The sequence below is a fragment of the Athene noctua genome, chromosome 1, assembly GCF_965140245.1.
Source record: "Athene noctua chromosome 1, bAthNoc1.hap1.1, whole genome shotgun sequence".
Taxonomy (NCBI): domain Eukaryota; kingdom Metazoa; phylum Chordata; class Aves; order Strigiformes; family Strigidae; genus Athene; species Athene noctua.
In genome coordinates, this window is record NC_134037.1 from 204,310,087 (window position 1) to 204,454,265 (window position 144,179).

Here is a 144,179-nt window from a genome sequence, read left to right on the forward strand (position 1 = left end):
TCCATCATGGCTATGCCCAGGTGACCCTGCTGGCAGCAGAGAGGTACCTGCAAAAGCCTGAGTGGATCATATCCCACAGTTCCTGTTGCCTGGATGGACTTTCCTTTTCTGGGCAAGTGAGCACCACTGTCTTGTCCTCACCAGCCCAAAGTGCCATTAACGGTCTCTCAGGAGGTGACAAACGTCTTGGTAGCAGGAGGCAGCCCTGGTGTGCCTAGAGGTCTCCAGGATGGGCTGTGAGGGAAGAGGTGATGGCTGGTTTTGTCTTTAAGTCACTGGAGAGGAAGGATGCACTGCCTGCCCCTCCTGGGGACTGGACAGCGAGTTCACAGAGGGATGGTGAGCAGGGCTAGACTCCTGATGCTGAAGCAAGTCTTCGAAGGTTCATCCTTTCATTTTCTTCTGACTGCCAGAAGTCACAAGCATGTGGCTCAGCACCTGCTATGAGACAAGATGTCCATATCCCATTGCAAGGTGGACATGTGAGGTTATACTCCCTTTAACTTCGTTCCTTCCCCCATAAGTGTCTGCCCAGCCCTCCTCTCGCTCTCTCCTGTATTCTTTCAGTGAGTTGTTTTACGATGCTCCAGTAGAAAGTCTTGCTGCATTCAGGAAGCTGAATGGGCCAAAAGCTAGAGAAAATTGTTCCGTTTTGCCCCTATGGGGTTAATTTCCTGGCCACACAGTTCTCTGTTCTCTGCATCAGCTCCTTGTGAGGTGACAGGAGCGGGAGGAAGCAATGGGAGCAGCACGGCCCTGCAGGTGGCACTTTGCCATCTCCTTGCTGTACCTGCAAAGGGACAGCACAGCCTCCATCACCCTCGGGGACCATGTCTCAAGACAGCTTCTCCCAGTTTCTCCTGGGATGAGGGAAGGAACCGCAGCTTGCTGAGGCAGGGACACCCCAAATCTGTGTGGGATAGTGAAGGGAGCAGCTATGGCTGCAGGTGCATGTGGCAGATTTTCTTTCGTTGCCACTTACTATGAAAATTTGGGAAGTGGACTGTCCCCAGGATATTTTTGACCATGAAGGCCGCCTTGCTCACTGGTAACCTAATCCCCACAGAGGCAGGGGGATCCTAAATACTGATGTGCAGAGGGTAACGTCTGGTGCCATTCTTTGCCTTAAGGCTTTTTAACTCACATGACAGCTTGCCATGGACTCTGAAAACTGCAAGCATAAAAAACCATGCCAATGGACATGTAAAATAAACAGAGTAAAAATGGAGGAAGGTAAATTGTGTTTCCAAAACTTAAGGAGATCTCAAATGTTGATCAAGATAGCTTTAGTCTTTCATAGTGCTAGACAGTTTAATTTCCCCACTCTCATACATTAGGAAAATATTTCTGTGTGTAATTCCCCTTGTACTTTGGAAGAATAGCTATACATTAAAAGAAGCCCTCATTTTCAATTTAATGGAAACTCATCCCACAGTGGTTTTATTTCCTAGTTGACAAAAATACTCTCTCTCCCAGGAACGAAAATCTCCCAGATTACAGGAAAGCAGCATCAGCTTTGCCCTTGGTTGCAGGGCTCATTTTTTCCTGTAATTGGATGTTAACACCTCTGACACTATGACAGATATCAGAGGCAACGCTCTGGCACCATCCCCGCGGATCGGTAGTTGAGGCAACAGCAGGGCTGTAACGTGTGCTTCTGACTTCAGGTTTCAGTTTCCTGGGGAAAGACCATGCCAGGGCATTTCCTCTTTCCTCAGAGGTGTGGGGAGCAGAATCAGGACGGTGCTGGCCTGACGGTGCCTGGGCATGTCAGATGTCCAGCTTCAGCATATTGCCCAGTGCTGCAGGGATCCAGCTGCAGAGGTAGAGATCCAGATGAGTTTGGGGGTGCTTGAAGTGAGATGTGTTCACCTCCGTTCAAAAAGCTCATTGCAGGTTTTTAAATAGGTGTATGTCAAAGGCTTTATGAGTTCTTTTTTTAAGGGACTGTGTGTATGCATGTATGTGTATACAGTCCATGTGCACCATGTATTTCAACCTAAACTAGATTTCTCTTAGGTGTATATATAGTCAGGAGCATTGAACGGGATAGTGGGGCTATTCCAGGAGGGTTATACATCTTAAGTGCACTAAGGAAACAGATTATTTCCAACACTTTCAGGATCCATCTATACAGTAAAGTCAAAGGATTTTAGGACAAGTAGCTGAGGGAGGCTGGGAAGCTCCAGAATACAAGAATAATTACTTGTGAAGAGTTGCACCCTCTGATAGAAATAAACACTCCCAGGCTCTTTTAAAATAGGAAGTAATCTTAAATATGAAGACCACTGAATGCATCTGCAGCTTATTTAACAGCTGCTTTCTATGCCCTATTTAAGTGAAGAAGGGATTACTTACAACTACGTCACATCCACATCAGATCCAAAGGAGCTTGCTCCTGGGGACCAAGGTCAAACATAAGCTCTTAAGCACATCCATAACCTGAGCATGCCATGCGTTACTTGATGCTTAGAGCTACACATGCCCACGTGATAGGTCACATCTGTGCCACTGTGAACTTTGTTGAAATAGAATTTGGAGTGCTGGCTTAGAGAAATAAAATCATTGACTTAGGAGGTCTAGTTGGTATAGTGAACTTTATTCTAGTAGGACTGTGTTTTCATTCCAGCGTAAACATGTCCCATTGTGCTAGGTGGTTTTGAATCAGAGACATTTCAGCACATGTATATTAAAGCCTGTAATTCAAAGGATTCATCACCTCCCTATTCTCCTTCTCTGTGTCTGAAGGAGGAGGTCAAATCACTGTCCAGATGGGACACCTGCAACTGCATGGGATGAAAGGACGTGTGGCCATGGAAAGCTCACTAGGAAAACTAGTGCTTTATAGGCAAACAGACATGATCCCCACTCTGGAAAACTCAACACTACTTGAGTCAAAAAGAGAAAGGAACTGACAATAAAAAGGTGAAAATATATAATGTAATTGGTTAGGTATCAATTCAACAGACTTGGAAGGGCCAGAGTTTCTGGCCTGCTGAGGCCACGTTACATTATAGATGCAATAAGCAGGGCACATGGGAAATTCTTAGGTGTGTTTAAATTATGTTTTGACTAGTTCTTGGTCATGGATTTCCATCAGGGAACCACAGTTCCTTTTCCATAGGGAACGAATAAGCCTGGTGCCTGGAGTCTTAAGCCACCTGTCAGAGGTGCCTGGGTGAGGTGGTGTGAGTGTTCCCTCTCCATGGTCCAGCAGCCCAGCAGAAAAGGCAGCCTGAGTTACTCACTGTCCTCTTGAAGTAGAAATGCCGTAAGCCATGACAACTAATTAGGCACCTGGTCAAAAGTCTAAATGCAGGTCTTTAAAGCAGGGAGAGGATAAGATTTAGAAAAGCTCCTACTCTGTAAAAGGAGCTCATGTAAAACTGTGCCAGTGGACTTATCTAGCCAAGAAGTGAGGAGAGTGTCGTGGAAACACAGCAGCGTAAAAGGGAGGATGGGGAAAAAAGTGAGCAAGAGAAGTGATGTCTCAACATCTCTGTTGCTATCCACATAAGCTGCAAATGTGCTGGATCCAGGTACTCCTGAATCTCGTTGGAGAAGTGGCTGCAGCACTCCTGCAGAAGGCAAGCCCTCAAAACACAGGCTTCATTCCCAGTGTGCGAGTACCCCACTGAGTTGATTTAAACAAGTCAGCTGCAGGACTCTTGGCAGGGTGGGAGCATCCGTGCCAGCACAGGACAGTGAATGGAAGCAAGAATGTGGCTCTGCTTCCTTCTCCTTCACTTCTGTTTCTCTTCCCACTGTTTCCCAGCACACAGTGCCACTGTCGCTCAGGTGTTGCTTGACCACTGTGGCACATGCAAACCTTCTCCGTGAGAAGACCCCCAACCTGTGGGGTGAGGGTTACGAAGCTCAGTGGTGTCACAGCCAGGGAGTGCTGGGCCACCTAAAGGCTGGGAGCTGGCTGGAGGTGTAGGCACAGCAGTAGGGAGAAAAAACTCCTGCTTGCAGTGTCAGGGAGCTGCTGGCCAGCTGCACCAAGGGTATTCTCTTCTTGAGGTGGAGGTGAGTGCTACACTGCCAAGCTCCCCACGCCCTGGCTTGCTGGTGGCCCCCCTCTTGAAGAACCCCTCGACCTGCTTGGAACCAGATCAGTCGCCCGTGCAAGCTGTTCCCTCCCATCCCACAGAGGGTTGCATAGGTCAGACCTAGGATCGAGTGATCAGCGTTGTGGTGCTTGACTTGGGAGGGTCTCATGACTCATTTGAAACTAAGCCTGAGCTAATTAGGCCTTGAAGACAGCAGGTCAGAAATATCCTGTTTGGCTCTAGGTGGCATGGCAGGAGATCAGGACCAGGAGAGCTCACCTCTCCCTCTTTTGCACTTGGGCAGCTCCTCACCTGGCACTCACTGTGAGGTCTGTGTTAGCTGGCTCAAACCCCAGCGAGGCATCCCCCTGCCTCATCTGCCGAGGGGTGACAGGGGAAGGATTTCCTGAATGCTTTTTCCTGCTTTATTTTCATTCTGCCAAGAAGCCTGTTGCTTTGTGTCTGGCTCCCATGATGTCATTGTTCCTCTGGATTAATCACCCGAGCAGGTTCTCCCTGCAGGTGCTGGCCACCATTCGGGTTAACCCCACGTGCTCAGCCAAGTCACCTCTGGCAGCAAGGGCAGAGCCTGTAGCGTCAGAGCCATGTCCTTCATATCACCAATGAGGACACAAAGTGAGACAGCCCCTGGCCCTTGCTTCTTTTCTGTCCCAACTTTTAGCAATGCTGCAAAGCCCAAATTATATCCTTTCTGGAGACAGGGGACACCAGTCATTTAAATCTTTCCAATAAATTGGTAAAAATTGGTAATCACAATGGAAAAACTGAATAAAACATTTCTATTCAGAGATCAAAGCCATGGAACAAGCACAGAAACTCTCTTATTAAACAGTGATCAGCCCAATGTTATAATTAGCATTATATATATCATATAAAACATTATATAATATTATTTCCCTCTTAACAGTTAGTTTCTGTTTTTTTCTCCTCTGGATGAGGCAGGCTGTTTCTATCATACTATCTTTATGATTTTTAACTTGGCTTCTGCAATGAAATAAAAAACCAGTCCTCACTTTGCAAACATGTGGTCATGCTTCTTAAATGAAATGGTGTGATGCTCAGAGTAGCGAGGCTGTAATTCAAGTTGCTGATCACAAACTGCCAAAGTCATTTTTCTTTCAGGATATTGCCTTGCACTGAACCTGAAGATTGACTTACAACTTGTTGGACCATGCAGGATATCTGTTACTGTCAGGAAGAGCGATTAGCAAACACCGGCAAGGCGTTCTCCTAAGTAATATGTTACTATTACTCACTGGTGAATTTAAATGAAAAGGTAAATATTACACACAACAGGCTTAGCTGTATGCATGTTTTTTCCTCTGTTGTTTATTACGTATTTCTTAGCAGCAGATAAGAATTTTGAAGTTCTGGGAGCTGTAATTTAGAACCAACAAATCAAAGATCCTTATTATATGAGCTTCTGAGCATAGAAGCAGGTCTTCTATTCAGAGCAGCATAGCTAGATGTTAAATTAGAAGGGCAGAAGTTTAAAACAGAGTCAAATAGTGTGTTTGCAGAAATTGTCCCCTTCAACTGAGACTGTATTTGTTTTGTCAATCATTTAAAAATTTGAAAGTGCTATTTTTTTAAAGGGATTTTATGGTGCTTTGGTTACTTCCAGTTGACTCCCATGGCTTTGGCTATTGCTGTCCTGGATAGCAGCTGACTGAAAAGAGCTGTGCTATGATGCTCAAAATAGTCATGGCAGCATTGCTCTTTGAAGATGTATTTTATCGCCAAGAACTAAGGCAATAACTAACTGGTCCCAAATTCTCCCATCAGCTGAGCAGCAGAGAAATGTTTGAGAATTGTTTTTCTAGTCGGACAATACACAAACTGGTGACATGGCTTTCTACAGAAGAGTGGCAGATGCCACAGAGAACGCTTTTAGACAAGTCATCTTGTTTTTACAGGTGTACTACAGCACATGAGACCCATTAGATGGGAGCCTTTAGAAAAGAGCCCTAGGCAGTTTGGTGTTGAAGGGGAGGGCTTAAAATGATGGCATAGCTTAAATGTGCATGGGGGAGTTGATAAGAGGTGGTGGAGACAACCTTACACTCATTAGCAACATCTTAAACCATGAAGAGAGAATGTCCTTTCTCATGTTTCCCGCACAGATGATAGAGATAATGCTGAGTCTATAAAACTATAAAACGGAGCTGGATATAGCTCCGTTTGCAGGATCTCATTCCAGGTTTGAGGAGTGAGTACTTTCTTGTCCAATCTTCAGACCGATGCAGTTTGGGGGAAAAAAAATAAAAAACAAAAAAACAAAACATACCAAAGCAAAGTTTCCTTCCATGTGGTCCTCGGTCAGCATAGATGTCTGAACCAGTGGGTGACATACACAATTTTCAGTTTAGAAAGAGTTTTGAAATTTAGTGCTATGCTATTTATTCTCTTTAAATGAGCACTTGCCCTGTAATCTCTCCAAGAAGCACAGTTTAACTCAGCGAACACTCAACACTTACTGTTCCCTGTGAAACTTGTTGGCTTATAAGGGGCTGGAGCAACATTTTGCTGTATAAATCTCAGTCTAGCGAGGCACCAAGTGATACGGTAAAGTGGGAAGTAGTCCCAGCTCATGCTCAAACACATTTGCAGTTGTCATTCAGCAAAGGGCTTACATATTTTTTTCAATTTAGTTTTATTGAATTTAATGGCATTTTGAAATGTTCTTAATGACTGTGCTAGAGCTGAGCAATCTTATGACTTAGAGCTCCAACCAAAGCCGCACAAAGACAAACCATGCAAACCTGCTCTCACCCTTGCACCCAGGCCCTGCATCTGCAATCCACGGCTCATTACAGACCTCAGTAAATGAGGACTGCACCTCTTTGGTGGTCTTGAAAAGCGGGTTAGACAAACATCTGCCAGGAATGGTTTAGGTATAGTTGCTCCTGCCTTGGGCTGGAAGAATGGCTTTCTACAAGCAATTGCAACTCAATTTTCTGAGACTTCTCAGAAATTATGCTACATGGTGGTTAGACTATTACATGGATGACAAGTACAGCTATTAGTTAGTAGTCAGAACCAATCATATTAATTATGCAGACTTTTCTGTAGCAGTTAAACCTTTCTAAGTTTACCTAGATATCTTTCCCAAGAAGACTGGAGGAAAGAGAATGTTTTCCTAATGGGAAGAGAAGAATCCTTTTCAACTTATTCAGAGAACATACTTTCCATCCCATTTTACCCATTATTTCTCCCAAGGGTTAGCACAGACAGAAAAAAAGTTTAAATCACAAGTAGCAATTGTAAGCCCCACTTGGGCAGCTAAAAGTCAGAAATGTATATCCTGTGCATACCACCCTAAGCTGCTACTTGGCTCTGGTGAAATCTACCCTGCAGTTCTGTTTCCACGCTAAAATCTCCATCTTATCAGCTGCTGGCCATAGTTATGGTTAGTCAAATCCAAAAGCTTTTCTCCAAGCACCAGACCTGGTAGATTTCCCAAATAGATGCTTTCCCATCTATTTCACCTTGCAAGGAGCAGACCTAAGATTAAGCCTGTCCCTTGCCTCATGTGCTTTGCTGCTGAATGCCTAGTTGAACTCATCTATGACACCCTTCTCTAGGTAATAGTGGATGCTCAAGCCTCTTCACACCAGGGGTACGGTTACAACATGAAGGACTGTGAAAAACTGACTTAAATATAACCATCAGCCTGTAAGCTGGAATGATGTTTTTTGAAGGTAAGAGAAAGGTGGTAAGAGACAGCTGCACCCATAAATCATCTCACTGCAGATAAAAAGGGGCTTTCAGCACCCAAATCTTGGGATTTTGTCAGTAAGATAGCTTTATTTTGGAGAGTCAAGCTTATATCACCTCTTAAAATTTATTATCTTGGCTCCTACTATAATCAGCAGAAATTTTGTTGATGCAGTCAAGGGAGCCTGGAGGATGATTCAGATGCCCTGCCAGCATGGGTGGGCTTCAGTTCACTTAATGTTGGTTCCTCCTGCCATTTGATACTCTGGGGCAGACGAGACATCTGCAGGGGACTGACAGACATGATACAAGACAGAGGAAGCCCATGTTCATTTTGGTGCATCAACGGGATGCCAACCAACATATTCCACAATACCTAAAATAGCATTAGACACCTGCTTTTAGGCAGCTCAATCCTGGTTTTAGAGAGGTTAATTATTTCTAGATTCATCAATTATACAGGCTATATCTCCACGGACTGGAGTGAACTGCACTCTCACGTTGATGCCTGAATCTAGGTAATGCTCACCTGGAATTGAATTTCCTCACCCAGCAGGATTAAGTGGCTGCTGCAGGAGGGTGAGGGTCTCCCAGCAGTGCCATGTCTTCTGTCAGCCCCATTTGATTACTCTGGACGTGCCAAGCTGTACTTAGGCCACTGTGCCCTGCCCGTAGTGTCCTGAAGATGGCTAGTAGGATGGTGTCAGTACGGTCAGTGCCAGGGGCACTCTGATGTCTCTGGGAAGGGAAGAGCCAGAGCCTGCACTGATGTTGTTCGCAAGACTTGTCATGTCTGATCACTGTGGTGGCTTCACTGCTGGTTCGCAGGGACAGCACTGATTTGCTCTGTGCTGATTTTGCTCTACTTTCCAGCTTGAAAAGTGTATCAGTGGCTGACACCGAAATTTCCATTTTTTATCTTACAGTTCTCTGACCGGGTGATCCTGTCAGAGGAATACAAGCTATACCCTCTGACACTAACAGCACTCATCACAGATCCCTCAGCCCTTTCTTACTAGTTAGAGCTGGGTTGCTAGGTTTTTGTATTTTTACTACCAACCCAGTCTCCCCAGGAGAGATTTGTCAATTCTATTTCAATATTCAGTGGTTTGAAATTCTTTTTTTGGTATCAGCATAGACTGCAGAGTGGCACCCTGTGCACCAAGAGTCTGTATAATTCCGATTAAATTTATAATTGGAGTACATAGGCTTTGTCTGTCAGCCTTTTTGGGTGAGAACCAACTCTACCATGCTTCTGTGCACAGTAGTAAAGGGGTAGGGAGAGCAGACAGCAAGAGAATTCTTGACCTGCACTAGAGCCCTGACAGGCTTAAAGAAATTAATGGACTTCTTCCCCAGGCAAAGGAGAAGAGAGTGAATGGCTCACTGTACTTAATTGTTTACTGTGTCTTCTCTCACTTTGCAAAGAGATTCACTTGGCAAATATACAGAATTGTCTTTGCATGTAAGTACTCTGAAATACTCTATGTGAGCTTGTATTTCCATTAGGAGACAGCAATTCACATAGTTCCAATCTCTTAATTTATCTCAGTGAGCAGGTGTAAGAATAACAAACTCCCTTCAATAAACCCCTAATGCCATGTTGCCATTTCATGTCAGGCGAGGAGTAGCAAGGATAAAAGGAAACCTTGGTGCCAAGATGATGAAAGCTTTCCATTTTCAGCTCCAGACACAACCATGTGAACAGTACAGGAGAGCAAGATAACCCTTAAAACTCAGATGGGTTTGGGTAAACTTGTTATTTGAGATCCCTGAACCTCATCCCAGCTGTTTCAAAAATGGAAGCTTTAAATTAACAGTTAGCACAAGGACAGGCAATAAACATCTAGAGCATTTTTGTATTTGCAGATAAATGCACACTTATCTTCTCTCTCACTAAAATAATCCTTTAATTTAAGGGGATAAATTCTGCTCCCCATTAGCTGGTTTTCAAACTCAACTCACCATGTATAATACAAAGGATTCCCTGTCATCAAAATTCAGAAGCATAACTTTTTAAAAGAGCAGTTATAGTGCAAACCAGGAGGCTAAAAGCACAGAAACACTCTGGATACATGCAGGCTTTCGGGGACAGCAAATTTTCTTCCCCTGGTGCTTGATCCCTTTGAACCAATTCACAAGTTAACACTGGTTGGAGAAGAAAGAAGTAGCAACTCCTTTAGAAAAAAAAAAAAAAAAACAAACATCCTTCATTTGGTGTTTTAGAAGATTCTATAGCTATAGTGAGATTCTCGTAAAGAACTCCCCCTTCAGTCTGTAGAAAGGAGATGGCGACAGAAAGGTTCACACACAGACAGCATAAGGGTATGGATCCTTCCAGAGCCCCAGGCATGAGTCAGGACCATCCTCATTCCCTGGCTCTCAGCTTCTCAACAACACTTAACTATCCATGTTCAGCACATACTTAACTTCAAGTGGGATGAGTCTGTTCATGGTGTTAAGATATTGAATTTCTTTGTTGGTGGCACTTAAATATAGGTTTAAGATTTAGAGCACCATGTACTGCCCTGAGGCCAGTTGGGGTGGTCCATCAAGAGCATCCAGTTCCTCCCATCACTGTGAGTTACCAACAAATTTCTAAGAAAAGGGCCTGCTGGGAGGGACACGAGCAGCCACTCCTGTCACGGACCTGCAAACCTGGCACAGAATCAGTAAGGTGTGAACATCACCATGCTCTCGCGACAGCCCCAGCGCCTGCGTGACATTGCAGGATCTGGTCAGCAAGGACTGAAAAAAAAAAAAAAATGTTGCAAGTGCCTTTGCGATAGACACCTCTGTGTGTGCACAGCAGGAGGACCCACAGCTGGGTGAGAATTACATCCATCAGCAATGGGCAGGCATGCCAGGCTGCTTGCCACCTCCCGAAACCTGCAGATACAGGAGAAAGCCTCGTCTTCCAGCAGTGCAAGACCTTTACTGATGGGGACATGCAGGGCCCAGCACTGACCATGTTCAAATCCAAGTGATAAATCAGTGATGCCCCAAGCACCCACCTACAAACATCTCAGCATGAGAACAACAGGAAACTGCAGTCAAAGAGGGTACAGCTGCCTGAACTCACCCAGACATTGGATATACCCACAGTAACTAATATTACAGAAATGATGTGTTTAAAAGTCAGCGTTACCACACAGAATTATGCAAGTTACAATTACCCATTTTGCAAAAAGTTGAAACATGATTATTACAAGTTTTGTTCATAGTAGATGATGTCTCTTGTCTCTGCTCGTCTTTTCCTTTTGGCTGGATCATGTTTTAGACTTTGCTGAAGATCGAGCTGCTACCAACTGAACCAAGATGACTATCTGGAGTCGCTGAAATGTTAGATCAATGACTTGGGCTAAAGAATACATATTATAAACAAACCTAATACTGCAAAGCTCAGTACTTATTTCATTTTTACAGTCTTTATAGTTGGCCGTTGTTGCAGGGAAAAACAGCTCAGCTCACATGGTACTACCACTAACCACATTCTTTAGAAGAGCTGCATTGCAGAACAGCTGATAATCAAAACCAAAATAAGACTATTATTCTTCCAAGTGAATTTCATAACTTGTGCAAGGATAACTGCATAGAAAAGCATTTATTATATAGCACCCACAATGACATTGTCTATGTGAAACAGCTGGAGAGGGCTCCTTGCAATCTTAGCAATATATTTCAGTATTTGACCAGAAAGAGAAAGAACACAGAAGCATCCATACAAAGGCATAACATTCTTGTGGAGATAGGCAAATAATAATTTCCCCACAGAAAGCATCACTCAGAGCAGTGACACTAGAGCAGGTCACCTCCATGCATGCAGGCATGAGCATCACTCTCCACTACCCAAGCATACGGGAGCAGAAAGCCAGCACACCTGCCAGAAACAACAAGCTTGCAGACAGGCAAGTGAGAGCTCTGGGACAGAGGAGAGGATGAGTAAGGGACACAAAACCAGTTCTGTAACACCACATGTAATTGCCTGGGATTGCTACTGCTGTAGCTCTGGATTAGCCTGTGTTGTGTGGCAGTATAATGTTACACATGCTACACATTTAATTTGATAATTTTCTACACAGCATAGCCACCCCTCCACTGAGCTTCTGTCTGGCCTGAAATGCTGTAACTGTGGTCCTTAAACAGCTTTTAAAATAATTGTCTTTTTCCCCAAGGAGGCTTGAATACCGAGACCCCAGCTCTCCACCTGGGACCACATCCTCAGAGGGGAGCAGACCAACAGAGAAGTTGCAGAGACCATCACTGGCTTAAAATGCATAAGGTGACCCCTCTTCTTTTTGGTGGTGCTGGAATAGTTTTAACCTTGCTGTGATAGTTATCCTGAAATATCTTTTCTGACTAGCCTTACAAAAGCTGCCAGGCAAATCTTTATAGCTTTAAGTGTTACTGGTACTTTCCAGATAACGTAATTCTGCTTTCCCTGGGCCATTCCTAACAATCACACGCACGCTGCATGACTGCAGAGGCAGCAGGACAACAAAAGCTTTGCCAAGACCAACTACGTCCCTGAAGCCAAGTTCCTGGGACTTCTGGCTTCTCACCTCCACAAAACATACTGATATGATAGGTGAAGTTAAGGAAATGTGTCAAGATTCAAGTGTACCTCTGATAAAAAAAATGCCAAAACTCTCCCTTCAAACAGTCAAACTTTGCTTTATCTCCCCAAAAGGCAGCAAAGCCCAACTTGTGCTTCTGCAGACCAAGACCAGGAACTCTTTTTGAGGTCATAAAGATATCATGAGGGGTACATTGCCAGCAGCTGCGTCTTCAGTGAGCTGGGAAGGGCTGAACGATGACTTCTGACTGGAAGAAAGCTGTTTGCTAAATATCCAGATTGCAATCCTTTCAGACATTTACAAAGCAAAGTCAGCACCCTATTCCTACTTGAGAGACAGGCAGCACAGGTTTGCCTGTGAAGCAGGTGCATAGCAGATAGAGCAGGTAAGTCAGTACTGAGTTAACAGCTCATTTATAGCTCTGGACAGCAGTTACAAAGATGTGATGATAAATGTAGGAGCTGAATAGATTTTTTTTTTTTTTTTTTTACAAATGAATATTATTAGTGACTCAGGATTCAATTCTGCAGTTTTTGCTTAGACAAAACTGCTGAGCTTTCAAACATATTACATACTGCAGCATGAAGATGTTGATTTAATGCAAGCAAAACTTGAGGCTTCAGACTATCCCTTTCACTCAAACTCATCCTAAAAATGAAAAAAAAAGGCAAAAGAAGAATACCAAATGCATGAGCCCTCTTACAGCTAAAACTGAAGAAATGATTTCTCTCAAAGGCAAAAATCCCACTGACTCAAACAACATAGAAATTTACCTTATGATCACCATTTGACATTTTAACTATGATTTCAATAATGTCATCGAGAGTCTGTGGACTAATTCAGGCACAGAGTTGCTTCGATTTGCATTAGATTTTTGATTATTTGCATGTGCAATAGTTAAGGAAACAGACATTGTATTGCCCTTTGTATTCGTACAGTTAACTTCATACAAGGCCAGGTTTGTTAAAAACCACAGTGTTTAGTGGTGGACTTGGCAGTGTTAGGTTAATGGTTGGTCCCAGTGATCTTAAGGGTCTTTTCCAACCTAAATGATTCTATTACTGGTGGCTTACAAGTCAATAGAGACTCTTCCATTGGCTGTTTTTAATAAGGTCAATTTATTTCTAATAATAGTCTGCAAAGACTAATTTGTAAATATTTAATTCCTGTTGTAAAACGAATTGCTTAATTGTAATATTGCTTGAGCTACTCAATAGTCATTCCTCTGAAATTGCTTCAAATCTGTTTTTATTTTCCTTCTAAAGAGACACCAGATTTTTCACAAGTGGAAGAGAAGCAAGGAGACTCTTCAGTAGGATACCATTAATCAGACCTTGCATTCATGTTATTCAGGCATTTAATCATCCTTCACCATGACAAAACGATCTCTGGCTTCAGCAGCTTTACCTGTACAAAAACTCACAGGATTTAATCCTGGGCAAATACTATTACAATGGGATAAAACTAAGTGTCCCACAAAACCAACCAACCAACCAACACTGTTAAAAAAGCCTTGCCAATTTTATCTCTGTATGACGGTAACTGTAGTCAACCAAAGCCTGTAGCACTGAGAGTGGTGTGTTTATCCTTAAAGCCAGCTTGAGTTGGTCCCTCATTTGTGTATATAGTAACCAGCCCCAAACAGATTGAGCAAAGGCAGCCCTGCTGTAAAACGTCTAGTTCAGTAAATTAAGACCATCACATTCTTTGCTCTATAAAAAGCCCCATGGAATTAGTTCAAGATGTCTTTCCTTGCCATAAGGAAAAAATAGCAGATGGCATTGAGTCCTTCTTTGAGCAACTGGCTGAGAAATGGCAGAGGGACAACAGGAGGTAAGACAACACCCCGTGGCAAGGCAGAGGGCTCCTCAGCAAAGAGGTAAAATTCTTCCCAAGTTTTGGAGAGTTCAGATGAAAGTTTAGCGTTAATGACTTCTTTCCACAGGGAGGAGTGGATCTCCAAACACGCAGGGTGAATCAGCAGATGGAAAAAGAGGTGGCACCAAGGGAAAAACCTGTCCCTATTAAAAGCAGTGCTGTCCAAATAGTGAGAATAAAGATTAACAAGGAAATTCAAACTGAAACAATCCCTTGAAGGCAAACAGCTTCAGATTTTGAAAAATTAACTACAGAAGGCTTGAAGACATCCCCAAAACTCATTACTGAGGGGAGCAGAAGCATATGGCTTCATAACACAGGAGTTAATTAGCTGCAAAAAAAAATTCATGAGTGTTTCATATTGCCTCTGCTGTCAATACGTGAATACAAGGGCAAAGGATCTGTTTCACCCATGACTTCATGCAAACACACGTTTCACATCCAGCAGAGCCAGATGTTGTGTCTCCCTGTTCCCTCCACTGCCTTCCCTCTGCAGTTGTACCTCTCTAACCAATCTCCTCACGCAAGTGCACGGTATCTAAGTAACCTGCGTTCCCTTACATAAGGGGTCTTTTCTAGGATAGAAGACACGTACAGAAGCTGGACAAAAACCTCAGTAAGGAAATTACTAAGGGAAAAAAGACAAAACTTACTTTTGGTATTACAGAGCGTGTGCCTAAATAACTCGGGGCTCTTGACTTAAAGACAAGTGAAGGGAGGTCCTACTCAGACCACACAAAGCCAAATTTTGACTCGCCTACCTCCTTGCTTTTCCTTCACAGCAGGAAGAGCGCTTGCTCAACAGATCACACAGGTTGACGGACACAAAGTACAGAGCACAGCTATTCTCACACAAACAAGGATCTGTAGTGTAATCCAGAACAGCCTAAATAACAGAATGGTTAGAGGATGGAAATAAACACTCAATTCATAGTCCCATTCATCATCATCTTGGTTCCTGCAGTGAGCCCAAGTGATGGAGCACTGGTTCCCCCCAACAGCTTTGCTACTGAGCTGCAGCACTTGCACTGCCAAGGAAGGACAGAGCAAGCATTAAATACATGACACATGGCCAATGGCAGTCAGGAGCTGCTGGCAAGGTGGGCACAGCCTAGTGTCTCTCTTCACAGCATAAAATCTTGGAGCATTTCTTTGTTCTTCCATGCTCCTGAACACAAGGATCCTCTATGTGGTAGCACAGTTTTAAATAATTACTTATCTGGCAACACTCTGTTCCCTTGAGATGTGTGTCATCTCATTGTATGTGCAAATGAGGTTAAGCCTGATTAACTTAACATGCAACATGAAAGAAAAAAAGAATGCTTTTGTCAAGCATTGGAACAGGCTGCCCAGGGAAGTGGTTGAGTCACCATCGCCAAGTCACCTCAGCTAGGTGAGCAAAAGAAGGCCTGTACCAAGGAGAAAGGATTTCTCATTTTGACAATAATGAAAACAGTGGGTTTGGTTTGAGGATCACACACTGTGTTACTCTACACGTCTGGCTGCCGCTAATCAGGAAGGCCACTAGTATTACCTTTGGGTATTAGTGACTTTAGGCTGGGGATTCATTAGGAATAGCAAAAACAAAGGCCTAACATTGAAGATGCTAACCTGGAATAAATTTCACCTTGCAGTTTGCACTTCAAGCAAACAGCACAAGCCCTGTCAACACCAAGCTGTAGACATTTAGCTGGCTGCTGACAGCAGTTAAGAAGTCCCTGCGATTTGGAGAATGCAAACATGCTTTTCACATCCAGAAAAGTCCAGCAGTTGCCTCCAGCAATAAGGATGAGGAGAATCTGTTCTAGAACAGGGAGTCTGCCATTCTTTGTCAGCCAGTCACCTGGCCACCCAGGACCTCCAGTGAATCCTACAAGGAGCTCCAAGACCCTGAATGTTTTAGTCGAAGACTTGAGTCACACACTGAACATGTGAGACAAACTCTGAATTTCTGAAGTGGAAAAACAATGTTCCTTTACCACTGATGTTTTTTTTTTTCTTCTTATAAAAATGCAACAGTCCCTTTATGGTTTTGATTACTGATAAGGTTTGCAAAGGTATTATTATATAGCTGTCTCTGGTGCCATTTAAGATCTCTTTCCTAGGTGGTACTGAGTTAGAGGCTGTCCCTCTGTATTGTGTTATACTTGTCAGCACTGAATTTCATTTCTCATGTTATCACCTCTCATAATGTGTCAGAGATCCTTTTGGAACTCTCCAGCTTGTTTTTATTTTCACTATCTTGAATATTTCTACATTATTGTCACCACACTATTTTCTTCTCTTCCTGCGAGCTTTTAGGAATACACTCAGTAGCACAGTTCCCCATGGGACATTGCAAACCTGACTATTTATTGCCTCCTTGTTATTAACCAATTATTAAACCAAAATATAACTCCCTCCCTCTTCTTACCCCAGCAAAGCTTAATTTCTGTAACGATCTTTAGCAAGTGACCTTATCAAAAGCTTGTGGAAATCCACATCTGCTGTATTAACTGGAGGACCCTGAATTACATGTTTGTAGACACTTAAAGAATATACAAAACCTCCTTCCTTTTCCACAGTAAGCCTTATTATTCGTCAGCTAACACCAACACTACCGTTCCTCTCAGTTTAACTAGCACAGATGTCAGATTTACTGGCCTGGTGTACCCCAGACCCCTCCAAGACCCCCTTCGGAACACACCTCGCATTTGTACAGTTTCCTGTGCTCTGGTATCAAGTCAACTTTTAGCAGCAGGCACCATGCTCTGGTTTGGAGATGGTAATTTCACCACAGAGTTCTGGGTAATTACTACCTGGTCCTGGTGATTTGTGACTATTAACTTCATTGATAAGAATATTTTTTGACTTTTCTGGTTTAACACTGCCTTCTTTTGGCACAAATCTGTCAGGCTTCTTGCTCCTGATGGGTTCAGAGAAGACCATAACATTTTCATACCTATTTCTCACAATCTTTTATTCAAGGTTTTAACAATTTTACTCATTTTACACTGAACTTGCTACTAGTTATAGCAGAGGAACTTTTAAATTTGTTTTAAATTTAAACTACTCTAATCTCTAATCCAATAATACAAATATAGTTCTACTCTGCCTATACACTGAAGAGGATGCTACTGCTGAATTCAGCAACAAGCAGTTAGAAAGAATATTATTCCCAGCTTTCCTGGTAGTTTGATAGCACTAAAAAGGAAAAAGAACCAAACCACCAATTAGGTTTCATATACCCAGACTTAAAACCCCCCAAACCAAAGCCATACAATTCACATTAAAAAATAAATACATTCTAAAAATATCTGAAGTTTGATTCACTTCATCACATTTGACAGTCTGTTGCATTTTGTCTTCCACAAATGGTCGAGGTGGCAAAATTCCCGTTAAGTGTTTACAGAAACAGAAAAGTCAGCCAAGTAATTCAGAACTTTGTTAATAACTGAAAATTGCCCTTTTACAGATAGAACTGAGGTGCTGTACCCCTCTCAGCCTGCCTATTAACAGCAGTCTGGAGGAATTTTAAGTCCATGGGGCTACATCTCCAGAAAACACTAATTTTCAATGTTAAACAAGAAATGACTGGAGATAGACTGTAGCACAAGAAGCATTCAAAGAAATTATACAGTAAATATGTCAACAACAGCTACATTTCAGAGTATCAGTGCTGATTCCTGTATCACTTAAAGATGAAATGAAGCCATACCTACATGATTTGTAAATAAGCTGTAACACTGTCCACACAGTTGCCATCCTTTTTAGTTGCTTACATAAAAGACACAATATAGACTAAGCCAGTTCCTCTGATTTGATTTAAAAGAGAAACTGTTTATGTTCAGCATCAATCTCATTGCCAAAGCTTAGGACAGAACTTTAACAGCAGCACCAATCTGAGATACACTCGCCCCTGCTGACAAACACAATAAATATGACAGCAGGAATGTGCCTGGTAAAAAGACCACAACTTAAAAAAAGGTATGGCAGTCATTCTAGCAGCAGCATATCTGCCTTTTTCTTTCTAATAACAGCTACTGACCTAGCTCAGGAACACTCATCTGCACTACTTGTAAAGTCAGGCGTGTCTGAAATGCAAAGTTTACTGTATCACCTTAATACAGTTAATATCTTAATACTAGGTCCCAAGTATTACAAAGTCTCTTTTAACTATCAAATTTCAGAGAAAAGAAACTGATGAGCATTTGAATGAACAGCCAAGTGTTTCCTATACTCGGTGTGACTGCTAGAGACACGCAGCAGCTAACGTGTGAAATACGCAGCCACGGTGACAGAAAAGGCTCTTTTTTTCCCTTTGTCGCTCAAGACAGCATTACCTGAATTCAAAAGCTGTTCATCCGAAGATGCAAATGCCTATAACTTGAGTTAAAAATCTACATTTCCCAATTCCCCACCCCCACTCATTTTTTTTGCCAGTTTTCAGTTGTTCATTAATTAGGTGGGGGTTGTTTTCTAGTTTTATGACTTTCAAAGTGCCTTTTAAATTTTTGTACCCTCTGGTTGAATTTCTTTCTACAGAATCTTTTTCAAGGAGAAGGCAGGGCAGAAGAGCAACAAAGTGGTAAATGCATATAAAACTCTCAAATTCTTGAAACGTGTCAAGAATACATATTTGGTTTATATCCAACTTCTACAATATCCATCTGTTTTAAAACAAGCAACCGCAAGATTTTCTGATCAAAGTGTGATTTTTATGTTTGCACTCTCTCTTTCCATAGATACAATATTTCCTATGGTTATGACCTGCACTGAAGATGACAGGAAAACTGTTAGCTGTTAAGGACTGTCAGCTCCCCGTACTCTCTGTGACTCAGGGCAGGGGAGGGTACCCATCTGGCAAATGCTCCGCGAGGCAAGGAAGACTTGACCTTTTCCTGGCAGTAGGAGCTTCATGAACTTTTCTCTGTGTTTGGGCTACTGCCAAGTGGCCACACACGTTATTTATCCACTAGTTTGCCCACAGTAAGTTGGTTGTTTGTGCCAGCACTGCAGACCGTAAGGGAAATGCAGGGAACATTTAATCTGCCAAAACATAAGGAGAGGTTGGAGAAAGCTGAGATTTTATTTCTGAAGGTTGGTACACTTGGGACTTCCAAGTCTAAGAGCGTTTTTGTTTTATACTGCAAACATGGAAGAGTTTAGTGTAACATAGTAAGTTCTTTGAGCGCTGCCTGGTAATGTTACTCTAAATAGCCTGCAACCCGACTGGTTGGAGCAGAGTTATTCCTTCCAGGTGCATGCCTGTATAAAAACCTTTGGAGGGTGCATCCACCCACAGGAAACTTCCAGTGCCCTCTATCACAGCAGGTACTGCATGGCTGCCCAGCTAACCTCGCCTGACGTGCCTTTGTGTTCTCTGCTAACTAACAAAGGAAATACGTTTGTCTGAATTCTTTTATTTCAGGTCAGCTGTGTTAGTCCATGAAATCCAGCTTATCTAACACCTACTATTTTGCAATGAGTCATTGCTGGTTTTCACTATTCGGATGCATTTACCTTGTGGACTCAAATATAGATTTACTATAGTGATGATCCTAGCACTGGCATTGCCTTTATTTCCTAGCATTTATATGAAAGGGGGTTTATTTTATTTTTTAAAATGTATTTAGTGCATGATGAGAACACGGATGTTTGTGTATGGTATGAGTGTATGGCTAAGCCCTATATCACAAAGAACACACTGCAATTGCATTTCCCATGTGAATAAGTGGAATTGGCTTTTGCCCAAATAATTCAGACTAAAACAGACTACGCTATGCAACTTTGTGTGGAGGTGTGAGAAACACTTCAGCGGAGTTGTGTTTACAGCTGAAGACCCAGTGACACAGTATGGCTCACTAACCTACTTTTTTTTGACCATGTAGCTAGATTTGAAAAGCTTTTTCAAACAATAGATTTTGGAAGTTTAAGAGGCACAAAGTTTATTCTTATAGGTGATAAACTGTTACCTTAAGGTTTACCATCATCTTACAATTTGCCTGTTGGTGTTTAATTACCTTGATAATTTAATGTGGCATTGTCAAATAGATACAATTTTATGAATTATTCTTTCTTCCTTAGGTTCTGAAGAAATCAAATGTGATTTTGTAAGTTATCTTGTTGACAACAGTGTAAGACTATTAATGAAGTCAGTACTGGTTTCAAAACTTTGGAAAGCGTGGAACTTAGATGATTATTTCCCATCAGGATCACTTTGGAAAGAAATCATCTGCTAACATTCAGAAAGAGCCAACATTTTCTAAGGGAATAGATTTTGGTTGCAGTGTTATTAAATCAAAGTTCTTTTAGATAGATATAATTTCCAGTAAAATATGGATAAAAAAAAGTCAAAATAGTAAGAAATGTCAGTTTTTCCAATTCTAGACGCACAGCAACTTAATCATATTACACATAGGGCATGTAATAACACAAACACCACTCAGTACTCACTTGTGTCTCTAGTCTTCAGGTACAGTTTGTCAGTTAAGAAGATAAAACTGTGCATCATTAAGGCCAAGATGCTAATATTCAATTACAAGACTAAATCTGTCCTATAGTTTGCAACTAAAAAAGCTTTACTTTTAACTCCATTTTAGGACATATTTAATAGCTATGGCAGTAGGAGATATATATATATATATATAAAAACCCCTTTCTGTTTAGGAAAAGCTACACCAATGGAAAAATATTGATGGTATTATAGCATCTAGAAGCCTCAGCCATAAACCAGAGCCTAGTGTGTTAGGTGACATCCAAACGCAGAATGCATAATCTTTATCCCCCGAATTTACCACATAAGAGCTCAGGCAAGTGATGGTCTTAAGGACCACACCAGTCCCACCACAGGACCAGTGTAACCACGAGGTGGTTTTTACACCTCTGGATCATTTTAAGAAGGGACTTAATAAAACAGCTAAGTGTCTTTATAAATATTTAAACAGACTTTTATTTTAGAAGAGCTCGAAGGACAAAATGGGTGAAAGCATAACAATTTTTAATTTTAGAATATAATATAACATGTCTAGTCAAATTTAGAATTCAGTCTGTACTGAATGAGTGATGATAGGATATATATCATGATCTGAGATGCAGTTGTATTTACTGCAAGTACTTAACAGTGGATCAACAAATACATATTTACTAAACATGTTTCCAAGCTATTTTCTGGTATTCACTGCTACCCATAGCCAACTGAAATTTTGACCTATTGAAAGAACAACTTGTTTAAGCAAGGAAAAAAATACGGAAGGATCACTTTCTACCCAGACTGACAAATTGAACAGTTCACTCATTAAACAAGACCACCTGTCTTTTACATAAAAGGAGTACTGGGCAAGGCAAAGTTTCATCCTGCTTCACGATTTCAGGATTGGCTTTTCACTGAAATAGCACAAATTTCATGCTACAAGAGCCTTCCCAAAAAAAACCCTCCCCAACCCCCCCAAATTTGAAAATGTAGTGCTTTGCATGTTTAATCATTAAATGTTCAGAAGACTGGGTCTTCAAGCAAGTGTCTTCTGGCTATAGCCATCACCAGTTCTGACAGATTCTTCTCTCTTCATTACATACCTTTGTCATTACACAAGTCTTAACATACTTTCCCAGAGATTTCATAAAACATTGAAACAGGACCAGATTTTATTCTAGCTCAAGTCATGAAAAAAAGGCATTGCTGAAAACTGGAAGTATACTTGTTATTACATGAGAAACCATTCCTGCTGTAAGGAGGCATACTCATGTGTGAAATGTGAACATGGATGCATTCAGCCATATGTCAGGGAATGCAGTAACTGTAGCACTAATTTCAGTCTCTCACCTACTATCATCATATCTCGAATTAGACACAAAAGGTGTATATAGCCAGAACTTGTTACTAGCTAGATGGAGGCCCTCTGAGGAAAAAAATAATTAAAAAATACATCTGCAGAAATCCATTTACTTTAAAGCACTCTCTTTTCTGAAAGAGTAGAAAAAAAAAAAATCAGTGTGACAACTGAACAAATGCAGTGTCAGAGGCATTAGAACACAAATCCTGTCCTTGTGAATAAATGGAGCAGCAATATGAAATATATCAGGTATCAGTAAAGCTGCAATGGTGTCAATATCATGTGTGCAAATCAAACCACCCACCCAAGTCAACAGCCACTCTGCTCCTTAAAAAACTACCTGCAGGCACTACTGAGCCTCCTGGCCACTGCCAAACCTCTCCCCTGTATGGCCAGGCTATCTAGAACAGCCTCCTGCAGCGTGATGCAACCCAGATTATGCAACACTGTCTGCAGTGCATGTGGCTGGAGAGAGCAAACATGCATCCTCAAGAATGAGCAGAATAAGGCCAGTCATGGATAAAATGCAGCACACTCCAGACATCATGATATGTCTGAAGGGTGAACTTGTACAGCCTCTGGCTATGAACCATTTTTTTTTTCCTCTTTATACATGTATAGGTGTGTATCTATCTATCTATCTTCACACACACATGGATATGCATATAACATAGGTGCTATCACTGAAAAAAACCTCTAGTTAAGTAAAGTCGCACTGGCATATTTCTCCCCAGGCTAATTTAGATCCAATCCTACCCCTGCCTCTACTGCTTGTTAGCTGGTACCAAGCAGTTCCTTCTTATGTTGGGTGCCACCCTGTACACTAAAGATGCACAGTCATTCATAAACACACACAGAGTTCTCCAAAGCAGCTTACTGATTCAAACTTCTCAGTGCAATTACTTCCTGACTGCAATCTGCATACTCTGCAGTTCACTACATTTCAGGATAACTCAATTAGGTGTTCTGCAGGAAAAGGCAGAGAAGAGAAGGTAAGTGTATACAAGGAGACAAGATCAAGAGCACTGGCTGCAGCAAATTAACCAGTTTTACTGCAGGAATGCCAAGTCCCAAGTTCTTTGGAAAATGGTAAATTGAACATATCAAAGTCATGGATGTTAAAAGAGAGCTCGTCTTTCTCAGCTGTTGCTTCAATTGATAGGAGTGCCGTGCAAGCAGCTCATTTTTCAGATCAATTAGTGGCATCAATTCAGTGACATAATGCTAAGGTTTTGCATAAATGATAAAATAAACACAATAATGTGATAGACATGATAAAATAAAAACTCTGATAGTATTACTACATTACCAGAAAGTGCCTGCTGCAGTTCCCAGTGGAGAGGGGATGACACCTTTCATCATGGTTTCCTGTTCCTCCAACCTGTTATTGAAAAAAACCCAGAACCAAAGCCCAACCAAACTGTCTTCTTCCAGACATCTCATACAAAGAGAGTGCCTGCAAGCTTTTACAACAGTACTTTTCCCCTTCCATTTCAGGTCTTTTACCATGATCTCAGCACAGCAGCCACTGTTCCCCAACAAAATTCAAAGAGTAATGGACTGCCAAGCTGAGGAAGAAGAAACTTGTGAAGAGCAGTATGACTCTGAAAACTGCACTTGCAGCTGTGAGAGTGCATCAACAGCAGAATCCAACACAGGTTTAATCCAACTTTAATAATGCAATTGTTGTGGCATGCTAGCACTTTGTACTTTCATTTTTCTCAGTCTTCAAGTAACAGATGTTGCCACGTCACTTTTCCTTTCAATCTCTACTTTTTTTCCCACCATTTACCCTTATGTTTGTATTTATTATCAGACCAAATCTAAAAAAAATGCTATATTCATAATTAAGATGTCTGTTTAAAAAGGTCTCTGGATTTTATTCAGACATCTAAGAATTATTTCTCAATTACAATCAGACACAAGATTATAACATGTATTAATTGGGCGAGCACTGTTGAAGCTGTGGCATTACAAATGCCAACAGGCTAAACTGCTCAAACACCTACCAAGGATTCCAGGCAGGCATCAATTAAAATCCACGCAAGCCAGAGCAAAAATGTTTCCTTACAGTTAATTTTGTGCCATCTATACATATCCTGCTAACAGGCTTCCAACAACAGTCATTCAGAACAGTGTCCTTGTTTCCAGTAAGATCAGATGGAGCTGCACAGCAGAGCCCTCCTGAAAAGTGTCACCTCGGGGCCTACTTGTTATGATGAGACACGCTAGTACAACTGCAGTACTGACTCGCTGAATAGCACTGTACCTTACAATCCTGCTTTTGTGGAAGAATGGTTAAAAAAATAACCACTAAAAAGAGCTAGGTTTTCTTCAATGTAAGACGTAAATCCTAAATCCTTCTTTTGCAAAAAGAAGCTGAATGTTCTAGATCTGTTGGCCCCACAGATGACAACTACAGCACAAACCCCTGCATGGCATACTGTGGAGTAGTATGAACCATGGCATACCCCAAAATACAAGCTAACTAGCTGTCATTAGCAAAGTTATATGTTTAAATCGGCAGATTTTTCTAAATGGCTCATGTGGAATTGCCCATGCAAACACTCAGGATGGCAGGAAATGACCATTGCTCCTTTCATTCCCTAACCAGCCAGACCATCTACCTTTGGACAGCAACTAGTCTCAAGGTTGAAGGCCTAAAGCTTTTCTAGTCCACGTACCTATGTACTACTTTTCCAAAATATTTTTCATGCTTTAACAAGTTTCATATAAACACCTGCATATAAATCCACAAATTCTGCCTTTTCTCTCACAGATTCACCAGTAATTCTTAAAATACTACAGAACTGGGTTCCTAGAGTTTCACACTACTTTGATAAAGAGCACTACACATACGTTGGCCACCAGATCATCATTCAGGAGTCCATAGAACACTTTGGAGCCGTGGTATGGCCGGGGGTAAGTACATGATACAACACTCAGAAAGCTGACACGACAGAAGAGTAAACCATGACTGCAGCACACAAATAATTAAGGAAGCTTTCTTAGATGACACTTCTGACAGCAGAGGTTTCCCTATGCAGAACAAAGCTGAGAAGGGCTTTGGCAGAAAGCTCTGCCTTATGCTAACCGGACAGTTCATGCCAGGAGAAATATGGCACCTAAGCATTTGTAAACTGGATACAGATATTTAAAAAAAAAAAAATTAAAATAAAGAACTTAGGAAGAAGTGTTCAGCTTCCTCCATGTTTCACTGCTGGGAAGTAAACAAATCAACAGTACAAAGAGGAGGCTGAAAAATAAAACTGAGAGACTAAATAAAGGAGGTTAAAACAATTAAATATGCTTCTTTTAGAGAACAGGCTGGAACAGTTCCATTGTAGTATGAAAAACCATACTTGCAAGCAGTTGTTCTTCAGTCTTTGCTTATCCTGCTCTTAAAAACTGCCTCTGAAGGAAGAGAGGGTCAGCTGATAAAGACACAAAAATTAGAATTTCAAAATTTTTCAGATCCACATTTATTGAAAAATTTCACAGAAAGTGGCAGACAACTTCAAAACAACAGAGAAAAAGAAAGCGTATGGGCGAGTGAAACAGTATCTTATTTTGAAATGTCAGATCATCAGTTCTCACATTAATCAGGTGTCAGAATGCAGATAGTAAAACTTCCCAAGAAAATCAAGAGGTTGCACAAATTGGACTGGTGATTCAGTGAGCTTTCCCAGAGCAGGTAGACAGTGTTGCATTATGAAAAAGCACAAGAGTTAAAACAGTAACACAACTCTAAAAGGGGGAAGATAGTTTCTTTGGCATCAGTTTATGTTGTTTATAAACAGCTGATTTATATTCGATAAGATCTTCACAAAGGTCTGATAAGCAATACTTCCATACAGTGTTGGTTTTGTTGGTTGTTTGTTTTTTTTTTAAAGTTTACACTATTATCAATAGACAAGTGTTGAGTTGGTAAATAACAATTTTTTAATATTTCCCTTATTAAAAAAACAAAAATCAATTATCAAAAAAAACCCTGCTGAAGCCTGAATCTATTTTATGATAGTGATAATACCATTTATAATAATCCAGAACACTACTTTTTACATACTGTTAAACCTCTTGTTTGCTGTTCTGACTGTATGGTTCACATCTAAACACTGCCTACCCTGAGCTGTCAGAGGACTCACAGTGTATAGAAGTGTGTAGCAAATCCATATCCCGTAAACCTAAAACTAACAATAAGCTGTTTAATTTTTTTTTTGATATAAAAAACAGGACACATCATAATTCTTTCCATATTACATTTTTATGTTACAACCTTCAGTGTTTTTCACTGTATAAAAAAACCTGTATAAAAACTTCTAACGAACCTTTTGTGTAACTCACCTGTTACACTGTTATGGATATGTGTTAACCGTTTTAGGCACTGGCTTTATCTCAATATCTGGAATCAAATCAAGAACAATTCAACCTCAAAGACAAAAAAGTTTTGGAAATTGGCGCTGGAACAGGCTTGGTTTCCATTGTGGCCTGTATCTTAGGTTAGTAAATTCGTATTTCCTTTTGGATTTCTCGTGAAAGATTATTTAGATCTGCCACTGTCACTTTAAGGCATTGAAGCAACAGTTGAAGCAGACTTTGTCACTGCTTTTTTTACAATGAAAATTATTGTAAAATACTGTTAGTAGAGTAACTCCCTAGTTATTGGTGAGGGGGAAGCTGGGGAAGTTATGTAGAGTTTTACATATATATATGGTCAACTACATACCTATGAATTGAAACAAATTCATGTTTTCTTTAGGAGCTTATGTTACAGCTACTGATTTGCCTGAAGTCCTTGAAAATCTCTCATATAATATTTCAAGAAATACACAAAACCTGAATATGCATAAACCTGAAGTGAGAAAACTAGTATGGGGAGAAGACCTCAATGAAGACTTTCCTGTATCAACTTACCATTATGATTTCATACTGGCCACTGATGTTGTTTACCATCATGCAGCTTTGGACTCCCTGTTAGCAACAATGGTGTATTTCTGTAGGCCAGGAACAGTATTACTATGGGCAAATAAATTCAGATTCAGTACAGACTATGAATTTCTAGAAAAACTTTGCAACGTATTTCACACAACCATTCTAGCAGAATTTCCAGAATCAGATGTCAAGCTGCTTAAAGCCACAGTAAGAGAGAATTAAAGAAAAACTATTACTAATTCTGATTTAGTGGCAGCACCTTTGGAATGTTTTGGAGCATTACGGTGTACCTTCTGTGCATTTACGTTTGTAAAGTTGCAGCTGTAGCTGAGTTTTGCATTACGAGTTATGCAAAAACAGGCAAGACAAATGATACAGCAATTCATCTCTGGCTGATACACATGACCTGTTCAAACAGACCAATTTCACTCCACTGAAGGAACAAGGTTAGTAACAATAGTTAGTAAAAAGGCTTTAACAGAAAACACTGACCTTCTGGGCTGCACTGAACTTCTATTATTTGTAACATGCTTTCTTTCAACAAGTTCCATTTCTGTACTCTTTCAGAATCCAATACAATTTTTAGCTTCGTTATTTGTTTTTATTAATTATAAAATAATCTTTCAAATTATCAGAGTGCATATGGTGTTTTCTGATCCTCAACTTTGCACACATTTATTCTGTTTTACATTTTTAACACTATTAAACATATATGTATAGCTTTACAATACCTGATCAAGATTTAACTGTCTGGCACTTTTATACATGTATCAGCCTGTCCTGATACGCACTTTCACATGGATTTTTGAGTTTGCCTGAAATTACTTAAAAATAAAGATTTACAAGAGCACCTATGCGTCAGCAATTCCAAGTTACACATTGTAACAGTTTGAGAGGTTGAATTTTTATTAAAAAAAAATAAATGTAAACTTTTGCAAACAATAATGATGTCCTGTTACTTTTGTCTAATAAATAAGATTTTAGCTACTCCTGAAGTAGCTTTAAGGCCTTCATACAATTGAAATTAAGATCAAACATGTTAAAATTCAGTTTACTGTAAAAAATACAGAGCTTTTACAGATTTGCAGTTAAAAGTAACAGTTAAGAACCTAACATGCATGCAGTAAGCCTTTCCAGCTTAATTCCAAATCCTTGGTGTTGGCAGTTCTGGCATGTCCATTGCCAGCAATGGGATGCACAATAAGGAAACTCCCTGATGACAGGAGTTAGGTTAACAGGTATTAAGCTGTACCCAGGTGCCTTTACTGATAAATACACACAATTTAATAATCAGCATTCAGTAATGAAAACATGCGTTCCAATAAAAAGTCAAACTTATCTTTTCATATCCTGCCCCATATAAAATCACTTTAAGTTTACAATTGTTGGTTTTCTAGAATGCACAATAATCAGGTGGATACATGACAGGAAGCCAGTTTTCAGTGAAAGTTGCACAATGAGTCCACCCAAGCAACTTCATCAGCTGAAGAAAAAAGCAAACATTAAAAAAAATAATTAGAAGCTGTATGGTCTTATTCTTTAAAAATCTAAATCCTTTCACTGCATTGATATCAACATCTTACTAAAAATGTCTATTATCAGAAAGATAACAGACTGAAGAACTAGTGATCTTTGAATTACTTAGTCCTGAATGGCATAAAAGAAAACCATTCTATATGATTCTACAGTCTTTCAACTCAATGCACAAGAAGTTTGTCCTAGGACTTACAATAATTCCCATTAGTTCTCCACTTATATTCTACTAGCAATAAGTTGTGATAAGTAATAGTAAAAATAACAGTTAAACAGCAATATAATGGGATTTTAAATATGCAGAACAACTTTGGTATGTTGTCTTATGCCCCAAAATAATTTCAAGAAAGTAACCCTGCTAAAAAGGACAGTCACTCAAACTAGCTATTCTAGAAAAGGAAAGAAGAAATCATTATTAAAAACAGAGGCCAGGCCACAAAAGCCTAGATAAAGTCAAAATGTTAAGTTTAGTGGGTTCTACAGTGTAAAAGGTATCAAAACTTCAAAAAGTCTTATGTCTTTTAAAAGTTTACTAGGCACAAATATAACCCATTACTTCACCAAATACACCTTACCTGAATGCAGTTTTTCAAGTTGTCCTTTGTTGGCTTCTCTTCTGCAAGTTTTGTGGCAAACTTGAGACCTCTCCCATACATTTTATTTACCAATGCATGCTTATAGGCAAAAGTCAAAACCTACAACGCAAAACCAAAACCAAATTAGGTATTTTAATATTTTAATCTTAAAACGCTTAACAAGTAATAGCAGATTCTGTTAAGGTAGCAGAAGTGATCTAAGCAAAGTAAAACATTTACAAGATAGCTTCCATTTTTCTTTGCAGTAAAACAGATGATTCACAGTAGTAGTTATAAAGATGAACTTCTTAAGACACTGTTTCTGACATCATGAACACATTTGAATTCAGAACATCTTATGTAACACAGATGTCACTATTCTAATTTTTTATTCATCACATTTCTAGCTTTTTCAGATTTTCATTCTCTAAAGGCAACTGTATGGTATAAAAAAGAATTTAAAAAAATCAAGAACTAGGCAGGTATATCTTTGACCCACAGAAACAAAAACCCAATTAAGAGTTCTGATTCCTAGGAAGTCACAAACTTACTGCAAAAACAACATACATAGTGAATGATATATATATATACACACACACACACAGAGAAATACACGTAATTATAAACAAGCAATGAAGACAGGTAAGCATGAAGACTAGCCTTAGGTTTTGGATCCGCTCCTCACTCTTGGCAATTTATTAAGAAGATACTACAAAAAGCTTCCTCTTGACAATATTAATTCTAAAGAGACAGCTTACTATACTTGTCAATGCTATAACTAAGTTGCACAAATGAATGCATCTGCTTAAAAGCTAATGTAAAGTAAATCAGGTTCTTAACACCCAAACACAGCATTCAGGGTGTTGCAAGATAGTTCATACTATTTCACCAGTTACAGCACTATGAATTGTTTCATATATTCCCTTTGGCACAAACTCAGTAAATACCCTTTTCTTCTTTTTTACTGAAGGGTGACATAGCAACAAAGTTGGTGAATATGGTGGTGCTTCTGTTGTTGGCAAAGTTTATTAGAGTATGCTATTCATTTTCCCTCCCTTGTATGTTTTTCCTTCCTCCGACTCCTCCAACAAAAGTTACATTTTCCCAATGCCCACTTAAAATATCCCATTAAGAAAAGCTAACAAAAACACTTCAAGGATGTTCAGAAATAAATGTTTTGCATTACAGCAAACAAAAATTTTAAACATTTCTTAAGAATATTAACATTAAGGAATCTGGTATCTGAATCCTGCAAGGATTGAAGAACCTGCCTAATTTTAGCTGCCTGAACACTTCCATTGAATGTTAATCACATGCACAGGATTTTGCAGGATCAGTACTTAAAAGACTGAGATAAAAGAAGAAATAACAAGCTTAATTATCAAGCAAGTAAAGGTATAAATTTGAAGCTCTATATGCCAAGCAGAGTTGCTCATACTTCTTCTGTCTTTGAGCACTTACTTTGTTGTGTTGAAGTATTCACTTAAGCTGTTGTAGCTTAAAACACACACATATATGCAACAATGAGCATACAGCACCATTCACATATAGATTTTCCAAATATTGCTATTGGAAAAATACTTTACAAGCTGCATTCTCAATCCAATTATTTTGGATATTTTCCTAAAGCAAAACACATTAGCAAACACTTCTGAATAACTGCTCAGTGGATCCATTACCAGATTTAGTTAAACTAAAACTAAAAATAACCCAAAACAAAACATCCTTCTATAAAAGATGATAGAACCACAAAACAAAAAACAACCAAAAAAAAAAATCAAATGAAAATGCATTGGAGCTCTCAGCAAATATAACATATTGGAGGCTAACCAGAAATAATGTCACTGCTCTATTAAGAAAGCTCTTACCTGACCCTGTAAGTTTTGAATGGTTATTGAACATCAGTGATAAAGGCAGGAGGAAAGCCACTTGACAGCATTTCTTTCGTAACAGGGCTTCCTAGAGTTTTTGTGGCAAGAAAACAAAGCATTTTACGAAACACCCTTGGCTCTGGCCAAATAAAAGTTTGGGTATTTCTAAATGAGAAAAAAGTTCTCTGCTGGACCAAAAGGTTGAAAACAAAGCTCCAAGAGCTCTTGGTAAAAGACAATAAATTCTGTCTCAGTGCTTGGAAAAAAAACCCAATCAACTGTATACAAGTTAAGTAAAACTAACTAAAAGTTCATTAGCACTTCAGAAGAATAATGTATGAGATGCTTTAAAATCAGAATAGGTTTACAAAGAAAAAAATGTTACATAAGAAATAATACTTTATAACTTGTACACATATTGGTGAAATTAAACCTTGTCATTAAAATATTGCAAGCTTTACAACATCACAGAAGTGAAGATTATGATTCCTTGATATGTGTAAACAAAATCTAAACTGGAGTGCTACTAAGACATAACAGAGAAAACAGCTGATATCTGAATGTAACAACAAATAAGCCAATTTGTAGTATCTAAAAGCAGTTGCTAGAAGAAAGAATAGGAATAAATTCTAAGCCTTTATTATTATTTCATAATTTCAAATATAATTAAGGCTAGCTTTTACAGAACAAGTGATATGGCCCAGAAATTGGTCAAAGAGAAATAAACAAAGGGCAGTAAGAAAAGGCAATGCATACTTCTAGGATAATGGTGGAGAAATCACTTAGCTGCTTTATTCCCCAAGCTAATGGCCTGTAATACTAACTGTGCTAAGTTCCTGGCCCGTGAGAGTTGTTGGATGTCCACCTCCTAATTAGCTGCTTAACTTGCCACTGGCTACATAAAGATGTATATTTAGGACAGTAAAATGCCCAACCCAGATCTCCCAAGACATTTGCAGTACTTTAAAAGCCTGAAAACCTCTTTAAAAAAGAACACTTTTTGAATCCAATGACACTAAACTACCTCATAAAACTTGTCTAGTATCCCAATACTGTCATCTATGAAAAGAAAAACAGACTTGTATAATCAGTTCCTTCATTATTTAAACAGTTGATTAAAATGTATCTATACTTACAAATAATTAATACTAGGTTAAGTGCTATAGTTTATAAACACACTCCAGCTCTTGAAAGAACACAGTTTATAATTACCAGCAAACAAATTTTTTCAGGTTCATACGTATCAATGGTGATAAACTAAGGTTTCTTAGCTATGTTGTTGGACTTCTCTTTGCTCTGTCAACCGTTCTATTACAAATAAAAGCAATATTCATGTAAAAAAGTTGACTCAACATATTTTCAAGAGAGGGAGGAGAGTTAAGGGAATCAAGTAGCCAGCAACAAGTTTTTGGCAGTGACTGAATATGATCAGCTGGAAGAGACAGCTGCATCTGACAGTGCAGTTATATGAAAAACAACCCAGGCTAAAGATGTTTAAAAGACAAGATGGAAAGGTCTGGGCCTTCTATTTGTTTTTATACATGACTTTTTGCTTTTTCCCAACAGCTAATTTAAAGGTTGAGGGGCATTAAAGTCTACAGATGAGTCATTCCCAGTGAGAAATAGGCAACATCCTACTATTCTCCTGTAGCAGTTTTGTTTAAAACTGGTTATTTTGGCCTACAAATTTTAAAGCTATGTTCTAAGTAAAAGAAAAATAGCACAATTTATATTCCATTACTAAAAACCCTAAAGCTTTATCACAAATGTGTTGTCATAATGAAATACTTGTGGCATAAAGCTGTCTAAACTGGAGGTTATTTGAAATGCTTTTGTGTACATAGAGGACAAATATTTTCTTTCGTATTTCATTTAAAATAAACCTTCAGAGACAAGCGATCTAACTAGAATAGCTGAAAGTGTGAACAAGTGCACTTACTATGAAAAGTCAGCACCAGCTTTGCTACATACTTGCTACAATATGGGGACTGGCACAACACTTCAATGGAAAACAGGCAATTCAAAGGAACTAACGAATGCCCTGTGGCAACACAGGTCCTAGGCTGCAGAGGAGAGGTGAAACAAGTCATAGTACTTAGTTTACTAGAGGGTGAGCAGAAATGCACACAAAAGCGATGATGTTCCTGATTCACTTCTAAGAACAGCATAGAAGAAAACATGGTCTCTGTGATTTCAAAAATTTTACTTATCCTTTTAATTACTGACATCTGGATGATTTTTGATTTATAGGAAGCTTAGAAGTAGAACCTAGAACAACGTTTCCATCTAAAGCCATATACAAACTTGAATAATCAGTGCAGTATTCAGATGCCTTATTTCCATCCTTTCTCACCCAGTTATTCCATCTCTCGAGTGCCAATGCCACAAAGCAGTGTCCACATACAGGAAGAGCTCCACGTTTTCGTTTCCAACATAGTGCTGTAGAATAAGCTGGCTGCCTCTTGAGGGCTCATTTGAAGGACATTCACACAAGGTCTGCCCTGATCCTGTATCACTACTCCACTCTACCCTTCCACTTCCAAACTTCTATTCCCCAAAAAGCAAACCAGTCATGTAAGGTTAGGTGATGGAGCCAAGTCACAACACTCCACTTTATCAGTCCAGTCTAAGTCAGTCCAGAGTGGCATCACGAAGTCCATTAAAGCCATAATTTCTCGTTTTCTACCAAGGTGAGTTTTGCCAAGCACAACTCAGCCAGACTGAAGAACATTATTAATGCTTCTGCCCTTACCCTAGCAAAAATACTTGTTTCTTAGACAGAAGCTGTTTTGAAGACTTAAACACTACTTTACAAAACTAAGTCCCTCAATATTGTTCCTAAACTCCCCATCCCAATGGAAGCAAGCTACATTAGCAGTAGAGTTCCCCTTAAATGATCAAAATTACAGATTTTCCTCTAACAGTCTGTAAAATAAAATTGTGTGTTTTTAAAATAGAAAAATATTCCAGAAGTACATCAGCATATTGCATGCAACATCAAAGTGGAGATTTATACAACTGTTTCTTCAAAACAGACAGAAGAAGCTGCAAAGGAGGAAGACCAAAGGCCACTGCAGATATTTAAAACATTCTATTGGCCAATCTCTAGGGCGGAAGACACTTTTATTCAAACAGGAAGCTGAGAGAGCTTTAAGCACAATCCCACTTACAAAACTTGTCAGCCATTATAAATAAAAAATGAATATTGATCAGACAGCTTAAACATAAAATGAAGATTGGCAGAGGTGGGTGGAATGAAGGAACTGTAAAGTATGAAGTTAATTTTTGAAAAGTTACAGCCCATAACACACAAGTACAGCTATTCTCACAGTTTACAACAAAGACAGTAGGAATATAACTATAAATTTTGTCTTATGCTTTTTTGTGTCAGGCCATATAATAATTATGTTGTCTTAGTCATTAATAGTGACCCTTAAAAACGCTAAATGAAGTATAATTGTATCCTTGTCACAGGTTTATGATTTTGAATAACCAAAGAACATTCCATCATTGTGTGGAAACTGTAGTGCTAACAACTGGAACAGCTGGTCTGAACAGTGCAATTGGTAACTACAGCCAGTTCCTAAGAAAACTACTAGATGGACATGACACCTGTTAGTAAAGGAAATGAAAGATTATGAACAGCAGCAAGCATAGAACTTTAAGGAAGCAATAAAGGAAAAACAAAGAAGTTCTCAATTTAAAATTACTCCCCTTACCCTAGCCCTTTTCTCCAAATCTGTTATCAAGGAAAATCATTAGTGCTCAACTATCTCCTTTCAAAGCAAAATTTTCAATCCCATCAAGGCGCAAATCACATTATTCTCACTCCTCATCCCTTTTAAAGGGGTTCCAGAAAAAGAAAACCTCAGAATATAAAAGTGAACAATTAAAAGTCTCAGTCCCAATAATCATATGAAAACTTTAAGTAGCAGGATGTATTTCTTTCACTTCAAACTTTTTTTTTTTTTTAAACCTTTTCTATAGGTACAGCTAGGCTTGGAATTACTGAACAGTACCACAGGATATATGAAAGGATACATCCATCATGTGACCTTTAGACACATTAAATTGATAGCTAACAAAACTAACACTACATCATTACTGACCAACATATATGCTCCTAGATCACAGAAAGCATGAATAAAACCACCACAGAAACTAGTGAGCTACATGAATTACTTGCCAGTCAATCACTGAAACATAATATGATTGAAGGAGGAAGGGAGCTCTGGAGATCTAGTCTAACCCCTCTGCTCAAAGCAGGGCCACCTATAGCAGGTTGCCATGAATCATGTTTGAGTCAAAGTTTTGACTTCACCACCCCCCCCCAAGCAACGCATTGCAGCATTTGTTCACCCTCACAAAGAAAAAAATAAATCGCCCAAACATGACCTCTCATCCCCCGCCTCCCCCCCCCCCCCCCCTTCCCCCCAACCCACAGAAAAAGCCAATCCCAAATTTTCCTTAAGTAGACATTCCTGTGTTTTAGTTTGTGCCCACTATCTCTTGTTCTGTCACTGGGAACCACTGGGAAGAGCCTGGCTCCATCATCTTTACTCCCCTATCATACAGGGTGAACAGTCTCAGCCTCTCCTCATGTGATAGATGGTTCAGTCCCTTAAATCATCTTTGTGACCCTCATACTACTATTTATACTAGGAGTCATAACAGGACTGATATAAGGCAAGTTGTCCAGGAGGAAGAGAAAATAGAAGGGAAACTGTATGGAGGTCAAGTAGGGTTGAGTAAATGAGGCTACGTATGGGTACAGACAGAAAGGCTGCAGAAAAGCACAGGACAAAGATGTACTCCAGGGGTCATTAGGATGTAATATGACAGGCTCATCTTCTCCATTTTCAGAAGCCACCCACTTAAAATACCCAGAGCACTCTAGAATGTTTCTGGGCTAAAAGTATCCTCCATGTACTGGTTTTGGCTGGGATAGAGGTAATTCTCATCACAGTAGCTCCTATAACCTATGTTTTGGATTTGTGATGAAAACAGTGTTGGTAACACAGAGATGTTTTAGTTACTGCTGCCAAGGCCTTTTCTGCTCCTCACACCACCCCACCAGCGAGCAGGCTGGGGGTGCACGAGAGACTGAGAGTGCAGACAGAAGGGACAGCTGACCTCAAGCAATCAAATGGACATCCGAGACCATAAGATATTGTGTTCAGCAATAAACGATATGGGGAAGAAGAAAGTGGGGGGGATGTTTGAAGTGGTGGCAGTCGTATTCCCATGTCACTGTTACACGTGATGGAGCCCTGCTTTCCTAGAGATGGCTGAACACCTGCCTGCAGATGGGAAGTACTCAGCGAATTGCTTATTTTACTTTGTTTGTGCATGTAGCTTTTGCTTTACCTAATAAATTGTCTTTATCTCAAACCACGAGCTGTCTCATTTATGTTTTCAATATTCTTCCCCATCCCACTGTGAGGGAGTAAACAAATGACTGTGTAGGACTCATAACAGTCGATCAGTTTAGATTTCAAATTGACTAGTAAAACCAAGAAGGAAAAACAGACAGGTTTTTTTGTTTTGGTTTGGGTTTTTTATCCTTTTTCCTGCGTAAACAAGACAGAAGTTACTTCCACATGAAATGCTACAAAAATCTAAAAAGTTTTGTTGGCCTTTCCGTACCAGTTTAACCATGCCAAAGCATCAATTTTCAGAGCAAAACCTGCATATACACTTAGACAAATCCATGGTTAAGGCAGTCAAAGAGATAGGTTCAATTCTGTGCAACTCGAATCAGAATTACTCATTCCGGGCCCAGAGCACACAGCTCAAGAGTACCAGGAATCAATAGCCATCTTGGAAAAAAACCCCAAACCAGCAAACTGTTACAGAGTGAAACTCCCCCAAAAAGGTCTATACTGGCAGTTTTCCCACTGAAATTATTCCCATCAGCTTTAAAAAAAAAAATCAAAAGAGAAGTAAACCAGGGGTCACTATACTGGAACACAGTACTGTATTTCCAAATAGCAAGAAAATCATGTGCCAAACAATATAATTAAAGTACAAAATCTGCAACCACAGGATATTATATAATCAATTAAAGATTAGAAGAGGAATGCTGTAAGCGTACAAGAATATACATTAAAAGAAGTGAGGGTAACCACCACCAAACTTTTTGTTTAGGCCTCCAGCTAAAGTACAAGCTCTTACTGGGAAGATTATTTACTGTCAAGGAAATGAAGTAATTTTTTTTTTAATTGTAAAGTTTTTATTTTGTACCTATCTGAAGTGCTCTGGCAATGTAACTGAACTATAAACAAATACATTGGTCACTTCATCTTCCATGAGAACACAGCCATACACAAGAGTTAAGTATGGCAACTAATTAATACTCAGTAACTCAACAGTTAGTCATAAACCCCGCATATTAAAAGCTACATAACTAATCACCTAAAATGGATTTTTTTTTTTTCATCTGAATATCTGTCTTGACTGAAGCAGACAAAAACTTCAATTTTAGGATTAGAAACCTTGAAGTGACAGTGAAACCTGTGCTAATAAGTATGTAAGTGTAATTATTTCCAAGGGTTTCTTCCTTTACCTCTGTTACAAACATTACAGCAAAACACAAAACTTATGTTGTCCATTGTGTAGAAGAGGCTACAGAATGCAGGACTGAACAGAGTAGGGATGCTACACACTTCTGTGTGTGCATAGCCAGAACAGTGCAGAGGTTAATCAAAAATATTCCCTGAAATGTACAGAAAGAAGCAGTTCAATAAAGCAAGCAGCTTTTTTCATGAAAATCTGGTACTGTTCTATACCCTTCCCTTAACCTCTACGTTCACATGCACAGAGATGGGCTTACCATAGATTTAACGGGCTTGGCAAAACCTTTGTGGAAAAAAGTCATTAAGGAAGCACAACATATGGGGACAGCATGGAAAAGTAGAAGGGAAGACTGTATGAGGTTGTGCACACAAAGGCAGTGCATAATTCCAGGAAAAACCATCAAAAACTCAACATGCAACAAAAAAAATCTGCTCTGCTCTCTTACCTTGCTGTCAAAAAGATCGGTCCATTTTGTTGTTTCCCAGAATGTCTCTGTCAAAGCTTCTGAGCAGCTCTCATGATCCTCATCTTTGCCTTCTGCATCACTGGAAGCAGCCCCTTCTTGGGCCTGAAGGTGAAGAAGTTGGTCAGCCAGTGCACTTCCTTTTCGACAAAGTGCATCCACTAAAGTAGTCTTCTGCTTTTCCATTTCACTAGAAAAAAAACAGTATGGAAACTATTAAGGACTTTTTACAGATACCTCATTAATAACAGAATCAGCACTGTACTGAGTTTAAGCTAAAAAGTTTACAGCAGTTAGTACAAACAAAATGAAAATAAGCACAAAGATAATTTTTAAAGCATAGCTATTTACTATAAATTAAACTAACTGTAAAAAATTCCTTAGACATACTATGCATTAAACAAACTCAATCATTCTTTTAAGTGTGAAATGCCTTTGATGTCTTAAGGTAATACAACTGAGTAAACCATCAGCTAGAAACACAGCTTTATAGTTCCTGGCTTTATATACAGAGTCAAATCCACCACTAACCTAAGCAGATACAATTCTGCTGACTTCAAAGGAACTGCACCCATTTAAAGCACTTCTAAATTTGGTATTCCGTTTCAGGTGTTAGATCCAACCACATGGCCTAATGGATCAACTTACCAATAAATGTTTAGAACGAGCTTTATTATGTCATAACTTTGCTTTTGTATCAGCAATTCTAGAATTACACACAAATACTCAGGATAGCTAGAGCACACAGATGAGTTTTACAACTGAAATCTGGTATTTTATCTAAAATAACAAATATGCATCTCTGATTTTAAGGGGCTAATCTTCAAATCTGCTGCTCTATTTGCAACTAACAGCACCCACACCACACAGTGTGAAATGCACCAGTTATGCTCCAGACTAGGGTGTCACCTTCAAAATACTGTCTTCCTAAGGATATACACAGTAATTCAGAGGAACATTCTAAAACTACAGAAAAACAACAGGTCTCAAAAATACCCTGAAGCACAAGCACGGTCATCACACTTTTCACACACAAAGTCTTTTGCAAGCAGTTACTTCTTAGACTGCTGTCAATTTTGCCTTCAAATACAGATCCAAAAGGTTGAAAAGTATTACAAAAAGACAGGTAGCATTCAAAACACACATCTCTATCAATATTCTAGTGGTCCCTCTGATCTGAGATTAAGCTCGATACGAACAATTAATACCCCATTTTTCTGACACATTTAAATTCTGAAAACACAGTTGTTTATTTTATTTAATATTTCTAAGTAATAATTGGCAGGTTTCAGTGTTCCTGCATTCTGGAGATATGACAAAAGAACAAAATAATTTAGCAGTCAAGTTTGAAATTACCTGTACCCTGAAAAATAACACAGGTTATTCAAGAAGGTTATAATCATTCCATTTCTTATAAGCAGAGACAGAGTACATAAATTACAAAAATAGGATGCAAGAAAATTATTTACTGGGTAGGTACTTTTTTATAGTAGTTGCATCAGGCCTGGGGTCAGTCTTCATGGCAAAATATACTGCTAATGCTGTCTGATCAATATGAGAGATTACAGTATTTGCAGCTTCAACAATTTCATCAAGTCTTTTCATTCGTTCCTAAAGGAAGGATAAAAGAGATGTTTAGCACTACAAAATCATACTACTTGACTGCTGATTCTACTAACACTAGGATAATTGCAAAGGTATGCAGAAATAGCATTATATAATTCAACCTGTCCTTTTCTCTACTTTCTCTAATTTTTGATTCAAAAAAACCGCAATAAGGAGTCCACATTATCAAGATTTTCTGCACAAGTAGTCCATTTCACTGAAAATAAATTGTAAAACATGAGGTGGATATATACAAAATGAGAAGCTTACAGAAAGAAAACCACCTTTCAGTAAAAACTAGTCATCTTAAATAATGGTAAGTTATTCATTTCAGAAATAAATATAATATCAAATACACAGAAAAATATTCAAGATACTGACATATACACAGAGCTTTTTAGCTTCCAGATAAACAGAAAAAGCAGGCCTATGTAAACTTTTCTGTTCATGGTTGTTCTTTTTGAGAATAATGACAGACAGTGGATTTCACTCTGTCATTTCAAGAGGTTACCATCCTCAGTTGCCTGAGCAATTCTGCTAGAAAAAATTACCAATCCAGTACAGGAGCAGAATAGGACGTGTGCTTGTCTCAGTAATACCATTTAGAATAATACTGTTGTAGCCCAAACCAGTAAGAAAACTTACAAATGTGTTTAACTTAACAAGGAGTAAACATAAGCAAACGTACTATAGGTAGGCATACTTTCTTTCATCCTGCTGTGGGATTAAGTAAATCGCAGTCAGTTAGGAAAGCGACTGCCAACCTAATTAGGAATTTCTGCTTTATAGTACTGAACACAGCTATGGCACTCACTTCAAAACCAAATATGTATGAAGATAGATTCAGTTGTTTAGGCTACATGGATGTATTGAGACAAATCAAGTTTAAAAACTGTTAAACAACCTTTTCAGAATCCAGCTGATGAAGTCTTGCAACATATAATGGAAGATGATTAGGAAATGCTTCTTTCAACTCATTATACATGTCAGTAGTATCCAGTCTAGAAGAGAGGAGGATACAGCATGAAAGTACAGATTCTGGATTCTTTTTGTACAGCTGCTTCCAGCTTGTGTAGTCATGACAGCAGACATACTTGGTCATCCACTGTATTTTAAGATCTCTTAAAGCTTCAGCAAATTCTTCTTTTACATCTTTTTCTTTTTCCTGTTCTCTTTCTTTCTCTTTGCTGCCATTTTTACTCTTTGATGGTGATGGTATCAGATGATAGTGAACAGTAAGGACATTCTGGAGGTGGGAAAAGAGACATATACTGAGAGGGACACAGTATACTTTTTTCTGATGCTATATAAAAGCTGAATCATAAAAATAATATATTTATGATTATAAAAATATAAAAGCAACTACTCTGAGTTACACATACACAGAGCAAAGGTATTAGTCATCAAGAATTCAGGAACTGCTTTAACTTCTTATTTTAAGCAAGGCAAGGATGTAAATATTAAGACAATACACTGCGTATAAGACAAAAAAACCCCAAAACTTCGTAAAAAGTTTTGTATCTGTATAATTTTACATAATATTACTTAGGGAATCAGAAGGGTGGAGTTTGTTTATATAAAAAACAAAACTTGGTTAAAAGGCAAAGGAAAAAACTAGTTAGAGATCCTATCCTACAAATCTGTCAATAAACAAATGAATAAAGATGACTGAATTCTAAAAAATAACACCACAGTAGCATAAACATGAATCATGCCACAGGATACATAAGTCTATTCCTCCCAAAACAATATTTCTTCCATGTGCCTACTGAATTAGCTGACGCATCCAGTCAACTATTTTCCACTTTGCTGCTACAAACTTTCCTATTTCATCTCTGTGCTCAGATTAAGTAGACACAACGGCGAGATTATTTTTTAAACCCTATATGCTAGCACAGAAATATCCCTACAGATTTTCATGCTACACTAGTCAACAATTACCATGAGAAAAATCAGCTACAGTTATTTAAAAGGACAATCCTAACTGATCTGAGACCATGCTCTGAAATCTATTTCCTTATTTACATATAAGTTTGCAAACAAACAGCATTAGATTTCAGTCATTGATTCTAAAACATTACAATTTTTAGGGGAGGCCGTTTTGTTGTTTCTGGTTGTCCTGGTTCAGCTAGGATAGGGCTAGGTTTCCCCAGCAGTGGGGAGGGGGCTCTAGCCAGGTTATTCAATACCATGCTGACATCAGATCCGGGCGCCAAAGCACGGGAGAGCAGGGGGACATGTTGTGTTCGTGGTTGGTACCCTCACCTGCTGTACTCTGTGCGGTATAACTCTTATTCTGTTCATTGTTGTTACTGTTGTTCGGTTTATTCTTTGTTACACCGTTGTATTAAATTTTTCCTTATCTCAACCCCGGGGTTTGTATCTCATTCCCTGCCTGACCGGCCAAGGGTGGGGGAGGGACAACAGCAGTGTAGTCTCAGATCCTGGCCAGGCCTAAACCACCACACTGATTATAATGTTGCAGTTTTTAAAAAAGCTTCTCCCCAAACAGTGAGGGCACGTGTCCCATTATTTTGTGTATATGATATTTCACAGAGAAGATCACTTAGTTTAAATCCTCTAGATACCATCATTCTGCTGTAACATTGTGCAAAATTTTGTGTTGCATGCTCAATTGCTGCACACTATTCATACTCATTTTTCCAAAATACATGTGGGAATATGTTTCTCATTAACAAGATCAGTGCTGAGGAATGAAATGAAATATTGTGCATGAGATGGAGTTATTTCAGGTTACTTAAATAGTGAGTAAAAAGGTGACTGTTAGAAACTGCTAGGCATAACCTTGAAATAATAGACTTCAACACTAAACTTCTGAAACTATTCAAGAATACTGATGCAGAACAATTTTATTTGAACTGATAGTTCAAACAGACCAGCAGCTTGCTATTGGTTACTGAAAACAATACTGGTAAGAGAAAATAACATCAATATTCCCTTCAAACAATTTTTCCAGCTACTTAATATGTAATTGCAGACGAACCACAAAATTGACATTTACATCTTTTTTTAAAAACCTAGTTTAGATTGCTAATCTACATTGAAATGCAGCTTTCATAGGAACTATGCTGCACAAGTGCATTTCAAGTATGGAGTGCATGACAAGGCAGTACACCTAAATAAGACTTCAGCAAGACCTAGGGCAGAGTATGACAAAACAGGTCATGGAAGCAAGCAGATGTAGTGGAGGGTACAGAAGTCAGGAACATGGTAGGGAGCTGGCCAAGGTAATAGGAATGATAGAAAGCAACAACTTTGTTCATTAAAGCAAAGCAAGCATTTTAAGACGCTGTCATGGTTTGAACTTGGCCAGTAGCCAATCACCATGTGGCCAGTTGTTTACATCCCCCTCCCTCCACATCCTAGTGAAATACGGGAGGGACAAAAAAAAAAATCATAGGTTGAATAAAAAAAAATTAGTAACAAACCAGCAACAATAGCAAGTCCAAACATGTAAAATGCAGCAGTGGCTCACTGAGTAGCAACCAATACGCAGCCCACCCCCAGCAGCAATCCTAACCGCAACAGAAATCCCCCCCATACTGACCAAGAAACCAAAACCAACTGAAATGGGCCGTGAGAGAGCACCCGTCCTCCCATATACTGAGCATGATGTCACATGATACAGAATATTCCGATGACCAGTCTGGGCCAGTCCTCTAGCTGTGCTCCCTCTCAGCCCAAGGAAAGTTAACTCTATCCTAGCCAAAACCAGGAAAGTCTCCACCCCTTATTCCATACCATTTATGTTATGCTCTGGTTCCAAATACATTCTAAGAAATCACCACCCCTTTCCCGTGTCTCTCAGATATCATTCCCTCAGCCTACGGGCCATCCTTCCAAAACATCTACTGAGTTTATTTAGTCCATAACTTTGGGTTCCATCTGTCATGACAGTCTTTAGGGCTGGAAGAATGAAGTGGAGTTGGCTCAGTCGGTGGAGCAGGAGGCTTTGGGTGTGGCAGGAGGATGTTGCAAGGCACTAACTGCAATAACAGTGTTATTTGACAGTTCGATTCATTGGCTATTTTCACCTAAATTCAAATCTCCGAGGCACACTTATCTGTCCTTCTGTACTAGCCACCAAGTGCACCCAGGTCCTAAGGCAAAAGTAATCCCATGGGTTTACCTGATACAGGAATAACCCAAACTGCCTTCCCCAGCATATTTTGAATGCACGTCTTGCTGATGACTCCTCGGCTCTCTAACTGACAAATCCGTTTATGGATAGGGATTACAGCATCTCGATTGGTGCAGTATTGCTGTCAGTGCACGGCTGTAGTGGCAGTTGGCACCTGGTGTTCATCAACCCTCAGCAATCCCTAAACAGAAGGATCCTCTGATAGACCAGGTAACACAGACAGCTGTTTAATTCCTTCTGTTTCCAAGGCAGCTATACCAAAAGCCCACCGATACCCTTTTGGGTCCTTAAAATACCCTCTTCTGAGATAATCTAGGCCAAGAATGCATGGAGCATCTGGGCCAGTCACAATGGGGTGTTTTCCCCACTCTTTTCCACTTAGGCTCACCCCAGCCTCCAATACAGTCAGCTGTTGAGACCCCCCATCACTCCTGAAATACAGACAGGTTCTGCTCCTTTAAAATTTGATGGCATTAGGGTGCATTGAGCACCAGTGTCCACTAGAGCCTTATACTGCTGGGGGTCAGATGTGCCAGGCCATGGAATCCACAGAGCCCAGTAAACTCGGTTGTTCCTGTCCTCCGCCTGTCTGGAGACAGGGCCCCTCTAATGTTGGTCATAATACCCACTAACGACAAATGGGTTAGTGTGGTGTGCACGGGTTTCAGTCTCATCCCGATCCCTCGCTTCTTGTGAATACAAGTCAGAAGTTCTTCTTATAGGATCATGAGCAAAGTCGACCTTTCTGTTCTGTTTGGGCACTTGATTACTGGAAACCAGATCAGTATTTCTCCTAAAAGAACCCTGTTTTGTAGTTGTTCGTCCTTCCAGCTCACATATCCGCTCTTCTAGGAGGTAGGTAGATTTTCCATCCCATTTCTTCATGTCTTCTCCATAGTCACACAGGCAATATCACAGCTTCCCCCGTGGTGTGTACCGGTTCTCTCGAGTAGAGTGATAACTGTTCCTAATAGCCAAGATTCTGGTCCATGCAGGTGGAGAGTAGGACATGTTCTCTTTAAATTGCTGGAATTCTTGAGATAATTTCTCCACATTCACAATGATGAAGGAAGAGAATTTCTTCATATTCTTGTAGTCAGTGAGCCAGTTCATCCACTCTCGGTCCCTCTTTGTCTCTCCAGTCCATTATCGCTAATGCACTGGCATATGATGAGAGAGTGCTTCGTGCAAAATTCCACCACATGGTCCGGGTGTGTTGGACTTCATCTGGATCTGGGGTAGCTGTGCATTATCTGGATCATAGTAAACCGTCTCCCACATGGCTAGCTCTCCATAGTGGTGCACTTACTTGGATGACATACAAAACCTCCCTGAAGGGATACCTCTCCCTCACACTTGACAGGAGTCGCCTCCAGAGACTGAGATTTTGTGTCTCCAACAGCTGTGTCAATGCCCTCTTCCCCAGACAGGGATCCCAGCTGCCTGGCCTCCCTGCCCTCTTAGTTCCATGCTACTGGCCCCGCTATCCCAGCACCGGAGCAGCCAGGTAACGAGCTGCTCACCTGGATGGTGGCTGAAATCTTTTCGCACATCTCGCAACTCACTCAAGGATAAGGATTGGGTGACTATCACTGGCTCTGCCTCCTCCCCCTGTTCTCGTGATGGGCCTGGTTCATCATCACCCTGTACACGGTGAGGGGATTTTCTTGTGTACTTCTGTATGGGAGCACCTGACACTGTCATGGGTTGGTTCTCTGGTTCAGCTGCAGCACCTGTCCTCAGGGTTGTAGTGGCTGCAGTTTCTGTTACTTGGTCACCAGGTGCAGAGCCCTTCTCTTCCTCTTGAGGGTGCTGAACAGTGTTAACAGCACTCAGTAAGCGTGGGCTAGGCCACAGCGTGTTGCAGTGAGCTGTGCCTCTTTGGAATTACAGCCCAGGGGCAACATACTTTTTCCAAATATTCCACTAGTTCTTCAGGATTCTGCACCTGTGCAGGAGTGAACTTCCAATACACTGGAGGTGCCCACTCTTCTAGTTACTTGCCCACCCTCACCTACAGCACTCATAACTCTCCAACCTTGGGGTAGATTTCCAGGTGATACTCTCAAATAGTTGCTTAACCCTGAACAAAACCTGAACCACATGCAGGAACACACTACCCCCTAGAAGTAAGACCATGTTAATGTCAACATTCCAAGGATATTTGAAATTCCTGAATTTTTCAAACACAATTGTAAATAGCCCCAGGACTGATGACTGCATCCTGTCATAGATGAGCATTACATAGTACAACAGAAACAAAAATCTTAACCCAGCTCTCACAGACAGTGAGCAACAGCATGGGAAATGTATACTGCAGGTGATGCAATAAAATTTAAGCAGCCAAGCAATCAACATTATTACCTATTCTATCATTATCTCAAATCTCAGGCACCATGTTGGGAGCCAAAAAACCGTCATGGTTTGAACTCAGCCGGTAGCCAATCACCACGTGGCCAGTAATTTACTCCCCCCCCGGTGAAATAGGGGAGGGACAAAAAAGAATTCATAAGTTAAATTAAAAAAAATTAGTATAGTAACAAAACAACAGTAACAATCGTAATTCCAAACAGCTAAAATGCAGCAGTTGCCCATTGATCTGTGACCAGCATGCAGCCCACCCTCAGCAGCAATCCCAACCACACCAGAAACCCCACCACACCAACCAGGAAACCAAAACCAACTGCAATGGGCTGTGAGAGAGCACCCATCCTCCTACATACTGAGCATGTCGTCACATGATACAGAATACTCCAATGACCAATCTGGCCCAGTGCTCTAGCTGTGCTCCCTCTCAGCCCAAGGAAAGTTAATTCTATCCTGGCTGAAACCAGGACAGATGCCTAAGAAGTTACCCCAATACAAAAATGTGAATCAGTAGTTCTTCACAGCACCTTTTAAAAGATGTCCTCTATTGAGTCTAATACTTTCCTAAAAAAGAAACCTGCTTTCCTAGAAATATTCTTCTAATACTTCAGGATTTCCTTCTAGAAAGTCCTCTTTGATTTTACTTGGCAACATATGTTTGGAATTATGTATATAAATGGCCTCTGCATTCTCAAGCTTTGGCTATATGAGAAGGCTCTATGACTCTGATTTAAGTTTCAAACCAAGTGCAATTAGATTAACAAAATCCCACTTATGTGGATGAACAGTTTCATTTAAGAGACCAATTCTATGTAGCTTAACCATTGACAGTAAAATGTCATCTCTCCATTCTCTCAGCTAGACACTTTTGGTCTTAAGAGATTCTGCAAGCTATAACCACTAAAAGGAAAACAATGAGTTTCAGACCTAGCCACTCTCCTTTTTCAAAGGATCTTACAGAAAAAGAGGTACACTCTTCTCTACAGACAAACTTATTTCATGGGATAAATAAACATGATAAGCACCTAAACCTTAACTAAGCTATCCCTAGACCACAAAGATGGACTGAAGGCTTCTTTCTTTTCTCTATTCTGTCTGTAAACACTAGCATCATTTATAAAACTTGGCAGCTCCCTAGACACTGGAAGATCCCAGAGTGACACTGTCATTGTTATTACAGAAACATTCGTGATTAGAGATTAAGGAGAAGAAAAGCAACTCCACACAATTCAGCACTTTAATCTGTTTTCTAATTCAAATTGCACTCTTACCGTTCCACAGCAACAGAGCTGCTACAGTAGTGTACTGACCTTGATTCTATATATACCCATAAAATATATAGAGCTATAGACAGAGAAAGTCAGCAAGCCAGAATGTTAACCATTGAAAATATGGCTTTAAGGAAACTTCCAAATTAATGGGAAAGCTGCCCTTTTTATCCTCTAAAAAAAATGAAGCAATACTAAAAACTTTGGAAGCATGTATTATAGGCACTTTGGTCTGTACTCTGCACAGTTTGACAAGCCTCAGTGAGTTTATTTTTAACTAGAACTACAAACTGCATACATAAACAAGCACAATGCCCTCAGAAGAGTCACCTCTTTAAAAAGCTTAATTAACAGTTAATGTAGATTAAAGATTTAAATATAGGTTTTTGTCTGATGATTCAACATCTGCTGCTTTCTGTGGAAAAGACACGAACCATTGTTACTTGTACTTTAAAGCATTCACAGCAAAACTAATCACAGGAAAAAGCTCCTTGAAGGAACACATAAAATCAAAGAATGGGTTGGGTTGGGAGGGACCTTAAAGATCATCTGTTTCCACCCCCCCTGCCATGGGCAGGGACACCTTCCTCTAGACCAGGTTGCTCAAAGCCCCGTCCAACCTGGCCTGGAACACTGCCAGGGAGGGAGCAGCCACAACCTCTTTGGGCAACGTGTTCCAGTGTTTTGCCAGCCTAACAGTAAAGAATTTCTTCCTTACATCTAATCTAAACCTGCTCTCTTTCAGTCTAAAACCATTCCCCCTCTTCCTATCAGTACACTCCCTGATAAGGAGTCCCTCCCCATCCATCCTGTAGACCCTCTTTAAGTACTGGAAGGCTGCTATAAGGTCTCCCCAGAGCCTTCTCTTCTCCAGGCTGAACAACCCCAACTCTCTCAGCCTGTCCCCATAAGGAAGGTGCTCCAGAGCCCTGATCATCTTTGTGCCTCTCCTCTGGACCCACTCCAACAGGTCCATGTCTTTATGTTGGGTGCCTCAGAGCTGGACTCCAGGTAGAGTCTCATGACAGCAGAGTAGAGGGAGAGAACCTCAGGTCTCATTTCCCATTTAATAAATACCATGCATATCTGCATATACACACAGTTGAATGTGCTTAAGGGATCTGTATCTGCTTTAAGATGCATACAATTTGTCCAACATTGCTTATTTTTACAGCAATACTCTTATTTAGTAATTAAAAACTAATGAAGTTTCTTGAAGTCACCATCCAGATTTACACAAAATTAAATCAGATTTGTACTTCATCCTATTTTTGAAGGCCTCCTGATTAAACAGGGATAGTGTCTTAATGCTCCAAGGAAGTCATCCTTTTACGTTTGACTCCACAATGGTATTTATTAGTCTTCCACTAGTACCTATCAGTATCTGTATAATGCATGTCTTGCTTCAAATTGGAGCAAAGAATGGAAGAGTAGGGAGAAAGATGTAGAAATTTTCTATCCCTTAGCTAGCTGTTACATATTGCTGTTCAAAAGCTGCATTATGTAAAACAACAAAAATGTTTCTCGCAGACCAGCAAAGGTCCACGATCTGTTTTCATTCTACCTATGTTCAGGACAAAACTTGGAAACATGGGGAAAAAAAATAAATCATATTGTAAATACATTATAAAAGTTAGGATGTGAAAGAAAGGTACATAGAACCAATTTGTTTTTCACATGGTTGTTTAGCGTGTGCCTCCCTGTTAGAAACTAAGGGCACTTCTAAGGGTACATCAACTTCCAAAGCCACAACATTAGGTCACACACTAACCTTCATGGGGATCAGTTTAGAGGAAAAATATCACTGAATTCTGAACCTCATACATATCACAGGTTCAGCAGTGAGAGAGAAAGGATTTTTTTTTTTTTTTAAGTCTGGAGACATTGAAGACACAAGACATTAAGTAAAAACCCAAACCCAAGGGTTGTTTTGGGTTTTGTTTCAGGTTTGGGTTTCAAATAAAATTCCCCAGAAGAGCTCTTCAAGCAAAAAATTATGGATTAGGTATACAACTCTGATTTATGTGTCTACTAAAACAAAGATACCTTCTTACTCTGTGGAAAGAACCCATTGATATTTTTGTCCAGTTATAAAAGAATTAACTAGCTTTTTTGGGAAATTAAGCTGCTATTTTCTGGCATAACCTCAAACTGCTTTCATGCAAAATAGAGAAGCTGTCGAATTATGGGCTGGATGAGCAGTCAGGTGTACTGAAACCTGCTGAATGGTCAGGCCCAGAGGGTGATGATCAGTGACACACAGCTGGAGGCCAGTAACTGATGGTGTATGTACCCCAGGGGTCAATACTGGATCCAATCCTGTTCAACATCTTCATTAATGATCTGGACGATGGGGCAGAGTGCACCCTCAACAAGTTTGCAGATGACACCAAACTGGGAGGAGTGGCTGATAGAGCAGAAATTTGTGCTGCCAAATAGAGGGACCTTAACAGACAGTAGAAATGGACTGTCAGGAACCTCATGGAGTTCAGCAAGGAAAACTGCAGTCTTGCAGCTGGAGAAGAATAAACCCATGGACCAGTACATGCTGGGGGCCACCCAGATGGAAAACAGTTTGGCAGGAAAGGACCTAGAGGTCCTGGTGGACACAGCTTGACTGTAATTCTCTTTGTAAATTCTACTATGTGCTACATCACTGTATAAACTCTAGTCTATAACAAGTTATATTCTATTTTAGTGGAATCACGAGTTGAGAGACTTTTCAATAAAGTCCATCCTTCCTAAGAAAAACCTGCTTGCTACAATAAGTTTTTTACAACTGTAAAAACTGTATAGTTAGATACTGAATTCTACATCAAAGTGTTAGGTTTGTGTTCAGTTGTCAATTTGCAGACAGAATAGAACAGGCAGAAACACTTGCCACAAAAAATCTTGACCAAATGCTGAAGATTCCTGAGTATTTAATAAAAATAAAAGTTACAGACCACTAATCACCACATGCATTTTTACAGTACTTATTGCAGAGGCATCCAGATGCTCACATGACTCTCAGTTTTGTATTATAGTAGTGTTATGTCATTCTACCAGTAGCCATACTTAAGGTGCTGAAGTAAAGAACTCAGGACTAAGGAGATAGATGAGGGAGACAAATTAAAAACCAATACTGGTTGACAAATTCTTTAAGTCATACGCAAAAAGACTTAAGTATATCTTTTTCAAAAACTAACATTCAGTACCTTTTTAAATTTTCCTTGTCGCTTTGCTGCAGACTGCCCCTGGGAGTTAGAATAACATACTGTAAGAAAACATGCACACACCACACAGGATGGAGACACCTTCTCTGTACAATTATGATTATACTTTCAACCTACAGATTCTTAAACTTTTAGAGAGTCACATCTATGATCAAACATGCTCTTAAAGCATGCTCTTTCAGGTTTTTAAAATTAATAAAACAATGCATTGTTGTGTATACAGTCCATTATTCCTGTAAGACAAGCAAGTGTTGTTAACCACTTAGCTTAAATTAATAAATTACAGAAATTCATTCTCAAAAGTGTAGATTTTAGATTTTGACTGTTTAGTAGCATTGTTTTGTTTCGTCATAAACATACAGAAGTTACATTTTCCCTCACATTGCATCCACCTGCTGGCCTAGAGACAACTTTGCTGCCTAGTCCTCCTTCTTTGTCTCCTGGTACATACTGAGGGTTCACTAAAGGCAGCAGAAAGTATCTGGATGCTATCTGATACCATTCTTTTTCCAGTGAAACATGATTGTAACAGTAATGTCTTAGACTATGACATGAGACACACCACAGCTAGAACTTCTCTCCATGTAAGCTCTTAAGTATTCTTCATCACATGAAATTTTATAGGCATACCTACCTACCTCCTACTTCCCATCCCAGGAATCACTGTATATAACCACTTGGTCTGGTTTTGAAATAAGATAGATGAGAATTACAACCAATAGTTCGAGGAAGTGCAGAATTCACTGCATAGTTAGGGAAACTATACTTCACTACTGTAATGGATTTACCATGGATTTCATAAAAGTATGCTTTCAACCTTGCAGGAATCACAAAGAAATATAAAACTGACTACTTTAGAATTCTTAGTTCCTGGGTTTTTCCTCATTGATACTGACAGACATTATTTAACCTGACGTGACATTCCTCAAATTCTCCTGTCAGACATTATCTAACCTGCCATGACATGCAATCTGCCCCAAAAGTACTACCTATAACCAGATCAGATTGAATGAACTAAACCTTTCTACTCAGCAAGATCTAAAGGTATGTGCCCATCTACTCAGAGGAACTTATTTTCTATTAAAACATACTCTAGTTTTATACATGTTCTTCAGCCACATCTAGTGATGTATGGACATAGATGAACTACCTCCAATACTAACAATCACCAGAATTGATTAAAATTTATTCTTAGATTTGCCATCTATTTAAAAATAGCTAAGGGAATCCTCTAAATACCTTAGCACCAAATACACACAAGAGCGATCTGGTTACTATAATCCCTGTTGCACTACAGATTTATACATGTTAGAAACCCGTTTTTACAGTATGATGTGTTATGAGCAAAAAAACCTACAGCTTTTTTCTACCATCACATACAGAGATCTTACATCATTTTGTTGGAACATACAGTCATATTAGTGGTTGACAACATCAGTGTGCAGCAAGTAAGAATATCAAATTATGCATTTGAGTCATCAAAATTCATACTACTGTGTGATAGTAACATGTAGGTGTTAAGAAAGCACATATTTTTGCTGAAAATTGTATGCATGCAAGGAAGAGTAGAGCTGTTTATTAGAGAACCAACATGCACAAAACAATATATATGCACATATTTTTCATTCAAGTTATACTACACTAGGCGATTACACAAAATCACTTTTAAAGGCTCCACACCAACAAAAAAGCAGTTGCTTCTAGAAATACAACAATCCAGACCAAAAGAATTAGAACTGAGAATTTAGAAAAAGTGATTAAATTTGAAATAAGATGAAGATAAAAATAGAACTGCTTATAAGTTACTCTGACTTTATTAATGAAACAACTGCTTATAAAGTGTGTTGTTACTAAACATAGTGCTCTTTAATTTACTTAAGTCATGAAATACAGCACTTCCTGGCATGCCATTTACCAGATTCAAAAGATTCAGAAAAAGAAGCCATGATCCATTTTAAATACTCACAGCTTTCTTTCCAAGCTCTGTTTTAGACAGTGTAAGAGCTCCTGCAAGATAACATCCTGGCCCTGCTCCTTTAGGTATTCTATTCAAAGAAAGAAAGTTCAGTGTTAAAACCAGGTTCATTAATGTTCCATAGGGACTACAGTAAAGAACCCAAACGGTGAAAGCAACACAAGAGGAATTACAAAGCCAAAACAGGTAGACACTATTAAAGCATCATTTCAGTTAGGTGCAGAAGCAGCTGGTTAGATGTAGATGAGAAAAACAGGACTTCAGTAACTTACTTGTCATCAGGCAGAGATGTAACAAAGAATGGCTGACTGTGTTTTGGTGGTAACGTCAAACTGTTGGATTTCTTCTTCCCTAAGAGAGCAAGGCTATGGTTTTCATAAATATCTAAGCTCAAGGTACTAGACAATCTGTGAGAAACAATAAATGGAAGGTCTTTGATGCGATCCAGCTCACTGTTCTGTTCGTGACGAATTTGTAACCGAATAGTGTAATCTCCTTTTTCCAGTTTCACGGAATACTGAAAGAAAGAAGTTCTCATAAATGTCAAGATTAAATACTTCACCATTCACAAAGAAACCCAGAAATAAGACTGTCATGTTCTCCTTGATTCATACAGCTCTAGTTAATTAAAATATGCTAGATTGCTTAGTTCTAGAAACTCTTGAAAAGAGTGCTTCCAAGACTTGATAGCAGCCAAAACATATTTTGTATTAACTCAAAAATAAAGCAAGTTTTCAGACCACAAAATAGGCTGACATCCTTTGTTCCTATTCTAACACTGTAAAAACTGCTCATAAAACTATCAGAATTCTGGCTAAAAACTTTCAGTTCAAAACCTCTAGCCAGTTTGCCCTGATATACTTTCAGTTTACTATGTAACTTTGGGTGTTCTATGGTTTAAATCACAGGATACCTTCCACTGTCTCAAATATTGTACCAGCTTTCACACTGAAGAAGCCAGTATTCCTGTGCAACTTAAGGCTGCAGTTTGAAGAGCTGAAAGACTCTTTGCCCTGAGCTTTTTATATATTGTTAGGAATATTCATATAACAATCTCCATTTATTAAACAAAAAAATGCCAAAACCCACCCCCCCAAAAAAAAATCCAAAACACAGCCAACAACAAAAAAAAAAGACTCTCAAAATCTTATTTTTGAAAACATTCTTTCATTTCTATCAGTGTGGATGTTCTGAGCAGTAGCAGTTTTTCTGCTGGTGCTGCTGTAATACTAAAGGCAGCTCTAAGTAGAAAGGGACAATAATTCATTACTACCCTGCTCCCAGAATCTCCCTCTCCTGAGTTAAGGAGTCATGTTTCTTGTTGGTATTTCTTCCTAGATTAAATAATTTTGAATTGTTTTAGAACTGTTTCTGATGTACACTACCAGAGATTTATAGCACAGTGATCCACCAGGTATAAGCAACAGGCTACTTTGGTGATTTTCAGATTTTATAGCAGCTTGAACATGCAAGTTAAGGAACAGAAGTCTAAACAATGCAATTTCTGAAACTTATAAGATTCAAAAGACATGCTTTAAAGTTTATCTATTGGACACTCCCAGAATAAGTCTATCAAAATAAACATTACAATGATGAAGTTCAACTGTGATTTCGGTTTGGTAAAATATAGTTTTAAATCAAAAAATATCAAAAATGTTTCTCTTATGCTCTTTATTTTTTTCTTTTTTATTCCCCCCCCCCCCCCCGATCCAGACACATGGTCTGTTCCAGCTGAAACAGATTCCCCACACAACTGTTGTACAAAAAACTCCCTTTGAAAGATGGCAACAGGAATTAAACCAAGCTATAGCACTTAAAAGGCTAACTAAAGACATCAACAGCACAGAAGACAGCCTTCATGGATACAGAAGCCTCTGATCTATCCGCAGATAAGTCACACTACATAAAAAATAATGTATCCTTTCCACTTTAAATAGAAAGGTTCAAGGTATCATCTTTGTAAAAAAAGCCAAACATAAAGACAAGAACTTGAATTTATTTATTGAGAAGCACCAGTCAAAAATCACAATAAATCACAAGTTAACAGCTTTCTGCAGAAATAAAACACACCATAACTTTCCCTTCTTCCTTGGAAAAGAAAAAAAAAATTATAGTGTTCTATTTCATGGAAACAAACCTGCCTTTTTTTTTTCATACACATATCACCACTGAACCTGTCTTCTTGTGAAGATACAAGAACGTTACACCTACGCATCAGGAAATGTGAGGAGCTAACAGCAGGCCTGGGAGGTGAAAAAGAATGAAATTTTCACTGTGCAGAACACAGAAGGTAACATAAATACATTACTCTACCTGGTGTGGATAGGCATCTCCTGAACCCATTTGTCTTTTGTTCTGGTCAAAAATAATCCACAGTTGACTATCAAACTCAGATTCATACAACAATTCACAAAGAAGTGGACAGCTTGGAGTTACTTCTCCACTCTTAGGCTATTAAAAGAAAAGTCAAAACATTTAATTCACTACTGAATAAACCAAGTATAATCCTTACACACATATTCAAAAAGATACCTGAACTAAAGTCCATTTCAAGCAACAGCTCCTAAAAACTAAATCAGAATTTTGTCTGTAGAAAGTTAATCTAGACCTTGTTTGACAGAAAACTTCAAAGTTAAAATCTGCTTTTAGAAAACATGCTGTATTTATTAATGACTTTAAAAAAAACAACCACCTATAACCCTTACCTGATGAAAGTTATAGGTTAAAATCATCTCATACAGTTGACGATTATTTGGTAAAATATCTCTGGAGCCCAAAGGTTTTATTTTTGCACTCACTGGTCTGCAGTTAAACAACAAAAAACAACAGAAGGTACTCTTAATAAAAATGCATCCTCTATCAAAATTTGTCTTGCTTAAGCAGAGGCATGTTCTGAACTACAACTGAATTCAGCACATACAATAACATCTCTTTAAATATTTTAACTATCCAGGCAGCATAAATTCCTCAGTTAAAATACATATCAGTTCAAAACCAAGCTTTAGTGACATTACAGACACTGCCAAAGAAAGAAGCCAGAGTTTAGCAATCACATCTAAATGCTCAAAACTAAAGGCCATTAAAAAAAAAAAAAAATGGGAAAGCCAACAGACTTCAGGATTAGGAGGAAAAAAAAATTTAAATAAAATCAGGCTACTTTACAACTTTAGTAACCATGCCACAATCAGCACTTTTATTCATAGACTGGAAGATTAATGGTACAGTAATTAGACGACAGAATAAATAGTTATTAATTGTATGCTACAGAAGGTTTTCTCAGAAGAGACTGTGTAAGAAGCCTGACAGAAATCAGAGCAGTAACACAGAAGAATGCCAACTCAGTTAGGACAAACTCTTGCTCAGAGCAGCACAAAAACTTTAAGCCATAAGCATCAAAGAATATAGGCTATTCTCTCCCTCTATTCCACTCTTGTGAGACCCCACCTGGAGTACTGCAACCAGCTTTGGAGCCCCCAACAGAAAAAAAACAAGGACCTGCTCGAGTGGGTCCAGAGTTGATCAGGGGGTTGGAGCACTTCCCTTATGAGGACAGGCTGAGAGAGTTGGGGTTGTTCAGCCTGGAGAAGAGAAGGCTCCGGGGAGACCTTATAGCAGCCTTCCAGTACTTAAAGGGGGTTGAAATGCTGGGGTTTCAACCCCAAGCCCCAAAATAAGGTTGACATATGGGTGATTCCCACAGCCCTTCACAAAGGGGGGGTGAGTTTGCCTTTAGGCTTCCCTCCAGGGTGCAGCAGCCTTGCAGGGAGAGCCATTAGGTAAACAAGCCCCAGGTCTCCCACATTAAGTAAGCAAAGGTCAGGTGTCCCACTTAGGGATAAAAGCTGGGACCACTTGCTGGAAGTTGTGAGTGTTTGTCTGTGAGGTGGACGTACTTTGCAGAGTTTCCAGTTGGGGAAGGACCTCCCACCTCCCTGGAACTGGGCTCCAGTCAGGTCTGTTTTTTGTAAACACGGGCTGTGTAGAGATTCAGTATGTGGCTTCCTTGGTCTTATGTATTTGGCTTGACGACTCATTTGTCTCCCGTCCCTTCTATGGGAAACTGCATTTCACCATTTATTCCACCCATTGTTGGTCATGTGGTGTCATTGTTGGGGTCAGGGGGATTGATGTCAATTATGTATAATCTGACTTGTTTGTACCCCCAGCACTCACCCACGTACCGACCCTTTTGTATCAAATACAGTTTAGTTATTGGTTCATCTTCATGCTGGCTGTGTCCTTTATGCTAGGCCTGATAATTGGCAAAACAGGGCTCTACAGGAAAGATGGGGAGGGACTTCTTACCAGGGAGTGTAGTGATAGGATGAGGGGTAATGGTTTTAAACTGAAAGAGGGTAGATTTAGTTTAGATGTAAGGAAGAAATTCTTTACTGTGAGGGTGGTGAGACACTGGCACAGGTTGCTCAGAGAAGCTGTGGCTGCCCCCTCCCTGGCAGTGTTCCAGGCCAGGTTGGACGGGGCTTGGAGCAACCTGGGCTAGCAGAAGGTGTCCCTGCCCATGGCAGGGGGGGTGGAACTAGATGATCTTTAAGGTCCCTTCCAACCAAACCATTCTATGACTCTCTAAATAATATAGGATAATCAGAGCTTCATAAATAAAGAATAGCAGAATGAGGGTGGCCTGGCATCATTTAAGTTTACATTTCACTCATTCAGACAACCTATAATTACATGATCAAAATTTTTCTATAAGATTCTGTCACCTCTTTCATTGCCAAGTGAACAGACTAATCACCCAGCAAAATATCTGTGCTGCATCAGATCACAGGTCCATTTAACCCAGGTTTCCTAGTCTGGCAGACACCAGATAAACTGCTGACAGAAGACTTAAGAACCAAGTAATATTACACAGGATACATCTCCCTAATAATCAAATGCTCAGAGGCAGGGTGAAACTCAAGAGACTGAATGAAAAGCCATTCAACACTTTTTTTTTTTTAAATCTGTTTTATGACTCATAACTTTGAGTCACTATTCATGCCTTAATTTAAATACATTTAATGTCAGATGAGTGCCCCAAATATTACAAGGAGCTAAGAGCATCTCCAGTTTACAAACCAATAATGAGGCAAAGATATATTAGGGGATTGTTTTATTTCCCCACTTAAGGCATATCAAATCAGGTATTCCTGAATCTACCATTAGGCAGCATGTTTGTTAAACACCTAGCAACCTCTATTCCAGTTACAAGTATCAAAAAGACCCAGATAGAGCCCAAGGTCTCCGCTGAGAGGCCCATATAATGGAAAACTTTGGATTACTGACCACGGTGAAATTGTCTGGTCCAAGTGTTAAGGTTACTGCTTAAACTGTATGGCTTTGGTTTTTTTTTCCTCCTGAAGTGACCAACTTTAACTGCTGCACTGGTTAGGAATTTTCCAGCAAAGCTTTTCCTCCAAATCACCATGTGTCGAACTGACAAACAACAAACAATTTTCCACCAAAATTGTGCACCAGATCCTCCAAAAACACCTCCAGTCAAGCAAGAGAAAGACGACAGTCTTCCCAGGTCAAAATCGGGCAGGATCTGAAGCAGCTGCTTAAAAAAACCCAAAACAACTAACACCAATAACTCCACAATTTGTTTCTTTAATATCTAAAGTGCCTTTTAGGTAAAGGCTTAGAGGTCTAAGTGTCTCCTTTGGAAGCAATGGAACATATTTGTAATTTTTAAAAATTTTATTATAAGCTTAAGGAAAGAATTTGTATGGAAAAAGTCACCATAATTCTCAAATTCTGTCAAAGTTAAAAGGAACAAAATAAAAAGAATGCTATTCTCAATATTAATTGATGCTTCCAAACCTACTTTAAAATTTGACAAGAATATTGTTATCGTAGATATCACTATTAACTTGTTACTGGTTTAACTACATACAAAGCTTTCCACTTTCTCAATACAGTCCCTCAGAAATTCTTACCTGAGTGTTTGAACCCAGTTTTTCAGATTTATGCATGGAGCAATATCTTCATACTTCAAGAGGGACTGAACATCAAATCTTACGATGCCTTCTGAAGCATGCTAAAGAAAAAGCATATAACAAGTATGATTCTGTGCATGTCATATGTGGACTATCTGAAATGCCCCTCAAAAATACAACACAAGCTGTATTTATCTTTATCATAAGAAGTAACACTGTGTGAGTCTGAAAGTGTCACAAGCTTATCTCTATTTTACAACAGATGATATACTGGGACTTGCAAAACTTTAGCAATTGGAGCTAAAGTTGTATTATTGTGTGTGTCCCCCCCCTTAATAATTTAAGCACTTTGTACAGAACTGTACAAGCCATACTTCAGGCAGGACTGGGTTTTGTGCATTTGTGAATATTACCTTTGCATATATAATTCAACACATACAATTATTATTCATCTAGAATCTTAAAACAAGTATTTTATAGTGTTTCTGCTGAGTTTTATTATTACAGACTAGTTTAACTTAGCAAAAAAGAAACAATACTACATACACAGGTTAATGAGGGGCAGAATCATTTGAAAACTTACTTTCTAGCAGTATCCCATGGCAAGCCACCAGTATACCAGCACTATTAAAAATGATTTTATGAAAAAGTTACAGGTGCTCAAGAAGGAAGGGAAAACCTGCTTTTATTCTCTAATTTTTAACTCTCCATTATTCAGTTGATGTATTCCCACTGGGGTGGGTGGGGGGCTGCTGTGCACATTGGCACCACCAGCTCTTCCTGCTCTACTGGATCAAGAGCTGGTACCTTAACACAATGCACCCACTTTTTTTTCCCCAAGTTTATTCAGCTCTCAGAGCCTGAATACATCCAAATTCATCTGTGGGACAGCTATAATTTGCTCTGGCCCTTAGCTGATACAAAGGGAGGAGCCAGGATAAATCTGCATGGTGCTGCTTCATGTAGGTGTTGCCATATCAGCTCTCAAAGAGTCCTCTCCTGAGGGGTTGTCAAGCCAGGTTGCACAGGACAGAAAAGAACACAGGTGGAAGACAAAGTACTGTGAATATTATGATACTAAAGTTCTTAGCAACTTTCAATCTGTTAGTATCAGAGTCTTAGGAATCACCACACTGCCTATCCACTGCACCTTCAACTGCCCTGAATGATAGGTCTCACCCCAATCTGTACACATTCAATAAAACACAGAAGAAAAAATAAATTTTAAGGACATTTTATTCTAAAATATAGTATTCACCATATTGTCTTTTAGCAATGGTAGTCTAGATATTCAGGTTCAAGAACTGTGGTCCCAAAGTTTATTCATATGAATATTTGCTAGTAAGTATAGCTACAATTTCAGCCTTTTAGTATGCCCTTTCTATTGGTGTTGGGTTTGGGCTTTTTGTGGTTTGTTTTTTCCTTTCTATTTTTTTTTCACTTTCTGATTTACAATGGAAAGGCATAGAAAAAAAATAATAAACTATGGCAATGGGCATTTCTGTGGGACTCAACTCATATTTACCTATTTTTAAGAGAAAACATGAACATCTCATGAAAGACTTTTAGTCTTTCTAAATACAGGCAAGAATGAAGAAAAATTTTATTCCGAGATACCAAAGGACTTCAGAATAATTCAAAATAAACACTGCAGAAAACTTACCATGTTTAGTTGAGGAGTAGCGCAAAGTACACCATGGAAAGAAATTGTGTAATTAATGCTAACATTGCTAAGGCTTGCCCACCACCGAGCAACACAAAATTCAATGGTTCTTCCAGCCTGAGTAACAAAAGCACAGAGTTAGACTCAGGCTCCCATCTTCCCCTTCTATTCACCCCAGCCTCCCTCATCCCAAGCTAAAAAAATTGGAGTATATCTCAAAAAAAGAAAAAAGACCCTGTTATGTCCCTCATGCGTATGTTTGTACAGTACCAAATAAGACATTATACTTGGTCTAGAAAACACAAGACAGCTCCAACAAAACGGGCTGACTGATGACTACATCAAAACAAGGAGTGCTGGGGTACACCCTACAGAGAAAGGTACAGCTTTTAAATGTTACATCTTCCTTTCCTATCCTTCAAACTAGGCAGAGAGGTTAGTTCACAGATAAGTTCAATATGTGTGCCCTAGAAAATGTGTGTATCTGTCTAAACAAGATGATATGAAGCCTGGGAGGTTAGGATGGAGGGTGTGTGTGTGTGTTTATTGTTGTTTGTTTGGGTTTTGTGTTGTTGTGGTGTTTTTTTAACAAACATGATAAAATTCACAATGTATCAGTGGGACAAGCTTAGCTTAGGGTGTCCCACTTGACACTTTCAGAGAGTAAGGGACTGAATAAGCACAAAAATCATAGCCACTCTTAGGCTTTAGAGCTATGCAATTAAATTAAGCAAGTCACAGGACAAAGAAGTGAACTCTATCATCCACACCCCTGAACTGTTAGCTCACCCCTTGGTTCTGTTTTGGACTCAAACCAGCATTATTCAAGCAATGCTGTATTTAAGCAGTATGAATGTAAGCCAGTCAGATATCACCTGGCTTCAACATCAAGGAATGTCACACATTACCACACTAAGCACTACAGGCAAAATATGACGAACTACATCTATATAACAAGTCATACCCGCTTATTTGAAAGGGAAACAAACTGTTTTGTATGAACAAGTACCAACAAACTGAAGAGATTAACAGGTATAAGGGCATTACCAAATAACTAAGAAACACTAGCAAGCTTTTAGAGATCTTTTCAGAACTGAGAACCAGATGCACTCACTACTAAAACAGACATTATTTTTTGGGTTAGGGGTTCTTTGGAAAAAAATCCAGAATGAGTTATGTCATACCACACCGATATCTTACCTTCTCTTCCCCCATGCCACCCTAATAAAACTTACTAAGACAGGAAATGCTTCAGTCACTGATCCTTTTTCTGGCAAGGATGAAAATTTGTAGAACTCATGACTTCTATATGCTTTTTGTTTCACTAGCTGAACGGCATGAAGCACAAACTTGGCGGTCACATCAGCTGAACATGAACATACTGTCACTTCTAGATAAAAGAAAGAAATTAAGTTTAGTTTCAAGAGCCAAGAATTTTAGGAGGAAAGCAGAGATTGACCAGAAAAGTAATTTGTAATTTAAGAAGTTACATAGTACCCCAAGTGGCTCCATATGTGAATAATGCTTATATATCAGTTATTTACAAACACCATTTCAGATTAAGGAAACTAGCTGTTCAGAAATCAGTTAAGAGAAACATGACTCAACTAAATGGTGAAAAGTTATCAGAAAGTACAGATGTATAATCTGTACAGGACAGACTGCTGCTGAATTCCAAATTACTAAAGGACAATCCTTTCAAGAATCTTTCATTTAGACTGAAGTAATCTCACACAGGAAGACAAGGAAAAACCCCCTTTTTTTCCCCCCCATGAAAAATTATGATGTATTTGCCAATTATAAAAAATCTTTTTTTTTTTTATTTTTTATTTTTTTTAAGTTAAGATATCTTTCAACACTACATCAATACACCTTAAAAAAAGAGACAAACCTCAGACAGTAATACCTTTCCATAAATGTGAGGTATTCCTCCAGTTATGGGCAATCACTTCAGATTATATTTGCTGGTTTCTAGAAGATGGAGAACTAGAACTGCTATACCAGAAACCATCAGATAACTTAAAATCACTCCTCTAAAAGCTTTAAAATCAAGTATTTTCCATATTCATGGATCAAATCCTTCAGTTCTTATTCAGGCAGGACTCAAAATCATTTCAAAACAGCTCTGTCAAGTCTGATAGATACAATTTTTTAATTTAATTCATGTTTTCATTTTCCTTACCAGCCCACGTAGCTCCCTGTGGAACATCAATGAAGTGCCTTCGGATTTGACCAGGTTTAAAATGAACATCTGTATACGTCAGGTCATAGCTTGATGATTCATCTACTCTGTATGTCAAAAGGAAAACACAAACAGTAATCAAAACAAGCTGTGAAGTCCTTTTCATCTATTTTTAAATGCAAAAATACTCACAAAAAAAGTGTACAATGAGGATATTTAGTCCTCAGCACCAATTACTTTAATCCATACCAGTACAGAATCTGACAGCACAATATATCTACAAGCTCCTCCACATTATGAAGACATCCTCTCTGTATCCTGAAGCTACTGTGTTTAAACGTAAGTATCAAAGAATCCTAGTTTTCAGTGGATCTGTTTTTCCTGGCTGAGTGACTTCCATAAAGTGGGCTAAGATCTGTAAGAATTAATATTTCTATGAATGAGTTAGAGAAGTTACTTTTTTTTTTTTGTCAGGGCAGATTGTCCACTGAATAAGTTTAATAAGATATTCTCCTTCCTTATCAACATCACTGAAGTTATAAGTTTAAACCAATGATGGGCACAATACTAACTCTACAAATCCACTGTATTAAAGTCATGATGGAAGCCTATCCCCAGTGTTCACCTGTCAAATGCACCTATAAGTATATCGATTGATACTCTGGTCACGATCCAGAAGTCATTTGTATTCTGATGGACCCATAAGCTGCTGCCGCTCTGGCTAAGCCCACCAGAACACACTGCTTTGTGGCTGCCAGGACCAAAATTACAAAACAGCCACTGTTATCTAAGCCTGCTACAAGAATCTTTTCAGATATCCACTCCCTTATCAAAGTTAGTAGTAAGTTCAAGAACTCCTGGAGAAAGAAGGTGGAGAAATAAATGGCAACAAGTGGGTACCAAAAACTAAACTTAAAAATGCAGATAAAGCCTCAATTTACTGACCTTGTTGGTATAACAACAGTTATTGGGACTCTGAACAGAGGACCTGCATTAGGCATTGCTATATCATATCCACACACCTAACAAAATGAAAAACAGCCATTTAAGTATCTTTGGTCAAAACGAAATTACAGAAGACAATAAACTAGTTCAAGTATTTTTAATCTTTGTAGCTATCACTCAGAAAAGAAATAAAATCTTAATTTGATCACTGTTACCCTAGAAATAGTAAAACAGCAACACTCACCAAGAAAAAAAAATTAGTTTTCACACTTACTACTCATTTCAGACTTTCCCCAGAAGTTTTCAAGCTTTCAATCCTCATTTATATCAAAAGCTCAACCCTGTATCAAGTCCCTATATCAAAAGCTCAACCTAGTCTCAACTCAGAATTTGTCCTAATCAGCCACCTTATTTTATTTCAGCTATTTTTGTTGTGTTAAAAACATTTTAGTCTTCTTTTTTCCAAGACTGTTTGAGTAAATACAGTTCAATTTACCATGCCTTTCATGGCCAAGCTTTACATACTATCTATGAAAATTTGTTCCATCATCACTCTGCTAAAATGTTCTCAGTGGTACCATAGAAGACTTGCAACTCTAAGTATCTTAAGCAAGTCACTTTAAAAAAGCAAGCTGATATAATCTTCATTACAATCAACTACAACGCAATGGAAACATTTCAACATTAATATTAATGTTTGCGATGAGGATGGAGAGGGCTAAAAAATATTTTTCGTTGGTGGGTTTCTTTTGCAGGAGTGAAAGAGGGTAGTTAGAAAATGAGAAATTTAATAGATTTCCTATTAAATTTATCCAAATCTGAACATAGCCACTCAAAGTCAGCAAAAAGCTTCTGCTGTACACAGCCATTATCACTCATTTTTCTCCTTCAACTTCTAAAATGAGGTAGAGGTAAGGAAGCAATAAAATAGATTGCATCATTGTACCCAAGAAAATCCTCAAGGTAAAACAAAATCTTGGGTCCATATAAGACTGCATGGCACCATCACAAAAGCCAGTCCAGTCCTTAAGCCACCACAGAAAGATAGTAATATTTAAGACTTCATAAAACTATAAGTCTCTGTACTCAATAATAATACAGGACTGAGCATAATAGTCAAAGTTGAAAATGTATCCAGAGAAAAAAGCCTCAGTGAATGGTTATTCATTTAGTTTATATTTTCTACATGCTTTTATGATTTAAACACAGATACTGACAGTCCCGTTGCCATGTGCTATACAACATTGTAGAACATAACTGCTGCTGAACCCTGGATTCAGCCTGTATACTGAAATGGAGTGTGGCACTATTTTCCTGTCTGTGTAGCACACAGCTTTTATTTCCTTAAAAATTACTTTTATAGAAGTTGATAGACACCACATGAAATGGAAAGGACACACAATCTTGCTTAGAACACCAATACTTCAATACCTCTGTATAATGTAGTCCTTCTCTCAGGCCACGTGGATCCACACGAATATTTATGTGTCGACATTGGTTCATAAGCTCTAAATGACTAGGACATTGAACCCACGGTGCATTTGAAGTTAAAGCTAAATGTAGCTGGAGAGATATTCTTTCAGTGTTTTCTGTAAAGAAACAAATTTTAAAAACAGTTCAATAACACAAATATATGCTTTAATTCTATTATAACACAGTATTTGCCATTTAAATGTACACATCAATAAAATGTAATAGCAACCAATTCCTTTGGGCCCCTGGATGTCAGATCCTCCACAAAGGACAGGTGTTCTGTATTATTTCTTTTAATCTGAGAAAAATAGCAGCAGTATGCAGTAAAATAAAGGTTGTACCCAACTTTGAGATTTTCCCCCTGAAGCAGTCAAACCTGACAAAGTTAAAGTTAGGCTAGTAAGCAACACTTCAGTTACCCACAACACAGTCCGGAAGCAGGTATAAGCTTTCTGGTATAGATAGGAATACAATAAAAAGTAATTGCACCGATTCTGAACGTTATAGAGAAACCTAAGCATGAGGTAAAGTCTTTTTAAAAGTCTACTGTATAATTATTTCATTTCTCTGTGTCATATGGTAAATTTAAAAAAGCACCAATTGTAATGTAACATGTCAAATAAACCATTTACTCTGAGTCAGTAACCTGTCCTGATTCACACCCTTTCTTTGCCTAAATAAACTCATCTCTGTCACATGCCAACCTTCTTGGGGATCACTGGTTTTAGGAAAGGAATTAATCTCAGTAACAAGCTCTCAAATGGATCATATTTTTCATACAATTCAGTAATTCAGTCTCTCAGTGAGTTCCAATTTATATTTAATGAAGTAAAACACAGCAAAACAGTTTACGGAGAAAAGACGTCAAACCTTATTTTGATTTGCACAAGTTACTTTTACCCTTTTAGTAACTAAAATCTGTATCAATTTCTGTATTGCTTTTAGTTACTGTTATGTTTATCCATTATTAGATGTTGAATTTAAGTCTAGTTTGTTAAACTAAGATTTTTTTTTCTCAGATTGTGGAAACTTTAATTAAAGTCCAAATCTAGAATTTATAGTCTTTAAACAACTAAGAAACTATAAATAACTAAGGAACCAATTTCTGGGTAAGTTCCTTAATCTTTAGAGAAGTAATCATTCTTTGCCAAGAGCTTTCTACAACAATCTGTAATTTCATGAAACATTAGGAATATTTGATTATTATTCCCTAGCTCCACAACTTCACTTTAAATTTCTTCAGAACAAAGAGAGATCCCTTTTTTCAATGGAAGGAAGTATGAACAAAAACGTGCAAGTGTTATAAATCTGAGGTTAGAATGGAAAGGTTGTTTAGCTGCATGCCTTCATTTACCGTGAAATTTAGAGTTGCACTTAGCACTTTTATGGTACAGATTCCTATCACTCCTCAAAAATCACAGCTTTTTTGTTTAAAAATTACACTTTATTTCCACCTGCCCTCCCTGTCCCCGTCATACAAAAGCTCTTTCTTACCTGTATTCTCAGGAAAGACAGGTTCTATGCCAACCCCGTGATCAGAAGGTGCAGCTATCTGGGCAGGATCTCTGAGGTAGATTCCACGGTTGCTGCCAACAGTAACTGTAAAGCCTATGTTACTTGTGAATGATGAATTCTGAATGAGGTAGTCATAGGCTTTATCAACCTGTTAGAAATAACATTCTAAATCAACAAATTACAACTTCATAGTAATTTATGCATTTTATCCTCAGTATGAAGTGTTCATTCAAGCAGAGCAACAAAGAGTGAAGTAACTTGCATGCTACCTGACTGTGCCTTACACGATACTCAGTATAGAAAATGAGGCAACATTTTCAGTCTGCAACAGCCACACAGAGAACATCAAAATTAAGAACATTAAAAAAACCCAAAAGACAAATCCATCAAAAGATGCATAACAAAAGTTTTCAGAGATGACTTCAAAGACAAGGAGTACTTCAAAGGCCCAGACTTACTATACTACTTTAAGCACCTTTCTCATATGTAGAGCAACACTAGTTAAGCTTTTAAACCTTTTATACAATAGAAGTTAAACAGTTCAAAAGAGACAAGCAATATAGGATGCCCATATAAGTTTTATATATTGATATGACATAAGAGAATAAGATTGTGAAATTCAGCCCCAGATTTAAGTAGATATGCTGTCATAGTAAATTCAGATGACAAGTTAATCTTTTTTGTTCCCTTCTACCTCACTTTCTATACTACTGACTCCAAAAAATCTTAAGAGTCTCTTCTACTTCACAGTGAACTACCTTCACCAGCAGAGATTAGGGCACTCTCCTTTGAGACAAGTGGACATAAAATAGCCTCAGTCTCCCAGATCAGAGTTTTACCACATTGCCCAGGGCAAAGCCATCATACAACTGCAGTTGTCCTGCTTTATGAACCACCGTGGGTATCTCTATTTTCATTGTCCAGAATTTACAGTTCCAGCTTTTGTCTGCACAGAACAAGTTCAGCGCTCTGATAATAGCATAAAAACATTTTTGGACATTAGGACAGAATTTGGACAGCATCCAAATCTACATGTGGGTGATAAAAACCCACATCCCACTTCAATGTCCACATACCTTTTTGATCAGTCTAAGAATGTGTCTACTATTTATTCTACAGTAACTGCATGCTGAAACTGAAAAAACTGTCTCATGCCTCCTCCCCTCCCACCACATTCCCTTCTCCCTCAATCAGATTTGAGAAGCAAGTAGGATGGGAGCAAACTGAGTGAGCTTATCTAGAAGGTTGCTCTTTTTTTGAGGGTTACTTTTCCATTGGCAGTTATTTATACTATCCTGGGTTTTTTGCTAGCAAGTACCTGAATAATACCGTGTCCTTGTGCAAATACTTCTATGTTTTCAGCTTCCACTGCAGTATTTTCTAATGCTCTTCTGACAGAATGAACAGTGTAATGAATATCATTAGCTTTGAGTCCTGAAATTAAAAATAAGGGTATTATTGGATGCAACAAAAAATTTGAAAATTACAGCATTTTTTAAAAAAGGAAAACATATCTAATCTCTTCCAGACTATGCATCTGTATTTAACATTGTAGCACATTACCTGACAATACTAATGCAATGCCTCCACATGCATTGGGAGAAGACATGGATGTGCCATTCATGAGTTGTGTTCCTCGCAGAGTCCAGTTTGGAACAGAAGCAATAGCACCTCCTGGGGCACTGATACTTACTCCAAGGGCTCCATCAGTGCTAATGTTAAAACAGAATGGTTGAAAAACAAACTTTTTTTCTGCACACTTTAACTTGAAGTTATTTGTGCACTTAAGAAAATAACTGTAGCTTTAAGGAACTTTCACAAATATATTAGTTATTATTACTTATTCATTAACCTATGAAACCCAAGAAAAAGCATGCCACTAAGTAGCAATTTAAAATGTCACACAAATCATCAGCTATGCCTGTTTTACTCCTCGATACTCTTCACCAGGCTTCAGTTTAGTCAGCAGATTATCTTCTGGGATTTGAATCAGAAATTTATTGCAAACAAACCTATTAAACAGTTCAATACATAAATTAGTACTCTACATAGCCTATTTAACAGTTATTATTTTTAAAGAACAGTAAAAGGGAGAGGAAGACTAGAAAATATCCAAAACCCCAGATCTCTAGTTTCTCATGTTGCCAGTTCAATACTAGGTCAAATTTTAAATTACAATACAGAACCTGAGGCAAGAAGAACAAGGGAAGATGACAAAAACCTAGTAATGTCAAGAGATGGACCAGCCTCAGTTGGGCCTAAGCTACTTTTCTTTCTTGCTCAAGCATATTTAAGAACAGAGCTAGTACCTATGGCACAGTTAAAGCAGCATCTAGTCTTCAACTGGATGAACGAGATACACTGTATCTTCCTTTCTCTGGGTAGACAAATACTGCACCACTTCAATAAGGACAGCACTTTGCCTGAGCTATTAAGTTCTGTAACCAGGCAGGGTATAACTGCTTCACATGTCTAAATCTGTCTCAAAAAAGAGTACTCCTAGTATGATACTGTAATGTAACATTTGGACATATTTTATGACAGCCCTATATAAACAACAGGTTCCAGCCAAGCAGTGCACAGAGTATCTGCCTATGAGGCTTCTCCACTGCTTACTCAGACAGACTGATGTCCTACCTCAAGCCTTGTCTAGAAAAGTTTTAGGAACTCTTCAGTCACCTATATGTTGCACCCTACACAAGTGAAATCCTCCTTTGGCCAGATTTGGGCCTTTCAACTGACATATACTCATTCTGACTGTTTTACAATTGCAAAGTGACAATGCACACAAAATGGTTTGGTTTTTTTTTTGATATATGCATGTGTGTATGTACATCAATACTAGTTACAAATCTTTCTCCCTTTCTCAGCTGAAGGCAAAGACCACGTTTCTCTTCTCTCTATATGAAACATGACAATTCTACATAATATGGTTTCTGGAACTTGGCTGTAAATATACAAACACCATGACAGCTAACTTTAAGACCAATGTTAATAGTGAAGCATTTGCTATGTAACCAGCAAACAAACCAAGGACCAACCTCAAGCTATTTTTTTTATTTATTTTCTCCTTCACCCAATACTATTGTAGGCTAAAGTACAAAAGACAGCATGCAGTAACTTCATGACTCATAAGAACAATTCCACAGTCTAAACACAGGCAAGAACTCAGGAAGAGACACTATACTTTGTTTCTTCTTTTGTCTACCACATTACTATTAAATGTTTCTGACACATGAGAAAAAAAAAAGTTGTTTTCATTGCCTCTAAATTTTATTTTATATATCTTTGAGATAATTTTCTATAACACGAGGTAGAAAAGCATTTTTGTCTGCCTACTCATACCTCTGCTGGACTGAAGCAAAACCCTTGAGTAAGTTGTGCCATCTTGTGCAATGTGACTGAAGCCACAAGTAACACCACTGCAGTAACAATATTTCTTTTAATCTTCAACACTAACAGAACAGTTAACTTCACCACACTAACTTAATGAAATAAATGCTATGGAAAAAATTCTCTGAAAGAAAATTTTTCAGAAACAGAACAATTTTCTAAACAACTTTTCAACAACTTTTATCATGTCTGAAAAGGTTTGCGCACATCAAACACACTTTCCTGAAACATACAGGCTGTGCTGAGGCAGTTCAGTGGTCTTCCCCTTGCCCAAGGAGTTCTAGAGCCTGACATACAAAGGCCTTCCAAGAACAGCAGGCTACATACATTCTTCCCGCGGAAAAGAAATACTATTATTCTGGTATTAATGACCAATTTTTAGATTTTGTATTACATAATCTGAACCTCAAAGTAATGAATTTGTTCCTTTAGTATAACCTACCTTGGTCCTCTGGAAGACCAAGTATATTGATTTGCTGGCAGTTTTTCTCTTAAAGAGTATTCAGCAACCATCATGTCAGGTGATACATAGGCACCAACACCTGTAAAAAAAATTCAGATGTACAATGAGTTTTTATTAAAATAAAAATTAAGTATTGCTGTGTTTTAAATTCATTATAAGAAGGATTTTTGCTTGACATTTAAAAACAGAAACACATTTTTCATCTCTTTAAATCCAGGTACTTTTGCAGAGCAAGCGTAAAACAGCATGTTATGCAGTAACAATGCTAATGATCATACTGTGTAATATTAAAATATTATGTAAACTTCAAAGTTTCATTTTTATTCAACTGGAGTAGAATGCATTCACCTTCTACATTTCCTTCACAACAGATCATTTCTACGCGTCTCCACTCTCTCCCACACCCCTTTGGCTGTGTTTACACTGTTACACGTTACACCAACCACACCTCAAATAATGTGAATTGTTTCATGTTCATATGGCTCACAGCTACACCACCTGGAACAGAGGGCCACATCTACACAGCTCAAACATAGTGATGAATAAATGACTACGTCAAAGCCTGCTAAAGATGTATTTTTAGAACAAGATGCCAAGGAGGCAGATTGCATCCACACCGTGTACTTTCTAAAGTGTACGCTCCATTTTCTTTATGGCACAAACACTATCAGGATGGTAGAAAACTACCATACCAAACTGAGAAACAAATTTTACAAGGTCCATGTCCACACTGTCTGTGTGAATTAAGTCAACCTATCAACTGTATTTTGCTTTACCCTCAAGAAACAAACAAACAAAAAAATCCTATCTGGTTCACTCCAGATGGAGGACAAAAAGCAAGCTACTTTAGATAGAGAGTAAATGATCACTCAGTCTCTAGAGTGATACAAAAAGTAAACTGAATTGACAGAGGAGATACATTTTAAGAGCAAAGCCAATGCAGACCTGAAAAGAGCTTTTTAGTTCCAGTTCTAACCCCCAGTCTCAGTAGTGGAGTAACTGCAGATTAACTTTTAGAAAGTAATCAGCATTAATTCTACTAGGTGTCCTGAAAAAGTGTTTCTCCAACTTTCAAGTCTACATGCTAGTCTTGCTTGTTAAATCTCAGATTTCTCATGCATCTTGTGTAATGCAGTAATGCCGCATCAGAGGATATACATAAAAACTAAGACCAGAAAAGTTAACCCCAAACTCTATAGACATTTTGCTTTTTCCTTAATCTTTCACTGAAATACCAAAAATATACACCAGCCCATCAGAAAAAACAATTCTTAAGCCAGTAATAGACTTGCATAGAAGTGGCACTAGGTCTGAAAGAATTCTTTCCCTAGAAGGACTTGTCTAGGTCATGAGATTATTTTATGGCCAAACTAAAAAGCTTTGTTTCCCTATAAATAGAAATTAGACTGATGAAGACTGACAATCTAAAACTGTGTTTCTGACAATTCAGAACACATTGCAAGACTTTCCAGAAGATTAATTAGAATTCAACTTACTTAGATTTTTTACAACTTGCATTTACCAGAAGTTACTGGCCTGAGTGGTATGCTCAATTACAGTTAAATAAATCTTGGAATCTTCTAATAGGTCAAATCACACAGATTTCTTTTGGAAATTTTATAGAAAGCCATTTCAAATCAAGAACATCCACCTCCTACCTCTGTTTTCTATGTAAGTAAGGTCTTGAATTTTAAGAAGATACCAATCTAAATTTTTATACCTAAACATACAGCAAGTGCCTCACCCAGAATTAATCTTGTAGCCCAGTAGCCTTTGATTTTTCTTAGATTTAGTTCAGCAATCAACTGATGATGTCAAACATGTAACACAAGTACAAACTTGAAAAGACATAAGCTGAACACTGTGAAATTTCTTTTTTTAAACAAGTTATTTACCTATTACACTAGATGTAGTTCCACCAGGACACCCCACTGTAGAAAGGCAAGGGCCATTATTTCCTGCACTTGAAACATAGATTACATTGTGTTTCCATACTGCTTCATTAATTACTTCACAAATTCTCCTGATGTAAGAGAAAAAAAAAGTCATTTAATCAACAATATTGCTTTTCTCCCACAGGACAAAATTCCCATTTCTAGTACAATCTCTGTGACCAGTCACAGAACAAGGAATATTATGCAGTCTACTTCCCACACCTAGCAGAGGCAGTTCCAGTACAGAAGCTGACCACAAAAAAAAAAAAAAAAAAAAAAATCCTCTGTTTTTAAAAAGGAGTTATGTAGTAATATTAAGTCTCAAAAAAACCCCCATGGATTAAGTAGTGTTCCATCTACAAAAATTCTTCATTATTCTAAAATACTCTTTGTATTATAAAACAATTGCACTTTTGATAGGTTTACATAACTTTCAAAGATAGTAAAAAATGTAAACTGCAGCAGTGTGATGTATATGAATCATTTGGGCCTGGACAATTCATTCTTACTGACAGTTCATTTACACAAAGCTCAACAAATGTTACTCCACTTCTGTAATATTAAAATACTTTATATTAACTTCAGTAGTGCTCACCCAGAATTTGGCCAGTGTGTTGCCTCTCCATAACTATAGTTGACAAGATCACATTTGTATTTTATTGCTTCTATCATCTGTCAAAGTAAAAACAGAAGTTAAAATACATACTAATCATAGAATAAGTCACTTAAGGAATGCCAAAAACCATCTACTTAAACTGACCTGCTACAGATCTAACAAAAAGGAATAAATTTCTTCTGACACTACAAAAAATAAATTCATTTACTTTGATCAGTTATTTAAGTGGTATTTCCCAGTGAAGAAACAGAATTAAAAAACCCACTCCCTGAACAGTCTTATTCTTGCCATATCCCAAGCTATAAATTAAGACATTACCCTAAGAGAAAACTGATTACTTCATTAGTCTTGTCTCAAATGTCTGTCCTCAACAACATAAAATTATCCTTTCCTGTGCAGCTTGGTTAAATTCCAAAGTCACAAAAATATTATTGTACATCTTCACGTTACTATAGAAAGATATTCCATGGGCCACAAATATAATTTTCTATTTTCAGTTCCTTTTATCATGTAAAATTTTCCCCATCAACTCACTACATGGAAAATGTCCTGGGCCTTTCATCTTTAAAAAGGAATTTAGAAAACTTTCGTCACTCAAAAAAAAGTTAAAATAAATTCAGCCACATGGGTAGATACTAGTCTCTAGTCTAGATTTATTTAAGTATTCTATAGTTACTTAGATAACTACAAAAAAGTAAAACACAGAACTTTAAATAAGCATACAAGTAGCTTAACTCATGTGTCAAGCTAGCCAGGCATACTGCAATTTTGCCAGTCAGAAAAACCCTGAAGTGCTCTATGCAACAGAAATCTTGTTTTATATTAAAACGTTAGTCTTAAGATATGTTTTAGTGGGTTTGGGGGGGGTGTATTTTTGTTTATTTTGGATTTTTAGGGGGTGTGTTTGGTTGCTCTCAACCTTTTTTGTTGGAAATAATCTAGAACCATAAAAACACGGCCTATAAGGAAGTAGAGCAGAAAGTGTTCCACAATATTACACAGTTAAGTCACACTGCTAAGATTAATCATTTATTCAGTGAAATACCCACAGCTCTTATTAGACCAGTGCCAGTTTCCATTGTACTTAGTCTTGTATCGCCAATCTTGATTGCAAGAATCTGAGCTCCAGGAGCCACACCATTTCGTTCTGGTTCTTCTGGAAAGTATCCAGCTGCAATACTAGCCACGTGTGTTCCGTGTGCTCCTGAGCAAATGAAAAGTTGTATCACTGTATGTTTAGTGAACTTTCTTTACACCAATTTAATACACTACAGCTTAATTTTCACTTATTGAGCTATAAGTATAGAAATTCAGTTGGTGGCCAGTCACAACTGTTGCTCCCCAGGGCTCAGTATAGGCTCAGTTCTGTTTAATATCTTTATCAATGATCTGGATGAGGGGATAAAGTGTACCTTCAGTAAGTTTGCAGATAACACCAAGTTGGGCGGGAGTGTTGACCTGCTTGAGGGTAGGAAGGCTCTACAGAGGGATCTGGCCAGGCTGGATCAATGGGTCAAGGCCAACTGTATGAGGTAAAACAAGGCTCAGTGCTGGGTCCTGCACCTGGGTCACAACAACCTCATTAAATGCTACAGGCTTGGGGAAGAGTGGCTGGAAAGCTGTGCAGAGGAAGAGGACCTGGGGGCATTGGTCAACAGGCAACTGAGTGTGCCCAAGTGGCCAAGAAGGCCAATAGCATCCAACAGGATGGCCAACAGGACTAGGGAAGTGATTGTCCCCCTGTACTCAGCACTAGTGAGGCCACACCTTGAATACTGTGTTCAGTTTTGGGCCCCTCACTACAAGAAAGACATGCTGGAGTGTGTCCAAAGAAAGGCAACAAAGCTGGCAAAGGGTCTAGAAGAACCTTAGTCTTATGATGAGCGGCTGAGGGAACTGGGATTGTTTAGTCTGCAGAAAAGGAGACCCAAGGAAGACCACCTCGCTCTCTACAACTACCTAAAAGGAGGTTGTAGCAAAGGTGGGTGTTGGTCTCTCTTCCCAAGTAACAAATGATAGGACAAGAGGAAACGGCCTCAAATTGTACCAGGGGAGGTTTAGATTGTATATTAGGAAAAATTTCTTCACCAAAAGGGTTGTCAAGCATTGGAACAGGCTGCCCAGGGAAGTGGTGGTCACTATCCCTGGAGGTATTTAAAAGAGACATGTAGATGTGGCACTTAGGGACATGGTTTAGTAGTAGACTTAGCAGTGTTAGGCTAACAGTTGGACTCAATGATCTTAAGGGTCTTTTCCAATCTAAATTATTCTGTGATTCTATAAAATGAGCCCAAAGTTCAAATAATTTCATTTAATAAATGTCATATTATACTAAAAAAAAGACAGTAAACAGCAGCAATTGGTAAAATGAAATAGCTTGAGGCAAAAAGGGAGGCAGCAGGCAGAGAGAAGTAAGTATTAACTTAATTCCACTAACTAAAAGGCTCAACACTTCCTACTCAAAGTTATGAAAATTGTACCTGAGGTGACTCAGATGGTGGGGATTAAGAGAAAAAATTAGAAATTAAACTGTACAGAGGTATAAAAAGGAATTTCTCAAAAAAAATTCCAATCAATTTAGAAACCAGAACTGCTTCTATAGTTCTTCTGAGATGGGATAATTTCATGACAAATTAAGAGCATTTTTCAAATCAAATACATCCATACTACCTTTAACCACTCAGGATGCTTTCAAAAGAAAATATGATCATATGAAGTATACACAAATATTAGTTCAGAGCAGTTGGAGCTACGGCTACAGTGACACATGCCATGACAAAAAAGTATGGATAAACCAAGATAAAGATTAATACCCCTTTTGTTCATGGATGTGTTATTTAAGAATCTTAAGCTATACAAGCATAAAGGACAGCAACTAAAAAAAAAAAATCACCACCCTATATTTAAGAAATAAACCAAAAAAGGTACTTTGAAAGAAGGTTCTCTCTATTTGAGGCTTTAAGATGCAGGAATATTTTTAAGAGTACCTAAGATACCCATTCTATGTATACATGCATATGAACACAAAGTTGACAATATTTCAGACAAAAATGCAAGCAAGTTTGGTAATGAGCTGTTATTATACGTCTAGTTCAGGAAATCTCAATATTGATCTTGATTGCCATAGTAATGAACACTGTATTAAAACAGCTGCTTGAGCCATCCCAAGTATCAGAATCAGGACTCAATACAAATTGCTGCTTTTCATACCCACCCAGCAGCAAAATTTTCTTAAGATTACTTTCATTTACCTCCACTTGTCACAATGGAAAGAAGGTTTCCATCATCATATATATTTACAGAATAATTCAACATCTCAGATGTTCCGAAAGATCCATATTCCTGAGCCTCTTTGTAGGTTCTCAGCACTGTACAGCTAGTTAAGTCACCACTCTCACTTGTATCTATGCAGGCTCTGCCAGCAAAAACAAAAAAAGCAAGTTTCCAACTGCTATAAGCTTTCAGTTATCTCTCTCCCCCAGCAAAGAGTACCACAAAGACTTCAAGAAGTCTGGTTCTGTGTTTACAGTATCTTACTACTTTAAGTTGGTATTCTTAAACCTGGTTGTTTATACTTAAATTCAGAAACTACAAAGATCTCTAAATAAACTGATTCTCAAATGCTACTAAATTAAAATAAATCTGTCTCGGAAAAGCAAGCATATGGAAATTCAGGCAACCTCTTCAAGGAAGAAATTTTACTAAAGCTAGTTGTTCCATGTTGGTACACAAACATCTGAAGTCTTACCCACTGTTTTATATGATGCACAGTATCAGTCAAGAAAAGCATCACATTACATCTTGAAGTTTGTGCAAAGACTTCTGCTTTGGTTTTTTTGTGTTCTTCTATTACCAATGGATACTCAAAGCAATTCTACTCTACCTCAGAGGAAAATCCCACAGGTTTACAATTTATATCATGCTGTCTTCAATAAGCCTTCACTCTACCCCACCTTCATTTAGGATTGGAACACTGACATGAAACTCAAGTGATACAGCAGGATTATTTTCAAGCAAATAATATTGAAGACCTCTATAAAGATGGTTGTTTTAAAAGTTAACACAGTCTTCAAGGCAAGCTGTTGTTTCATCTATAGAACAAGACATTTTAGACAAGTTTAGGCATTTACCTCCAGGTCTCACCATCATTCCATACTAGACAATCATATACTGGGCCTGGATCACTATATTTTTTCTCAAAAGAATTCAACAGTTCCACTTGATTTTGAAGTTCTTCCTTTATTAGCTTATTTACCTAATAAGGCAACAAAAATACAGTTAGAGTATTTCTAAACTTACTACAAAATACATAATCCTATATTCCTTTCTGATGCTACACATTTGTTTTGTTACTTCCATCAAGAATGTAAGAAATCCTAGGCGTCACGAATATCTAGAAGTTCAATGGTTTTCAACAGTGCACCATTTGTTATTGGCCTATTACATATAACTATTTCCAATTTCTATAATTGTAACGTTTAAAGCCCTCTTTCCTCCTTCTTCTTTTTGTTTTGTTTTACAGATTGTGAAATGATAAAGCAGTGACCCAAAGCACTTCTGGTACTTCACTGAAACAGTACCTAAAAAAAAGGACACGTTTAGAAGATTCCAACTTTGAACACAGCAAGGATGACAGTCTCAGAAAGGAGCATACTAAATTAAAAATAAAACTAATTAAAAATACACTGGAAAGTATTTGAACTAATACCTTTTTCATATCTGAAAGTATCTTCCACATATCTCCTTCACTCATCTAATAAACTATTTTAATCCTCTCAACCAGTAAAAAATTGTTGCAAATAAGTTTACAAATTTATTTAGATTTACACAAACCTGGGAGGGAGAACTATGAGCAGCATCAAATTCTTCTTGTTTCCTGCAGGCCTCTGCTAGAGCCAGTCTGTGTACAGGATCCCAGAGTTTTTCCTTGCGTTCTTTCTGTAAAATAAAATCAGGTTGCTCAATATACTGACAAATACATATGTAAGTATGAAGACTACGAAAAAATTTAAGTTCTGATTTGAGATCCAATGACTAAAAAAGTTCAGCACAATACTACAAATAAACATCAATTTCTACATAGAAAAAAGAAATGGATATCAGTAATTTCTAGACTTTTTGCCTCAATGGACCACTGTGAGGACCATCACTGGGCCACCTCCTGTTGTTCTGAAAAGATAACAGAATATGGATCATGTATGTCAAAACTAAACAGAAAAATCAGTGAGAGAACAGCTCTCAAGCACTGGCTAGCAGCCTACATGTGTTATCAAATCACAAACTGTTGTTTCCTAGAAATATTTATTAAGAATCAAACCAGTGTAATATTACTATACACCAGAAGGAAAATGTTAATTTCTTACCTGAATCCTCTCCTTAAGAGCTTTAGGGTAGATATCATAGCCATTTTTTATGCCAATGTGATACTTGCCTGAAGGATTTACCCAGTTCAATGGAATCTACAGAAAAGTATATTCAGAAATAGGTTAAATAATGGTGTAAGAAAAAAAAAAAATCAACACGGTGTAAGATAAATTAGCAGAACAGACTTGCAAATATCACCAATTAACTTCCCTGTCTCCATGACAGTAACTGCTGCACTAAGTTTCAACGACATGATATGACCATTCCAATCCAGTTCCAAAGGCATCAGTATCAATTTATGTGACACAGCCACTGAACATGTTTAAGTGTCAGTTGCCCTGATACTCTACTTTTAAAACATAACACAGTCTCAGCAGTGTGGGTAGAGGCCTGGGGAAATAATAGCACTATAACTAAAAAGCAGCATCCTGGTATAAAAGGGTATTATGGTTCGTGGTCATGACAAACATCTGAGTGTCCGATTTTGTATCTCGCTTTAGTTTAGGCTCTCAGTATTATCAGATCCACTATTCCTAGTAACACCAGCAAAAGAGAGCAACTGATTCACCCTTATAATCATATTCTGTGCAAGATTCAGAAGAAAACTAACGGCACGCAGAGATCCAAAGATCTGATGCCCCCATATCACCTCATCAAACTAGCCAATCAAGAACACATCAGTAACGTCAGCAGTTCTATGTAGCAGACACCTCTACTAGATCTCATTGTGCCGTTTCTAAAAACCCTACACCATTTCTGTTCTATTCATAGTGAGAATGCAGCAAGCCTACATCTAAGTCCTCACAGACTTTTCAGTTTCTAGAACTATTTATCATGAGCTTAACACAATTCCTCTTGTAGTTCACACAAATGTGGAATATACTAGCACTTTTAAAGACAGAACAGTGTCTGATATTTTTAAAGAGTTTTAGCATGCTTTCTTCAGCCAGTTTCCAAAACTATATCAGATACTGATTTGAACAAAGAATAATTATTATCAAGACCCCCACAAAGCTCTGTACACATCCCCATTCAGCTATAGAGAATATTTAACATAAAGACATATGAAAAGTAAAAGAAACTAAAGCAAGCCGTATGAAGATGAGCACATGCAGTATTAATTTTGGATAAGACCTGGTTAAAAGTAGTTTCAGTAAGTTCTGCAGAAACCACTAGGTCCTAAATTTGTTGTTAAACAAGAAAGAAAAATATACCCAGTGTGTCTCTGTACCACCAAATACTCACCTTTAAAGTTCTTCCAGAAAGACCAGTAATTTCTCCATCTTTAGGTTCTACAATGGTACATGTGGTTACATCACCACTGCCTGTTGTATCAATTATATCAATTATCTTGGGTTTCCCATCAGTTGTAATCTGAAAACATGAGCACAGAAAAATTGAAAATGTAGTTGGTTACCCTTTAGCGTATAAACCAGGAAATTTTCATTTTTGTTAATAAAAACACCCAACCTTTAACTGAAGGACATAAAACCAACTTGAAATTAAGTTAAATTTCTAATGAACTGAGTGTGCTGTGTCCATCTTATAGGTTTATAAAAATTCACTAACTCATTTCTAAAAAGGATTTAGAAGAAAAACAAGTAAGAACATTGTATCAATAAGCACAGGAGCCTCAATTTAAAACCAAGCCTAAGTTTGCAAAACCATTTGCAGAAACTATTTGTGTTCAAATGATTTGCTGCACTGCTTCCATCCCACCATTCTGGCCAAATGTTATAGTAATGTGTGCACACTAACTAACAAAATTAAATGTGCTGAAGTACACGCACTCTCAAGCTTGAGTCTCTTAACTGAGCTTAAACGTAAAAGGAACACAAGTTACTATCATCTTATTTTTCCTGTTTCAAGGATTTTGCTTCATGTTTTTAATCAAGCTGAAGTGTTAGGAGCTATAGCTATATACACCTAACACTACATAAGTAGTATTTTTACCAGAATGAGGAGAAAGATATCTGACTAGCTAAGAAGAGTTTACGAGCATAAATGTAAAGCCTCCTCAAATTATAAGAAAACTAGCCCTGATGGGCTTTACACTAGTTGAAGGCAACTAAACAACATCAAAAAAAGAAGCTATTAACCTACCTAATGTTCCTTTCACCTAGAGGAACCTTCAATACAATTACCAAGAGTATGATTATGATTTTTTTTAACATTCAGAAAAAAAATCAATGTTATCTTCTTGTAATAACATGCTCCATCTAGTAGGCATTGTACGAGCTTATTCAGCAAATAAACTATACTCCATATACAGCAGTATTTTCTTTAAGGCCAATATGAATTCCAAGGGCTGTAGCACCTCCCTTACAAGGACAGGTTGATAGAGTTGGGGTTGTTCAGCCTGCAGAAGAGAAGGATTCAGGGAGACCTTTTAGCAGCCTTCTAGTACTTAAAGGGGTACTACAGGGAAGATGAAGAGGGACTGTATCAGAGAGTGACAGGACAAGGGGTAATGGTTTTAAACTGAAAGAGAGTAGATACAGACTAGACACAAGGACAAAATTTTTTATGATGAGGGTGGTGAAACACTGGAACAGGTTGCTCAATGAGGTGGTAGATGACCCTTCCCTGGCAATATTCAAGGTCAGGTGTGATGGGGCTCTGAGTAACATGATCTAGTTGAAGATGTCCCTGCTCACTGCAGGGGGGTTGGACTAGACGACCTTTAACTGTCTCTTCCAACCCAAACTATTCTATGGTTCTATGAATTGGCCATGTGCACCTATTTTTACCGTTCTACATTAAAGATTGATTAAAAAAAAAAAAAAAATCAATAATCTTCCCAATATCTCCTATTCACTATCTACACTGGTAAAAAGTGAAAAAAGCTTCTTGTTCAGAAAAGCAACAACATTTTCTCTTTTCTACGATTTAAATATCTGGTATTGTTGCCTTTATTCTCTATCAATAACTTTTATGCTAGACCTAACATATATGGCTGGTAGTTTTGCTCAAATCATGCTCTGGAATTGTGAATTCAGCTGAAGTTAACAACATGTTCAAGCTGTTCCATGAAAGTCACTCTGTTGCTGCCAAAAAAACAAGAGTAAAGCTTTTATCACACCTCAACAAATAAGGATAAATACTTCCAGTGTCTCAAATTCAAATGGTTTAAATAAAATGCACACACACCCCCAACCCTCCCCCCAAAAAAACCCAAACAAAAAGCCAAAAAAAATCAACAAAAAAACCAAACCCAAACAAAAATAGCAAGCAAACTCCTCCACTAATAAAAACAGGTTTAAACAGCTGAAAAGAAAACAATCAAACCCAGAAATCCCAAACCCATAGCAACTATAAAAAGAACATTCGTTTCATTTCCCGGAAGGTAACAAATACTGCTTTTGAAGAGGCTTACTAAGGAAGAACTTCCATTACAGAAACCAACACTGTTACTCTGTTCATAGAAATTCATGTCCAGTTAAGAAAATTGTTAAAATGTGTTAACCTGTTAAAACATCTACTGAACAACAGATATACAGTAGCAAAAATTTACTTGGGAAACACAGTCCTAAAAAAAATCATACAATTTTTTAGCGTTTGTATTTAATGCCTTCAGATGCCAGTCTCTACTTACAGAAAAGTCAAGAGCTGTTCCAATAAAGTAACTGCAAGCAAAACCTGAGATTATCAGAATCAGACATTTTTCAATATGCTTCTAATCAAAATGAATTATTCAGTGATCAAAGCACAAGAAACAAGAATGAAAATGTAATCCAAGGTGACTTCTTTGAAGCAGACAAGTTCTATTGCAACAGGTGGCCAGAACACAGATTTATGCCATAGCAAGCTTGGGTAGTTTTAGAAGTTGTTTCCTAGCCAGGAAGAAAATGTGCAACTCCTACACTATACAGCTCTTTGCCTCCTAGCTGAATAGCAGATCCACACATGCACGTGAGTTTGTATGATTAGACTTAACAAATCAAAGTCTTTCAGTCTGACACAAGAAAACTCAGAGTTTCAGGTGCAAATGTCCAAGGTTCAATTCCTAACGGCAGCGATCCAGACAGGTTCACGGTCATTTAGTGCGAGTAACTGATATGGCTTCCTCTGCTGACATGAACCGTTGTTTGACATACTGCCCACCAGTAGTAATGCTACAGTGAAACTCAGAGTTCAACTGGGTTTTCCTTTTCAAGTCTTGTAATTCTGAGGAAAAAATAAAAAAAATAATCAAGTGAACCTGATCAATTCCCTCGTGTGAACAGAAAAATCCTGAACTAATAAATCTATAATAGAGAGAAGGTACATTTTAGTACCTTTCACATTATAATTCAAAAAGTGAACTTTTATACACTGAAAAATATTTTACAGTGTATTTATAACAAAGTCCCCAGTCCTACCTTTAATATCATGGTTTGCCTACGGCCATTTGAAAAAAAAAAAAAAGTCTACTAGTTTATATCTGAAAATTATTTTGTTGTTTATAACAAAAGTTTGAAAAACCATACTTTCATGGTAGCTTTGACTTCATAAAGCAAATAAGTTAATAAATTGAGCATATAAAAATAACATCTGCCAAGTCCTGGCAGTTGATCAGTAGAATAGTAGAGGAGCACCAGTATCTGTGACAATCCCAAATTAAAAGGCCAAGCAATACACATTTGAGCATGTTTTTGTCAGACCATACAATGTTACAGATTCCAACTGACAGCTATTGCAGCAAGAGGAGATGAACAAGTTTTTCAGCACTTTGGTCACAGGACAGCTGATAATCATCACAAATAAAATAATTTTCAACCATTTTTTTTAAACTCAGTGCTGAAAAGCAAGTCAAACCAAACTAGCTGCTATTGCTAAAAGGTCATCTCATAAAAGTAAAAGATAATTTTAGTAAATAATACAGACACTTCACAAAATAAGCAAGATTTCAAGAAGCAGATGAACTGACTTATCTATCGTGAAACATAACAAGAAGTGACAACAGCAACAAGGACAGGGTGGGGTTGAACAAAGACTATACATTCACAACCACAACACGCCATTAAACATACCTTATCTGCCCACCTAAAATTTCATCAGTTGCTGTGCCTTAATGAGGAGTTACAAGCCAGGACTCAGCAGGTAACAATTCTAAACAGATTCTACTAAGAGGGCTGAGAGGGGAAAAAACTAGCATGAAACCAGCAAACAAACTGAACTTTATAGAGTTGGCATCAACAGGTAGAGCATAAAGCAATGGAAGACGAGGTGAAAAGAGTTCTAGAAAGCAGTGACTATAAAAGATTTAGAAAGAAAAGGGAAGTACGTACAAATTAGATTAACATTTTATGCAGCAAAGCAAGCCAACCAATAGAGAAAAAGAAATCCATGTAAGAAGGTTTGTTAAGCCTAATAACTACTCTCTTTACAGTAGCAAGCGTCTAGGGAAGAATATAAACATAATGGTACTTCCCTGTTATACTCTGTTCCAAAATCTTTTTGTCCCTCAGCAAGTGATTGTATCCAGTACACTTATGGTATCAGTGTTTATAAACTGAAGTATAGCATCAACAAGAAAAGGAACCCTACAGAGGAACGAGATGCTAGGGAGCAGCAAAACATGAGCTGTTTTGTTTTGACTAAAACCCTGCTATATTCAAAACAGAGTAGCACATTTTGGCTTGTAATCATTATTAACGTTAACCAGAACTCAAAGTTTTAATACCTATTAACCTCACTACATATAATGTTTTCTCCTCCCTCTAAACAACTGAGTCAATTCTCATAGTGCTAACTCCATGCCAGGCCAAGAACTGGCAATAAGACTGACAGTACGAAAAAGCAGTGGCAGAGAGTGGCATAAAGAAACCCAACACAGTTGTCCCAAGGTTAGAAACTACTTGTCACAGTACGGCTACACTGTCTTGCTGTCTGTACCCAGGACACAGTCTTATTTTGTGAAGTCAAAGTGTAAACTGCCCAATACTTCAGAGTGAGAACATTCTTCTTGCGAAAAAACTACTTATAAAGCTATTCTACAGACTGTGCCCTGCCTATGTCTTCTTTACAATTCCCTGTACCCCGTGCAAAATAGTCTCCCCATTCCGTAGCAAGTAGCTACTGAGTAGCTTCTGAGACATTTAGCAAGTAGCCTGAGTCAGGTGTATTAAGTGGGCAGCATGGAAAGAGCACACAGCTTCTTTACATGTTTCTTTAGCATCCCTGCAAACTTGCTCTCACCCATTGGCAACATTAATTCCACAACCCTCCTCAAAGTTCTCTACAAATCTTTTACTTCACTACCTGAAATTTTATCCTCCACAAAAAATACAGGGTGAAGAAAATTGGTGTGGTCAATACTGAGCTCATGAGGTTTCGTAAGTATCACTTACGAGCCTTGGGTTACTTAAAACAAAGCTTTTCCCTACTGCCCATAAAATCATGCTTTTTTTTTGGTTGACCACTCCTCCTTCATAACCTCTAGATACTCAGGTATTTTGCTTTTGTATGTGAAACTTCAGAACTATGCACCTCCCATTTATAGTCACATCTTCCTAATTGTCTTTTACTACTTTCTAGTCTGCCCATGTTATTACCTTGTTTGCTTTTTGGCTAGCTTTCCTTAAGCTTCCTAATTACTATTCCACTTACGCACAACTGGTGCCAAAAGCACCAGTTTCATTCCAGCTTAAATCAAGCGAGTTACAACTGTCCAGTCCCTCCTCCCACCCTACCTGTCCTCTTCTCTCATCCTTTGACTTACCCGAACCCCATCAGGAATCATTTCAGAACACTGAACTAAAGATCTGCCAGGGTTGGGTCCCTGTACTAGGTCACTTAGGGGTAAAATCTGTGCCAAAGAAAGGGCAGAGACCAACACTGGCATTGCTTAGTTAAAAACTAAAGGATTCAGTATCCAAGCGAGTGGCATATAACCCTCTCTGAATGATTTCTCAGGGCTTCTTTTGCCACATCTCAGAGAAAACACAATGACGAGAAATTGGAAGCAGTAGTGACATAAAAGGCCACATACAAACTTACACGATAAAGAAATGTTAAGAGACAAGAGTTAAAACAAAGTGCTGAGAAATGCCAGAAAAAAATCACATACACGGAAATTTACAAAACTGAGATTGAGATCATAATGGCAATCACTGTGCCATCTGAGCTACAAAGCTAGCAGATCCAAAAAAAGCTGGCAGAACCAAATTTGATACAGATTGTTACTGCAATACAACGCACGAAAAATACACTGAGGTATGCAAATTTTGCCAGAAATACACTCTTCATGTAAAATATCTCAGCGGCTGTTTGTAGCCTCAAGCCACTTACTGCTGAAGCAATGCTAAGGTTTAACAAAAATACAAAGCATTCCTTTATAATGAATTCTACCTGAAAGAAGACAGCTCAAGAGATTTAAGTACCATAAAATGCCTGTGAATAGCTTAAAAGGGGGATCCTTACACAAACACCTGAAGTGACCAGCCCCTGCCTACAGGATTCCTCCGCCCTCCCGTACCCGCGCCCACACGCATGTATGCTTAGCGGGAACTGCAAGCAAACAAACAAGGACAAGCCCCCAGGACAGCCCTTCAGGGGCCTTCCCGGCCCTCGCCGACGCCTCGGGCCGCCCGGGGGCCGTGGCCGCTCCCAGACGAACCCTCCGTCCCCTCGCTCGGCCCCGTCCCGCCGACAGTGTGGCCGCCACCCGCCACAACGGCGCAGAGACAGCCCGGCACGGCCCGAGTGCTCCCCCCGCTGCCCCCCCCCCGAGGGCCGGCCCGCCCGCTCCCCGCGGCCGTGACTCAGGGCCGCCGCTGCCGCCGGGGGCGGCTCCTCCCCGCCGCCCCTCACCTGCATGCCCGGCGCCCCTGGGTCCACGCCGGTGTCCAGCACAGCCAGCAGCACACCCCGCCCGTCGAAGTCGGGGAAGCGGGCGAGGAAGGCGGCGGCGCCGGTCTCCTTCTTGGGCAGGAGGCCGTGGAAGGGGAACGGCTCCTCCACGGCGGCCGCCATGGCAGCAGGGGGGGACGGGCCCGCGCGAGACCAGAGCACGGCCGGCGGCGGCGGCTGCGGGAGGGGGAGGAGGAGGAGGCGGAGGCTGGGCGAGGCCGGGGGAGGCGCATGCGCGGTGCCGCCCCACCACTTCGCGGGCGGGCGCACCCTCTCGCGGCCGGCGGCGCCAGCGCGCCGGGGCCAAACAGCCCAATGCGGCCGCGCGGTGGGCTGGCGCTCGCGCCGGGGTGGGCGGGGCCCACGGTGAAGGCAGCCAATCAGAGGAGCGGCGCGCGACACGCGCCGGAACCGGAGCGGGCTGCCGGGCGCGAGGGGCGGCCGCGGGAGCGAGGGCGTGCCGGGCCGCGCGCGGCGCGGCGGGGCGGGGCGGGGCGCGCGGGGCCGCGGCGGCCACGTACCGCGGCGGCGGTGGGACAGCCGCCGGGGGGCGGGGGCCGCGGCCGCCTCCCCGCGGTGCCGGCTTAGGCCGGAGGGCGCCGGGGGCACCTTCGAGCCCCGTTTCCCGGTAGGCGAGACGGCTGCGGCGTCTTCGGGAGATCGGTCCCGCCTCAGGGCTGCTGTCCGGCCGCGGCCTGTGGCAGGTGGCCTCCCTCCCTCCCTCCCTCCCTCCGGCACCGCTGAGGTGACACGCCAGTGCTGCAGCGCAGAGGTGCCTGAAATCCTCCGAAGCGGAAACGGAATCGATGTGCAAACGTTTCCTTAGGATTTTTTTTTTTTTCCTTTAGATTTTATTTATTTTTTGCTGATTCATTGTCCAGGATGAAAACACGTTACGTGGTTGCAGGTTGCAGCGCCTGCAGGAGCGCTGTTCCCATTGCTGTGGGTGGATGCGGCTTTTGTAATGTATCGCACGCCAGTTTGATGCTCGTACAGCTGTTTAGCAAAGAAAAAAAACTCCAAAGACTATCTAAGGGCTGTGGCGACCTCCGAATAAAATTTCTGGTGAAGCAGTTAACGGAAATTCTCGACTTTGAAAAGGGCTTTTAAAGTTAGTTTCTAGCTCTCATGGTCAATATAAATTTGAAAAGAAAGCTGAACTGTGGTGTATCTGAAATGAAATGTACAGAGAACGTCTTTTTAAAAGATTGCTTATTTGTAGTGTCTGATATGTGGCTTTCTAACCATTTTAACCATCAATAAGAGTACAAACTTGTTGCTTGGGTATCGCTTTGCTTTCTTCAGGCAAGTTTCTGTTCAGTTACATTGGGGAAAAAAAGATGAAATTTGGATACATTAATATTTTCACTGTAAAGCAAAGGGGATTTTGGCTTTTGAGAATTTTTCTATTTGTAATTTTTTCGTTTCATGGGTCTGACGACATTATTATAGAATGTTTGTCACACATTAATCTTCATTGAACTAAATTTGGCATTTGTTAGCAGAAGTGTGCAGGGTTTTGGTAGCAAATGGTACATTATGCATTTTCCCCATTTTCTGGGTTACCGTTGGCAATGTCTTCCAGCTCATCAATGGTTTTAGAGATCTACAGAATTTTTGTGCAAGTACTAAAATAAATCTGGAGAACACTGCCTTAAATATATGTATTGTAAAAAAAAAAAAAAAAAATCAAAGCTGTATCATATGTACTTACTGTGTAACTCAATCTGCTTCCCTCTTTGTCTTTCAATCATAAGTCAAAATTTTACATTTTGATGGCTAGATACCATGTGCTTGACTTTCTTAGGATACTGCTGGTGTCTGACAGCCATATTCAGAGTTTTTAGAATTACATAAAACCTTGACTGAGCTTACTTCAGGGGAGAGAATTATTTTGACAAGGTAGTTATTCACTTGTTTAATAACTAATTTACATTTAAGTTTAGTTTTGCTTCTGTGTATCATTGCTAATGCATCTCAGTGGAAGAGGCTTGTATTTCTGACAGCACGTTCAGATCAACAGTGGTCTAATATATCCTATTCCTAGTATATTTTGAGATCTTAAACTACATCAATTTCTCAAAATGTTTCATATCCCATTCAATAAATGAGCTTCATGTTACAATTTGGTTACAGTTGTTACCCTGAAAATTTCTGCTTTGTTCTGTCTGCTTGGTCCTATAGAGTTATACCACAAACAACTCGTCTAATTAGATTCATTAATTGTACAGGTATGTATAACTCAGTGATGTGCACTGCCAAGTAGTAGGGCAGGTTCTGCAGGAAAAATCAGAATTTGAGGAGGGTGCACCCAACATCTTTTAACAGACTTTAAAGCAATACCATGAGAGAACAAAGAAAACCTAATTTCAGTTGCAGTCATTAAAACAGGACCATATTGTATTAATTGTATGAGTACAATTGCCGTGTTACAACACAGGGTTAAGGTTGAGGTTTTACATCTTACTGAGCCTTTGCAGATCTGAGATTTTTAGAATTTTACATTTAATTCTGAACTGCTCAGATTTCTGATGTTTAGTTTTCTTATAGAGCTTGTTACAGTAGTTCTGCAGCATATTTATTTTCTAATGTTAATATGCATACTCAGCATTGATTCTGCTTACTGTAATAAATGGAGCTTTATTTTGCTTCGAGTAATACTGTTGCTGTTCCGCAAAAGTAAAGGCAAAAGAAGAGCTGCCACGTTGAAAACTCCGAAGAGTTTCAAAAAAACTCAGAGTTTGTCACAAAACTTCTTGAGACAATATGGTTTGGTCATTACAGTAATGATTTACCCTCTCTCAGGATCTAAGTTTGTACAGCAGTTCATCTGGGTTTGCTGTGTTAAATAGATTCACATCTCCATATTAGGAACCATTTCAGCTCTTTGTATCTGAATCTGGGGACTGAGCCAAAGTGAAAAAGAGTAAGCAACTGCTGCCATGTGCCAGGACTGATTTTCAAAGGTGCACATGATTGGCAGATCCCTTTGAAAGCATTGAAAATCAGGGCTGCTCGTTGTCCCAAGCGATCATTCCTCTACTGTGAAAAAGGTTTTAGGCCTGGCAACATCTTAATGTCTACAGGTGGCTAGATTTCCTTGGGCATGTGGTGGAGCAGCCGGATTCAGCTCAGAATACTCCCAATACAGATGCGCTTCTAGGTCTGCTGCTGAGAACCAGCAAAGCTGCTTCAGTCTTGACAACCCTAAGCAACTCCCCACCTTGCTCGTGTGTTAGGCCTGTCAGGATGCAGAGCTGGGCTGACAATTCCCTTTATTTCACATGCAGCCCTAACACTCTTCAACTGAGAAGGTTGAGGGTACTTGCTGTGTCCACTGCCCGATGTTACACCCAGATGTTGGATGCTGGGATTCAAATCTCTTTTCTCTCTGAGCTTTCATCTTTCAGTAAACTAAATACTCTAGCTGCTGCAAGGTTCTCCCTGAGTCAGGCGTTGCTGTTTTGCATGGAAGCATCCCAAGCAAACAGGAGACAACATGACCTAATATCTTACTAGTGCAGGCATTGACATGGATGGAGAAGTACTATGGTTTTCATTATTCTCTAATTAACACCGAGTTATTATATGCAAAGTACCAATTGGAGTTGAGCAAAAGAGCTCTTTAAATTGCAGTTGCAAGCAATTAGCTTAGTCACTGTGTTACAGATTTCACCCACTCGTGTCTTCTTTCAACCCTGCCTCAGTTACAACATGTTGAGAGGAGGAATGAGCCTACCAGTTAGACCGGGAGAGGAGGTGTTTGATCAAATCACATGAGGCACTTCAGTATTCTGAGTGAGTTCATTAATGACCAAGGTGTTCAGCAGAGACTCTTCCTCATTCCCACTTTACGAGAGAGGGTTAGCTTCAGTATTTTAACTTCTAGGTTGTAATGGGGATAGATGACCCTTGAATGAGGTGGATGTTAAGACATACTTAATTCCTGCCATTGCCTTTGTCTCCCTTCCCTTCGCACTGGCTCTCATTATTCCCATGTAAGTGTAAATCAACACAAGTCCTCCAGAAGGAGCAGTTTCTCACTCCCTCCCAGCGTAATCCTTGGTCAGTCACTCATTCTTCTGCTTCCCCAGTCACTTGTGCTGGTGTGACTTCATGGTGGAGCAGATCAAGGAATCAATCTGACTGAAAGCTATCCCATGAAAATAGTTGGGAGCATTTACCTGAGTTGGGCTCCTGTGCTACCACTGTCATGCTTGCGCTGGAGCAGAGTGGAGATGGTCTCTCACAGCATGACACTCCCTGGTTAAACGGGCCTTTGGACTCGATGCTGCATGGGGAGCCCTGACAGGGGCACTGACAGGGAAGCTGGGTTTACAGGATTTAGATTTTGTTTACCGAGCCCTGTACTGAGACTTCCACAAAGTGCTTGGGTAGCTACAAGCCTGTGTAAGTTTTTTGTTGGATCTATTTCATAAATATTTTCAGAGAAGGTTCACTCCTTTTTTTCTTTGATTAGTACGGAACAGTTCAGCATGGACAAAGGTACCAGATCTATGCAGTGAGCACGTTGTCACTTTATTCACAGACAGAAAAACACGTACCCATCTTTTAGCTTTGATAACAAATCTGCCTTCCTGGACAATATAGTCTCAGCTTTGTCTTCATGAAGTTATTTATCTGATTGAGTCACTTTGCCATGTTCATCCCTTGATAAATATAAAATAAGAAGATCATTGTATACATATAAAATGATGAGATCATTAGTCAACAACAGCTGGCAGTTACTCTCCAACATAATTGTACTTCAGATATGCCTGTCAGAGTTAGCAGAAGCTAAAATTAATGAATTCTTACTGTTCTTTGTCACAGATTCTTGAGGCCCAGCTACTGGGTTTAGACTATATTGTCATTTACAGAATGGTTAAAAATTGAAATTATTCCATGTGGGGAGCTCTTCATATATTGCTTTAAACACTTTCTGAATAATGCTGATCAAGAAGGTAGGATTCATTTAGCAAGTCACTGGCCTCACCAAAAAACTGCAGCTGAAGTTCAGTAGCAGTTGAACCTCAAGCATCTGGTGGTCTTCTGTGGCAAAATTATTAGTAGGGTTGTTTTATTTCCGTGAGAATAGAGGCATAAACCCAAATGCCATACTCGCCTTGTATCTTCAATGTAACTAACAAATGTTTTTCAAGTTTTAATTTTTTCAGTATAAAAAGAAATAAGAGAATCATATTCTCTGACAACAAACGCCTACAATGAAAGAAAGCCCAGGGGAGATACGCAAGGACGATGAGCTCAGGGGAGAATATCAGGAATGGCCACCAATTACTATAAGGAAAGCTGAACTAATCTCAGTACAATGGGTGTTCAGGGTGACCTTTGTTTTAGATATCCAGATGTACCAGTGGGGTTTTGAGTTGTGTAAACAGCCTTGCCTGAGATAATTAGGGGAGAGAAACAGCATGGGTGGAGAAATGCGTAGGCGACTCAGCCAGATCTGAAAGTGTAAAAGCTGAACAACCAAGAAAATGAACTTTGAAGAGAGCAGTTGACTTGAGGTGGTTTCAACTCACGTAATCCTCCCTGGGGACTAGGAAGCCCAGCATCTTAATGGTGAGCATACTGGTAACGGCAATCGGGTTTGTACTGTGATCCAACTGTGTATTGCAATTGCTATACTGCACTTATGATTTTAGTACATTCCTGTATCACTTTGCTAAAAATCCCATGTAACTTCAAATATCTACAAATAAGGAAATTTGGTGTTAAACACGAAGCCCTCCTTATGTGGAATATCTCAACGAATCTGCTCAGAGTGTTGGGTTCTGACACATCCTCAGTCGTAAGAGCCTTGAGGGCCACCACAGGCCCTCAACACAGCTGGCAGTTGACACTGTAGGAAGCCATTTCTTCTCTGAATTCCTAATTCAGAATAACTCGAATCACTGGGGGCTGTGTTCCAATGTCAGAGTGACTTTCTGGAAACTTACCTTCCCTAAGAAAATTAAACATGCATTTTTTGCCCCATGTGGGGGAGATAAGACAGATATTTAAAGGAATGAGAAAATGTAATTCTCCCATTAATTTACAGCTGAGATTTGCAATGATAGAACACAGAATGATGAGGGTACAGCAGATGTGGCCTCTGTGATCCATTTTTTAGCTGGAGGGCATTCAAAGCCAAGGTAGTATGTTCTGTGTAAAAACATGAATGAAAATGAGACAGTCATGCCTTTGTCAGCAGAGGCAAGAAGGCCTGTGGGGCCTTCTTTAATTATGCTGGATAAATGAGCAAAGAAATTACTGAATATAAATATATACTTGCTATTTCTAGAGCTGAGCATGCAGATTCATTTTTCAGGTTTCTCTGAAGCTTGAGACACAGTTAAGCTTTTTTTCTCAGACTTGGCTTTGCATAACATGCAAAGATTTGTAATAGAAATGCAAAGATTAATAGACTGAATTAGGGATGGAAATGTACATATGTTAAAAGCATCAGAAGAAACAATACCAAGCAAAGGTTGAAGAACATCATATACTGATAACCAAGGACACGTTTAACGTCAGTCAAGGAGTGAACGCCAAGTAAAGAGTTGTTTACAGCAAGACCAGAAGGCCTGAGCTCTGATGGGGCTGCAGCAGGGTGATGCTTAAGCAGAAGACTTGAGCTCTGCTAATAGGAGGATGACAGCAAGGTTGTAGCTACAGAGATGTCCAAATGAGGATACACAGACCATGTGTAGCAACCTTCCCAGAAGTTTATGGAGGTGGAGTCTTTAAGCAAGATTCTGAGGCAAAAGTTCATGCCATAGTAACTAAATTGTAAAGTGAATAAAACCTGTATCTTTTTAGACATAGCTTTTCTTCCATTGTCAGCAGGAGGAATCCAAGAGATTTAGTTAGGAGTTGATAGCTAATGTGCCTTGTCCCCTGTGTCATGTATAAGTGAAATTGGCCAGAACACTGGGACACATATATCTTGCTACAGATAAACATGTGAGTGCAGGAGAACAATCTTATGAGTTAATGAATGTAAATGACTGAAATTGGTTTGTTTTACATAGGTATCACCTTCCTCCTCCATGTGGTTTCACGGTGATTTTTGTTGTATTAAATTTCTGCAATTGCAGGAGTACTGTATTAGTAGAGTGATTGTCAAAGCAGTTGTCATTGCAACAGTGTTCATTCTGTTACATGAAAGTCACTGGAGTTTTTAGCCTTTTAATTAGTCAAGTTTTGTAAGACATCAAAGCTTTGTTTCCTTTTGGTCAGTTGGTGTCAGCTGCCTGGCTGTGTCCCCTCCCCACTTTTTGTGCATCTGCAGCCTACTCACTGGTCGGGTAGGGTGAGGAGCAGAAGAGGCCTTGGCACTGTGCAAGCGCTGTTCAGCAATAGCTAAAACATTCCTGTGTTATCAACACTGTTTTCATCACAAATCCAAAACATAAGCTATAGGAGCTACTGTGAAGAAAATTAACTATATTCCAGCCAAAACCAGCACACACTATTTCAGATTTCAGTATAGCAATTCATGCTTTTTTATGATGGAATGTAAATCATACATCCTTATAAGCTGTTTCTGAGGATTTCCTCTATATCTGCTTAAACTCTAAAGCCCTACCTTAGAAAGACTGAAAAATATATCATGTATCTGCATACATATATGATATACATATTCCCTATAATGGAACTCATGAGCTTCTGTCTGAGAAATGTTTTATTCATTTAGAAGTAAATATTTGAGGCATTCAAAACTATATTTTCTAGTCAGAAACTACACAATAAGCCAACTGGAAATATTTCCAGATTTTCCTGTAACAGCTATTACAACACTGTTTGTTAATGCTTTTTATTACTGATGAGCCTGAACTAAAATGGAGACATGATCTAAGCTCTAAAGTTCTAGTTCTTGTCTCTAAGGGACAAATCTGAACACCAAACACCTTTCTTTGTCTTACATGAAGAGGAAATGGGCAGCAGCTATTAGATTCCAGTAGTCAGGATTAAGGAGCTTGCTTTAAGTACCACCTTGTTCTGAAAGAAAAAGAAATCTACACCAAAGTAAGAAAAGTTACTATAGATTTCTTTTAATGCAAGGGGTGTCTTTTGTGAGAAATCTCTCCAACCTGAAACAGCTCTTTCCTTGAAGACAGTATCCCCCACTTAAATCTTTCTTTGTTGTTGTGCACCATTCAGTGGTAACAATACTCAGTGGAAGTCGGCCTCCATTTTAAAATGGAGTCAGCTACAAACCTAATTTCCCTTCTTTGGGGACTACTTGAACACATTAGTAGCCCTCAGCAGAGATCTTGCTGTCTCTCTTCAGGGTCATAGACACAGTTATTTGACAACTTGGACTAATAGGAAAAGGAAGCACAAGAGCAAATTACAAGGTCCATACAAGGTAATGGCATTTCATTTTCTGTTTTCCAGTGGATGACAAAGAACGGCATAACATATGCTGTCCTTGACTTTTATGGTCTCAGCCTCCAGTGTTTTATATGTAGGTGCAGATATCTGGTACAACATTTTCTGTTGAGATCCCCATCAGCTAAACAGCATCACAGGCACACTCTCTGTGCTAAATGTATATGGCATGTGTATATGGCATATATTAACATAATTTCTTGAGCAGCACAAGGCTATAAACATCTAACAGTTAAGGATATTTTTTCACAAAAGAAGTCCTGAATGATAGCTGAAATGGTTTAGATTGGTTCTGAGCTTAAATACTCAAGCTATTTCTTTTTATTGTTTTTCTTAAGTTGCTCTCTAATTACATTTTCTTGTTACTCTGCAATTTTCCTGGAAAGATATAGCTAAACAGGAATTTTGAAGAAATTTGGAAATCCATTGCTAGAGTTTTCCTAAAAGAGCAAATCACCAAGAATCTCCTAGAAAGTCTTTGACTGCTTCCAGGAAATACTTTTTTTTGAAGAACTGCAGAGCTCCTTCCAGGAGATAACAAGGACACTGGGCTCCTCAGAGGCATTTCCTAGATTACTTAACCAATACTTGAAGACTGTATTTCAGAACATGAGTGGCTGATGTGTCCATCTGATCCAGTATCCTGTCTCCCAGTGAAGCCTTTTAGCAGACACCAAGGGAGGAATAAGATCTGGGCACGCATAAATGATATTTGTCAGTAATCTCCTAAACTTCCACTATTTTCAGCTCAGGGGACTTCCTAAACCTGAAGAGGCTTGTCTATTTAGTAACCTTGCATAGATCTGTCGTCTTCCAAATACATGTTTAATCTCCACTTGAAACTATGTTGGTTTTGAGGTTACAGTTATGTAGTATATGGGTTTTCTTTTTATCTGATGAAAAATGTTAATAACCCTAAAGCTCGATGTCACAAACTCTGCAAACTCTTTAAGACATAGTCAGCTAGAGATACAATGACTGGCACATGGGGTTTTTTTGCAAAGCACAAAAACAACACCCCTCGATCATTGCTTTTCATAGAGCAATGTCGTGAATTAGATATTTGTTAAAAGTTCCCCTCTTGAGGGCAGCAAACATTCAGAACTAAAAGTTGTTCGTGTTTCTTAATGGTGTGATAAAGAGTATCTTGAATATGAGATAGGCCAGGTTAGCTTGCCCATTGGCCCCCATGGTTCAGAGTACAGCTTTACTTACAGCTCTACAGCTTTTATACTAAAGGACAAAGCCTGAAAGCTTAAGTGAAAAATATAGCATGTGAAACCAAGGCTTTACCTTGTAAACCAACTGAGAACAGAGTAACTGAGAAATAGAAACATAACCTATACTTTATAATCTCTCCACTGTTTGTAAGGTCAGTTGAAAAAATGTGGACTAAAAATTAAGCAGTTTTCTTTTTCTGTGCATTGTTGCAACTAATGCCAGTCACGTGTGATAATTTTTATAACAAGCTTTTTAAATATGGCTTCATAATAATGGAGCTCAGCCAAAGGTTGTGTGAGAAGCTTGGGTGCCTTGGACAGCTCTTGTGCTTCATGAGCATATTCACACATGCCCAGTCAAGACAAATTACATCTCTGGTTATGTTCTGTCTACAGTGTCTTTATCATGGACATAATGCTGTGCCTTCAAATAGGGAAAAAGAAACACTACAAACAAGATAGCAAAAGCAACTAGCATATGTGCTGGGTCTGCCTGTATGTTATTTGTGTGTCTCCCATGTGGCTTCATTCTTCACTGTGGTCTCATGCTGCAGAACAAGTAAATCCAAATGATTGCACAGTGGTCAGTAGGTCTGCAACAGGTTTCAGGAAGTATTTCTGCACCTCAATGTGACACCTGCTGTTGCTACTTCTTGTATCAGTGAAACGTGCTGCACCAACAGTGGGCAAACTCTCTTAACTGTTGTTATCAAATTCAGTGCAAGCCTAAAAGGAATACTCTTTCTTTCCTCATTCAATAATTAAGAAAAGAGCTATCAAGAACAGTTTGAACTAGTGCTGTATTTACTACTGAAGATAACTCTGACTTCTGTGTGATCTTTGAATGAAGGTAGATAAAAGAGTAAATTGGACGTCTAAGTGTAACCTTTCATGCTGCTAATGTTACAAATGCACATTGGCATGTCTTATTTTACAGTTACATTGATCTTATTATTAGAAACTCTATGATTCAGAACTTTTCTTTTTGTTTTTGACCCATAAAGTACACCTGACACAGGAATGACCTACTTCCTCTGCATTTACTTCATGTACTAGAAACAATAATGGCTTCAAACTTGGAGAGTGATGCAGAGACTCCTGGGAGCAATGGAAGGAGTTTGATTGTCCTCTGCTTGTTCTGTGGCTTATTTCCAGCTCCTAGAAAAGCTGGATATCATTCTGTGTGGTGTAGCTGGTTTGTACTGGACTGCACTCTACAGGAGTACTTGCAGTCTTGCAGCAAGAACATATACTCTGGATGCGCTATCCAAATCCCATACCTCAAATCCCCAGGTAGTTTACATACACTTAAGATTGTTCACTCATGGTGATACTGATCAGTTTATTATAATGCAGAGGAAATCTGGGGAAGGGATCTTCAAGGAATATCACGTAGACCTAAAGAATGAAACATAATAATGTGAAAGGCAGTGGGTGTTGCATGCCCATGCAGGTATATGAAGGAGACCTAACCATCACTTTCTTGGATGGTTGACTTGTTAGCGCTGTTTTGGCGTGTTTCTCACCCATCTGTAAGACTGTGGTTTTGGATCTTGTGGACCCCATCCTGCCTCTGTCATCCTTTGAAGAGAGGCCAGAGGACAAGATCAGCACCGGATGATGCATCAGTTCATCCTGCACAGGGCTGGGCTGGGAAGCAGAGCTATTCCTTGTCCACATGTAGTGCCGCATCCTCCCTTTTGGTTGGGGGACTCAAGGACCAGGTGCTGCTGATCAGTCCTTATTGGGGATTCAGTCACTAGTGGCCCTGCATGGAGCAGTCAGGAAGGCCAGGTGCCGTGGTAAGTGGCAGCGCTGGGGGAGCTGGGGAAATCACTAAAGCTTCCCTGAAGTCCTTCAGAGTGGTGGCCATGGAGCCCCTGTCTGATGTCCGGGAAGGTTTCCTTTTTTTTTCCCAGGCAGATCTCTCTTCCACCAGAAGAGCAACTTATCTGGGCTGTCCAAGACAGGAAATGTTTTGTCCATATGCTCTAACATGCCCTGAAGGATTAGTTTAATAATACATACCTGCTTGCTGTCATATATGGCAAGCCTCAGGATGGTCCTCCTGCTTTTTAGGGTATAAAACTGACAAATCTTTGATAATTCTGACTATATTACTATTTTACATGTTATATGACTGGATTAATAAATGGCATCCTCTCATGCCAAAATCTAAAAGGTTTCTTTACCTGTAAGAGTATCTTTAAATGTCTTCTGAATTTCTTCTTCTTCCCTCTGTTAGTGGTGCAACATTTTTTGCTCTAACATAATTAATAATTATAAAGTATATAATTGTACAATGTATGTCTTCCTTATACGGTTATTTCAAATGTTATGAAGATACATACAATGTAAATAGAAAATAATAGCATCTGATAATATATAAAATGCTTTTTTGATTAGCCGTGCAAAGTATATAGAAATAATTAACTTTATGGCCACTAGATGTGACTGTTGTTCTATGTAAACATAGTTGAAGCATCATTCATTGCTCTAAGTCATAGTCCCTTAAAAAAAATTGTGGGATAACTCCATAGCTTTCTAGTCCTGTGTCCTTAATTCTATACATTGAATATTCAGCATATACATTGAATATTGTAGAGCAATGAAAATACATTATTTCAGTATTCAGAAGTCTTAGCAATTAGATTTTTGTATTAGAAGAAAAACATTCTTTCTGGAAAAAATGGTAGTAGAAAGATAAATTAGTAGATACTTGCATGGAAGATCTGCTAGATGCTCTTTGATTCTTTGATTTGATTACATGCTCAAAATATTTTATAGTTCAGATAAAACTGGGAAATTGGAAAACATGCCTTTTCAATTGCTAATTTATCTGCTCCAACTCTAAAATAACCCTTAGGCCTAATTAATAATAAATTAAGTAAATTTATTGGGGTTTTTTTTCAATATCACACCAATGGGATGCCTAACACCTATTTGTCCTGTCCAGATAACTAGCCCAAAATGTCTCCTGGAGGCAGTCTTCTACTTATCCTTGCCCATGAATTTGTGAGGAATACAAATATGATCAGTAAAGTGGAATCATAAAGGAGAATTGCAAGTCACTGTGAGATTAAAACCAGTTCAGAATGGGGCTCCAAGACTTTTGAATCCTCAGAAATGAAGGAGTTATTTTCTGTGAGCCTTAAGAGACCGTGAGGCATGGGGATGACATACTGGCTTTTAAGTTAGTGCAGACAGTACACAGAGTTTAAAATGGTTTTGGTTGACAGAAAAGGTGAAACTTCAGAAAAGATTAAATTTATGCATATTGTGTCTTATTGTCCCACTGCACACCACATTGATGAGTCTGACTCCCATCTCCTTGATGACCTCCCCGTAGACACTGGGTTAGCTCTGAGGTGTCCCCAAAGCCATCTCTGCCCCAGGCTGGACAAGCCCCCTGCCTCAGGCTCTCCTCAACGGCACTGCTCCAGCCCTGACCACCACTGAACATGCTGCAGTTTATCAATGTCTTTACTGTGCTGGGGGTCCCAAACTGGCCAAAATATCTAGATGTGGTCTAGTGAGTGCTGAGCAGAAGGGGATAACCAGTGTGTCACCAATCTCCTGTCTGTTGTCCTGCTGATGCAGCCCCCCAGATGCTGTTGGCTGTCTCTGCTGCCAGGGGATGCTGGTGGCTTGTGTTCAAGTAATTGGTTGAAATAGGAAACACAGCACAGAAATAAGTTTTCAACTCTTTAAATGGGAGGAAGTCATGAATGAGTTCTGCATGGATCTGTACTGGGATATGTGCATGTGCCTGGAGAAGGGGATGTGGCAAGCTAAGAGGTTTCAGATAGTGCAAAATCATTCAGGGAAATGAGGGCAAAGGAAGAGTGTATCTTATATATAAGATACATACATATACATTTATGTATATGTACACGTACTCAGAAATGCCACTTCGGGTTTTTCTGGATGCTTTGAAGAAACATCAAATCAGTGCCTGACAGAGGTCAAAAAACCGGATTAAATATTAAGAGTTATTAGCAGAAGGTACAGAGAATAAGACAGCCACAGCTCCGTGGTTCATTACATGCAGTTCTGCTTGTTGCGTCTCAAAAAGGGAAGAATACAAAAAAATGTCCGGATAGGAGAAGTAAGAAAACAGAACTGGAAGATGTTCAGAGAAGAGCTACAAAGGTGAGCAAGTTCATGAATTTCTCAGTAAACTAGGATGCTGGAAGTAGTCTGGAAAACAGAAAAATTAGGGAGATAAGGTCTTTAAATGATGAGTAGCATACTGAAGGTGAATAGTAGTATCTTCCTTTCTGTATCTCCCAGTACAAAACGTCACGCAGCAAACAAAAATGGATGTACACCTTTGCATACAGTATAATTATGCTGCAGGATCTGTTTTCATGGGATATTGTGGCTACTAAAAAATTATGGGTTCAGAGACCCCATGGTTCTTAGTCAAGTAGAAGTTATTAAATGCTTATAAACCACTAAGTGTACAGGCCACAAAAAATTGGAAAGTATATTGGACAGGAGAAACATCCAACACGTTTGTCCTGTTCTTCCACACTCCCTTGAGCATCCTCCCATGGTTACTGTCAAGGACAGGGTACTGGGCTGAAGGGACCTCCAGTCTGAGCCGGTGTGGCCACTCATTTAATCATTTTAGTGAACATGGATTATAAGAAGGAATGAAGAGGGACTTCTGTAGATAAAGTCTACTTCAAGCAAATTCAAAAGTGTATTGCTTATCTGACTATTGAAGACCCTGTAAAAAGGCTTTTTACTAATCTTTACCACTGCCTGCCCTTGCATATCAGAACAGACTACGCTGTCCTAAGGGAATCATTCCTTTTCAGAATTTTGTCAGAAGTTATAGTTAGATTTGTCTCATAATCTTCTTGTGTTTCAGTTTGTCCAGCTAGAATGTGAACCAAATATCAAAACCTATATTATTTTACCAACAAAGTATCGCCAACCTCATAACCAATTTTTTCTCAGAGGAAATACTCATGTTGTCCCAGCTTTTGCTTTAAGCTATATGTTTGTTATTCATGTGCATTATAAAATTATGCTAATATTTTATTTGATATGAAATGGGGTGCAATCAGTTGGAAAAACCATTACTAGCTCACTGAAAATATTTGAGTCATTCTGGTAGTTTTGTCATTAAAAAAAAAAGTATATGTATGGCTCAGTGTGTTAATAGTACTTCAAGTAATGATTGCTTAAACAGATTGTGACATGTTACTGTCTTAATGAAAACAGAAATAAACATAGAAAAAATGTAGATCTCACTTTTCCTCACTGCTCTGGGAGATCAGCATTCTCAGTGCCAATTTCACTACAGCTTTAAGATGAGTTTCAAACCTTATTAGTGGACCCTGGGCTTCAAACAGTGAAATACCAGGCTCTGTTTCTGTTCTGTTTGTAAGCCTGTAGTCTGACACCTTGCAGAGAAGGTTACCATACATCTCCCTTTGGGAAGAGGGAGGTGTCCATCTGATCTTGCAATCTCCTGATGACCTTCAAGTAGGGAAGGAATGAGTAATCTGCCTTTATGGGAAAAGTTTTGTTGACTGGTTCACCTAGGACTTATTGTGAAATAGGTAAGTAATAGTTAAGGACATTTTCCTAAAATGTGCCACATATATATGCATATATATGCACACATATGTGCACATACCATTCCTACATATATATATATATATACACACCATTTTTTATATATATACATACACACCACATATATATATATGCATACAATTTAAATATATACTCCATTTATAGATGCAAGTTTATATATATGCATAAATACATATAGTGATGAGTCATACATTTCTATTGTTATTTGAAAATATCTGAATGAGAGAATTATGGTAAAAATATCTAGGGGAAGGAGCCACCAGAGTTAGCTGCTGTGGTCTTGAAAGTGAAGTGGAACAAAAATAGGCCATAAAAGGCTGTCTCCCTTTTTGTGGCAAAGGTGCAGGCAGGAGCTGTATTGCAGTTCTCTCTTTCTAAAACAAAATAAATTAAAGAATTTAGAAAGTGATGCCATTTGTAGATGACGCTGCTGACAAAAAAGAGAGTTCTGGCAATTGGAGGGGCACAGGCAGCAACCAGCAGTGAAGTGGTGGTGACAGAAGTGGTTGTTAAGTGAGGTCACAGCTACTTACTGCAGTGAATCTTCTGATGGGACTCCCTACTGTGTAGCAGAGCTGCAGCAGACACCAGAGCTGCCCAGGAAGGTAATGGGGCCCCTACACATTGTCCATTCAACAGGGATGAGAGACAGAGCGTCCCCATATTTGGGGTCCAGGTCTCAATGAGTACAAGTACCTGGCGATTCAACAGCAATTTACAGCAATGGAATAGCTGAAAAGGAGGGACAGTTGCTGCTTTCTGTCAGGAGACAGGAGTGGTAGTCCCATGCATTAGTAATGGTTTGGGTTTCCTAGACTGGCGCTGCAGTAGGTTTGCTAGCCTTCTCTTCCCCACATATCTATCTCCCCCAAAGAAAGTACTGTTGATACAAACCCCTTTGTTTAAACTCATTCAAGTTATTGCCCAGGTGGTGCAATTTGATCTGACAGGATTCTGGCTGGCAGCTTGAATTACTGTTACTTTAGTAATCTTAGATGTCTAAAAATGAAACCTTGATCTTCATAGGGTTATAGGGTCCTGGTGGAGAGATAAATAATTACATCACAACAGATGTACCCAAAAGGGGCAGGAGTCACTCCTTTCCACGTCACATAGGCTCCAGTGTTCACTGCCACTCATAAATGTGGGGAAAAAGAAATGCTGTTATTTACCCATTGGTAAAATCAGTAGTTACTTTCTCAATTTTATGAGCTTGCTTCAAACTGATTTCTTTTTCCTAGTGTCCCACTGCGGATCTTCCAGCCTTGTGTGCTGTGAAGTCTGCTTTGTCACCAGGTTGGGATTTTTCCCTTTCCTGCCAGCAAGAGCAATAGCTGTAATCCCAGCACTTCCTGTAGTATTTCTTAGTCCTGTGACTAGACCCACTGAAGCCCTACTGCAACTGAAGTGATTCACCACCCAGGGCACCTTCCCACCTGTGAACTGTGTTAAAAGGCCTGAATGTATTATCTAAGCACTACTGGACATTTAAAATATCCAGGGCTCATCACCTGGAGCAGTAAAATTTGGGTGGTCGGTCAGGAAGAAAAACAAGGCACTGGCTGGCTGCATTGCAGAGGCTGAGGACCGCAACCTTCCTTTACAAACACACCCAGATTTCAGCCTGCAAACTCATGGCTCAAAGCTGGAACGTGGGCATGTGGCAACCACCCAACTTGCACCATGCAGGCATGATGCTCTTTAGTCAAGTGGAGTCTGCCAGGGATCAGTGTGGGCATTCTGCTTGGCTATTCCCTGAGAAAAGATGTAAAATCAATTAATAGATGTCAAATGCACATTTTCTAACCCTGAGACCTCAGTTACGATTCCTTTTCAGTCAGAGTCCTGCTTATCACCCTCACTTTGTCTCATTGTTTATATAAAATATACAATCGTGTCTTATGTCTTTAATGTGCGTTAAGGAAAGCTGCTTTTCTTTTTTGATTAATCTTATTATCCCTTTCTTCCTTGAATTTTCCAGAAATTGCTGAGACCAGTGGCAGAGGATAAGAAAGACTAGAAAATTACAAGCTTTGCACTAAAACGGATTTCTAAGTACTTTTATTTGGTACCTAAAATTATGTATTTTATGTTCACTGAACATAAAAAGCCTGATTTTAAAAAACTGTGAGCCAGTCAAACCGTCCATGGATTGTGAGACCATTGCTCACACAGTAAGACACATTTACTCAGGCTGGTGGTAGCTGCCAATCAGTTTTCACAGTATACTCCAAGAATCTCTCCCGTGAGGATCTCCATGGTTCTCTTAAGAGTAAAGGTAAGTAAAATGGCTTACCTGTCTCTCCATGGATCCTAGAAATGACAGAAATTAACTGCTTTTCAAAATTTAATGTTGCAAATCACCATCTCTCTGGTCCAAACTATAGCAGGCTGGAGGGATTTCAAGGGAAGCATGTCTTTTGGGAAGAGCGAACATTAATGGAGCAGTAGACTGCTATCCGAAAGCACTTTTTCCCTGGCCTCAAGTTCTGCTCCCTCAAACTTACATAGCCCAGTTTAGCAGCACAACTGGGGAGAAATAATACTGAGAATATACCCATCCAGAAGCTTTCCAGATTCTTTCCCTCAGTGAACTGCAGCCCATTGCTGAGTTTTATTTGTATAACAGGGTGATGGGATGTTACCAAAAAAACATCAAAAGCATCACAGAGTTCTCATCACTTCCAGTCTTGTGCTTGTGGATAGGTGAGAGATAAGATCTGGCTGAAAATCTCAGCTCTGCAGGAGCCCCAGAACAGCCATTTGCTTTGGGCTGGGAATGTGTGAGGTGCTCTGTGTATAACATCAAAGAGTCAACACATAAAGGGGCGTACACCAAAAGGCCTGAGTTCTTCATCCTCTACATGAAAAGTTACTGGAACAGTGTAGCAAAGAGAAAGCTGATGGTTGCTCCTCTCAACTAGGAACTACTAACTACTAATCCTGTGCTGCAAGGATTTCTGTTTAGGAACCTGTAGTAAGGGAGAATTATACCTGTGAGCCATTCCAGTGACTGCTGGATTAGCGTGTCTAGGATGGCCAGCTCTTCCTGTTGCTACTTACCTGTCTCAGGTGAATTTGCAATACATCTTTGAAGCCCTCTTCTCCCCAGCAAGCTCCCCTCTTCTCTAAGCCAGCCTGGCACCACTGCCTGCTTGGTGCTGTTGGAGTCTAAACTTCCCCCCTAATTCAATGGGACCGTAGTTAATAACACCTTGGTACTTCCACAGCACTTGAATATTCACAGCGTTTTGCAAATATTCTCTAATTAACTTTGAAGTGTTTTCTGGCAGCATCATAGAGAGTAGAGATGGAAAATGCTTAGAGATAGAAAAATGCTCTACCCATGACAATTTTCAAAATATTTAAAGACAGGGGCATCAGTTGCTTCATTTGGAGGCTACTGGAAAAAATGATCACCAACACCTATTAGCACTCTCCCTGCTTCTATTCCCTACCCTGACTCTCCTAAAATCTCACAGAATTTCACAAGATGTCAACTAATTAGATATTGGCATGTGTCTGGACCAGCCTCTGTAATTCCTCTTCTTCCTTCTGGCTGACAGAGTGTCATCTGCACTGTAATTTGACTAACTGATAGTATTCTGTCTGATTATATGGCATTAAAGAAAAGGATTAGAGGAATGAGGACAGTGAGTGAAGCAAAGATGAGATATCTCTCGAAAAACTGCCTAAAGGAGTTGTGGGAACAGCTAAAATCCATTGAGTGAAATTATATCTTCCAGGTGATAACCAGGACTGATAAAGCTATTTTTTGAAAAGGAAAAAATGAGAGTTAAAAGCATCCATATTGGAGAAATGGGATTTGGGGTGTGTTCCTCATGTGGACAGGATGAGGCACTGACAAAGCAATCCTAACGCATTGATGAGTTTTGCCTTGAGCAATCTCAAGTAGTATCTCTCTGCAATTAGCTTTTTTAATGAACACACTGAATTGTTGATTAAATTGCCTCGGATTGCAGTTAGGTAAGATCCATTTTAAAGTTGCTAGGCTAGAAGCCACTCATCTCTCTACATTCATAACTTAGTTTTCACAGGATAGGGTGGATGGATTTAAAACCCACCACTGCTGACTGAGAGGTCTTTCTTCCTTTTCAGTCTGTCTTGTTGCTTTCTGCGTGCATACTCCTCCTGCTGAGCTTTTGGAAACAAATTTGGTTTGCTATCCAAACACAAAGGAAACCATTTCTTTTGTTTGTTTGGGGTTTTTTGTTGGTTTTACTGTGGGAAGGAAGCAGGACAGAGAAGGGAATCCTCTCCTTTTTAGTGGTGACAAGCCATTATATCTGGGCAACTGTCTGTGAGACCTCAACCTAACACGGGGAATGAACCCTTGATGCCAAGTGAGAGGCGGTTGTTGCTGAGAAGATGTCCAGTGTGTTTATATGGCAGGTGCTGACCAGGAGCCCTGAGAGATACAACCCCTGACCCCTCACCAAGAAGGAAAAGAGTCTCTGTCACATGAATATGCTGATGGCATTTCCCGGGGTTACCTCAGAAAAGCTTACCTCTGTGATTGAGTCCCATGCCAAAGTTCATTAAAAACTTTGTTTAAACGTGATAAAAGAATTAAAACCCAGAGCTTGCACTGGAAGACAAGGTTAAGTTGACACTGCGTTTCAGCATGGGCCCATGTCCTTTTGGACCTGAGCATGTCTTGCACCTGCGCCATGCCAACATGACTGAAGGGTCAGGGTTTTGAGGAGCTTTGGGACATGCTAGAAAGGTTTTGCCTTTTCTGCAGCGTGAAAGGGATGGGCTTTGTGGGCTCAGCTGGGTCTGCGGCTCACCCCACTCGCCCTGGAGGAAATGTGACAACACATGGACACAGGGCAGGCAGGTCAGCCCAGGGCCTTCCTGGTGAGGAGCTAAGGACAACCTCCATCTCATGGCACTGGAATGAAAACTGAGCCAAGGAGCACTGTGGACAGCTCAGGCTAAATCAAAGAGGAGACGACAAAGCCATCATCAGCAGAGGAACCTCATCAGACATCTTTATGTTCACAGGGGAATGGCAAAGACCAGCTCTTTGTTGCCTTAACCCTTTCCCTGGACATTTACAGACCTTTAGTTAAACATGCTTTTTAAAATAAAACTGATTTTCTTTGGCCACATGGCTCCTGGAGAGAGACTTCTCAGTGCCTGTACCAAGAAACTTGTCCCAGACTCCCACTCCACAGGTGACTCTGTCTTTTAAGGAAGATATATGGGAGGAGAGACGGGCTTATTAGGAGGTTGGACAGAGGAGGCAAACTGCAGTTTGCCTTGTGATAACAGCACTTGCTGAACTTCTTCCTCACCTGCTCTGCCACATCACAGCAGTGATCCTTGTGCCTGGGTGGGTCTCCCTCATCTTCTGGACCAGGTGCCTACAGAGGAATGTTGTCCCTGTGTTTCTGGACCTCACTAAAATGCTGCTATCTAACTCAGAGCTGACCTTGGCTCCAGGTCTGTGACAGGCGAGAAAAGCTGTGTTATACTTTAAACGATGAAACTCTTACATAGAAAAATGGGTTAACCTTGGAGACATGGCAAGGACAGATGAATAAAACTAATGTATTAGCAGCAGTTTTCAGTGCCTACTAAGAGAGGCATGTTCTTGCTAATATTAGGAAGATGACTGGATAGGCGAACTTAACTTTACCCAACATGGGCACTGAACTCATTTCAGACCCCTGCTCTTCAGAAGGTGTGAACCTGTAATCCTGAGCTGCAGGGAATGTAGTATATGACAGTTCTGAACTGCAATTAGGAGAATTTGTATGGTTTATAGTGTGCTTCTGCTGAAGCCAGGAGCAAAATAAATGACTGCACCAATAAAGTCTCTTTACATCAGTGGAGACCAAATTATCTAACAAATTAACAATAAATACCTTGCTAAATTAAATCTTGTTTTCTTCAAATAGCCACAAGGAGTGTGAACATTCATCAGCAAGCTGATTGCATAAAAACAAAGACATCTTAGACAAATACCAAATATTACAAACAGGATATTGTTTAACATCATGATACTCAGATAAGAGTTCATAAAAGTTATTCAGACTTAACATAAGCATTCCTTTTCTCTTTAAAGGAAATCAAAGGCGAGACTCAAGGCAAAACAATGGTTCAAGTCAAAAATACTGTATATTAAAACAGGATTTTATAATGAAAGCTTATTATATCTTTTTCTATAAATACCTGCTTCCTTTCAGTGAGATACAACCCACTCCTCACAATATTACACTGCCCATAGCTATTTTTTTCACACATATATGTATATATGTTTGCATGGATTCCTGATCTAATGTACATAGAGACACTCTCACCACTTTCACACATCCTCAAGGGCTTTTTCAACTAATGGAGCACTCTAGCATCCTTAGGCTGAGATGAAATATTCAACACCTTACAGAGGTTATGCAACCCTTTTTTATATGTAATTAAACTTCTCTGGATTACATGGATTAAAAAATTCATAAACACTTCAGTCATTCTGGTTAAAGCTTATGCTAGTACAGTGGAGTCAGTCCCTGCAAGTATTTTGTACAAACTTTCTCCTGGTGCCAGAGAGAATGTTTTTCCTTACCTCCAGCGTAACTAACATGAAGAGATTGACACAAAAATTATGACTTTTTTTTCCTTATTACAGAAACAACACTCTCCGAAGCAAGTTGTCTGTAAAGAGTAATCCAACCGATTTACAGTATTCTTTGTCCCCTTATCTGCTTTCCCCCAATATGCCCTAGCCCTAACTCCCCAGCCCATGATGTTCATTTGCCAGAGGCAGTGCTACTGTAGCTCTCTGTGTGCAGGCTGGCTTCCAGGCTGTTGCCAAACTGGGTGTATCACAGCTGAGTTTTGCCAGACCTTCTCTCAGTGGCAACATTAATATAAGCCCCTTTCCAGAACCACCAATTTTCACACGGTTTATCACAGACTTCTCTTATTTTTTCAGGGTTTGCTAAAAAAATCCGGTGGGTTCAATGGGTTTTGGTGGGCATGAGAGATATCTGGACACACAAGCTGGTAGGCAGAGCAATCATGTGAATTCCTTTTGCCTTCGGAAAGTCAGTCTAGAAAAGAGAAGGGAGATAAACATCATGTTCAAGCCAGGCTACAGCTCTTAACTGAGAGGACATGGGAATAGGGGTCCCATCGTGGACAGGCAAGTCTGTACCTGCACGAATTCTCCTTTTTTTTTCCAGCTGCTGCTGGAAATAGGATATGGGTTCACCGATTTTCTGGACTGATCAAAAAGGACAGAAACACTTCCATGTCTTATACAACATAAAGATTTAAAAAAAAAACAAACCAGGTTCTCTGAGCAGCAGTACTGGTGCATTCTGGTTTTCCTTGTGCTGCAAGGGGACGAGAGCTGGTTTTCCCCACACCAGCTCTCATTCTTCCCATCTCTTGGTATGGCACACTGTGCTCACAGATTAGTTTGATCTCTGCCAGGCTTGGGCCTGTTGTGCTCTGGCCAGCTGCCCCTCAGGCACTTGTTGTGTGACAGGGGACAACTTCTCCTGGGGATTGATAGGGGGCTGAGAAATCACTACATTTCCTTTCATGGCAGTGTTCGGTTGGGACCCTTTTCTACCCAGCTGCTGCTTTGCCTGGTGCCTGATATATTTAAGATCTTGACCAGTCTGTCATATTTGATTGAAACTGGCTGGCAGGTTCAAAAATTATTAGACAGTGAACAAACGAAGAGGTGAGCACAGAGGTGGATAGGCAAGACAAAAATACCTCTTGAATCTACACCTAATCAAAGTTTAATTAAAGTTTCTTATGAAAGTCACCTGGATGAGAATCCTGATTTATGCCCCCATGATTTAATCATATCATCATCTGACTTTCTGCCTGAGAAATCTAAGTATTACTCTAAGCGTATAGACACCCCACCAAATTTCTTGCCTAAGAATCAGAATTCCTCAGACACTGGTTGTCCAAGCTCAGAATAATATTTTAGCAAGAAATATACCATGAAATTTATTTCCTTCCCTGTGTTGCTTTGCCTCCTATTACTAAGCTATCTGAGTGAAAGTGCACTGTTTTTTATAGACAGTGACTGCAGAAAACAATACATAATTCAGAGAGTGGTCCTGAATTCAGCTACTGGAAGCTGTTTCACTCTCCTCTTTTTTTTTTTTTTTTTTTTTTTAAGCATTTCCTTTCTAGCTGTCTTTAAAAAATCAGGTTAGTGCTTGTTTAAGAGCCTTAGTGACTTTGCACAGTGTGAGAGCAGTAAGAGGAGTGATGGAGAGGTTGTCCTGGGGGAGGTTGAGAGAGAGGGCAAGCTGATGCAGGGCTTTTCGTGGATCCCAATACAAAAGGGGTGACAACAAAAGGCTTAATAAGATAACTGCTTTAATAAGACAGAACAGAAAGAGCAATATAGATAGTAAATAAATCTTATGTCCCTTCAGATGCTGGGTACCTGTGTTCATGCGGCATTGGACCTAGCCCGGATGGGTTTTGCCCTGGTGTGCTGGACAGAGCAGATCCTGTCTGTGGAGAGACACTTTTTTTCTTTCCCTTTTTGATCATTTGAAATACCATATGGTACAAGAATTGTATAGGAGAAAACAACTCTATTCCTAAAGGATGCTCACACGAGAACTTCTTGCTACCCTTTTAGATGAAGTCAAGGCCAGGCAGGTGGTGTGGTGGCCTGTGTTGGAGTGGGAGCTGCCTGCAGGCTCCCCCGGTAGCGTGAGCCAGCTGAGCTCATTCTGGGGCCAAGGGGCACGTGCAGCACAACACGGCCTGAAGGCCACGCTGGACATGCAGCCCAGCACAGGATGGACCTGTGCCTGCTCAGGTTAACTGTGATGTGACTCACTCCCTCCTCAACGAGTGGTGCTCTCCTGGTCAGGATCAGTACATACCACCCCTTGAGCCATGTAGAGTTTACCTTTCCCAAAGCTATATTATGAGTTGCAGATTCTAATAATAACATAGGGGTTTCTCAAGCCCTTAGTATGAGCCCTAACACAGGGCCTGTCCAAGACTGCCAACTCCTTGAGTGCAATGTCTTCGGCAAGGCTTTCAGTACAGATGTGTGTCCTTTAAGATTTTTCTCTACATTTTCCATTTAAAAATAAGCTGGTACATATGAAATGTGTATGAATCATTTAAAAATGTTACCAGAGAGTTACATTAAAGGGGTACTGTAATACTCTGTAGCAACTAGAAATAAATCCCTTAGCATGGAAAACTGCTGTACTACAGAACAGTAATTACAAACACACAAAAGGAAGCAACAAGATTCTTGACTCTTCTGGCTGTATTTCTGAACCTAATTAGTATAACTTCCAACTACGTCAAAGTAAGTGCTTCATTAATGAATCTCTGAATCATCTGTACTCCTTTGTGACTGATAACCATGACTCAGTATTACCAGCTACAGGAGTGAGGTGATTTGGTGGTAAAGGCACTAAATTGCCTGCTCTCTCCAGGCTCTGCCATGACCTTGCATGGGCAGGCTGTCATCTCTGCATCTCAGTTCTCCATTGAAAGGCAATGCTCCTCAACACCGTGACATTTATGTTACTCATAGAATGGATCATATGTTACAATGAGCTTTGAGCCCAGCAGAGTCTTCTAGGTAGTCCTGAAGTGCTTGAGAAAGCAAAGAAAGTGTTGATAGCTGGGTGTCCTCAAATTCAGAATGACCTAACTTTTCAGGTGTTTCATAGGGAGGAAATTTTGGAAATGGATAAGTTGTAGAATTTGGGAAAGGAGGAGCATACTTTTAAGGAAACTGTAATTAAGAGTTCATAGGAAAAGAATGGATAAAGGAAAGGGGGAGAAATAGTGAGCAGAACTAAGTTTAAATGAACCAAGAGAAGATGGGTAATTCAGAGAAAAAAATGAAGTTACTATCAGATTATGTGGAGAGAGATTAATGAGAAAAGTGAATGCATAAATCCTGGTAGGGAAACCAGAGAAGCCTGTTTAGCAAATGGAGGGAAGAACTATCTCAGATAGCTAATTAAAACAGAACTGTTCTCATAAGATACTAGGCAAAACTAATATCCACAGATGTCATATTCAGATTGATCCTGATGAGAAAGATATATTTTTGCTGCTTCTTTTCTTGCAGAGACACATCAATAATGCATATCTTAATTACATTCAACTGCAGAACCTATGTATTGGAGTGGTACCACTTTGGTAATGAATGGAGAGGTCTGCCAATTTGTCATCTTGCAAAATACAGTATTGGAAAAAGCTTACCTTGCCTACGTAAAGCTATAAGGGCTGCTCTGTAAGAGAAGACTGGAAAATATGTGTAAAAAAATATACTGAATAGTATTACGTCCCTAACATGAATACCATGCTGATATCTGGTGTTCTCATTACAGCCCAGATATTTTGTTAGACATACCTAAAGTACAAACAGTCCAAAAAGTGACAATAGAAGAAAGATGAGTCTTGTACAACAGAAAGCATTGCAAAATCAAAGATCAGTTAACCTGAAAATCAGAAAAAATAATGAAAAGATAACATTTCAGGACAAAAGTTATTATAGTTTAAGGAATTTAGGCAATTTAAATAGGTTTATCTGATTTTTCTAATGTTCTTGTAAATCCATCAAACAAAGAAAAGCTGAAGTTGTCTTTACATCACCTGTTTTCAAATAGCATAAAAAATTCTGAATAGGTTTTGTTTCATATTGGAACATATTCCACTTACCGTACTCTACTGCTAACATACTTTTCACAGTACAAGGATAGTAAGATTGTCTCGCTGAGAAGCTGTCAGTCAAAATTCTGTGTACACTAGCATGTCATAAAATCCACATATAACAAACTTTTCTGTCACTTTTAGGTTTTGACTATAGCTGGAGCTGACATTAGTTTTCTACATAACAAATTCTGACTGTCAGTTTAAATATAAAACTTGTTTGTTTTGAGACAAAATTTGGATAGAAATGTTGTCTTTTAATTTATTTTAATTATAAAATCTAAGGTTGAAACTTCTTCAGCAACAAACACTCTAACCGGAGAGTGATAACTGATTGTTGGTTTATGTCTGAAACAACCTTGCATGGCAGGAACTAAAGTTGCTTATTGCCTTTCTTCTCTTTCTTGCCTGACTTTAGACAAAGACATGCATTTCCTCAGGGAGAAGAGAGCATCTTCTCCTAGGAAATGATCTATAAGTATGGAAAAAACATTCAGATAAATACATTGGCATAGCATCAAAATTCAAAATGGACTGTATGGGCTATGTCTATGACATCTTGTAGGAGATTTTCCGAGACCATCTTCAGGACATGAAGATGCGCAGCCTTTGTTGGCCTTGAGGCTGCCTTGCAGAGAGGCAGAAGTGACTGCTTTTGTACTGTTGGGCATCTGGTCTCTGGCACTCCCTCAAGTCCTCTCAATAACCTCACATCATGGACCTCATCACACCCATAGGGTGTCCCCATGCCCTTTTGAGTCCTGATGCTTTAGTTTGGGACCCACACCTTCATGCACAGCACTCCTTTTGACAGGTCCAAAGTGCAAGATGAAAGTTTTCCATTTCTGGGTGCTAGTGATGCTAATCAAAAGGGTAACTTCCAGGAGGGAGTCCTTTCCTTACCTGCTGCGCAGAAATTTTGATGCTGGACCACCCACATCTCTATGGCAGGGTCTGACTAGTGATGCCTGGAGAGCACAAGGTTAGTCCTGTGTGACCCTGCCCTTCACAAAGGGGACTTCAGTATCACTGATTAAATACTAGGACAGACATTGCCAAGCAAGACAAATCTACCTGAGCCACCACAGACCCAGGGGATGGGTTCAGTTGCTCACACAAAGATGCTTACTGCCATTTGTGATGCCCTGGGATGACTGAAACTTCTCTACAAGGGAGGCAGATGCAACGTAGCAAATGACAGGGATTCATGCCCTTCTTGGGATGGTAACTAGAGGCCAAGTGGGGCACTCCAAGGCATCAGGAATGGTGCTAGATGCATATGTATTGGCAATTGAATTAAGTTACAGGTGACAATGACACCAATCCTGACAAAAGATGGGCACTGTCAAACGTGTCAGAAACACTTCAGAGCAGGCTGGATGATGCAGAATGGCCCCACCAGGGACAGTCAGCACATGATACTTTCAGGGCCCCTCATCCTACCACGGACTAACCCCTTGGCAGCCCACTTTACATACAGATCTCTGCCAGAAGCATAGACCCCTCTAATCCCACAGTCCAGTTTCTGTATGTGCCTTAAGTTCTGCAAAGTCCACATCCAGCCCCAGAAGGCAACCAGGCTGGCACTCTTTTCATATGGAGAAAGCTCCATGGGGATTATGTCCTTCACAGGGGGCCAGAGAGACCCCATGGCTGAATGGCACTACGAAGCAGGGCATCTACTTACTGACTACCAAAGATTTTCCATTCACCTTCCAGGATGTCTACAAAGCCCTCCTCACCTCCTCACTCACAGCTGAGTTAAACCTTTCCAGGAGTTGTTGTGGAACAGAGCTAGTAGTGGCATCTGTGCAAGGAAACTCTCCTATTAATGGGGTATTCAGATGCCTCTATAAGTGTTCAGACCCTGTGCCAAATTCCAGTTCCTCTTAAGAACATGCAAGTTGCTACATCTAGGAAATTTCTGTGTGCAAAGAGATGGTTGGAGAAGAAACTACTTCTGTCTGTTAGCTCTCAGACTGTTTTTTGGCACACGGTTTGCTGGCTCCCGCACCATACCATCTTCCCACCTTTGTTGCTGTGTTTCTGAGAGATACCTCTAGGCCATCATCCAAAGTCAGTGTGGAAACACTGCAGAAAACTGAACTAAATTTGCTTGCTGTTCCCTTTCTACCACTGAGATGTCCCAGACAGTAGGAGAAGCGGAATGAATCACAGGAGATATTACAAATCCTAGGCTCAATTTCTTGGCTGTAAGGCCAAGACCTTTGACACTAGCTTTAGATTTGGATGTCATAAACCCAGTGAAGCAAACACTGAAAGTCTCTGTCTGAAGCTATTCATGTAAAGGAAACTGTTTTATGTTGGTCCTGTTAGTCTCTTTGCCAGGGATCTGGCTGTCTAGTATTTAGTTTTCTTTTACCTCACTCCTCAGATAAAACTGTCTTATAGTCATATTTCTTCTCCTTTCATTCCCAGACTGCAAGGACTACTGATCAGACACAAACGAGGCTTTGTCCTCTCTATCAGAGTGCTGCAACATCTTATTTCACACTTCCGTTCTCATCTTTCTGTTGAAAACCCATTCATGTTGGCTTTTGTTTTGGTTGAACTTCCTCAGTCTCACCCTTCTACAAGCCTGAGCTCAGAGCACTTCAGTCATTTATCTTCATGTGAAATTGCACTGGAGTGATGTGAGGTGTTATCTCTGAATAATTTTTCACTTTGAGTAATCCATCATATGAAGTCAGACAGGGCAAGCGTTACAAGTTTTGTGTGGCAGAAATAAAGTTCTGCAGTGGCAGTGGAACAAGCTGAGAAGATCATATAGATCACAAGTCACCTTGTCCTTTTTTTTTTTTTTTTTTTTTTATCTTTAACCTTGAATATAAAAGCAACAGATTGACTCTTCTCTCCATATTGAGTTAGTAGTCAGTGAAGAGAGAGAGTGGTGAAGAGAGAGTGGTGAAAGACTCAGGTAACTGAAGTCTTCTATTGCTTTTTCCTGTCACTAGTATTCTAGACAGAATACAAATTCATCAACGCCAGAATTTTTGGTCAGTGAGACATGGTAGTAGATGTGTGGAAGTGCAATGGATTTCTGTGGGAAACTGACTGATCAGCTCACACTGTTTCACGTAGAGTGGAAGTCCTCTAGAACTGACACATGATAGAATGAATGGGTGTCTTCTGTCCTGTATGACCCTCTCCCAGGAACTCAAAGTACAATTAGGACAAAAAGTGCAGTTCACAGGCAGGTAGCATAATCATTCACTGTTCAAGTGAGCAGGACAAAAATTGTGTTCTGTAAAGACTGTTTCATTCTCTGTAGCTCTTGTGGTGCAGAATCTCTCATTAATATTTGCTCTGTCATTCAAGTCTAAGACAAGTATTTTAATCAAAATATTACTCTCAGTGCAATTTAAACATAAATCCAAGGAAGGTTAAAAAACATCCTCTGACATGAATGCTTTGATATTAAAAATAAATCTTACAGAAATAAAAGCTATGTGAAAATTACCATTTGAAGTAAACACCCTCTGCACATGAGAACATCTTGTACAAGTGACACAATTACTAATATCCTTTAGAATTAAAAGGATAAATTGCTCTGCTTTCTATAGCCGTTCAACCTGAAGATACTGTTGCCCCTTATCCACTATGCAATGACCCAGAGAGTCGTCGTATTGGAAGTCTGAAGACAGAGAAATAGGTGTTGGATAGGAAGGAGTTATAGGGAGACCCGTTCCTTAATGCACTACAAGAAAACCCCTAAGCAGGGGGAAGAGTATAGAAGAGCCAGTGGGTGGCTGGCCCCACTGAGGCTTACTGTCTTTGCCTCCTTCCATCGTCAATGGAGAGAGGAAGAGGGTACTGCCAGGCCAGCTGAGAGCAGGAACCTATCATCGTGTATTCTGCATTGCCCCCACCTCTGACATCTTAAGCTAAAGCTACATGAAAGACCTCCAAAAGAGGGAGAAAAGACAAAGAAAGAAATTAAGTAGGAAAATGGATGGAGACCAACAGAGAGGGAGTAGGAGGGCAGAAGGTCATTCAAATGAGGAGAACCACAGTTACACAGAACTTGGCATGGGTTCTCTCAACAGGAGACAGCAGAGTTAATGCTTTATCTTGCAAGAGATAAGGACCCAAGTGAGGATCTCAGAACTCGTCAGCTGTAATTTAGGGCAGAACTGAATGAATGTTGCAAGCTGAACAACTGTAAGAAGGAAATATTCAGCCAGAGAGACTTGAAGAAGAGAAGGGTACTGTAACCTTGGAAAAACTAAAAAGAAAAAAAAAAAAAGAAAAACTGACATGACGTTTTGCTGGTGGAGATGTAAAGAAAAGGATGGATTTTGAAAGATGTTAGAAAAGTAAAGCTGCCCATGAGAAGTGAAGACAGGTCAGAGAACAGCACAGCTGGAAATCTGAATTACTGAAAGTACATCTGAAATTCCAATGACAGTAACAAAAGAGAGATAGGAAGAAAGAAAATTTAATTTTAGTAGTCTTAGGCTGAGGAAGTACAGGCCTAAACAAAATCCCATTCTCTACATCCAGAGAGTCATGGAACATGATACACAGTGTGCCTAATTTAGGCTTTTAACTTGCACTTAAAATTTAGGCAGATAGATCCTCCTCCTGAAGGCTCTCAAAAGCACACTCTTCACTCCATTAGCTATACAGCAGACATCCAATTTACAAGGACTGATGAACTAGGAACAGAAAATTGAGGCATAAGTCTGGTTTCTGAGTTACTTACCCTATATCTGTGTGTTGAGTGTCCCATCCCTGCCCCCCCCCCCCCCCCCCCCCCCAAATATTTGAATAGAGGAGTAGACATAGGTTTAAGAAGCTACAAGTATACAAGAGTGTTTACAGACAATATGGAGCAAAAGAGGTCTCTCAGAAAATGGGATTCCAGAAAAGGAGGAAAAGTAAAAATATATCCCAGCAATATGTTGACTGAGGAATGGAAAGACTGCAGAGCAGACAGGTTAGAACTTTGAAGAGTGGTGAGCCAGAGAGAAACTGATGGAAAGAGCCGGTGACAAGAGAAAAAAAGATTGTGTCTCAGTGACTCAGAAAGATGATGATTCCTTCAAAAACAAGTCAAAATTGGACTACAGTAGAGCTTAGCAGAGGATGTCAAGTTTTACCATGCCCATATGTCAATAAATCAAGAAACAGTTGTAACTTGGTAATTCAACTGTTGAAAACAGGTATGAGTCACGTAAACTCAAATCCAGTTCTAAATTTCAACTGCCCACTTTGAAGGGTATTTACATTTGTATTTGATTCAGTACCTTTATTACTTCCAATGGAACTCAGGTGTAGACTTAAAACTGGAGATATTTCTAGGTTTCAGTGGTGTTTGGATTCACATTTAATGTTTCTTAGAGTTGCAGTGTATAGGATGGATTTGAACTGGAACTTTTTTTGCCAATATAAGCACATAGTGAAAACAGATCAGATTGTATATACATTTGTCAATACTGTGAAGATAAATGCAAGCTCATCATGTAGATCTGAGAACAATATTTGGCTGCAGTTCCATAGACAAAGCTATCCTTCTGCAAATTATTAAAGGTAAGTTGTGTAAAAACTGTTGTCCAAGCAAACTAAAAATTTTTACACTATTAAATATACTGGTACAACAAAATCTTGTTAGATGTCTAATGCACCAGAGGTGATTACTGTGGAAGTGCCGTTTGTTTAAAATCTGTTTAGAAACTCAGCCACCCATGTTTTTGAGGCAGTCATTCACTATTCACTGCTGTTATGGTGATCTGCGAAGTAGCAGTGCATAATCACCTCCTGGTCTGACGTAAAAATCATTTTTTTAATTTTAAATAGAAGTTCTCACATTGCCTTCTCACCAGCAGAATATTTTAAGCAGTACTGCATACCATGGTTCTCCATAATATGATCTGTATTATATTAAAAATCAAAGTGAAATAAAGGAGATAGATTGATTTTCATATCTTAACTTTGAAGTATACATTTTGTTATTGATGATCTGACTCTAAAATCTGGACATCCATAGGAATACTGGCATAGAAAATTACATGTGGTAGCTTTGAAACAGTGTTTTACAAGTGGAAGCCTTTTTAGATTCAACCTGAAGAAAATACATGAGATGAGCACATCTTTTGAGAATCCTCCAGCCTATCCTATCTGTGTTCACTTTAAAACCAGTTGGAAGTAGCTACATGACACATCAATTTTTAATCAAACATATTTTAGAAAAATATATTTGTTTGGGAAGCTACAACAAAATGAATTATACAGTTCTTTCACTGTACAACTTAAAAGAGAATACTTAATAACACCATGCAGCACAAATTGTGCTTACATAGTGATTTTCACAGAGTGTCTTAAGGAAAATTACACATAAAGAATACAAACCCACAAATTTAGTTCATTCAGTGAAAGCCAAAGAGAACAAATAAAATTTAGGTCTGGATTTATAGTCAGAAATTGAATCAACAATACAAACCTCAGTGGGCAATATGCTCCAGGTGTGAGAAATAGTACTCCAGCAAAATCTCTAGCTTCCAACAAATGTTAGCATACCATTAAAACAGCTGAAAAAACTAGCACAGTTATTACCATAGTGACATTCTGACACATATGTGAAGAAAATGCAGGGGGTTCTGCCAGGTTAAAATAGAACAAGACATTAGAAGTAATGTAGTGCTTTTTCATAACAGGTCTACTGGCTAAAAAATGGAAGGATGAGCAAGAAGATACTAAGCTATGCTAATCTGTGTTGATTAACATATGTGTTGAAATACTCCTAACAGACTAAAAATTGACTAACAGTAATCCAGAAACGAGTAAAGTTTCTGGACCTGTTGGTACTTATATATCAGATGATTATGCAAAGCTGAATTTTAATCTCAGAAAGCCTCTAAGACAGTGACTTCCCAAAGGGATTCATACCATATTCCATGGGTTTCGAGCTAATTTATGTATTGGTATCGTATACATTTAATGTTATCACTAACTGGTAATGGAGCAGTCCACCATAAACAATATAGTTGTCACCCAGAAAATTCTTAACTCTCTCAATAGTCAGTAATATAAATAAAGGGCTTTAATTAAAACTTTTAAGCCTTTGAACGTTGTCTTCGGGAAGACATGCATTACAAGCCAAACATAGTATGCCAAACAGCTTTAACAATACCCCACACACATTGTGACTGTGACAAAATATTCTTTCCAAATATTCCTTCCAACCTCACAGCAGCCCAGCTTTTCTACGTTAGCACTTCCTTCATTGCTTTCTTCACTGGGCTCAGATACATGACCAGATTGCCTCAGGGCAAAATGTGAATGCATATCTGTTGAGAAGCAAGAGCTTTTGGTGCACACATTCCTAGACCATAACAAATGTACAGGAAGCAACTTGCTGCTATCCTTCTTCACAGTGGGCTAAGTTAAATCATATTGCATCACATTTGTTGACAGTGACTGTGGCTCAGCCATCAGGCAGTTACAGTGGCTGTGTGAGTCTGTTCTCAGAGACCAACACTTCTGCACTTGCTTCTGATCTGAGCTGGCATCTGTGTCAGCTTCCCAATTAATGTCACAAAGCAATCAGGACGTCAGTGATTGTATCTTCTGCCTTTTCTTGCCTAGTCAGAGAAATCACGGATATTAAAGTTGAGGAAACTAATCAGTGAACTAGTCCATCACTCTCCAAATCCCAAGAGCTGCTATTAGGAAAAAAACCCACCCAACCCACAAAAGTGTAGAAATAGCTACAGAAGGAAAGCAAAGAGCATAAAACTTCTTTTACTTCAAGGCTGAATGAGACTTGGAAAGCTGAAGGGACAGGGCAGTTATGTAGTATTTTATCATTCATTTGGTGAGCAACATTTTTGCCTCCTTGCTGATAGGTGATGTTACATGATTGAGCTAAGGTAGGATGAGATCACATGGAAACTGGGCAATTCTTTTTACCACTCCTTATCTCTGATACATTTTTCCTTTGGAAGAGCAGCCTGCAACAGAATCATGGAATATTGATGTTTAAGGGAGAAACAGTTGACGTTCTACTAAATCTTAAGTTATTGTCTGTCACAGCTAAACAGAATGTCAAAAACATAATGGCAGTTGGGTTACTAAAGAACATATAAGATAACATATTAAAAATTACATCAAAATGTCAATAAATCAGAGATGGAAAGTGGCTTTGTGTCTTTATCATAAGAAAACCAAATGTAATCAATTAATTTTGCATGCAGTAATACTTACACAAGCATATATTAAGTCAAATGCAAAATGCTGCTGTCTTCGGAAATACAGCTTGTTTGAGATAAAACTGATCTGCTTTGTTGTATCCAATGTGTGGTAATGCACAGGTAATGTGTAGTCCCCTAGGGAATGCAGAATGTAAATTAATCCATCTCCTCAGGGCTGACACTTCAGCAGATGATAAAATATATGTTAATTTATCGACAGTAACTTCTGTGTTTCCTAAATGGGTGACCACTGGAAGGTTTATCATGGCTATGCCCCCATGTTGCATAAGCATGAATGAATCAAACAAGAAGTCAATAGAATCAGCTACAGATACCTTGTTTAAATTTTTTTCTATTTCAAATATGAACACTGGGGTTTTTTGTGATATTAGAAAGATGAACTGTAAATTTCCCTATTAATTTATTATATTATCTTGGCAAATCACCTCCAGCTATATACGGAAAAATAGAATTAGGAAATGTTGCTGACCAATAACAGCCAATTTACTGCACAGTTAACCAGTCAAAGTAAATTTTTTACCATGGTAATTTATGAAATGATTAGAAGATTGATCACAAAAAGAAGAACAGATAAATGTTTTAAGCATAGCACTGATAATTATCACTTTGGGAGAAATCAAAGGGTATAAGATGTTTGTTTCTTGTGCAACATCTTTCCCAATTTACTTGTGGAGTTATAAACCACAGTAGTGATGCTTCAGAAATCTGTTTCATTTTATCATTGAATGGTGAGGATTTAATTTTTAGAGGAGAGTGCTGGGAGACGAAAGGCCTGGGTATTTGAGGAAATTTCTTCAGATCTCGAAGTCCTGATGCCATTCATTTCCTCAGTAATCTTTGGAAAGTGCCAACTACATGAAATTAAACACTGACAAAAATATCATTCTTAAAAAAATATTCCTTATGTCTGATATGTGTATGGTTGGTTCACCATCAACTGGGGATTAAAAAAACTGAATGGCTTTCTGTTGCATGAATTTTCTTCCAGCCTTCCTCTTTTTCCTCACACATTTAAAAAATGTTACACTAGCAAGATTTATAAGTTCATTAACACTCAGGTTAATTGTGCATTCATCATAAATAGCAAGAGAATCTTCTGGAAAAGTTTGGCCAACAGTACCTTAGTATAACTTTGCTGTTACAATATTAAAGCACATAAATTACACGAGTTTAAACACTTAATTAAATTTTATCAATAGTATTAATTCTAAAACTGAAAACTGAGACAGTATTATCTACATTCCTTTCCAGATCAGGCCCTTAATCCTCAGTTCCAAAAAAAAAAAAAAAAAAAAAGAAGGATGTCAGCCCTTAATTAACTCACAGCAGTGCTACAAGTCTCCATTATTTTGTAAAATGCTTTGAAAATCTCAGAAATTTAACGCCAGATTAATGATAACAGTCCTTACTGCAATAATTATTAACTGTTTACAGCTGTAATCAGGGTGCTGAATGCCCTGCTTGTTGGAAAGAGGCCGGAAAAAGTTCAATTTGTTGCATAATCAGCTATCTGCTCTTCAGTACACAAGCTAAATATAGTAGAAGATGTCAGTTACTAAATATGTAAGACTTGACGAAACAGCTCCTCTCTAACCTCAATTCTTCCAAACAAGTGCTATCAAATTCTGTAGAATTTTAGCTTTATTTAAATATCAGTATGAAAATAAACAGGCTCAAGCCTGTGTGGTTTAGATAAAAACCCTCTGAACGTGAAGCAAGAATGACCAGAGCAATGCTGTCTTCCTTGAGGTTATGAACACAGAGCTGCCAGTGCTTCTGCTGCTGCTTCCAGCTTTCCTAAGTGTTACGGATGGATGAGGTACTTGGCACTTTTATCTGTGCTAGGTGTCTATTTTAGAATAAGATGAATTGGTAGCCCTGGGATTGCTGTGGACATTGGTAGTGCTGGGATCCCTGGGGACAACCGAGCAACTGACAAAACTTGGGTCAGAATCGTCCTCCATAAGCTTGGAGAAGCTTTGAAGAAGAGTCACAGTGACAGTCTGGAACTATTTACAGCAACAGGAGATACAGAATAGGATGAGAAGAGAAAGACAAGCTGTGGATTCTTGCTGAACAATAAATGGTTTAGTGTTTCCAAAATCAAAGGTGGGAGAAGCAGAAAGGGAACGCTCCATCTGGCTTGAAGCAGTAGGAAGAGCTGACAGGAGAGAAAGACTTTGTGTTATTTATCAGACTCTTACTTCTTAAAGAATGCAAGTGAAGGGTTTCTCCAGCAGTGACAAAAGCCAACAGCTTCATAAGCATCCATTTGTAACATGTTTAGAAGGGGAGACCTGATATTCCCTCAGAGCCTGAGGGATTTTGTTTTGGATCGGTTTTCTGCAAAGTGATAAAAAGGAGAATTTCTTGGACTGAGTTAGAGGGAAATCACAATGTTAACTTTTCAAGAGGATTCTAAAGAAAAAATTGGCCATGCTATGATCAAAGATGGCTTGCAGATAGTTCTTTAGATTGTTAAAATCTTGGATGGCAACATGGCTTTTAGACTTGGTTAGTCCTCAGACTTGGCAGATGTAACTGGTCTATTAACCTGCTGTTTATTTGATTGCATAGGTTTGAATTTACCTACTTGAAATTTGGGTTCAGGATAGTATCCTCACTGCTCTTGGAGAATGACATTAAAATGTCAGATGACACCTGCGAATGAAGGTGAAGATTTTGGGAATTGCTCATGTTTCTTTGTCCTTTATCTGATAGTGAGAAGGGTAATAGTGAATAACTCCAATTGGGATGGGATTAATTTCATCTAAATTTGGACATATAAAAGCTAGATATGTGTAGAAGGGTCACTCAAATAGAGGTAAAGGGTCTCATACCACATTTCCTCCTGGATTTAGTTCAAGATATTTCTGTTATCTGAAGGTCCCAAGAGGTCAGAAACAAGGACTAGGATGTTCCTAGACCTGAAGGCAATGATGCTAAAAAGAGCTGCTACTTGAGGTAAAACTTAGCTATAAAGAAGGGAAACCTGTGAAGAAAGATAGGTAAGATTAACTGCAGTAATGGTGATGTAATGGACAATTATCAGGCTCAAATAAGGAAAACTATTAGGAAGGGTGCAGTGCTCATGCTAATCATGTTTTTTAAGATTTTTATATAGCAATATCTCCAATTGGAGATGAGTATAAGAAATCATAGGCATAGATGACAGTCCCTCCTACAGTTCAATTTGCCTGACACAATCCATTAGAAGGCTCCATTTCCAGTTATTTAAAATGTTGCCAAAGATTAACCAAAGTTCTGGGCTAAATTTTGAAGTTTTGTAGAATTTGTAATTTCTTACAAGACTTTAGGTAACAATGAGACTGGGGACAAGCTCTTTGCCTTTCTGCGATTAAAAGCATTTTTGTGATGAGCACTAATGCTCCCACACTGTAAAGAAGAACTTTCTTGTTTATTGTCAGGGTCTATGTCTTCTCTCCCATAAGGATCTGCACAAATTTTAACGATTTAGAAAATTACCAAACATGCTCAGTTTGGCAGTAGAGGGGATAGAGTTTGATCACTGCAGTGGCTGAAGATGTTATCTGTGCTAAGCACCGGTTAGATGGAACTGCAGGGTTCTCTGTGCCCCCCAGAATGACTGTGGTAACTTCACTTTAGAAACAGTTAGATGCCGGATTGAAATCCCAAAACAAGCATTGTGATGCTATTACAAAAAGTACTCCCTGGCTAGCACTCCAAACTCTTTCCAATAGCCTCTCACATTAACTCTTATAAAACTGGCCCTGATACCTGCATGTCATGGGCTCCAAAACAATAGCAACTTTGAAATACCAGAATCTAGTTGTCTCAGGCTGGGCACCAAAATTAGTGGGCACTTAATACCACTTTTCTCCTTGATATCTATGCCTAAACAATAAAGGCCAGGTTGTCTTCCGGCTCCTGGAGGCAGGTCCCTGTCCCAGCCACATCTGGACTGCACATTAAGATAAGAGCTTTGGCTGCATTTCCTCCATTCCTTGCCCACAGGATGGTTTCCACTGGAAGAAAAGGTGAGGCGAGAATGACAGGATGCCACAGTAGCTTCCTTGATTTAGGTTATCAGGGAGTAGGATTGTGATTTTCTCTGATCATTATCTGCTTCACGGCCCTGCACACATGAATAGGCTCTGCAGCCTGTTCCATATTCTCACCTCCCTTGTGTTTGGCTGCCCATGCTCAAGCCAGCCATGTCACCTGGGAGCAGGTGGCTGGGAAGGAGCTGGGTCAGAGCAAGCTGTCCTACCCATCTCTTAACTTGGCATCTGCTTTTAAATCCAAGCTTAAGAGGAGCTTTAAATTCAGCCTGCTGTCCTTACCTGAGCAACACAACAGGCAAGGCAGCACTCAGCCTTGTACCACATTAAGCCAGGCCTTGCTGTGCTGACTTGGCTTTCCAGCTTGACCTTGGCCCTGTCTTGTTGCTGTGAACTGCCCTGCTCATCTGGACTCTCAGCTGACCCAGGTGACTGTCCATGGACCTGCTCAGCTCCTCTTGCTTGGGTGCTGTGGGTCTGCACCGGGTGGGTCAGGGTCCTGCCTCACTGCCACCCTCTGCTCCCGGCGCCCCTGCCTGTGCGGGCAGCACCTGCCCTGCATGTTCCTTGGCACAGATCCTGCTCAGGTGTGAATAACAGCACATACCATTAGTACATAAACCCTCCCACACACATGGAGATGGTTGGTTGGCAGCCATAATGGTGCTTAAACATAGCCTTGCTTTGTTAAAAATAAAATTACATTCAATACATGACAAGGTAGTAACGAATGTTCAGAAACCTAGAAGCCCAAACATCCAGACAAATATCCAATGAACTTTATCACTGCTACATAGTCTTGCAGTTCTCTGCTCTTGCTCTCAGGAGTGTGCAGTTTGGGGAAGTCAAGAGGGATAAGGCTTTTTCCACTTGGGAGCTGAGTAATGGAAGTGCCGTGATGAAACTCAGCACACTGTGTGCTATCTTCATATGCCTGAAATTAAAGCTAGAGATCACTTATGCCCTATGCACACAGAGCATAGGTTTTAAAATGAAGCAAGCCAAGAGAAAAATAAAGCATAGGAACACAGAAGCAGTTTTGTCACCAGCACATACCGTTTTAAGTTAAACATGGAAGAGCAGTATGTATATCTTATTTGCACATACACATAACTGGAGCACTCCGTGGCATCAGCACAAAGCAGTAGCAGGCAGTGATAATCATCCTGTTAATGTGTTTACCCTCACATGGCTTTGCAAACCTGGAGTAAAACCAGATTCTAAAGACTTCAAGCATTCAGCAGACCAAATGTGCAACTGTACTCAGTATTCAGTGGCGACACATCAGGCATTTGCCAGGAGTTACTGGTATATGGTTGTACTGTTAGTACTTGCTCAAGTTCACGGTCTACTGATGTGCAAAGGGGAAAAAAAAAAAAAAGAAAAAGAGAAACAGGAAGAAAAAGGAGGGCTTAACTAACAACTGTAACGTCTAAATAAAATGGTCAGGAGATTGATATTTTTTCCAGACACGTGAATTTTACAAAACAAAATAGTTAGCAAACCCATCTATTAAGCTTATCATGGGTTTCAGCTTTTCTTTGTGAGATGCTTTTTGGAAACTCCAAATTCTGTGTGCTATGAATTTTTCATTGGAGGAACCATTCCCACACTGAAATCAGGCTGTGCCACTCTGCAATAAATTCTTCTAGCACCTGTATATTACTGAGCCGTGAACTGCACTTGAGAGTGACTGAACTTTGGCTGCCTGATAACCTCCATACAATGTAAAAAAAGAGACAAGAAGGAATCTTATGGAGCTACTTATAAGCTTATCTCCCCCAAAGGCTTCACTTTCCAAGTCAGTAAGTAGCAGAAGTCAATCTTAACCTTCCAGTTGACACTATTCTTGTCAAAAAGTGTGTGCTAATGTATCTGGGAGCAAAGAAAAAGTAATATAAAACTCCAGTATGTGCTACCAAAAAGAAATCCAAACAAGAAAAGGAGCTGCTGGCAGTTTTCTTTTTACTTTAAATTCTTCTATTTATTTTTCTAAAGCATTAGTCTATAACTAGAAAATCAGAGTAATCTCTCATTCTCTCTCTTCTAAGGCAAAGGGTAATCCTGAACATGCCTCAAAACCTGACAATTTGAAGAAAAGTCAACCTACATTTCACTGAGCACAGTGTTTAAAAACCAAAGATCTATCACTGTTGCTCAGTGTCCTCCCCTGTTGCTTTGTCCCTTCCCTCACATTAGCTGACACCTGCTCCTTCCTTTGAACTGTGGTATTCCACACATAAGGCCACTGCAGAGCTGGATTTTACTCTTCCATGCCTGCTATTTCTTCCTCTCTCTCTCACTGGACTGCTCTAAATAAGCCCTTTGCTAAAATTTCCCTCTCCATGTTAGAAACAGCACTTTGTCAGAAGACATTTTTTTCCAGTCCTGTGACTCCCCTGCCTTACTCTACTACCTCTGGCTTTTATGCTGTGAGTCTCTGTTTCAGCTGCCTCTTACTTATTTCACCTACCTGCTTGCCCCTCAGTCCTAGTTCCAATCCATTGCTCATGCACCCATCGAGTTTCTTTCTGACCTTATCTCTATTTGCCTGTATGGTACGTTTTCTCTGATCACAACCATATTTTCTTCTCCATCATTTCCTCTATCTAGAACTCTTCTTTTGCAGCCAGCCTTTTCAAATTTGGAGTAAGAAAAAAAAAAAAAAAAAAAAAGCCCTAATACACTTTGTCCCTTCTGTTTCTTTCACCTTGTTTAAATTTTGTGTATAGCTGATTCATTTGCAGAAAAGAGAATTTGGTTCTTCAGCATCCAAATGCTAGATTAGGTAACTTCTCATATAGGAGATTCACTGACCATCTTTAAGAAAATATTAACTCCTGCTGTCGTATTCGGAAACTAAACAAGCCTTAGAGAAACTAAAAGAAGGCTTCACTAGAAGTTTAGAATAAGCAAATGTCTGTAACACCCTTCTGTTGTTTCACTGGACTGAAGTGTAAGGAAGAAAAAAGACATAAATTCAATATAGATTATAACTTGTTATGAACAATAAATAAGTATAAATAGATAATAAATATTAGTTATATAATTAATATACAAAAATGAAAATATTTTAGCTGTAGCAATGTAGTAGTATCCTTTAAATCTCCCAGATCAAGAGAAGATTTTTATCTTTTTCTCATGTCCATTTTACACTAAAGTAACTGAGCTCTCTTTATGCTCTTGCATAGCGCCTTGCACAATATAATTCACTTCTGCCTGGACAGTAAAATAAGCTGTAAAAATGATGGTGCATCCACAATTCTACAAAGAATAAAAATGAAGAGCAGTAATTTACACTATTGCATTTATAATTTCCTCCTATTTTACATCACTACTGAAAGTGAAAAATGTGACGATGAAACAGGAACTCCAGTCCTGAAAAAACAGCACTGCTATTCTTCATTCAAAACCTTTATGAGAGCTAGAAAGGGAGCAGCCTCAATTGAGTAAGACAGTTTTCATCACATGCTGCTTCACCAAACAAGCTTTTGACATAGTCATATTTTGTGTTCCCCAAAATAGCACTTCAGCATGCTTCAGTTTCTGAACTTGTTTTTTTTTAACTCCTTTGAATTTAATTAGGCTATTCATCAGCCTGGTAAATGCGAAGAACCTTTTAAAAGGGGAACATTGATTGATTTTTAAAGTGCTATAATCATTCCATCTAGCTGTAAAAAAATATTTTCCAGTTAGGTGTTTCAAAGGATATTAATATTCACTTTTTAAAATAAAAAGTCCTCTGTCCTTATTTTAACACATAACAAGGAAGCTGCCAAAAAGTCACTGGGTGAAGTCCTTCACCCAGCAAAGCCCTTGTATAAAGCTCCCATTAACATCCACTCTTCATATGAATCTTGCTGACACAAGAGGAAATTTGGGGAGTCAAAGAAGGTTTGTTCTGCACAGAGTCTGAATTTGGGTCTGAATGGGCTCACATACAAACCAAATCTGTATGGCCATACTAGCATATCACTTCACTAGTGTAAACTAATATTTTCTGCACCCAAATAACTGTCTTGAGAGGAGTCTCAAGTGCATGTGTGTGTCATAGCACTGGCAATGTTGAAAAACTGCAGAAAAAGGGAAGCACAGAACCGATTCTTTTGCCAGCAACACAAAGGTCCAATTCAAGTCCCCCATTTTGCATTCTTGCACCAAGTTACATCAGAATAGTACTTTATAGTACTATTACTATAGTACTACTATTAAGTTACTGCAGCATTTGTAACTTAAACTCTGTTAGACCCAGGGAGGGACTTCACCCCTGAAAGATGTTTCTTCTAAATGCTTTCAGTTTTAGATGGTGTCACAGACATGCCCCTGCTGCAGAAACTGAGATTATTCCCTAAGTGACAGAGTTACTCTTCAGACGATCAATGCAACATCTTGCAACTTTTGCTTTCTTAGGAGGGACCAAGATCAACATCAGAAACATCACCCGTGTGACAAGGGTGACTGACCCCCGAGTGTGTTGTCATCATCACAAATTTGGCTGCTGAGACCTCTCACAAAGTCAATGAATACTGGTTCTGCTCTGAGAAATGCCTGTAGGTCTGCCTGGGGCTGGCCAGCTCTGGAGTGAGGACTATGGCTTGCATCTTCTGTGAGGCGGCTCTGCTGCAATCTGCAAGTGCTGTCATGTAGTGAAAGGGAAGGCAGCAGGACACCTTCAGCCTCTCATTTCCATACAGCACATGCTTCACAACACTCCCTCATCCCTTCCCTGCACCAACCCAAATAGTTTACTTCACTGTCTCTCACTTCATCTGGCTGTCCTCTTCATTTATTCCTCAGCTCAGGATCAGCTCTTTTCCAGCTATCGAGTATCATCCTGCGTTTTATCTCTACTAAGTATTTTTCTCTTGCTTTGTCATTAAAAACATTTAATTTCCATATGTCCCTTCATGTCACTTACTCTGCTGCTGTTTCCTTGTTTTCCTTACCTTACCTCTCTGCCATTTTGGCTTGAGCAACATAGAGGCAGATTTGTTCCTATTCCAGCCACAGCCTACAGCTCACTGAAATCCTGCGTGAGCCGTGGGGAGAGTGCCGTGTTGTGGTGCACATCTGCAAACCGCCGTGCCTTTAGAAAACAAGCAGATATCCTGTCCAGCCTGTGGAGATCAAAAATTACAAAACATCTGTGGGAGTATAATTGCCATTCCTGTCATTTTACTGTTGGGTTTAAAGCATGTTAAATTGACCACTGGAAAAGTATTTCAATTATCCCATTAATGGCACAGAGAAAGCCAGTCATGAGTCACACCAGTAAATTTTAGGGAAGACAAACAGACTCATACTGTGTGCACACAGTCCTCTTCTATTGATATAATACTTCGTAATCCCAAAGTGCCTGACTCAGTGCTGCACGTAGAGAGCCCCGTGTGCAGCTCAGGAGCCTGCCAGTGCTCAGGGATGCTCTCACAGCAAATCCAATCATGGGCCGGCCCCCAGCAAGGAGCCTAGAAGAAGCAGGGCACAAGCTTGTTTCCTTGTCCCATGCCAGGGAGGAGGGGAAGGTGGCACCAGAGTATGTACCATGTTTTGCAAGAGCATCACTGGCTGCATGGATTTTGGCCTCCTTAGATGAAGCAGGTCTATAAAGCAGAAAACTATAGCCCAAATATTTTTGTTTCAGGACAAAACAGTGTGCAAATGAACACATAACTGCAGCATTTACTGAGCTCTGCGTTCATCTGTCACACCTCTGCAAAAGGACTGCACTTTGTCTAGGGAGGGAGTTTCAACTCCCTTCAATGGAGAGCACTAAAGAGCAAGTGGACCCTCTTCATTCACGTCCATTTTATCTAACAGATTTAAATAATTCATGTAACAGCTACAAAAAATCCCAGAAAGCAAAAGTGGTTTAACATTTGCTTTCATTTTTGTACTTCAGAATTCAGTGAAACAGCTTAAGAAATATAGGTCCATTCGAGCTGAAACAGCACTATTTTGGGGGTTCTTGCAGAAAATACTTTTACACTCAGAACAGTCTGCTCTGAGTGATCCTTTTCTTCCTAGATTTTGTTGTTACAAATAGCAAATCCTCCTGCCTCCAAGCCGCAACACCTAGAGAAAATGAATGCTTCTTGCAGGACTCAGAGCACTATACATGCCATCAAATATTACAATGCATTTCAAGTCTGGAGACAACACCATAGAAATATGCCCCAAGAATGCCAGAGGTGATGAAAGGCTGATGAATAGAACATGAGATGGAGGAGCCCTGCTTCCTTTTTTTTTTTTTTTCTTTTTCCCTGGGAAAACTGGTAGCTTTTCTTTTTCACAAAGAATAAGCTATTTTCATTTATTACAGTTCAGTCCCCCTGTTACGCATACCCTGCCCCTAATGACTACAGGATGTTTAAGTGTTCAAAATGGATTCTGGCTGCAAAATCAATTCCTGCTTTCGTTCAGATTACAGGAAGTTTTAGCTATGTTTTTATAAATAATTGATACAAATATCTTGATTAAGTTATGAAAATCATCAGATTCTGTTCTTACATAATAAAAATATTTTTTAGAGGTTGTATTTATTTTTTTAACTGCAAATTATTTCCATACATTAAATAAATTAATCACTAATAAGCCCAATATACTTCCAACACAAGAAAGGGAGGATGGTATGAAGTCCACCTAATATAGCTATTTGCTTGCATATACATTTTAGGTGTCTAAAAAAGCAGTCTTTCTGAAGTAAGGGCCAAATTTTCCTGTATAGACAGTTAAGATGTGTCATTGACTTTGGTGGTTTCCAGAGGGAGAGAGATCCTGTCTCTCAAAGCGAAATGGCGTGGATCCTGAGTGATGAAAAGTAGGAAGAGACTCCTATTATCTGAGATCCTATTATATTGAAACATTTCTGCTTGCAACTTTAACTAGGTAATCATCTCTATTTAGAAGATTTTAAAAAGGAGCAAGTTAGCAAGGTCTGGAGTTCTTTCTGCTTTTGCACATACTTTCAGTTTGTTGCCTTTAGATGCTGGAGAGTTAAGAGAAGTCACTCTTTCATCACGCTACACTTTGCAGAACAGTACTGCATACAAGGACTTATCCCTGACATCCTACATTGTACTGAATGACATCCATTTATACCAGCCTTGTTGTATTCCATCCCATGACCTGGGATAATGAGGTGTGTGGCTGGTGTGCCAGGATTTGATATGTTGCAACATGGCATTATCTGCCTTGGGAAATATGAAATGAAGGCATTGTCTGAAAAAAATATAATTAAGGAAAAGGTTTCTTAGCCCTTAATAGCAGAGCATGAACATTACAAAGACTGCTGCTCTTTTCTGAAAAGAAATACAATAACTAATGCCAAATGGAAATGTTTTTATTCTTACTTCTTTGGTTGGAAGAAGCATTCTGGAGAATACACAGCTTCAAGAAAAATGGGATGAACTGAAGCAACCAAAATCAAGGCTATATAGTGCTCTTGAAAACATAACCAATGCTTGGTGTTTGCATAATATATTATTATATTTTCACGAGATGCACCCCATTAAAAGGAGCTATTCCTTGAAAATAAGTGTTCAGAGAATTCATATCCTCACAAAGGTGTCACGTCATGGGAATCAAAAGCAAAAGTTTTGCTGCATGATCAGGACTCTGGGGTTAATTTGGTCTTGTACTATCTGTTCATGAAATCAGCCTACACTGCTGCTGAAATCACAGGGCTTTTTTCATAGAAAAAACCCACAGTTGTGTAGTTCACAGTTATACAAACAAAAATGCAGCACTAATCGTATGTTCTTATGACTATTGCTAATATTGTTATTATCTGTAATGCTGCAGCACATATGAGTAACCCTAATATGGATTTGGGATACATCGCACTGGGCATCCTGGAGTCAGATGTTATACAAGCACAAAAGATGGCACATGTGCTTGGAAAAGCTAACATCCTAGCTTGACATAACAAATCAATGAACCTCATTGGTACCAGATTGAAGGGAACATGGAGAGAAAGAATAAGATATAGAGAATAAGACCATATGCATATAGAGGTGAGCAGGAATGCCTATTACTTTTCTCTCTCAGGGATTTCTGAGAAAGACAAAATGGGGTGTGTGTAAGACCTTGAGGCTTATTGTATGTGAAGATGTGAGAGCTGAGCTTGTGTTGACCAGCTTCAAAAACAAGGTCCTGGCAGGGATGATGTACTTCCCACGAGAGATCAGTGTGTGGCAAAACCATACCAAGAAGCTGATGTGGAAGAATACAAGAGGACAAATGAAGTAAAATGTCCTAAACAAGAAAATGTTTGTAGGATTAGGGCCTTAGCTTTTCATCCTCTACAGAGTTCTTTGTATTGAGTTCAGTGGTATTCAAAATGCATCCTTTCCCTTTACTCATGGGATGAAGCTGTGTAGAGATGATGAGGCTAGTCACGCAAATGAGGTGAATGCTATTTGGCCTCATTGGCCCATCAGGGCAAGGATCTGGAAATTCCATTTTCATGGTATGACAGAGTATAAATAACAATAAGTGCGGCTGTACCTTTGTCATGCTCTATAGCCCCTGTATCGATAGCTAGGTCAGAGAGGGCCTTATTGTAAATGAGAATTAGACTGTGAGCATCTACACTCTTCTCCAGTACTTTCCTCAAAGGGATGAAGCACACACACACCTCTACCAGGATGTCTTTAGGCGTCACACTTCAAGAGGACTAGCTGGTCTGCTTCTGCTTGATGTGGTCAGAAATAGCTTTTTGAAGTAGCATAAATAAGTGAAGTTACCCTGATCTAATACATCAGTCAATAGTGCATCGATAAAACCTTAGCGGGTTCCTCATGCTGGTTCTGTATTTCATCACTCCTTTAGGTCTTAAATGTGCAGTTTTGGCTTTATGAAGGCATCAAAATACAACAAGCAAGCAAACCAAAATGTCCCCCTACTTGAAGTGTTGAATATTGGTGACAGCGCAGTTGAAAGAACACTGTACCCAAAAAGGGTGGCAGTTCTCATTTTGTCCTGTCTTTGTCCTGCATGTGTTGGACATCCAGTAATTGTCAAAGCAGTCCAATGACAAATTCCAGTAAAGTGAGATTGTTTTTTCAACTCTTACAGAATAAACAATCACCAGGCTTTGGGTAAATTTGCTGCAAATGGTGACATGAATATTGCACACTCAATCACATGCTGCAGAAGGGTCACTGATGTAAAAAAATCGATTATTAAAGGTGCTATACTTTGTTACCTGCCACCACGCACAGAAGATGCCTGTTGACTGATACAGTAAATGTTGAATACATTGGCTTTGCTGCAGGATGTAATCACTTACATTAATAACAGTCATGAAAGATATTCCAGGCTCCTTGTGAAATATTTGCGTCTGTCGAATTTGCTTTTTTTGGTCATGTAGGGAGATTTAACCAATAACATTGAATTCATACTGAACCATTTCCTCTCATAGGTGGGGTCTTTTACATGAAGAAGAGATGCAAATTTAGGACTAAGTTTTCAAGGCTTTCATGATATACAGTTATATCACTCTATAATTATATTATTAGCAGAAATCGAGCAATAGCATTCAAATTCACATCTGGCTAGACTACAGACTGGAGTCCATATTTAAGCTTTAAGCAAAGATTCAGTTCAGCCTTTGCTAGTGTAGAAATCCTCAGAGCTGACCTTTCAAGAAAGTGAGTGTGCCCAGATGAGAGGATGCAGGTGTACCTCTGAGCTCAGGGGTTCTGGCCTGCTCCCTGTTGTCATCCCATCATCTGCCCACATGCCCATCCCATATACACTCTCTCTCTCTTCATGCTACATGAATCCTGTAACTTAATGTTTTGAACTTTCTGGCATTTAGACAAATGTTCAAGTGAAATGGCCATTTACTTACCTCACTGGCAATTTCACTCATTAATTGTTGGTGCTGGTCTATTAGAAATGTCATACTGGTTCTGGTAGTTCCAGATATATGTACATCTTTTCACATCAGCCTGTAGAGGCAGACTGCAGGTCCTGTAGGTATTTCCATTACAATGTACTGGATTTATCCAGAGTGACCAGTGAGAACAAAGAGCCACATTTATCTTTCAGCTTGGCATGTGCACATATATTTCATGCTAGACCCTGAAGCTGCATAAAAAGTTTCAGAAGACAAGCAGGAAGGGATTGAAGGAGACTGACTGAAAATGTTTCCTCCACAGTTTTCACAGGAAGTCACAGAATATGTATAATATATTTTTAAAAGTCTTCTTGCCACTTCCATTCTTTTCCTGGTGGTTCACTTTTCAGCTGACAAAGTGATTTATTAACTGTCTTTAAAAAGTTCCATTTCACTGAACGAATGATAAATATCAAAACCTGAAGCCTGACCCGACATCAATATCAAACTAGCTCAAACATTTACAGGCTTAGTTTATTTTTCAAAGAATAAACAAAAGGAGAGTGAATGAATACTCAATATAAGAATGCATTGGAAAAGAATTATTGTTAGTCACAGTGGCTGAAAGACCCAACTCATTGTGTTAATTCCACTAGAGGCAGAAAATAATCACAACTGAAAACTGTGAATCAGTTACTTTTTCCCTCCTCCCCTGGAGAAAGGGGGTCCATGAAGCAGAAACTGTATTTTTCATAAGTAAAATAAAACAGAATATTAAACTGTGTCTTTCTAGTTCACCTTCTCCTCCCCATGATCCTCCTCCTGAAGGTCATGTGACAGTTGGTGTTGTCACTTCTGTTAACCTCATGGAGAGGCATGATTTGGTGCTCCTTCAAGTAACCATAACAGGGAAGATGGTCTCATTCCTAAATGCATACAAACACACACACACACAGTGCAAAGGCAAAAAGCAATCAAAATTAATTCATTCATTAGAAGCCATGATTTCCTACTGTTCGTGAATGACATTAGTTTCACACAAGCATCGTTTAATTTAAGCCATTTATAACTTCTTCATTGTATTTTGTTTCAGCTCCACTCTTCTTAAATGGATTATTTTTTCTGGTTCAAATACTGTTTAAATATAGAAAGACATGTAACTATGACAATTTTGTAACTATCACAATTTTGATGCAATTTGTTTTACAACTTGTTGATGCTTGCTGAACTGGCTCTCAGGAAAGTTAAGAATGGAAGGGATAAAATGGTGCCCAGATGTAGTGACACCTGGCAACCCTCAACACCTACCAATGTCAGTCAACTCAAGCTCAGAGTCCTGCAAGAAAACCTGAAAATCCACACGGTCAGGTGAGACCTCTTGCAACAGCACCATCACCTTATTTTATCAATATCAATTGTCACTCATTCTTTGGAAGGTGGTGAAGGGCTGAACAGGTCCAAAATCTCTGAATGATCCAAAATTTCTGCAGCCTGTTGCTTCTTAAACTGCATTTCAGCACTGGTAGCAGAGGAGCAAATGGCACATGAGTTTCATCTTTTAGGACTGTACATACTGTTTTCCCCAAGCAAATCCTAGATATTACCCAAAAGATGATTTACCAGCATAAGCCAAGCCAGAATACCTTTAGGCTCTTAGAGACATAGCTATTCTGCACATTTCCTGGTGTCCATATGGCACAGCAGCATGTACCAGAAACAAAATCAGTTTTCAGAAAGAATCTGGAAAACTGCTCAAGGAAAAAGACTTTTCAGTAGAGACAGAGGATCAAGAGTGGAGATCCTGCACTAAAAGGAAAAGCAAGAAGCTGAAGGAGGTCAGGGCAGATTCCTCCACTGACAAACACATTTTCTAAGAGGAAAGATAATCCCTCGAGAAGACCACAGGGGAGGCAGGTTTGAACCCGTAGCTGAAAGAATTCAAGGCTTTCTGGATTTACATCTGAGCCCAACCTTTCTAAAGGAACTGTTAGATGCAAGTATTTCTTTTAATAATTTAAAAAGTAAAAGTTAATTCTACATTGTCTTGTGATTTCTGGAAAGATGAACAGGAGGAAAATTTATGCATCTCAGGGAAGACTGAACATATTTATTTTCAGCTGCTCTTGTAAAGGTCCCTGCTGTGGCAGAACCTGCTGAGACACAGAGAAGCCCCTGCACAAAACTGAGGAGAGGACAAAGAAGAGGAGAATGGCATTCTCCTGGAAGATAAGAATAGAGCACAGACAGAAAAAAGTGGAGTTTCTGACCTATCTTTCCTTGTATAGGATACCAGATTAGTAAACAGTAAGTGTAGCTTGTCTCCCTAGCACCAGATGAAGGCCAAAGATAGCACATCAACCTTCTCCAGGGTCTGCTGGGACAGAGGTAACCTTCAGGATCAGGCTTGTCAGATTTGCTGAGATCACAGGAGATTGTCTCCATGACTAAAACACAGGCTGCTGAATTTTATCTGCTTATCCAAGTGACCATGAAGAAAATGTATTTAATTTCTCTGAAGCAGAAATGCAAAAAACTCAGGCGGGTTGAAAAATGTGGGGCTGAATGGTATTATGATTTATCATAAGAGTAAATATATTTAATGATATGGCCCAAATCTCCACTAATATTTATCTTTCTACAAAATAATGAGAAACTCAATTTATGTGAAAGACTGTAGCATCAGAAGCCTGACAGAGTCTGTGACAGGTGCTTCTGGAGAGGGCAAAACAGAAAGAATCAAGAATAATTGTGCTATACAGACTGGAAATTTTCAAAGCGAAACCCTTATTTTAAGGGGGATACTCAATAAGCTCAGAACACTGAAGCTGAAGTTAAAAGAACTGTGTTCTTGAGAAATCCCATGTGTCATCCAGGTCCAGTTTAGTCACAACCAACTCTGGTGTTTCAACCCTCAGCATCCATAGCTGGCTACCTTCTCCATAATATGAATTACCTGGGTTGCTCTATTCCCTAGACTTTCCCAGAGAAGCTGTGGCTGCCCCCTCCCTGGCAGTGTTCCAGGCCAGGTTGGACGGGGCTTGGAGCAACCTGGGCTAGTGGAAGGTGTCCCTGCCCATGGCAGGGGGGTTGGAACTACATGATCTTTAAAGGTCCCTTCCAACTCAAACCAGTCCATGAATCTGTGATTCTATATAGACTTCTGCTTGTAGCTTCTTAAATAAAGCCAAAATACACTTATAACATCTCAGCTCCAAATTTAGATGGTAGAGGCAACTCTATCATTTTGGTTTGTTTTGCTTTTATTTGGTTTCAGAGGTCAGATCCTTTCAAGATGCCAAGTTTCAATTCTGCAGGCTTCCTGGTAGGGACCCATCCTTCAGGACTGACATCAGCAGCACTGAAAATCCTGGGGAGATACACACTCCACTGATGGTTTAGTAGAAAGAATATGGCTTATTCTTCTAAAAAAAAAAAAAAAAAAAAAAAGCAGTTGTGTTTTTTAGATCAGATGTTTGCAGGAAAGACTTTTAAATGTACAAAAATCAGGTAAGGACTTAACCTCCATGTCTAACTAGCATTTGTATCTTATGAAACTCCTCTTCAGGGAATATTCAGTTATTTAATTTGCAAGCATAAATGAACATTTTTCATGATCTACATATTGTACTGCAATCTGAAATGGCTGTAAACTATTTATGTGGCTATTCTACTGTCAGTGTAATATACTTTTTTAATCTGGAAATATTCCTTTCACTTAGCTGCTGCTGACGATTGAAGAAGAGAGACGTGTTCTTTACATTTCATATAGGTGTTCATTAAGTGATGATAAATATGTTCCCAAATATCCTTCATAAATGGTTCTCTGACTTTTTTTTTTTCCCCTGAAGTAACAATGTCCAATTACTTTCTGTGTTTTTCCTGAGGGTAAGATATATCCAGTTTATCAGATAGCTCCAAATAAGTTTTCTTTGGTTACTACATACATTAAAAAATATCTTACTCTATTATGATTTAACTGGTTATTAAAGCAATACTTTCAAAAATTCTCTTCAGAAATGTCTCTAGCAACATAAATCTGTTTTTCTTAATGGCCTCCAGACCATTTTGAAGTGACATATTTTGGACGCATCAAAACTTTTTTGAACCTAGCATTTTAATTTACTTACTTAATCAGGGAGCTAAACTACTTCTTCTGTAAGTAGGTGCACCTTACAGTCTTCAAATATGTTTTTAGAACCACCCCTGGCCAAATGTTTGCTATCAAATGTGGCATGTATTCAGCTTTTTTCTTCCTTTTGGATTTGAGCCTCACTCTGAGAAGAAGGGTGAGATGACCAGGATATTAATTCTCTGTTTTATTTTCTCCATGTTCTGTCCTTGAGTCTTAAAATACTGTAATTTCTTTTCAGTGAGATGGTAGTAGGTCCATAATGACAAGACATGTATCAGTGAATTAGTGCATTCATGTTTCTTTTTAAAATATAATACACAAACATTCTAGTTCTTCACTTTCATAATGACTAAAAATGCATTTCCCCCCCCCCGAGATATTTTCAAGAAATCTTCCAGAATTCAGAAACTAATTTTCTTTTTTTGTTTACTCAATGGCCATCTTCATCACCTTACTGTCAGCTTCCAGTGTTACACTGTCCTTAGAGGTATCAGCATCACCCTTGATCAAGTGATGCTTCTCCTTGATCGAGGAAAAAAGAGGGAGTATCAAAGTAAAGGGGGAGGGATGCAGTACTGCCTTTGAACATAGGAGCAACACACCACTGTAATAGTTCTACTTCTGCAGTAGCTGTACTACAGTGCTGCAGTAAGATGCTGTGCTACTGTAATATGCTGGACTACCATAGCAGCTCTCCTATCATCACTTCAAGAGGAAGAGTCATAAAATGAAATCACTAAAAATAACTCTTAAGATGAGAAGCTGGTCCTATTCAGCTTATAAAAAGGAGGCTGAGATAAGATCTTGTGTAGCTACTCATACATGTAGGGGGAAGAAGGATCTAAAAGTCTGTAGTTCTGGCTTTTAGGAAAGAAAGCAAAACTGAAAGTCTTTTCAGGCTTATATAACACAGGACAACCAGATCCAATGAGCAGAAGTCACACAAATTCACCTTGACGTATGATGCAGTTTTCTAACAGCAAGGATGATAAATTAACGCTGATTTGGGAGGGTGGTGCAGTCACTATAATTGGAAGGTGACGTTAGTTGCCATCCTAAAGATAGGATTTGATCCAGCTTCTGAGAGCTTGAAGACTGCACAGGCAGGTACCTAAGTAAGCCTAGGTCGCTGTGTTCCATGTTGCCTTGGATCTTGTGGCTCCAAATACCACTCTGCCATCTACTTTCAGCCACACATCCCTAGGGAAAGAAGGTTTGAGAGTCTTGCCAGCACAGTCCCACAGAACTGGCAGCTCTGCAATAAATGACTGTAATCTGTCCCCAAGGTTCTTCATTTGAATAAGAAGAACAACTATCCAGATTTTGTTTTCTCCATTTTCCTCCCTTATTCTAAAACATCAGACTTTGACTGGAGCTGGATACAGGACAGCAGATGGACTGGTACTCTGAGATGCACCTGTCAGTAGACTGATGACTGACATTTACTCAAAGTCCAATTGAACATCAAATCTGGGATGATAAAGAAATGTTTATGGGATGAAAAATACCTCCATACTGGAAGGACTTATGACACTTTTTGCAATTTAAGTAAAAGAAAACCAGGTCCTTTGTGCTGTAGTAGATCTCCTTCACTGTAGACTGATACCTCTATCTTGTCAGTTCCTTCTCTCTGGTACACAAGGGTTTAGCTGGCTGAGGATTGAAATATTTAAGTCTAGTTAAAGTCATTGTGTTCAGTACAGAAATGTGTGGGTGACATTTACATGCCTTTAATACATGAAGACAATCAATTTAACAGTCATCTCTGGCCTCTAAAGATGACATACTCCATGAAAAGATGAAAACACCACTTCTCTTAATGATGTCCCTCATGAATACAGGATCAAATCCAGCCATCAAATGTCATTTGTTACCCCAAAGCTTTTTGCTTACTGAGGGTCTTCTGGTCTACCCCCAACTCCTTTCAATCTCTGCTACAATGGGCAAACTGGGAGCTAGTGCCTCCGTCCAGAGTTGAGTGGTTTAGGCTCATAGCTACCACCAGCAGAAAGGTGTCACATCTGACTGGGCACAAGCAGGAGGGCTCTAGTAGCCAATAGGCTCTGAGTGTCTGTCCCCATGGGTCCAAGATAAGGATCTTCCAGAAACTATAAATACATTCAGAAGGCAAAGATAAATGGAGAAGGTGCAAGCAAACAGAGGAATAGTCCTTCTCACACAGGGAAGATGTGTCCACCACCTTTAGCACATCTGTATTAGAAAATAAAACAATCTGTAACAAGGTCTGCTTTACCACTTCTCCCCAGAGCTAGCATAGTTGTTCAACACCTCAGATTCACCTCTCCCAGCACCTGTTCTACCTGGGTGATCCACACCCTCACCTTGGGGCATTGCTTCCCATCCCTTTTCCCACAAGAACAAGGTTCTGCCACTTGGTTTTGGTCACACCTTCAAAACCTGGCTCCAAGCTCTTATTAAAATCCCCTTGGAACAGACTTTTCAGGCAGGAAAAAAAAAAAAAAAAGACATTTTGAGATGGAAAAATCCCTCATATACAATCACATTAGTCATAGCATCCCAGAACTCCACTCCCTGACCAAGACTCTTTCGAGATAGACAGGGTACAAACACAGAATAAAATACTGCCATGTCACAGACACTTATAATTCTTTGAGTGTTAGATTAAAAAAGCCAAGAAGTCTGGTCGATGGTCTTTTACATTCACTTTGTGCTGTACAGACAGACCAAAGAAAGTACCAGGAGTGGACAGTCAGGTTGGTTCCTTGATCCCTTGGAAGTCAACTGATCATTTCACTGTATCTTGAAAGTACCAAACATATATACCATGTGGTATGACACAGACTTGTTTTACACTGAGAGTTTTAAATTAAGTCCTGTGAAAGGGCAGTCTGTGCAAGCAAAATGCAGCGTGTCTAAATGATGTGCAAAAATTTGCAGAAATTTTAGGTATTTGAACCTGGCAGGGGAAAAGAAATTGCTTTACATTTCCTTTAAAGTTAATGGATCAGGGTAGGTGCCTCTGAAAATAGTGGAAGGGAGATGTAGCCTCGCTGAGATGTTTATCTTCTTTCCTTAATTGCTCAGAGACTTAAATGCTAGATGACTTTGTCTATTCAGTATCCGCTCCATGTAGTCCTCTTTGAAGATATGGACTTAATGAAGCATGACCAGCTCTCTTTAAAAAAGAAAATTATAACCATGGCGTCCCACTTTCCTATCATGTAGATACGAACAGAGTGATGAAAATGCTTGCTCTAGAGTGGGACAGCCTTGGTTGTGCACCCTCATAGACTCAGGGAAGTTTGTCTCCATCTTTCCCAGGAAAATATCCTAACAAACAGTTTCTGGTGTACTAAATAGGGGAGAAAATTTTCACCCTTTCTTCTAAGGTGAAAAAGGTTAGATTACCAGATGCAAAGGGACAGGCATGGGGTTTCTCTCCTTGGATACTGCTATCCAGGGATATCTGAGTCTGAGTTCTGTCATTTCAATATACTTTTCCTCCTCTTTTCCTAGAAATAACATATGTGATTGAGATAGCTTCCTTCCTCAGTTTCAAGAAATAGATGAACAGCTGTAATTTTGAAGTCAGAGATGTCAAGAAGTTGCATTATGTATGTATTGGTTATGACATGGGGGTGGAGGAGAGTATAATATGGGTAATATAGTGAAAGCTTTAACATAACTCCTGAGTTTTAGCTACTAACAGAGGTAGCTTACTTACCCTGGAGCGACTGCTGATCTCTGCTTCGTAGTGATGCGCTATCTTCAAGTTTATCAGCTGGTTTTGTCCAAGTCTTTCCAACTATTAGGAACATAGCACATATCTATCATATGGATCTGCAGCTATTATAAAGCAACATTTTCCACAGTAACTCAGTAATGAACAAGATGAAGCACTGAACCAGAGCAAAAAGTTATTTTTGTAAAGGAGAAAAATACAACCATTATTTTAAGGCTTTCGGCTAGGAGGGTCATTCCTCCCTTCTCCTCCTGTCAAAAATAAAAGCCAGTTTGTCATAAAATCCCTCCATGTGCAGGTTTGTGTGAACAGGCTCTGTAGGGGCATATGGACACGTGTTATGACCCAGACAGGGAGCCCAGGATGTTGTAACCTTTACAACATGATACCCTTGGGCTAAATTAAGGTGAAACAACACCAAATTATCAGTTAATATATTTTGCCTTCAGCTGAAACAACTTAAACTCAGAAAAGGGATAGTAAGCGATGTGGCCTCTTATTGATAAATATATATATAGAAAAAAAAAGAAATAGAAGAAAAGGAAGGGAAAGAGAGTCAAAGAATCCAGATCATCACCCCAGGTTCCAGCGTTGTCTCAGGTCCTGTAATCTTGGGTGGTGGTGACTGTTAACTTAAGTTTGTCTTATTGTTTGATTTGCATACTAGATGAAGAGAGGTGGCTTTTTCATGAACTCATTAGCATGAGAGACGATGAAAGATGGAGCATGGCTTCTGTACATGCGTTGAGGGGGGAAGGGGCGCATTAACTCTTTTGTCCAGTTGAGTCAGTGGTTGTGATCTCCCTCTGCCACCTTCACCTTTCCCGCACTTACTGCCGTTTTTCTCTGACTTCATGCTTCTCAGGCAATCATCCAGCCTTTGGCTTTTTCTGGGGCAGATGTTCCCATCTTTTAACCCTTCTTCAAGGGTGTAGTCCTTAGCAAGGCTTGCACCATTTATACAAAGTATTAAACTTACACAACAGAGCCAACCTTTAGCAGTCCTCCTTAGAAGATCAGTGCTGCAAACAGTTCCATGAATGTCTGAGGCATTAACTCTTTCAGTTCCTCACAAAACGGATGGCCGAAGGCAGGTAATGGAACTGAGACAGAGCATGGGAGGGTCTCGCAAGAGCTGATGAGCTCCGTTGAGAGCTTACAAGAACTAATAAACTGACAACACTCAGAGCTGGCTGAATTTGAGAGCAGCAGCCTGTGGGCACTGTCCTCAGCACAGGTGGGGTGTGAGGAGGAGGAGGAGGCTGCTGCCCTGCAAAGGCTACATGCAGGCGTACACCCACCCCACGGGCCAGGACTCTCAGAGGATGGTGGGTCAGGGTCCACCCCACGGCACTCAGCTCCCAGAGCAAGTGTGCAGCCTGGCTAGTCAATGGATAATTACCTGCTACTAAGTGTAACAGCCTGCCTCTATTAAGAGTAACAGCTTGGGCAATAAAAGGTCTCCTAGCAGATAATGGCTGTGGTCTGTGTATCCCCTGATTTGGCAGCAGAAAAAAGAGAATTTTCAAATTTTCCAGCCTATTTTTCAGGAGAAACAATTTTTTTTTCTTTTTTTCCCCTCTGAAAATTACAATTTTTTTTTCTCAGCCTTTCATTTTTTAGGCTGTCTTGGTTACTGTTTGGGGATTTTAGTTATTTATAATTATTCTTATCTCTTTTCTGCTTACCTCACTGGCAAAACTGTAGTTGTGGAGAAGATAATGCATCTTGTCAAAGCATTAAATGTTCATTTTATTTTTCAGAGAAAAATAATAAAGTATTATTTTAAATTCATCAAAGAGTATATCTAAAGAAGAACCAACACTTTTCAGTTAGCTCTGTTAGGAAATAATTGAGATACTTCCTTGAGTATACTATGATAGGAACAAATCCAAACAGCTGTGTTCTGGGTAGAAGAGGGTAGCAAATGGACTATAAAAGCAACGATCTGCTTTCCTCAAGATTCGTAGGCACTTTCAGGTTAGTCTATTAGGAAATGAATAAATAGTAAGATCACTTCAGGGACTTTTTGTAAAATTGAGTCTTCAGCAGTCCTAAATATAAATCCACACTTCTTGGTACCAATCTTGTCCTGCTCTATCTATGGTTAGAGTTTGTCTGTATATGGGAATTTAGCTACAAGATAAAATAATCCTTTATATAAATATCTTATGAGTCAGTCCCAGCTGTAACTCCAAAGTGGTGAAGTTGTTAAGTAAATGCTGTTAAGAGATATGTAAAATGAGCTATGATTTCTTCACAAGAAAATGCTTTTATGACATTTAATATAAGAAAAAGTGCTTTATAAAGGCAGCACTGGACCCCGTGTCATGCTATACAAATGACTATTTGAAAAGTAATA

The 144,179-nt window shown here is 39.4% G+C and overlaps 2 protein-coding genes across 3 annotated transcripts; one reads left to right on the forward strand and one right to left on the reverse strand.

Annotated features, from left to right (window-relative positions):
- The first annotated feature begins 19,482 nt into the window (after positions 1–19,482).
- On the forward strand, positions 19,483–27,210 carry METTL21C (methyltransferase 21C, AARS1 lysine). The gene is made up of 5 exons (XM_074910819.1): positions 19,483–19,558; positions 23,554–23,714; positions 24,836–24,978; positions 26,438–26,555; positions 26,816–27,210. Exons 2-5 carry the CDS (start codon positions 23,564–23,566, stop codon positions 27,208–27,210), a joined length of 807 nt encoding a protein of 268 aa, XP_074766920.1. The 5' UTR covers positions 19,483–19,558; positions 23,554–23,563.
- A 1,127-nt stretch (positions 27,211–28,337) lies between these two features.
- TPP2 (tripeptidyl peptidase 2) lies at positions 28,338–86,096 on the reverse strand. Of its 2 annotated transcripts, XM_074910797.1 has the most exons (30): positions 85,880–86,096; positions 79,331–79,459; positions 78,085–78,180; positions 77,555–77,659; positions 76,852–76,976; positions 75,973–76,136; positions 73,771–73,925; positions 72,701–72,777; positions 72,067–72,194; positions 70,151–70,250; positions 67,879–68,027; positions 67,634–67,749; positions 66,295–66,463; positions 64,759–64,916; positions 63,328–63,404; positions 62,383–62,489; positions 61,436–61,590; positions 60,201–60,317; positions 58,538–58,638; positions 55,304–55,400; positions 54,912–55,049; positions 52,871–53,115; positions 52,590–52,668; positions 50,606–50,644; positions 40,706–40,857; positions 40,516–40,612; positions 39,487–39,617; positions 37,989–38,196; positions 29,097–29,216; positions 28,338–28,471 (listed from the first exon to the last, which is right to left on the reverse strand). In XM_074910797.1, the coding sequence occupies exons 1-30, from the start codon at positions 86,039–86,041 to the stop codon at positions 28,382–28,384; spliced, it is 3,786 nt and encodes a 1,261-aa protein (XP_074766898.1). In that variant the 5' UTR covers positions 86,042–86,096; the 3' UTR covers positions 28,338–28,381. The 2 variants fall into 2 exon arrangements, with proteins under 2 accessions (XP_074766898.1, XP_074766907.1); XM_074910806.1 differs by lacking the exon at positions 50,606–50,644.
- Positions 86,097–144,179: the final 58,083 nt, after the last annotated feature.

Excerpts from the sequence above, each read along its gene's own strand:
- METTL21C (XM_074910819.1), top strand. The coding sequence starts at position 23,564 with ATGATCTCAGCACAGCAGCCACTGTTCCCCAACAAAATTCAAAGAGTA. Across the intron at positions 23,715-24,835 it reads AACAGCAGAATCCAACACAG|ATTCACCAGTAATTCTTAAA; the intron begins GTTTAATCCAAC and ends TTTCTCTCACAG. Across the intron at positions 26,556-26,815 it reads CATTGTGGCCTGTATCTTAG|GAGCTTATGTTACAGCTACT; the intron begins GTTAGTAAATTC and ends TGTTTTCTTTAG.
- TPP2 (XM_074910797.1), bottom strand. The coding sequence starts at position 86,041 with ATGGCGGCCGCCGTGGAGGAGCCGTTCCCCTTCCACGGCCTCCTGCCC. Across the intron at positions 73,926-75,972 it reads TTCCATTGTGACAAGTGGAG|GAGCACACGGAACACACGTG; the intron begins GTAAATGAAAGT and ends TCATTTGCTCAG. Across the intron at positions 50,645-52,589 it reads CAGAGCTTGGAAAGAAAGCT|GGGCAGTCTGCAGCAAAGCG; the intron begins GTGAGTATTTAA and ends TCTAACTCCCAG.